The sequence below is a fragment of the Perissodus microlepis genome, chromosome 17, assembly GCF_051167445.1.
Source record: "Perissodus microlepis isolate ML-2025 ecotype Zambia chromosome 17, ASM5116744v1, whole genome shotgun sequence".
NCBI lineage: Eukaryota > Metazoa > Chordata > Actinopteri > Cichliformes > Cichlidae > Perissodus > Perissodus microlepis.
The window spans coordinates 7,877,013-8,021,191 of record NC_140477.1 but is presented as its reverse complement, the minus strand read 5'-3'; the positions used below and the strand labels follow the sequence as shown (position 1 = coordinate 8,021,191).

The 144,179-nt window shown below is 40.8% G+C and overlaps 5 protein-coding genes across 7 annotated transcripts; 4 read left to right on the top strand and 1 right to left on the bottom strand.

Moving 5' to 3' along the window:
• The first annotated feature begins 31,036 nt into the window (after positions 1-31,036).
• On the top strand, positions 31,037-57,392 carry prickle1b (prickle homolog 1b). 3 transcript variants are annotated; one of them, XM_084910368.1, is made up of 9 exons: positions 31,037-31,274; positions 44,875-45,097; positions 49,225-49,422; positions 50,142-50,255; positions 51,699-51,836; positions 53,880-54,083; positions 54,171-54,357; positions 54,454-55,443; positions 55,531-57,392. In XM_084910368.1, exons 3-9 carry the CDS (start codon positions 49,237-49,239, stop codon positions 56,496-56,498), a joined length of 2,787 nt encoding a protein of 928 aa, XP_084766494.1. In that variant the 5' UTR covers positions 31,037-31,274; positions 44,875-45,097; positions 49,225-49,236; the 3' UTR covers positions 56,499-57,392. The 3 variants fall into 3 exon arrangements, with proteins under 3 accessions (XP_084766494.1, XP_084766493.1, XP_084766495.1); XM_084910367.1 differs by lacking the exon at positions 44,875-45,097; XM_084910369.1 differs by lacking the exons at positions 31,037-31,274; positions 44,875-45,097 and adding an exon at positions 47,428-47,452.
• A 754-nt stretch (positions 57,393-58,146) lies between these two features.
• Positions 58,147-80,269, bottom strand: pphln1 (periphilin 1). Its single transcript, XM_084910645.1, has 12 exons — positions 80,245-80,269; positions 80,092-80,121; positions 77,914-77,978; positions 77,392-77,607; positions 76,841-76,902; positions 74,054-74,170; positions 72,433-72,611; positions 71,754-71,840; positions 70,636-70,671; positions 69,733-69,788; positions 65,122-65,259; positions 58,147-58,927 (listed from the first exon to the last, which is right to left on the bottom strand). Exons 1-12 carry the CDS (start codon positions 80,267-80,269, stop codon positions 58,655-58,657), a joined length of 1,284 nt encoding a protein of 427 aa, XP_084766771.1. The 3' UTR covers positions 58,147-58,654.
• Positions 80,147-84,776, top strand: zcrb1 (zinc finger CCHC-type and RNA binding motif 1). The gene is made up of 8 exons (XM_084910371.1): positions 80,147-80,312; positions 80,421-80,525; positions 83,315-83,343; positions 83,490-83,601; positions 83,714-83,821; positions 83,936-84,045; positions 84,129-84,210; positions 84,373-84,776. Exons 2-8 carry the CDS (start codon positions 80,442-80,444, stop codon positions 84,511-84,513), a joined length of 666 nt encoding a protein of 221 aa, XP_084766497.1. The 5' UTR covers positions 80,147-80,312; positions 80,421-80,441; the 3' UTR covers positions 84,514-84,776.
• A 1,405-nt stretch (positions 84,777-86,181) lies between these two features.
• yaf2 (YY1 associated factor 2) lies at positions 86,182-104,283 on the top strand. Its single transcript, XM_084910372.1, has 4 exons — positions 86,182-86,852; positions 87,278-87,403; positions 100,936-101,091; positions 101,340-104,283. The coding sequence occupies exons 1-4, from the start codon at positions 86,827-86,829 to the stop codon at positions 101,590-101,592; spliced, it is 561 nt and encodes a 186-aa protein (XP_084766498.1). The 5' UTR covers positions 86,182-86,826; the 3' UTR covers positions 101,593-104,283.
• Positions 104,284-104,413: 130 nt separating this feature from the next.
• Positions 104,414-113,573, top strand: gxylt1b (glucoside xylosyltransferase 1b). Its single transcript, XM_084910370.1, has 7 exons — positions 104,414-106,248; positions 107,324-107,522; positions 107,664-107,795; positions 107,945-108,196; positions 108,356-108,479; positions 108,596-108,768; positions 112,364-113,573. Exons 1-7 carry the CDS (start codon positions 106,058-106,060, stop codon positions 112,520-112,522), a joined length of 1,230 nt encoding a protein of 409 aa, XP_084766496.1. The 5' UTR covers positions 104,414-106,057; the 3' UTR covers positions 112,523-113,573.
• Positions 113,574-144,179: the final 30,606 nt, after the last annotated feature.

Below are 144,179 nucleotides of genomic sequence, written 5' to 3'. Positions count from 1 at the left end.
GTAATTCATCCCCCAGCTGTCCACAAAAACTTCCTTGCCATACAGAAATACTCAAACATTACCCCTGCTGTAAACAAAAAAAAAAGCGTGCAATTAAAAGGTTTTATACGCTTGTTTTAAGTGTACTTCGTGTCCGACAGAGAAAAAGAGAGTGTGTGCATGTTTGTGTCATGAGTGCAGTATGGCTTCCAGCAGCGGTCCTGCTTCCAACTGGGGCCCTTCTCAGTTTTGTGAGACTCCAGGGGGTCGAGAAGAGAGAGACAAAGATAGAGAGCCCTGTCACCAAAACCTCTCCAGCTCGGGCTCTCTCCTCATTAATCTACAGTCCTGAGGGAGTCTTGCAGAAACGCATTAAAGAAATATGCGCCGCTTGGAAAGCAGGTCAACATTTCTATCAAGTCCTCTGTGTGTCCAATACAGAGCATTCATTTAGAGCGAATAAGAATAGCATCTGAACAGAGAACTTGGTAGTAGCCAACAGTACAATTGTACTTGAGTAGCCAGCTTGTAATACTACGGTTAGGTGATGAAACTTCTTGGGTAAAGCATGGAGGGGGAGAGGCAAAAACTATAGAGATTGACAGACCACATGACTTTCGCGCATTGCATGCCGGGAACTCGTGGCAAAACAATCCAAGTACCGCATCAAATGCAAGCATTTGCAGCACCGCAAAACGTTCATTCTCCAGTTCCAATAAATTCTTGCTTTTTCTTTGCCCCCAAAAAAGGTATGTACAAAACGAAGGAGAACAATGCCGGTCCATACAAAGACAGACTTGATGAAAAGTCAAAGAAAAGATACGAGGAAAAAATCAAAGGAGTGAAAGGGTTAGACCCTTACGAGCACACAGAGTGGACAAAAGATGTTAGCGTGCTGCCCAACTTTCACCACGCTCATATTTATAATTATACGGTTCTTGGAGTGAGTGCATACACTCATGGAGTTTAGTAACTTCAGGTCACTGCAACAAGCCCAGGTACAGTTTACCGACGGATGGGTACAGGACCTTGAAATGTACCGTGTAGAACAAAAGACCATCGTACGTATCATAAGTTTACCAGTCTCACAAGTCGTCTTCATAAATACACATTCGTTAACAGTTTATTAATAGGACTTTTGCGCTCAACGGTAATTAATTAGCAGTGGAAATAATTTCTGGTACGGATTACAGAAATGTAGCAGTGACAATAATATTGTATGCTGTAATCGCACTGGGCAATTTGTGATACAAAAAAACTGTTTTATCCTGTGAATAAAAGTATATGTTTTTGTCAATGTACAATGGTAATAACAGAAGCGAAACGCAATATTGTGTCAGGACAATTCATTATTTATGCACAATAAACAAAGGAGCATAGCGCGACAATTTCTGTTCAGCACCAGACTTGCTTGTAACCTATATCACCAGTTATGTTATGAAAAATGACGTATTAACTACTACAAAACGCTGACCTTTGTGGAAATGCTTGGAGCAGACTAACATGTGAGCTGGAGTGTTCTGGGACGTTATATTTGGTCTTTGAATGGCTGCAATCCAGGCCATCCGTCGCCTGTTTGTTACTTCAGAAACATGGTTCGAACAATTTCTCTTCAACGACGTAATCCGATAACAACCGATCTCTTTACCCGTCGGCTTCCCGTGGCTGTCATGCGACCGGCTATTGCAGTTAATAATACAACAGCTTCTTGCCATTTTTTTGTGTTTCTTTTTATCGCTGTGTAACTGATTTCAATTGAAAGCCTGCGTGCGCTAGTACCTCTTGCCACGAGTTCCCAGAATTCTTTGCGGTTTTACCCCTGAATGACGTCACATTTTCAATCTCTATTAGCTGTGTTATTCAAACGTCAGCACAACCCAGCGTCATGTGGACTTGGTGGTAGTAGTAAGCTAGCAGGTTAAACACAGATGAATGCCTAATCCAATATGGACCTCTGTCAGGTTTGACCCGGAACATTTAGGGTTGCAGTCTGTGTGAAAATGTTTTCAGAAAAGGTAAAGTTGGGGATTGCTGATTCGGAAAAGTGCAATTTTTATCTTTCAGCTGTATATAACTTTCATAAAACTAAAAACCTTTTGTATCATACTTAAATTTAGGCTGCAAATCCACTAAAGCTCTCTACTATACAATGACCTAAATGCGCTTTATTTGGGCTGTCTATTTGTGGTCTTTATTTACTTTAATTGAAACGTTGATGTGGTTTCTTAACACTTTCATGCGCCAGGACTTGATGTGTCAAAACTCTGACAGCAGCTTTATGACATGATGTGTTTTGATAATGAGATATCATCTGTTACGTTACTTTGGGAGGATGTAAACAAGGAGAGAGAGCACTTCCAGACCTTGTCTATTGTTTTTGCTTGGACATACACTTAAGGGGGATGGGTTTCATCTGGGGTCAAACTGAGGTTAAGTCTGCATATTATTAGGTTGAGAGCAAATAATTATACTGGCCTGGAGAAGGGTAGCCTAGATACAGACCTTCTGCATAGGTACAGAACATCTAGTCAGTCTATATTTGATTCCTTTGTGGGAACAAACAATATACATCTAAAGGCGCCTGTCGGTGTAGAGGATAGAAATGTTACCGTTTCAGGGCTGTCCCAGTAACTGTGCAGTACAATGATGTCATATCAGTATAAGGAGGGGCTGGGTGATTACTTGCTCCCTTTCTGTGTATTTTGTTTGCGCATTATCTGTGATAATGAGATGGAAAAAGTAGACAAGGCTGCTGCTTAAGTAGGATGTGGAGAAGTCATTATATTCATTCATCTTCTTAGCTTGATATGACTAAGATAAGTCATCCCGGGGAATCTGCATCATTAAAACACAGACATAATTTCTTAGGAATATTTTAAGGCACATATTACATACTTGTCCTTTATTTCACGTTGAGTTGAAACTGTTTTGCAGGTCCCAGGAGACACAGGTCTGTGAACTGACTTCTGACCCACTATTGTTTCCGGTAAGTCTGACAGCAAACCTCCAGAGACCCTTAGGGAATCTTGTCTTTGCATGTAAAAAGGAAATGGGTATTAAGTTCATGGAACTTCCTTTTCATCATTATATCAGCTTCACCCTTTTGCATTTAGCGGTTTATCAGTCTGCTAGTAACGAGGTGTTTAGGTGTCTTTTTAGCCATAGCCTAAAAAAGGTGATTAACAACCCACCCAAATCAAATCAAAGCTGCTGGGCAGCTATCTGGAAACATTCATAATCTGCTTCAGCAAAAAATGCTATCTATCACAACGGTATTAAGATAAGATTATTATTTTCATTATTCCAAGAATGATGTATCAACAGTACACAGTGCTTAGGGTGTATAAACACTATTCTTTAAAAACATTGGTGTCTCCATCCAGCATGATCAGAAAACTTGCTATAACAACCTACTTCTTAAATGGCATACACGCTCACTATGATAAAAAGATTATGGTATATGTCATTTTGAGGTTGATACAGTAAATGATTTAAGGATAATAAAGTTCTTATGTTTAACATGTACATGCAGCTTCTCTGCTTTTTGACTAATTTTTATTCCTGTTTAGGAATGAGCTGTGCAACATCGGAGTATTGCACACGCATGAGTGTGTGCAGGGCTTGTGTGGCTGTGGTTTGCATAAATCTGTAATTGCTTGCGCCTCTCATCCCCGTCGCGGGCCTGTTCCACCCATGTCATGCTAGTGTAGTGTCAATAACATGCCAACGCACATTGTTACACACATAATTGATCACTCCCCACGGCGACGTGTGAAACCTGACGACTCATTACCTTGATGATCTTGATTGGATACTCTCAGCTGGGTTCTCTATGTGTTGATGCCATGACTGTGTAATACTTCTGCTGTGCTTCGAGTAATAGATTCTTTTTACATGCGAACTGGTGATTGTGCCACTTCTAGACCTGATTACGAACTTTAATTTGGAATAATTCAGGTAACATTCATTCCAGTAAGAAGGACCAAGTTATTTTTTGCCTGGCTTGCTCACATTTGAAGAGCTACCAAACAGGACATGGTAATGAGATGAGTAATCCACGAGGAGGAGGCTGGTCAACCCTGTCAAAGGTGATTTGTACAAAGGACACTGTGGTCAGAGGAGATGAGTCAGTGCATTATCCTAATGCAGGATATGTCTTCAAAGAAAAGAGGTCATACTCGCTAAACTTGGAATTTATTATTCAGCTCTGACAAAGTGTTTTCTGTCCTGAGGTGCATCTATTTAAACCTGTCCCAGTAACAAAGCTTATGAAGCAATGAAATGTGCATGTGAAGCTAGAATGTGAACCGTTTCCTGCATTTCACAATGATAACAATGCCTATGTCATTGGATATAATCCCTATTAAATCTTTAAAATACCACGACACCTACGGTGAAATCTGTAAAAACTATCATAGCTACAGGTGCAGATGACAAGCTGACAGTTACAAGCAGAAAGTGATGGGCTTTTGCTCGAGGATGATAAGTCATCCAGAGTTCAGGCGCAGATGTCTGTCTGTCTCATCATGTCTTACTGTATAATGTGAAAATCTCGCTGGAGTCCAACACAAAGGGCACAGCTGAAAGAGAAGATTTTAAACTATAGGAGCTCAGCCTTCCATTTAAGGTAGAGCATGGGTGTAAACCAGAGGTGTATTTGCATTCAGCTGCACATTGATATTGGACAAACAGACGCAGCTGTAGATATAGAAACAGGTGTGGAACCTCATGTGTATCCTATAAGGTGTTTGAGTCTGTGTCTAAGGAATTAGAAACCCATCATGGATTTAAAAAGCCTCTCATTAGCATACCATCATGCAGTTAGGATGTTTTAAGGGGTTATCAAACAGATGTATTAAAACAATAACTTACATTAGATGAATCTCAAGACATTTTTATGGATGCATACTGATTTTAAACGTAATACCACCAACAATATTTCTCCACATTATCTCCTTTTTGTGCAGACACACAGCTAAGTCAAGAAAGGAATAAATGTCAACAAACTCAGTGTGACTCCCGAATTATTGAAGCCGGCGAGCTGGGAATGCAAACACTGTGGCGTGATATTGACGTTCTGCCAAACCAAGATGTGATCGCCTGGCTGTTATGACAGCAGCCACTGGGCACAGCAAGATATTATTGTCCACAGGTCTGCAGAGACCTATTAATAATTACTACTAATAACTTATTTCTGCAGGGCAGCAGTCCAGAAGGATGGGGTTAATGTGTTGTGTGGAATTTTGTGAGTGTGTGTGTGTGTGTGTGTGTGTGTGTGTGTGTGTGTGTGTGTGTGTGTGTGTGTGTGTGTAATTCTGTCGCCATCATTCTGAGTCTGAATATTGCTAAGTGGATTGACGGGCCTTATTAATCTCATGGTGATAATGTGGACAAGGACACAACTGCATGAATTCATTTAATGCTGAGACACAATGGAGCGTACTTAATCATAAATTCTACATGTGAATATTTCAGTCCACTATAAAGACTTTGCATGCAACTTGGGGCTTGTTGGAAAAATAATAAAGCATTTATGATTTGTAGGTCCTCCAAACTAAAAAAGAAAACACCCCTTCAAGTATGGCACAATTTCTGAAATGGTCATTACAAACATGATTAAGAGTTTATAGTTTAAATTGGTAAAAAAACAAACAAAAAAAAAAAAAACCCTGATAAAAGCTGGAGAAAGACTATGGCTTGACATCAAGCTCCACATTTAGATCCAAGAACTTTTAGGAGCTATTTGAATGTAGTAACCCCTTTTTTCTGTGTCTGCACTGCAACATCTGCTGACTTTTATAACCTTAAACACCAATGGCTAAAATGAAGCTTCAAATTGTGACAGAGCCTCGACTATATTTTATAGATAGTTGTTGACACTCACTGTAGTACCTCCTCTGTACATAGTGGTTACAATTTGAACAAAATTTTAAAATTTGGATTCAACACAACGCTGCCACTGATTTTCAGTCTAGTTCTTGTGTAATTTGGCATACCTCAGCCATGTTGTACAGTTTCCCTTGCTTAGCAGTGGCTTCTTGAGACCATTTTTGATGAGGCTTCAATGAACAGTAGATGGATCAAGTGAGGGTCAGATGGATGTTGTAGGTCCTCTGTTAGACCTTTGCTGTTGTTTTTATTTCTAATTTCTAAGATGGATAGTTTCTAGACCTGTCACTTCTTTTGTCCTCCACTTGTCCCAATTCCTCCTATTATTTAAAGGACAAACTGCACACTATGCTAGGATATTCCAAGTTTGTGGCTAATAGCTTTTTGGGAAAAATCTTAGTCTTGCAAAAAACTTATGAACCAAAAATTATGCCTTTCAAACTGTTATCTACCCTTTTTCCATAGATGTCTTTGCAACAGGCTGGTAGTAAAAACGGCTCTAAAGATAAAAATGTAAATTTATTTCTTGTTAAGTTCTCGAGTGGTGTATCCCTCGAGTTAGGTGCCTTTTGTATGTTTGATTCATAAGTCAGTGTAAAGTGGTTTAACAAGCAAAAATTGAAAATGAAAGTGGTCAGGTACAAAACAATATATACTCCCCCTTTAACAATTTCTTGTCATGCTCATACACATTGGTTTAAACCCCCTATAGAATCCCAGGTAAGCGTAAACACAGCAAGAAAATCAGGTTATGCTGTCAGATAATCCGCGGTGTCATCCGGGTTTAGCCTAATCCTTTACTCTAATTTACTAGGTTATTTATTTAAGAAATCAGGTTCTCACAGAAATAAAAATAATAACCATGTTGTTAAAGTGCATGTAAAAAGGCAATCTTATTTTGTAAGGGAACTGCATATTTTTTTTCACTAACAAAATGCATTGCATGCAGTAGTGATCTATATTTGTAATGGGAAAACTGTAAACACTTTTGGTCGTCATAGGAATAATGAGATCATAACAAACCTGAGCCTTTGTGTCTCCAAATAATCGCTCAATGGACAGTAAATCCACATAATGACCATGTGGCACAATTAATCCTGAATGCACAGATTAAAAAAACAAATGCTCGACTAATCCTGGGATGCTGCTGAATTTAGAGCATCACTCATCAATGTACAACAACTCTTTGTATTGATGAGCTCACTGTGCACTCTGTTACTATACTTTCTCACCACTCTGCCAAACTCCTGCCTTAGTACTCACATAAGCTCCCCTAATGTGGTTAATGTTGGCTGACCCCCCCCCTCCAGACGACAGAGTGATGTCTCTCGCTCTGTGGACCACCTTGTAATTAACCTGTTTATGTATAAAATGCTTTAGAAATAAATTTGACGTGATGGATGTGTGGTTAAAGTCATGCACATCAGGGCAGCTTACTTCAAAAAAAGACTGTTAAGTTCTGAGTGCAAAACAGCCCTTTTAGTCCTACCGCTTTTATTTACCTAAAGCTTTGGGCTGCAGGGGGCCACGCCACCAGCGCAGTTGTAATGAATGCCACTGCAACAGCCAGACCGTTACACACACACACACATATGCAATAGCAATCACCCTGCACACGAGAGAAAGCGTGCACGGATGCATGCGCATGCACACACTTGTGGTTAGTCAAGCAAACGAGGTTAATCAAGCTAGCATATTTCAGACCCCCTCTTCAGCTGAAACTGTTGGGAGTGCCTGTTTTGTTATTACTGTATGCCGTCTTGCTTTATTATAGTTCTGCCATTTTTCTTGCTAGACATTCAGTTGATCTTCATATATGTTTCTGCTACATTGTGCCAGATAACACACATATCGGTCTCTTGTAACCTTTTACGACTCAGCATTAAACAAACTTAGGTTATGAAACACGGGTTTGATTTGACATTAGCCTGCTTCTATCCAGCTGTCACACAGCGACATAAGTGGAAGTCATGAATGTGGCTTCATCTTTTTATTTATTTATTTTTAACACCAACTCGACCATTTCCACTAGTAAAATTTATTAGGGACAGCTGCCAGAGGGTCCCAGTGTCTCATAGAGCACATAAACATGCTGTTTAAGTCATTTATAAATTGCTTTTGCATTTCTCATTTTGAAGAGGGCTTAAAAAACACTATCAAAATTCAGTCTATTTATGGACACTGTTACTACAGCCCCGAATACAACACTTTAGTGTGCTCAGATACCCAAGACTGGCTCTAATGCCAAGTTATAGTTGCCAAATAATAACTGAGCAGTTGTGATTTTCTTTATGTTGCTTTTATGTTCAGATTAGGGCTCTTTTTATATGACTTTGACCCCACTCTGGCACACTTTTTTTTGCAAAGGTTCTATCCTGCCCACTCTGTATGGGATTGAGTGAGGGTAAAAGCACACAGGCCATACCTTATGTTATCCACAATGGTCCTTTCCCACTCTCCTTTCCATGACTAAATTTTTCCTTTCCACTGTCGCCAAGTGCTTGTTCATTGGGGGTTGTCTGATGATGCATGTTGATCTAACTGTTGTTTTAAATTAGTGATATATAAATCAAATCGAATTTAAGTTAATTAAGCTATTTATAGTTTTGTACATCAAAATTTTATTTCATCAGGGCTTTTAATGCATTGAACTCCTACAATTTTTCCTCTCTGTGATGTCAACATCATATACTCAGAATTGCTACTATTTATAAATTAAATCAATTAGCTCGTTAGGATATCTGGTGGCTATAAAAGTGTGAGTTTGAATCACCACTGGGGTGTGTTGGGGAGTCGTTTTTTTTCTCTTTCTCATTATTTCTATTTAGAAAGCTTTTTAAGTTTAAGTAGACGGTAGAAATTATTCTTGAAGGCAACCTTTCTCTAGTAAGTCTAACAAGGATGTCTAATTGGTGTTGAAGATGTACCTTGAACCAGTGTTGTAGTGATGCTGGTGACTTTCATTTTGAAACTATTTGTCAACCATGACTAGACACCGAGAAAAGACAGTAACTGAGTGCTGAAATGTTTGTTGCCCCAGAGTTAGCAGAATTGCTGTTTTGACTGACAGGTGTCAACACTGAGCCTGTAGCTGATGGCTGGAAGCCACATCCCAATACAAATCACTTATCTGGAGCTCTCAATCATGTTTGTGGTGTTTGGAAATGTTTGATTTTTAAAAAATGCAGTTATCTGACAAAATGTGATTCACTGTGCTGTTAACTGTATAAATAAACTGTCTGAGAAGTGTCACAGTTTTTGGAAAGTGAGTATTATTTTATTTGCATCTTTTACAAATACATAAAGTGTCTGAAACTATGGTAGCATCTGAAACTTACTAGCTAGCTAAAGCTACTAAACTTACCAGTCCGCACCATCTGATTACTTGGCTTTGGTATTGTTCCTGTATTGTCATAATAATGATGGTCTAGGAACAACATCACCATTGACCAATGATATCTGAGCATTTAGTTAGATTTACCCAAAAAGTTGATGAGTAACCTAATCTGTCTAATAGCAAGCCTAACTTGATGAGATATATTTTAGTTTATATAAATTAATAAAGAAAACACTTGAAATACTTACTTAGTTGATCCAGAAGAGAGTTTTATAGAATCAATGGTAACCCCTACCCTGCCACACACACACACTGCAAAGTTATAACATTACAACAGCCTGATTGGTCAGTTGAAATGTTGATCTTAGACAAACATTATTATGATGATGCAGGAATAACAACAACATGGGGATGTCGGATACACATTCAGTCCACCCATTCATCCAAATAGACATTTTTGGTTCCAAGAAACCATTATGGCAGTTAAAACAGAAACTGACATCACCTGGCCATGTCTCTTCATCACTAGTAGAAAGATCAAGAAGGGAGAACAAAACCATTCATCTTCTTGCCTTTGTAGAATTTGGGAACGCCGTTTATGCATTTATCTTATTCACATTAAATAAATGGCATTTACAAATGGTGTTATTTTGAGTTATTCAGAACTCGTTGAAATTCATCCATCTAGGCTGGAAGTTGCAGGGTTGTGTCTAAATCTGCATGTGTTTTCATGTTTTCTTCCCCCTCTCCTTAAGTCAACAGAAATCGGGCCAGCGAGTCAATGAATAGTGTCTTTATTCCATTTGGACGGCTTCAGCAAGAAGCTACTTAAAAACATCTCCTAGGTGGTCTTGGTTCAAGTGAGGCCTAGAGCAGAAGTGAATTACTGACTGAAATCCGAAGTCTTTTTTTTATTCAAAACGACAAGATTAGCTATGCAGAAAACAGAAAAAGTGTTTTAGGTTTCCCTGAAACTGGATTTGGAGAGAGACCACTAACAACATTAAAAGACTGTGATGAGATTACCAGATTTTTGCTCCAGATGAAGATGTGACTTTAAAAGCTACAGACCTTTGATTGTGATGCTGCTTGGTAGCAATCGGTTTAACTATTGGAGGTGTCAAAGCGGCAGGGCACATAAAGTGAGCCATAATCAAGCATGATGTATGGTTTCATGTTAGACTGGGGGCTGGCTGGCAGGAAAAGCAAATCCATCAAACCAACAGACAACCTATTTAGTGTCTGACTAAACACTTTAAAGTTTGCTTAATTTGATTGACTTTTACAAAAGGACACTCCCAAACTAAATTTGCAAGAAATGCCTTTTAAATGGGCGGGGTTTCTGTTTTTCTGTCTTGCCAGTTGAAGGTCATTCAGAAAATAAAGCAATCTAGTTTTGTTATGAAAAGGTTACTGCATGTGTCACTCGTCCATTATATAGTTTATAATAGATTGAGACTTCCATTATGTAGGACTGTTTCAAATCTTGATTGTAAACTTTATCCACCATATGATCCAATGCAAAATCATCACGTGAGAAATAAATGGTCAACAGAATATGTACTGTAATCATTCTAGGGTAAAGAGCTGTCAGATGGATTTTCTGACCCGTTGAGAGTGCCTAGTGAGATAAAGCTTGAGTTATTATCTTTTATGTCCATTTATAATGCCATCCAGCAACACAAAGTGAAGGATTATGAGGATTTAATCAATGCAAAGGCTAGAGACACATTAGCCCACACAAGATAAGCTATGCATTGATCTATTGCTGATTGGTTTTCTTTAAAAGGAAAGGGAACATCCATAGATGAGTTTAACATGAACAGGCAGAAGTAGCAAAAAGACCACAAAGAAGCATGACAGAGAAACAAAGATGCCATAAGTGATGTTTTAAAAGTTTTAAATCCTTTATTCAGGTTGTTGAGCTACTTCAGTGTAGACAACATTTTAAGTTGACAAATACAACCATTCAGGTTTGAGTGTAGCTATTAGTAGGTATCTCACAACTTAATACACTTTCGATTTACAGGCAGTATGTTTGTCAAATATCTGAGAATCCATATAAAAATAAATCTCTTCTTTTTCTGGGAACTGTTGTCAGGAAAAAGCAGAGCCACTATTTTCTGTTGGCTGCAAAACACTTCAGAACCATTAAAGTAACACACGCGACCTTGTCAGTGCCTTTGTTTTGGTTGTGGTGAGGTGAGGTCACACCATGTTGTGCCCTCAGGCTAATGGCAGGCTAAATGAGCCTGGTGAGTTGCAAAGAGAGCAAAGGTTGGTCTCTGAGCTGATTATTCAGGAGACTGGCTCCTACCTGATGCCATTTATGCGATTATTGAATCTGTTGGATTGAATTTGATTTTCTTTCTTGAACACTGTTCACATAAAATTTAGACTGTCAACTTTGATGCAGTGCTTGGTCTACTAACTCAAGCCTGTTGGTCTTAGGTGTCGCCACTGATTCCCTGTAGGATGGCTGACCTTCACCCCCCTGCTAGACTGAGGGTCATTGCACTTTGACCTTGGTAGTTACAAGGGTGCTTTCCCAATGAGAAGGTTGAAGGCCTAGAACCCCTAGGCAGCAAAAAAGCACACATGCAACAACTGAACATGTACATTCACAAGCATAAACGCATTCAAAATACCCGCTGAGGTTTGCTCTTGAGTCAGCAAAACAAACTCCAGAACTTCTGTCTATAATAATCAAGTTTGACTTTGAAGGTTTTTTTGTGATCATTATTAAATTTCCCTAGAGTCGCAAAGTCTGGCACGGCTTTATTAATTAGCGCAACGTGCGGAGAGTGATTTACAGCCAGTCTTTGGTGTCAGAGTCAAGAGTGGTGCAAATGGGTATCATTAGTCTGCAAGATTCTCTAAGTAGTGGCCGTATACGCATAATGAAAGCTTTCATTAGGAATCTAGAGGGATTGGTTATGCAAGGTGTGTGTGTGTGTGTGCGTGCGTGCGTGTGTGTGTGTGTGTGTGTGTGGTCCAGGTACTCCTCATGTTGTGGGGATAACAGAAGAACATGTCTTCCTCACCAGTACAAAAAGCCAATTGCTACATTGTAAATCCTTAAATTTTAGGGCAAAGATCTGTTTTAAGGTTGGGGTGGGGTTAGTCAAGCAGTAGCTATGCTTTAAATTAGAGTAAGTATTTAAGAAATTGTTGTAAGTCAATACAATGTGTTCTGAAGCCATGCAGACATAAGTGAGTGAGTGTTACTGTGTTTTCACCCACTTGTGTATCAGGATTTATATTTTTCATGTATTCATCACCCAGTGGCAGGCTTTCCTCGTGCATGAGCCTGCCAGCTTATGATTTTCAAAGGTTTTTACAGGAAAAGATTTTTGTGATTGCGCAAGGTATGCAAAGCTTAATAAATCAAATTTATAAAAGTTTATAAGAAATGATATAAAATACAAAATCGAATAGAATTAAGCTAGCAGATATATGCAAAAATCATTGGAAACTCTTCTTGGATTCTGACTAATCACTTTGCTATGACTAGATATTAATCACGAACTGGCTTATTAGATTACTGTATATTGTAATGATTATCTGTGCTATTTCAGCTAACTCAAAAATGACTTTAGTGATAGTGTTGCTTGCTTCACTCCTCAATTTAGAATAAAATATCCCCAAAACGATTGCTTTGATTGCCACAAAAGCTTGCAGATTTCCCAACACACAAATCCTAATGACCATAATAATCTCTGAATTTTCATAAGGATAGATTGCATTGAACTTTGGTACAGACATGAATATTCCCACTGAATAAATTGTCCCTATTACTCATGACTAAATGCCTTCAAGACTTCTAATTCATCAGTCTCATCTGTACTTTGTGTTTTATGCTAGGAAAAATGGTTGTATGGTCTTAATAATGCTGTGCTATAGCCTTTTGAAAAATCCTATTGGAAAGGAAGCGGCCACAAAACGTTTGTCAGCCATTACAATAAGGACACGTTTCAGGCAGATGACTACACCATGCTAGTGATGAGTGACATTGTTTTCCGGCTTTATCTGTAAGTTCCTTTGAAAAATACAATGTAAACCAGAAACTGAGAAACATTCAGCTTCGAACTAAAAGTTGTGCCTCAGCACTGCAGCCAATACACTTGCTTTGAAGGCAAACAGTCTCTGTTTCCAGTTTGTGTTTCACTACCACTCAGAGAGTTGTTAGCTAGTGTTAGTAGATAACCTGATGTGTTTCATGCAATGGAACTATGGCTGCAAAAGCTCGATCACATCTCTGTTTTAATCTGGTTCTGGGTTTGTGTAAGAACATCTGGTTGGATGACCTCAGGGCTCCCACAGGTGTGTGAATGTGAAGCAGCTCAGACACATATCCAGGTGCCAGTCCGTTTAAAGCTACAAAAGTAGCAATAAAATCTTATTATCACATCTAAAATAGACGGGGAGCCAATGAAGGGATGACAAGAAAGGGGTGATGTGTTCATGCTTTTTAACACATGTTAAGAGGTGAACTGGTGTGCATTGTGGACTAACTGCAAGCAGTTTAAAGATGATTGTTCAATAGAAAAGTACTAGCAGTAGTCCAGGCGGTAAGTGATAAAAGCACGAAGAACTGCTTCCAAGTCCTTCTGCAAGAGATAAGACTCTACCTTGGCAATGACTCTGAGTTGATAAATCCAAACTGGTTCTTTAACAGACAATTTCTCAGCAACCTCTACCAACCACTCACCAGCCAGTTGGGGATTATATATTTTTCTTCACAACTGGTAGTTGTCAGATAGTCCTAGACTGGTCAATCAATCTTTTTCACTTGACCCTACATTTTCACCATGACTGTAACATGTTTAAAATGGCAGACATGTTAATGTAGGGAGTTAGTGGTCGCAAAACCTCAATAGCACCTTGAGTCTTTTTGCAGCAGGTTTAAGGAAATAACACATTGGCTTCCTTTTTCTCAGAATCCAGAAGCTACAGCTAGCTTTTATACTAACTATACTATACTATACCAACCACACATTACATAAAGTATGTTGTTCTACTGTTTAGTGTTTATGAGTGTTATATTGTTTGGGGGGTTTGGGGGGGGGGGGGGGGGGTTGAGAGTAGAATTTAGTATCTCTGTCTTGAATAAAACCACACATAGGAGATGCATATACAGGTTCCTGAAGTCTGTTCCAAAGTTTTGGTGTGAAAAGTGTGATCCCTCTAACATGACAGCCTGGATCACAGACCTTGATGAGAGGATTGTAGAGGCCAAGGTCTCAGTAGGTCTGCTATATATGCAGATTTTTATGTTATTCATAAAAAATTTTAAAAACTTTACTGGAAGCCGGTGAAGGGAAGCAAGAGTAGCGTGATTTGCAAGAGCTGGTTCATTTTTGTAAGTAGCCTAAGTGCGGTGTTCTGGACCAACTGAAAATGGATAAGTGAGATCCATGTGAATAGTGAGTCACAATAATGAAGGTGGAAGATAATTAAAATGCATGCTAAAAGACAGTAGAGGTTTGATTTTTGCACTTTTTTCATAGATGAAACAAGACTGGATGAGCTTTCATATATGAGATTCAAAGGTCCCATCATTTGATGTTGCAGGTGAGGGGAGCGATGTAATGACTGATTTCTTTAGAGATGTTATAGAGGCTAAATACATCAACTTCAGTTTTGCTAAGGTTGACTGTCAATTAATAAAGGCATTTGCTGAAGTAGTAGATGCTGCTTTAGGTTGTGAGGCTTAACAAAAAAGTACAGCTGTGTATCATCAGTAAAAATTGTAAGAGATGCCTTTTGATGTCGATAACCCAAGGAAAAACATGTATAAAGACAATGGAACTGGACCAAAGATGGAGCCCTGAGGGACCCCGTATATGAGGGGAGATGAGGGAATAATATGATGTTAAAATGAATATTGAAATATCTGTATTTTAATAAGAATGGCATGATTGTTGGCTGCAGATAATTCTATTAGAACTAAAATTAAACATTCCCTTTCATCTAAGTGCATAGGAATAGCATTGTTGCTGCGTCTTTTAAGCTAAAAATTAGGCTATTATTTTACTAAACTATTTGAAAAAGCACAATTTTCCACAGATGAAAATCTGATGACGTTTACAAATCGTCCTGCGCTTTTTGTTCACAAGCACATGGAACTTGCCTGACATAACTCAGCAAACACTCATGAGCACATGTACAAACTGTGTGCACAAAGCAGTCAGTTAACCACAGACAACACCAGCTCATCATCAACACTGAGTAGTCAGAACGATCTCTCACCTTATGTAATCTGTGTATATCCTGTAGGCTTTTCATGTCATCTGTTGGTAAATTAATCATTAAGTCCTGCTGCTGCATTGGCCAGTGTGGCTTCCGTTTTTCTCAAGCTGAGCTTCAAGCTGTTCCAGGGACAGAATGAGACATGGAAAATTTGCATTGAAAAAAAAAAATAGCATGTCTAGATTGTGTCACTGCAAAATTAATTCAACGTTACCGTTGTGTTTTCCTTGTTTTTGTTTTGATTTTAACATCATTCTTCCCAACTTTTAAACATTTGCCTATCTAGGAAATGCGCCAAAATTAGACATGAAAGGATGCAGGAGTATTTGGGTAAAATTAGGAGCTTATCCACGGGGGCATCTTCTGATGGCTTTGGTCCTTGGAGACTCAGCAGCAGATTTAATCTCTATTCCTGTCCTCCCTGCTGCTGCACACAGATGGTTATGGTCCTTCAAATGATTTTAAAGGTTCCTTAAAAAGGACTAACCAAAATGAAAGACGTGACCTGTAGAGAAGAAAAAAAAACAAATTTTTTATTAGTGTTTGTATTTTTTCTCCATGTAAATTCTTTTCGTTTCCTCTTTTTTCGCTCGTTTTCCCTCACAACACACACACACACTCACTCTGTGGGAGTTGGCTGCCATGGTGGCTGAGTGTGTGTGATGCCAAGGCTGCAGCCTGGTGCGGCAGTAACGGTGAGTCATAGCTAGCAAGAACACAGCAAGTTGCTTTGGCATATCATCATAACACGCACACACATGCACACACACTACAGGGATCCTGAAACCAGGTGTGGTGCAGATGCAGAAGCTTCCCGGATTCACGTTAGAATCAGTGGGTTAATTTGGTTTCATGAGCTTTCTCTTGCCAACTTTCCCGTTGTATATTTTGATATATCTCTCTCCTCCGTGTAGTCATTTGCTCTACTCTGCTCTCGCTTCAAAGTTACATAAATTCATACCCACTCAAAACACCAGCTCTCTGACAACACAGTCCTCCCATAAAAACAGGAGCACCATCAGCTAAATAACCAAAAAGCAGAAGACGACACTAAGCCTCCTGGTCATCGCCTTGTTTACATATTTTTAGAGATGGTGGTGTGCTCGGCTGGAGAAATCTATGGTGGTGTGCCATATGCATAAATGTGTGCGTGACTGTTTTTGACTAACTGCCTGCATGTGTACGTCAGCGTTCACGGATTGCGTTTGCATTAAAAGCCCCCATTAATGATGTAGAGATGTGATTAGATGGAGAGATCAGTGGCTGTTCAGGCAACCTGCGAATATCAGCTAGAGGAGGGCACGGCACCGTTCTCGTGACTAAAAGCCTCATTAGACTTTAATGTGGTATGGCGAGCAGCAGCACAGATCAGGTAGAGGGACTGAATGGACTGCAAAGCAAAAACTTCTGAAGTACGTCACACAATTTGAGAACAGTTTGGTTTGATGTATGATCATAAAAATGAGTTATCAGTTATGAGTAATCATTTATGATATAACAGAACAATGAACAATGTCTTATTCTTCTTTGGACTGCTCCTCTTCATCTGCCCTATCCCTTTCATCCTCTTCTGTCACACCAACTCTCAGCATGTCCTCCTTCACGACATCCACAAAGTTCCTACTGTCATCGCTACACTCCTACCTTTCCTCCTCTCTCACTGCCTCTGAACACATCCTCCTCCTCCTCCTCCTCCTCCTCCTCCGTCTTAGCCAAACATTCTTGGTGATCCACATTCTTGATTTGGCAAAGATCTTACAATGCCTTTCCTGACGCACGACTCCCCATTTATTCAGGCTTGGGACCAGCACTGGGGTACTCCACCCTGGTGACTAAGTTAACTAAGTCACTGAGCGTGCTGGCCTAAAATAACAACTGGTAAATCGTAATTTCTATACACAAGGGAGAAGTGAAATGTAAACTGGTGGCGTAACACCAACTAAGTAAGGCTTGTGAACATTGATAAGATTGCACGAACACACATATTCCTGAGGGTTGCATCTTTTTGCATCTTTGCTTACACTTGGTCTGGAGATGCACTGAGGGACTGCAGGTAAATTAAAAACAGCACTCCTAACAGTCTCTCTGTCTCTCTCGCCTTCTCATTGCTCTGTTTCTTCTCTGCGCACACACCTGATCCCACCTGTCTGTTATTCTACACCCAGCAGCAGACTCAGGGGATCTCGGGCAGGTGTAGCGTTACAGCACTGACACACTTTACCATCATCCACAGCGTTTAGTTTGCACTGTTTGCGAAATTGTGTGCGTGCTCTGCTGAGCTGTTATCACTTTGCAGGAAGTGTGGACGATATTCAACTTGGTGAGTCACTGTGTAAGACTTTCTTTAGCGAACCAAAAAAGAAGTTGGTCTTAATCATATTTATCAAGTACTGGAATTGTTGCTGATTATATGCAAAGAGAGAACGGGGTCTACAATAACTATAAGTAAGTGCTGTATTTCACTGCATGTCACTCGACATCCTCTGTACAGCTGTAGAGTGACCGATTAAGTAAAAACGATGTATATCAAAATCTATCAAAATAAAAAAAAAATTCTGTTTATTGCACTCGGCCAATAATGTGATTAGAGTGCTCGGATTTGACTCAGTGCTGCTTTCAATAATTCTGAGAGATGGATGAAAGATGGAGCGAGAGAAGGACGAGAAAGTGTTAGAGACAGAATGATAGCTGGAGCAGGCCCACAAGAGGCATGTTCAGTGGACACAAGCCAAAATTTCTGTAAAAAGGGCTAAACCCAACAGAGAGAGCTTTCTCACATCCCACCCCAGAGACTTTTAGCCTCTCGCATGCACACTGCGCGTCCTACCCTCTCGTTCCTTCTCTTTTTATAGCCCTCTCCTCCCCAGATTTTCCTCTCAGTCTGTCTCTGCTCTTCCCTTCTTTCTTTCCACTCTTTTCACAGAGGTGATGACAGAACCTCCCCGGCACGTGTTGCACAGATGAGCCTCCAGGGCCCCGAGACCCACACCAAAACACATCCACACCCGAACACATGGTGAATGGATAAACCCAGCTGCACCATACTCACCTGAGTGCAGGAACATTCCATGTAGTGAACATAGAGTGAGGCCGGGATGTCTTACATTGCGAGGCTGTAATATGTGACGCTCTACTTGTCAAGCTAAATACAACAGGCTGATGTTTTGCTTTGTAACTCAAAGTGCAGCTCCCTTCAAGTTGTATTTTTTTTGTGCTGTGTCTGGACCAGTGGTGGTTGGTGACTCAAAAGACTGAGGGAAGTCTGGAGGAAAACCAAGCCACAGCCTGATGTGATTTTACACCAGTTGGTTTCTACTCTCTACATTTTTTTTAATGTTCATTGAAAAGTTAAGCAGTAAAACAATGGTTTACACAATTTAATTTAAACATTGTGGTTGCTTATGTGTCACAAAAAGCCTGTGAGCCCAATGATGGGTGACAGAGCAACCAGTATATTACAGCAGGAACTTTACACAAAGCTCTCTGACTTCATGACAGCCAGAAATTAGTGTAAACACAGCGAAAATACAGATTGTTCAAAGCTTGTCTTCTACTATGTTAGTTTTTCTGTCTTTTATGGTGAAAAATATTCTTGGGGAGGCTTCTATGGACTAGTATGAGTCAAAGCAATGTTAAACTCCCAAGTCAAGCTCATAGAAGCCTTAAGGAAATCAAGCAACTTCTTTGATTATACGTTTTTCTTCTATCTTGAGCTCATTTGTTTTTTTGGTTTGTTTGGGGTTTTTTTATGATTGTTGGAAGTCAAAGAGTGGACATTCCTACTATTCCTACATGATTGTGTTGATGAAAGTATTAGTGCATTACTTTTCTGGTGTATCTGGATTGTGTTTTGCAACTGCGCTTTCTGACAATGGAGCCAGACCAACTCAGGTTCAAACCACAGAGCTCTAAACAGAACCGATATCGAGCAACAGTGAGCAACAGACATAATGTAGAAAAAGATGCATCAATCTAAACTGCTGACATCCAAACCATGCATATTAAATCAATATGATTTGACACAGGGCTCCGTGAAAATGCCAGACAAAATTTTACTGCCAGAGAGTGTTTTGTTTCTTCTCCAAGCAAATAATGACCGCATTATCTGGCCAAAATCTGCACTTGTTTTCGTTCTTAAGCCTGTGGGAGAGTGGTTTTCTGTTGGACCACATACACGTTTCACTGGGTGTAGTTTGAGGAGAAAGCATGAAACTCAGCATTGCATCATCACTGCATATATCATAACCTTTATGTTATGAGGTGCCGATCACTGATTATGTCCTGCATGTATACATTCTGTGCATATATCATCTGAAACATAACACTGCTATGAGTTTCTTTGAATAAGTCTGGGTAGGCGTGCTCATTCATACATCAGTGATGGTTCAAGTGTGTAACACGTGTTTCTTATTGGGTTTCACTGGTCTATCAGAGCCAGGTTCTCACCTCTAAAGGCCCTGGGTTTATGTTTGAAGGGTGATATGAGACAAGTTTGAAAAATAAATTCTTCTTACTGTGCTGCAAATGCAAAGATGAAAACGGTTGCACTACTCACTCCTTTAGGCCACGTTAGCTAAGATCAAACTGTTACATTCTGTATAATAAGATAAATAAATGAAGCTACTACTTAAAAAGCTTAGTTATTTTAGTGCAAAGATGGGAAAGTGGGAAGTAGTTAAGATGGCTTTGGATCTTGATGTTAGGTCTAGAGACCAATTGGCAACCACTTGCAACTCTGATTGTTGGTAAAAATCTTAATTCCTTGACAAGTTAGTGAGCGGTTTCTGGTAGTCGCTGGGAAAAACCACAAGTAGGATGGTGCACTATAGGCCTCCTTGTGACTTCTTCATCAACCAGTAACCGTAGTTTGTATGGAAGACACCAATTTGGCTGCAAATACAGCCCCATTTCTGGGTTGCGTTGTATTTTTAAAAGTTTAACTGCTGCTGGATGGTTAGATAGTGACTGTTTCCAAACAAGTCACTATCTCCCACACAAATAACCAGTGGCTGTGGCTATCTGCTAGTGACCAAAGCAATCACAAACAGGTGCTCAGTGCAGTACACTCTTTGCAACTCCAAGTTGGTGGCAGTTGGTGATTGGTCTCTAGGCCTGTTTGACTGAGGCCTAAGCTGACTAATGGCTAATTGTAATTTTAGGTTTAATGTACAGACATGGGCATTTAACACTTTTCTCATTTCCAGGGTATCAAATACTGCTGTTTTGTCAAAGACGCAAGTTGTCCTTTGACACACCAGGTGTAGGCAACAGTAAGACAAGTCTCACTAACCTCTCATCTCCTTCTAAAAAACACTTGCTTAAAGATTTCTTGTTTTTTGTTTTTTTTAATGTGCTCATTGAAGTTTATGAATGTTTGTATCCCAATCGGAGTCTTTTCCTAACCAAGTATTTCAGTTTCTAGAACTATTCATTCTAGTAATGGTGTGGTTAACTAGCAAACCAAAGTAAAAAGAGAGTGGAAAGCTAAGTAAACAAAGTGCACAAAAGAAAAACCCACGACGCTCTCAAATAGGAGACTTAAACGGGTATTATAATTTCCACCTCCGCCAATCTGCTTGGGTCTGTTTGGATCTCAGTGACGTGTTCACTATTTGAACACAAGGGTTTGTCCAGATGTCCATGTGCCTGCCAATTTTTTGAGACTGTGAGGACACTTTACATTATCATACACCAACTATGCATGCACTCCAGGCAACAGACTTCAGAGAAGTATAACAGGAATGATTACTCAGCCGTGGCCTCAGCTGTTCGTGTCCATCTGTCCACAGCAGAGGATAATCAAGGCCCTGAAACTTCTCATCATAGATGTTTTGCTCTTAAAGTGGACTGCTATTTATTTGCATCCAGTGCTGTGGTGGCTGGTACATCAATGCACAGATGCCAAAAGGTGCTTTATGCAAATCTCTGTGACTTTAGTGGCATGTCAGCAGTATTTAATGTTCTAGGCTGAGAACATGTTAGGTCAGCACAAATGAGACTAAGTTTCCCAAAATGTTGAACTGTTCAGGAACAAAGAGTACAAAGCTGTAAAACCTCATCGTATATAAAATGAGTGTTCTGAAAGGCTTCTAGACTTATTATGGCAACTTCCTTGATGAGTCACTGATGTAAAATATGATAACACTTTTCTTTTTTTCTTTTTTTAAGCAGCAGTCTGGAAGTGAAAACTTAATCTGCAATGAAAGGACAGTTCTCCAGGACACCTCAGTTAGGGAACCTTCAAAGAGTTTTTAGAAAATTTTGTGTTCCTATATTTTATCTCGCTTTGACATGTTGTGGTCTGGGGACTGTAGGGAGGGTTTGACATATTTGGCTGCAGTTGTAACGACAGGAAAATTCATTTCTGGACTGTCAAAGACATTTGTTCTCCCTGGCCTCCCAAGTCGAGAGCACAGTCCAAGGTCTCTTTTCTCCTCTCCTTTCCTTCCTTCTTCACAGTCCCTTATACTCCTCTCCCTCCTCGCTTTCACCCTCCCTGTGATCTCCGGTCTTGCCCTTGGCTGACATATCCCCTGGATTTTGTGTGTGTATGCATGTGTGTGAGTAAAAGAAATTCCTCAGTATGGCCCAGGAGCTACGTGCTGTCACACACTTCCTCCCTGTAGCCAGAGCCTTCAGAAAAGGAGAGCAGAAAGAGGAGGGAGGCTTGCACTGTACTTAAGATACTTTCAAAAAGGTGTACAAGCAGGCAAAACCCCTTTTCCTGCATACATAGGAATATTCCACCTCTACTGCAGGTGAACCTTTAAGACACGTAATGTTTTTGTATGTAAACACGACCATTCCATAGTTGAATGACTGCAACATACCACTGAAGCCCCCACGTGTCTTTCTGTCTTCTAGTTGTCGATCTGTTTATATGTATAGTTTGTGTCCCTCACATATCTGCATTATTATAGATGTAGAGCTCAAAATAATGTTTTTCTTTTAAAGAATGGTTCATCTGTTAACCTAATAAGGTGAAACACAAATAACACTATTACTTTTTGACTGTGTCAAAAATATCTGCTCTTAACCCAGCAGTTTGACATTTGCACAGGATTTAGCTTTGTTTAGCTTTTATCATTAAAAGTTCACAAGCTATTTTCCTGCTATGGACAGTTGATCATGTATGGTCATTGGGTTGGCAAAGGCTTAACGATTAGACAGCATCATATAGGAAAGGTTTAGTATTAACCCAAAAGAGTGAGGTAATCACTTTAAAATCTATTGACTTAAGAGTAGATGGCATGTTTAGATCAACCTATAGGTGGTCAGAAACCTAAATCAGACAAGAGTAGAACACAAACATGGCAGCATGGCTTAGGTTTGATAAATTTGCATCTGAACGAATTGAAAGATTTCTGGAGCAACGTCCTTTGATCAGATGAGACCAAACTGGAAATGCACAGCGTTACATTTAGAGAAAACCAATCACAACATATTAGTACAAAAAGCTCGTACCAACTATTAAACAAGCTGATGGAAGGGAGATAATCTAAGCTTGTTCCAGGAGGTTTGTAGTCACTGAGTCAACCATCAACTTCTTTATATACCAAAGTATTTTAGAGTCAAATGTGAGACTATCTGTCTAACGGCTAAAGCTCAGCCAAATCTGGATCATGCAACACGACAATGATCCCGAACACAGCAGCACATCTACAACAGAATAGATTAAAAAAAAAAGAAAGAAAAAGAAAAGCAATGGCCCAGTCCAGATCTCAACCCAACTGAAAGTGTGATGGGACCTTAAGAGAGTTGTGTATAAATGAATGCCTTCAAATTGCAATGAAATGACGCAAAGCTGTAAAGGAGAGTAGGTCAGAATTCCTCCACTACCACAAGAGAGACTGATAAAGTCATAAAGAAAACAACTGTTTCAAGTTTTTGTTGCTAAAGGTGGTTCTACTGAGTCACAGAGTGTACTTTGTTTTTTAAACCTTTTTTTTCATGTGAGTATACTTTTCTGTCGTGCTGAGTTTACTCTTGATGTTCGTAAACCTCATTAACTACAGCTGGAGTCTGCTCCTCCTATGACCCATCTCAGTGATCCACTCCTGAGGATGACCAACACTGCTGATAAGTTAGGATTTTATCATTTTACAGTGTAGCCCACAGGGTAACAGTCCAAGAAATGAGGGCACCAAAGAGCTTCTGACCACAATTACACCCTTATGCTTCTATTCTGGGCCATTCAGTAAACTAAACAAAACAAACACCAGGAAGAACATTTTAGGGTTGTTTTTTTTTTTGTAAACAATATATTTTTTTCTTTAATTACCTTCTTCTTTATGAAATGGGACAGACATCATTAACCAACCTAAAAATGCATTAGCTTAGATCGTAGCACATAACTTTTCATTTCTTTACTTTTTTAAACACAATTAAAGCTTATCCCATTTTTAAAAAAAAATAGAAATCAAACAAAATAAATAAAGATCAGGTGCTATTGCCCGACAGGGAAAAGGCACCTCAGGGTCATGTAAATCACCCAGTGCGGATCCTCTTTTTATTTATGTACACTTTCAAGTTAAGGATCTACATTCTGAATCTAATTGCACACTTACAATGTAGCTGATGGGAATGTGTACTATTGTACAGGAAGGATTGACAGGTCTGATCATATCTGTCCAGTTTATCTCGCACTGGATGATTGTTTTCCCAGAAAGACAAATCTAAAACCAGATGTGTTGGACACCAATTTATAAAGCATTTAAATACTTCATATTTCAGTGATAGCATCTCTTATTTACATTATAACACAGCAGACATGTACATGCACGGCCTGCCTTAAACGCCGCCATTAAATCCTTTATGTAAGCTAATTTGGGTGTTTTGGCCAAGCATTGACTGTCAGGTCCAGTAATTGTGTTTGGGAGAAAGGAGTGGGGGCAACAGGAAGCTGCAAGCAACGATGTGGTGACTTCAATTCATTTGAGCTGAGCTTAACAACCACTCGCCCTAATATGGTCAAAGACTCAAGAATTAAACAGTTTGGCTCTCGGGGTTCAAGTGCCTGACAAAGTGCTAAGGTATGCCAGCTATGGTAGCTGCTGGAGGTCCTGCACAGGTTGGAGGTAGCATGCCTGATGTGATGTGTGTTCTTACAGTCTAATTAAGGAAGTTTTGCTTGTGTGCGGGGAGAAACTAAATGTGCCTTGAGCTATGAACAACACATCCACTTAATGAGATTAACATTTAACCAGTGCGCTCACTTGCTATTACACACCTGTGAGAAAACACACACACACACACACACACACACACACACACGAGTGAGTCAGGAAACTGTGTATCTCTATGTATCCCTGTAGGAGGTCACTGACTGTTGATTTACCTCATTCAACAATTACCTCTCAAAGGTGACAGGAATTTTAGAAATGAGGAAAAGCTCTGTTCCACTCTATTCACTTTTAGCTTTTCCTCTCATAAAAATACCTGAATTAGTTGAATTAGTTGGTTAACCTTCTCTTGTGTCAGACCTGAGTTCACAAACAAAGGACCACCTGTCATTCTCAGTTTTGTATTTCTCTTTAAAAACAGTTAATTTTATCGTCCCGGCATTTAAAAAAAACACACACGGATGTAGCCATTTTGTGGAATGTTGTTTCAAAGGCTTTGGTTGTTTGTAAAATGGACTTGACCACATTTGGACACAAAGGCAGAGCTGGAGCGCTAGCGCTAACAAGCTAATAGCAGGTTATATAATTCACTCTTGCATTAAATGGGAAGCTAAAATTGACAAGCCAAAAAACAAAACGCCTAAAATTAGGAATATACTCATCAAAGAAACTGGAAAAGAAGAATCTTTTTTTTTCTCTGTCTGTATTGTTTAGTAAAACTGAACACAGAACAAGGTGATACAGTACTAGTAGAAAATGTATCCTCTATGCATCTGTCACAAAAGAGTTATACAGACCCATTTATTTATTCATTTTTGTTTAATTAGGCTGAAAATATGTTTCTTTCTTTAAAAATGTGTGTTTTAACATGGGAAACCCTGTATGACTTGGTTTTTTAAGGGAAAACTTTGTGATGAGGAACTGATATGTTTAGCATTTCGGTATTAGCTTCTTTTTTCAGGTAGACAGGGGAACCACTGCATTAGCTTTTATTTTATGTTTTAACATGGGAGGCCAAGTTTGACATGGATTTGGAGGCAAACTCAATTAGCCATGAGAAGCTCCTGTTTCTCTGCGAGTGATGACCGTATTCTAATAGAAAAGTTGAAAAATTAAGGAAAAAAACAAGATTTCAGGCGATTACCTGGTGTAAAAATATATCAAATCAAACATGTGGGACTACTTTGTGAATACACTGTCACCACTTTAAATTACAAAGTTGGACTTGGTGGGGATGCTCTGACTTTTTGTTGCTCCCATTCATGCTTGCCGTTCTCACCCTTACGAACCGCACCATAACACACATCTGCTGGTGCACGCTGCTTTTAGGTGTTAATTTGACCAGTTGTGCAACTCAGCTTTGCTCTGCTTTGCTTCTGGTTTTGACTTCTCCTTCTATACCAGGGCTGATGTGTAGGTTTTGTCTGAGTGGCTATCCCTATCATTCAGGAGAATACTACAGCGGGTATTCGTGCCCTCTGGTGCAAATTATACGATGCTTTGTGCAAAAGCATCACCAAAGAGACCCATGTTGCAAGTAAAAATGAGCCATGAGTTGAAAATCTGACTTGAAAATTCAGACTGAGAACTCAGAAATTCCCATTCTCAAATGGAATGCACCATGGGCCCGAGCATTGTTGTCACATTAACAGTGTAGAGGAGGTTTCATCGGAGTAATGTGTACATGAATTGCACTTGAATTAATGTGACTGGATGCTGGCTGCCATTAGTTAGAGGCTTTGCTCATCTGAAAATACAAAATGTTTTTATTCTTGTCTTTGTGCTTTCATGAGCTATGATTGAGCTGTGTTGCCTAAATTAGATTTCACCGTTACTTAAACAGGAAAGGCCAGTTACTGAACCTTCTCTGACTTGAGTGAACAGCAGGACCTGATGACAGCACAGTGACAACAGAGCTCCCCACTCCCCGCTGAGCGCCCGTGGTAAAGACAGAGATGACACAGGCAGATAGGCAAATGACAGGGTGGAAAGAAAACATGGTTACACAGAGATAAACCTGAGTGACAGTAACTGACTAGACCTGCACGTATGTACTGTTAAATCTATTGTGTTAAAGCAGATATCCGTTTCCTTTTCAGTTAAGAAGAAAACTGACTCTGCCTTGAGGTTTTTTTTAGTCACCCTGAACAGCAAAGGTGGAGGATGATTCAGAGGTCATTTCTGTGCACTTATTCTGGGGATAGTTGAAGCGTTACGAAATGCATACTTGATTCCCACGGCTTGATTGACAATTCCCCTTTAGGCCACTTTCCTCATTCTCAGAAAGGTCCTTTTGGAACTGGGTTATACAAGGTCAAAGAAAGAAGTAGCCAATAGCTGTGATCAGGAAAAGATATTGTTTTCTTTTTTATGTACATTTTGCTTATTTTGCCAGCTACATGAACAATTCTGATACCCAATGTTTTCAAAGCCAAATATCTGGTTTTACAGGAGGACTAGTTGGTGTTTGTAGGTTTCCAGGCTTGACCCAGGCACAAAGTGGCTCATCTTTCTGACACAGTTTCACAGGGTTAAATGTCACATAAATGCGGAAATTCGTTAGTCACGTTAAGGACACGGGGGTGTAGATTTCCATTGTTTTAATGACCAGAGCTCATGTTTCGGGCCAGTTGAAGTTTTAGCTTTGCTACTTTCACACATATATACTAGTCTCCCTATTTAAATGCAGTGAAGCAAAACCATCAGGTTTCCCCAGTCCTGCTAATATGATAAATACAGCACTTCATCACAGATAAACCTGATGCGGTTCATATCAGATGTACTTTTACTCTCTCTGAAAACCAGATCTGCTGATAGGAAGATAACTCCTCTGTGCAGCAGTTTGTTATTCGCTCATTGGTTGTGACACTCAAGCTACCATCACAAAGTGCGCAGTCCCACATCAGTGTGGACTGTTTTTAATGCAGCGATCCATGGAGAAACCAGAAGAATAGGAGAATGGAGAGAGTGAAAAGATGGGATCAGAGATGTTAAACATGCTGTGCCTGACTCTGACACTTTCATCCACTCTGCTGTATTTCCGCGCACCACAAGGTGACGGGGGGCAGGATTTACTGTGCCTTTTGTGCTCTCCCCACTGCGCTGATCCTCGCTTCCTCTCTGGCTGCATGTGTAGGCCTATAGGCTTACCTTTTATACCCCCTCTCCCTCTTTCTGTGTCTCCTGTAAACAGGCCTAATGTTACAGATGTCTGTGTGTGAGCACAAAGAGCCAAGCCAAAGCACAGAGGCCGGCTCTATGCTGCATTGAGGTGAGCAGAACAGGTGGCAAAGAGAGCAATCAGGACGCACTAAATGGTCAGATTTCCACATTAAAAGTTGAGGTGGGCAAAGCTCCAGTTGTGCTCAGTCATTTAGGCAAAAAAGTTGTTTCTGCCTCACTTCACTTCTGGTGCATCATTCTTGGCAGAAACAAAGTAAAACTGTTGCCAGGGCCCATTTTCATCAGTGGCGATCTGTGAATTCAGACTTTCTCCATAGCTGAGCTCATTACAAGTCTCAAAGTCAAAAATATGAAATGTGAATATAAGTTGTAAGTCAAGCTGTCAGAGTGTCAGAGCAGCAGCCAGCAGGGTGAACAAGGGCGTCCATGGGTCCCTCTCTGTGTGGGCTGACTTACTGGCTGGCAGGGACAATAAGCCATACTGTTTGACCCGCTCTGCCTGTCACACTGCCAACTTCACCGACATTCAAACAGCTATCCTCTCTCCCCCGACGCCACGGCAGTGGACTAAATTCAATCCAACCACACAGCTCAACAAATTATTTCTTGACGTTAATCCATTTCTGTGTCTAAGACAGTTTTTGTAAACCATGAAGCAAAAAAATTATATCAAAAGGCACATATGGTGATTTCTGACTTGCCAGTAGGCATTTTGTTTAAACTATAGCACCAGTTTTACACATCGTGGGGGAGTGTAAACCCTGGGCAGGTCACTGGGCCATCTTGGGCTAACACATTCACACCTATGATTAATTTAGAATGGCCAATTAACCTAATATGCATTTGTTTGGATTGTGGAAGCACCCAGAAGAAACCCAAAGGCATAGAAAAAAACATGCAAATGCCACACAGAAAGATTCCAAATGACCAGGCGATGACCAGGTGATTCTTGCTGTGATGCAACGGCATCCTGCTGCAGTTGATTATAGTATAGTAATTATATAAATATATCTTAAGTCCTGCAACAGATTGGCAACCTGACCACAGTGTACCTGGCCCTGTGACAACTGGGATAGGCTCCAGCTGCCCCTGAATTGAATAAGCAAAAGAAAATGGATGCTTGGATATACAGTGGGGGAAATAATCATTTAATCACCTGCTGAGTTTGTAAGTTTGCTCACTTACAAAGAAATAAAAAGCCTCTAAATTTTATGCTAGTTTTATCTTAATGGACAATGACAGAATATCAACCAAAAATCCAGAAAAAAAACATATTGTGTTTTTGTATGAATTGAATAGTTTCTTGCAGTTAGTCACTAGGTTTGCACACATCTCAGGAAGGATTTGGGCCATTCCTCTTTATTTAAACTCTAAATCCTTTAGGTTTTGTGGCTGCCCTTTGGCAACTTTCAGATATTCTATAGGACTGACATATGGAGACTCATTAGGCTACTCCATGACCTTAATGTGTTCCTTCATCATCATGGTCATGCTGGAAGACCCATCCATGACCCATCTTCAGGGTTCTGGCTGAGAGAAGGAGGCTTTTTTCCAAGAGTTAATGGTACATGAACCCATCCATTGGCCCCTCAATGGGGTGTATACGTTTTATACCCTTAGCAGAAAAGCAGCCAAATCATAAGGTTTCCAACTCCATGCTTGACTTCTTCCATTTCTGAATCATCACACCACCAGTTGTCACCTTCTCACTAAGCTGATGGTCTTGTAGCCCTTTCTGGCCTTGTGCAGGTCCACAATCTTGTCTCTGACTTTTTTTGACAGCTCTTTGATCTTTCCCATGGTGGTGGAGAGGTTGGAATGGAAGAAATTGATTTATGGACAGTTTGGCTTTATACACATAATGAGTTAAGATCAAGATTATCTGTAATTGATTTTTTTTAAGTTTTTTTTACAGACTGTTCATCTTTTTGTAAGTGAGCAAACTTACAAATTCAGCAGCGGATCAAATAATTATTTCCGCCACTGTGTTTAGTGTCTACCATAAGAACATATTCTAAACATATACAGAATCATTTTGTGCTTCTGCGTCTTACAATTCAAAGCTTTTGTGTTTCCCTAGGTTCCAAAGAAGTGACTTGATAAAGTTGTGTCAGTGCGGATTCTAACTGTTACAGCCGGGACAGCGGAGCACAGTTCTTTATCTAGAACATTTAGTGCTGCCTTGCTCTTTTATCATACACCTACATACTTCCATCTAAGCAAAACCTCATAAATTAACCAGTGGGATGCTGAGCACTGAGGTGTGAACATCAGTAAGGTGCTGATGGAGATAACACCTCTTGTCAAGTCAAGTCACTTTTATCTATTATTATATAGCCCCTTTTAAAACATTGGAAGGTGACCCAAAGTATACAGGAAGAAAGACGATTGCTTGGGTAAACATGTGATGAGCAGTAGAAAGAAGTCTGAGAAAAATCATGATAGCAAATACAGGTATAAATACAGAAAAAACAGTAACAACAGCAAAAGATAAAAAAAATTAAGAAGGGTTTTTGAATTAAGAACAAATATATGAGGTAATTGATTAATTGTGAGTAAAACTGAAGTGAACTATAACAGGGAACCTCTGATTCAGCAAAAAGTGTGGGACTGTGGTGGGTTACAAAAAATGACATCATGTATAAAAGATGTTTTTAAATGTGTGTAATCTTATATTAATTAAAGTGGACGAATATTGGTTTGAGTCTGCATTTAGAAGAAGTTAGTTTGGATCACTGAGCTTCTGAACATGCTTTCATTCTGGGCTGCGCAGTGCCTAACACTTCCACACATCACTGCAGACGGTCAGTTTTGAGTTTCATGAGGCTACTGCTTTCCTGCATGGAGCGTGTGATATACTGTGCCATACACGCCACAGACAGGAAAGGAAACTGGGGTTGGGTCGGTGTGGGAGTCTGTTCTATCAAATATTCTTGTAAAAGTCATAAATTATGAAGAAGAGGTGAACGCAAGAGCATTTTACCGCACAGTTGCTGCTCTGTTCCTCAAAGGCTGTTTGTATGGTAATCACTTGTGAGTTTGTGGTGGCCTTCTCATCCTTTATGGCGCTTTCCACATTTATTGTATGAGATAATAGTGATCTTTTTTAATTTCCTAAACATACCCATAAACTCATAGCTTGGAGGTATACAGTATACTTTCTAGCAGAGGGAGGGGACGTGTGTGCGTTTCTGTATGGAGGAGGGAGTGAGAGGAATAGGGGGTGGGCAGCCCAGCCAATAGGCGCAGTGCAGCGTTAATGTCATTGCTGGACGCTCTTAACTTGATGCCAGAGCTGCGCAGCGCTCAGCCCTGGTGAGACTGCTTCTGATTATCTCTCTCTGTACTCACGATCATGCACTGAAAACATCATCACTGAGCTGATCCGGGACGCGGAACGGGACGGAGTTGTGCGTTTGCGGTTTGCGGCCAGCACGAATGCCTCCACAGTCGTGATTATATTTTGATAAAAGGAATATTCAGGCTGCCATCGAGTTGTTGCTCCTTTAAGGGTGAGTGTTTGATCCGGTAATTCATTTTGTTCTGTAAACTGTGATGTGCGCGTTACTGTGAAGTCATGGTTTCTGCGTCAACAAGAACCAAGAGAGATTACCTGTCTCTCAGTTTACTTCATGGCCAAACAGGCGAGAACAAAAAGGAAAGACTTCGTTGAAGCACTGTGGCATTTTTTTTCCCCAAAAGAGAAAAAAAATTGGGGGGGGGATCTGTGAACCAGGGTGGGGGATTTTAACTTGGAAAATGTGCATGCGTAAAGACGCGCTTTAGTGGAGGTTTTCATTTTGGTTTCCAGATGTATGGCTGCCTCTTGTCACTCAGGTGGGCTCCATCGCTTTCTCTCTCGATCTGACTGCTCCTTTTCCCTCTCTTTGCAAGTTCCCAAAACTCCTCTGAAGTACATCTGTTGTGACACACCGCAGCCCAAAATCCACACACACGACAGAGTGAAGCCACATCACTCCAACCGCGCTAAACAATTGACAAAGTCAGGCATTTCTTTCATACTCAGCCCCACATCAGACTTTAATCAGCCCTTTCAATGGAGTCAATTTGTTACAAGATGAACATGTTTACTCTCCCTTGGCTTAAGACTTTTAACTCAGAGTGCATAAAATATAGTTAAAACCGCGACTGTAAGTCCTACGGTGACGTGTTAAGGTAATAAAGCCAGTGGTGGCACCTAGTGGTGAGAGAGATTGCTAAGATGCTGCAGTGAGAGCAGTAGACTTGTGGGTCTAATTCTGGGTTTTGCATATGAGAAATCTTGTAAAGTAGAGTAATGACATATCTACACTGTTGTCTAAATTCAGACTCTTAAATGGGATATTTTGAAGCAACACTCTCTACCAGAAATGCTCTCCGGCCCATAAAGCCTTCTTGTTAACTGCCCCCAAAGTTAGTTGATCCAGGATCAGAGCAACCAAGGATCAGGTGACTGAGGTGTATTCCCCCTCTGTGGGAGGCCAGTCAGGCACACTGTGCTCCACTTTGCTGGGGGTATACGCGCTGCTATGCTAAGCCTTTGTTAATGAGTACGTATCTGTGTGTGTGTGTCCTTGTCTGTGTGTGGTACTGGGTCTAAGTGCTTGTGGATCAGCATGTCCATTACTTTGTATGCTTGTGTGCATCCGCTTTTCTGCTTATGTGTTCATGTGGGTGTGTGTGTGTGTGTGTGTGTGTGTGAGAAAGAGAGATAGCTGTTTGGACTCGGGAGTTAAGCTGCTGTTAATTGGTCAGCCATTTGGACCACATGGGAGAGTCGAGTCAGGCAGTAGCTGAAATGATCGGTATGTTTTGGCTTGACTTCAGCGGGCTGCGGGACATGACACTGATTCCTTCATATAGATGCTGAACACTGTGGTTTGTCTTGTGTTTGTTCAAAAGAATATCTTTTGAAATCCTCTTTTCACTAATCTTCTGAATATGCAGCTGGAGGTAGGGAGCATAACTTGTGTTTAATGGTTGTAAAATGTACCAACATTTAAATTGATCTTTTACAAGTTTGCTGCAACCATGACTTGCACTTTTGGCTGTCGCCCAGCAAAGACGTAGTATGAAACATGAGAAACCATTAAAAGATTAATCCTCATTTTTACAAGTTGTGTTTTTACAACTTAAACTGATGTCAGATCTCAGAAGACAATTACCAGCTGCAGTAATTTTATTGGTGGTATCTTCTGTCCTTAAGAGCAGCAGCAAGACACTCACTGAAGAAAAAAAGCTCAAGTATCAGTGACAACATGTGGCTAAGTCGCAAAAGGTGGGTTGTAAAGCGGCTTGCAGAAGCAGCAACAGCTGTATGTAGGTAGATTAAAGCAGCTTCATTAGCTTGCCCCACTTTCCATTTGGATATGTTTCAGCTGAGCTATCAGCTGATGTGGGCTGGCACTGAAATCAGCTGTTATCATCTGATGTTATCATCTGATGTTCACTTTATCAGTTCAGGTAGCTCAGGTAGTAAGAGATGATCATTTTTAGTGATGCAGAGAGCTGTTGGGGTTTTTTTCTGTTTTTTTTTATGCAATGAGGATAAACAAAGAGCAAGGGGGGAAAGGAAAAAATCAGCATTTAGAGGAGTTTGTGCCTTTAACGGGGAGGTTTAATGGAATTCTTTTGCCAAAACAAAACAAAAATGGGGCTAAAAGGTTCATTTTGTTTTAACATATCACAATGAGGGGAGTAAGGAAGCCTTCTAGCTGAGGAGGATGTGAATCAGATGGCAGTTTATGAAGCAGATGCAAAGGAGATGACCTTTTAGGCTTTATTCAAAGACAAGAATGACTCCATGGAGTAAAAACCCATGTCTCGCTTTGGCAGGAGAGGCGGATTAGATTATGAATGAATCCTCGACTTCTTGTTTGTTCCGCTTTCACGAAAGCCTCGGCAGCTTGTTGTTTGTGGACAGCCTCTAGCTTGACAGATTCATTTTTCAGAGCGGTGTCTCTTGATTAGAAACAGAAAACTTCGTCCTACACTTCTTCATTTTCTTCTCACATGCAACCCAGATTCTCATTCTCCAGTGGGGTTTGAGTGCCAGAGAGGAAATCCAGCCTGGAGATTGTTTTGATATTGTTGGACACTGTCCTGGAAAACCTTTCCTACTCAGCGACAAGGGTGTTCTGGATTTAGAACCACTGGCTTAAACACCTCAACTGATCACAGCAGTAAAGCTGCATGAAGAGCTCAGGATGTGCTGTTTTCACACTTTTTTTTTTTTTTTTTTTTTTTTGGAACTTAAAAAATTCAGTCCAAAAAGTTGCAAGAAAACCTCTTTCATGGTCATTAGGTAACTTTTAGAGAAGGGCATCCCATTTAAAATCCATACTTTTCGAAACATAATAGTGTATACTAGGATGGTTTGCTACTGGGCTAACATCTTCGGGGGGGGGGTTGCGCAGACTTTACACCCTTCTTGTGTCCCAGTGTTTAACTTGGAGGAAAGATTGGCATAAGATTAAATAAATCGAACCTAATAAGAAACATAAGCACAAATGTGAACGGCGTGTGTGTTTGTATATGTGTGTTCATAAGAGTGCGAGAGACAGGAGAAAAAAAAACTGAGCGACCTATTAGTAAGGCAACACTGTTCAGTCTGTGCACCTCTCTCAGCCTAAGACCAACATGCGTACACACAGGCAAGTTTGTTCTGTCATACTGGAATTAATCGAGTGTGGGGTTGTGTAAATCATTCCAAACCTCAGAAAACAGACACACACACACAGACACACAAACACACACACACACGTGTATACACACATATGCTTGCCAAGCAGCTATCCCCTGTAGTTGTGTGCAGAGGGCCAAACAGTGAAGGTCCAATTACTGAGCTGGAGCGACAGCACAGGGAACAATGAAGAACAGACGTTTTCTTGAATGTTTCAAAGCTATGCGAGCAACAGAAATAAGACTTTCTGTGCATTTTCCTGACGTTTTGGATACTGAAGGTTAATCCAGAGACTAGCAGATTGTTAAATTAACCATTATTTGTTTTGTTTTTTAAGTACATGTGATTGAAATGCCTGTCAGGCACCGGCATCGGTCAGGTCATTCATGTTCATGTGGGGGCTGAGACAGCAATCCTCGATCTACAAACACTAATCGTGATCCTTGTGCTCGTTAAGTGGTTTCAGACCAAACCCTGCAGGCCACATTGGCTCCACAAGCCTTGTATTATGGTCAGCTTGTGGAGAAGAAAAGTAATTCGGGGTTTAGAGGAATATCAGACGCTGAGTAATGGACTCGGAGAGGGAATTGAGCTCAACTCTGTGTCAAAACATGCAGCGGAGCTGAAATGAAGTTGCCCGCAGCGCTTGCTAAGTGACGCAAAGCTGAGGTGTGTTTAGAGTTCCCGACTCGTGCCTGTGAGTGAGAGTCAATTTGGCACCAAGTTAATTACCTATACACACAGCTCTATTTGATGATGATTAAAGCCACACACACACACCTGCCCAGACACTGCCAGTCGCCAGCCTCGGCAGTTAGCGAGACATTAAAGGTGATGATTATTAGATGATAATAATTGAAAGGCTTTAAAGCCCAAGTGAGAGGTAAACAGTATAGATAGAAGGAGAGTCTCGTATAGGAAGATGAGATTTCGCTGCAAAAACCACGTAATTATTCCCCATTGAAATGACCACCCTGAGGCAGAACACAAATGATAGCTTTTAGTTTTGTTTTTGATTGGGAAAAACATAAAAAGGTCTCTTCCTTAGATTCTGGGCTCTTGTTGGTTGTTGAGGGCGACATCAATCACGTAGCATTGCTGTTATGATGGGAAAACCTCTTCCAATTTTGGTGATCATGTTTCACAGTTTGATGTTTTGTGGCTTCATGTTTTTGCCTCAGTAACAAAAAAGAAAAAGAAAAAAAGAGACTGAGATCATCCTATGGATAATATTAAAGTTAGTTTTTTAGAAACCGAGTTAACACGCTGTGCATCCAAGCCAAACTGGCAACTCCCGCTCTCTGTTTTGGGTGTTGGATACACAAAGCCGTTATTTAGGAACATTTGCCAGAAAAGAGTGTTATTTAAAGGAGGGAGCTATGTCAGAAACATAACAGTTACATGGTTTCAGGTCAGAGTTCAGGAAATCTTCTTATTTGTGAATCTGCGCTTGCTGTTTCAGAGCGTGCATCAGCAAACATGGCTCAGCTTCAGCCCCTCTTTCCCCAAATTGGTCTCATGTGTTTGACATTGTGTTCCCGAGGCTAAGACCGAGTTGAATGTCTCAACTCAGACCTAATCAGGGACAGCCTGCTCCTTTCCCCTGCTTTCAGAGAATTTTCGTCTTTCTCCCTTCCCTTGCCTCGCTCTCTTTAGCATTTCACCTCTCTTTCACGTTGCACACGATCTTCTTGTGACTCTTCCAGGCCCACGAACTAATCACTGTCAGCCAGCTTCACAAAACAGGAGCAGATGTACCAAACGAGATGGTTTAATGCGTTGCGAAAAACACGAGCTGGCAAATTTCTTGTGATTTATATGATGAAATATTTAGTTATCATTACATTGGGTGGTCGCCTGTCTCTGCAGAAGTCTGTGGGGACATACCCTATCTGTCGCTGCATCTCCATGTTGCCTGACACGATCCCAGAGGACCAGCAGCCCTCTAATTCATTCAGAGGGGAAATGGCTCCATCCAATCTGATGCCACCCAGACTCAGGAAATGGCCTGTTGTGATAAATGCGATATAAATGAGGGTGGGGAAAATTACAGCACTATCACCAAATTTACCAAAAAGCTGTGGATGCTGCTTTTGCTTGAGGACTTGTAGAGTCACAACTTTCAGTATTAAATGTTCAAAACATCTCTAATTAATATTTTTGACAATCACTTCACTTCTTTTCACAGCAGGCTGTATATGGAGATGGACATAGGCATCATTAGTGGCCTCCTGATTTGGAGTTTAACATTATAGCCCTTCCGATTTTGTTTTGGAGACCTGGAGGTGTTTGTCGGTTTGCATCCTCTCTCTGCTGCTCTCAAGTGGGGAGAAAAAGAGGCCAATGTACATTCATTACCATTCAAGGTTGCATAGGAACGCAGCTTCATCTTAAATGACTTTCCCATCTTACATAATAAGCCCCTAGCTGCCTTTGTGTTCTGTGGCAAGCAATCAAGCTGTGGTGTATCCTTCTGCCGGGACAATTTCTCCTCCAAGACACGGAGAATGTACCAGATTTTCATCCAGAGAGGTTAGCTGATGAAAGCTTTTGGGGGTTTTCCAAGTGCTCTTCACAAAACAAATCCAAACAGTGATTTGTCTGCATTTCTGTGTTGTGAGATCCATCTGTTCCTTTTTTTTCTGCCTGTGAAAATGGGGTTAAATTACCACTTGCATTAATGAGGTGGTAAATAAATGTCTCTTGTGTTTACACGAATGACCTCCAAAACCAGACAGTAAACTGAGGGGGGAGAAAAAGAGGGGTTCATTATCTCAAATCAACCAACCGTGGAAAACAAAATGTGGGGCCCTGTTTGTGTGTGTAAACGGCTATGTATCGTTGCATTTGTGTGTTTTGCATTTGTTTTTAATTATTTGAGACTTTACATGCATCTTTTGGAGTGTTGTAGAGGAAACCCCCAGGACTACCCCCCACCCTTTCCACCCTCGGGGCCTTTCAGACATCTGGTTGTGGATGGACAGCTCATATCCCCAAGTAATACGTGCTGTTAAGCTCCTGGGAGCAGCCGCTGTGCACATCATTACAACCCTCCTCGGGCTTTGCCTGGAAGTTCGCTGAAACCCTATCGTTTGGTTCAGAGGGGTACAAATATGCTCTATATCCTTTTATGCTACTTCCTTCCCAGTTCGTCTCCCATCTGTTGCAGATTAGTTTTCGTTGTGTGTTTAGAGAGCAAAGCCCATTGCTGAGCGGGACTGATAGTAAACCCAGAAGGTTTTAGTCAGAACTGTCAGGTAGGTCTGAATTAACAGAGAGGCCAACTGAGGATATGCCCGGCTGAGAAGAAAGACGAGGGGCAGGGGGGTTTAAAGAGAGAAGCAGACAGGGAGAGGGTGAGACAGGCTCCAAAGCCCACCAAACAGTGGGTCTGTTTACCCATGAACCTCAGGCCCGCTACTCGAGGGTCAGTGTGGAATGCCAACATGGTCTGCCTGGCCAAATTCAACTGCAGTTGCTGGGTAGTAGAAGGAGAGAGAAACAACCTTACAAAATGACCAGTCACGCCACTTTCCCTGTGATAGCGACTTTATTGAAGCACACAGCTCAAAGCCACTTTCATATAGCACACAGCCTCGATATCTGTCACCCCCCTGCAACCCAAACTTGCCGTCAGAATGTTTGCGTTGCCGTGCCGGGTCAAGTTGCCGTCGCTCAGCTGTTCTTTTATCAGTCTCCTTTCAAAATCTCTAGTAGAAATCTGCACAAATGGGGCTTTGGAATGCGCAGTGAAACTAAAAGCTCTGCTGTATGGTTTCACATACACACCCTTCTCCCAACTACAAGCAGCTTTGAGAACTGTGCCAGCCCGTGCAGGCCAGACTGCAGGCCGAGTGTGACAAAGTGCCCGGGGCTGCAAACTTGGTCAGACCCGTCTTTCCCAGCTCTTGGGTTTCCACCGCTAAATTATGGGAAAGCGAGGGTGCCGGCATTATAACGCACAGCCGGTTTATGTGTGTACGTTTGTGTGTGTGTGTTGGTCTGTTCTGCTTGACTGATGTGCCATCCCTTCAGGGTCCTGTCATTAAGCCTCTGTGTACACAACCCCAATCCCTGGCCCACATCTATCTCTTATACTGACTTGATGGGGGACTTGTGCACACACAGACACACAGACACACACGCATGCACACGCCAACAGCTTTCCCATAGTAAATGTGATGCAACTCCGTAAGTTGTCTTGCAGGATGTGTCATCAGATGTGACTGTTTTTACATTTACATCTCCCTCCTTCTTGTTATTTTTAATTTTATTTTCATTAGGAAATACTTGCATCTCACTTTGAGTGGCATAGCTCATTAAAACCCTGATTTATCTGTTTCTTTTGGCTGAAACATGTGACACACTGTAAATCAGTCAAATGGATACTTGCAGCAAGAGAGAGGGACTTTTTGTAACAGCAATAACAATGCTGACTTAAGTCAACGTAGAGGAGATCAGCAAAAATAATAAAAGAGCCTACTTCGAGCCAACGCAGCTGGATGGTTGGACTCTCATTTCTGTGTTTCCAAGAGCAAGATATGTTGGGTCCTTTTTCTGTTGTAGTTTGTCATCCTTAAGTACAGTATCTGGGCTAAAAGCAGTTTCTTTGTGACTTTTTCCCTCAAAAGAGCAGCTTTTATCTCCCTCTAACAATATTTTGTAGAAGTCTAATCAGAAAGGCCCGGCTTTTTTTAGCCATTCAAGTGAAGCAAATCAGCAGCCCATTTCTCCTGTTAACAAGTACGAGATAACGTGGTTCTTGACATTTTTCATCTTCATCAGCAGTCACTCACTCACCTCTGTTCTGTTATAGTTATAAATATCTGCATATCTGCCTCTTTTTTCTTTTTTAAAAAAAATTATTCCAACCCACACACACTCCTCTCAAAGCCTCGGTTAAAATATCTTCTAGCCTGGCTTTTATTAAAGAAGGAATACATCACTTAACAATATCAAATTAGAGCTGGACGGGAGGCACAAGACTCTTTTCTCTCTCTTCTCTTCAGTGTGCACGCACACACGCAGCACTAGGATGACAACATGTTTGGCTTCAAGATGTATTCCCATTTTTCCATTGTGTTTCTCATTGATGTTCTAGTTCGTCATTGCAATGGAGTGTAAAAGTACTCTTATTTAAGACAGACTCATCACATTTAAAAGGTTGTTATTATACAGCTAAAGCCTACCTGTGCGGCCTAAATGGGACTAAAATTGGGACATTTTCATTAGATTTGGCAGCTAAAATGTATCTGAAACGTGCTGAGTGCAACTGTAAAAACTACAGGAAAAGCACTGTGTACATTGTATACTGCTTTTCTTAAGCCAGTGTCAAACTTTCAGTGTTGTAGTTTACAGTAGTTTAATCTGTCGGTAACTACATGTGCTTGAGTCACATATCAAGCAACACTCCCATACTCCAAATCAGAACATCTTGAAGAACTTGAAGAATTTCCAATTTTGAATTATAGTTGGTAAAAGTAAGACTAAGACAAGAAAAGTGTAGCTTCCAAACCCAATGCCTACCAAAGCTCCAATGACATCTGACAAACCCTTGCATTTTATAGCACTTTTATTACCCCCTCTGTTGCCCCAGAGGTGTGTAGGTAACACCCTGGAGTGGTTAACAAATCTCAACAGAGGGTTTTATGACTTTAAACTTAAATTACACTCAACCGGGGAGTGTCAAGGAATATTAACACTGATGTGGCAAAAACCTCCAAGCTTCTCCACACTTCCACAGACCTGATTTGCAGCAGCGAGTCGGGCTGGTGGGCCTTGTTAGCGAGGGCTAAAGATCCCATTTCCTGGTGTGAAAGGCTGCTGTGAGGCGTCTGTCAGCGTGAATAGGGCTGAATGTAGAAATCAGTAAAATGTAATGGATGTGAATTGACGCAGGTCTCAGTGTGAGTAAGGGTACATGTGGCTGAAGCTAAACACTTGTGAAAACTGTATTTTTCAAGTCAGATTTAAGTAAGAGAGGTTTGTCCCATGGGTGTTGATGTTGATAACTGAGTTATATTCCCAGTAATATAAGACAAAAAGTTTCTAAAAAAACTAAAGAAAGTTTTGATTTTCATAACTAGGTGCATTTGTCTATATAGACACAAACCTAGCCTCATGCATCCCACCAGCTAGTGTACTCCTATACACTAGCTGGTGGGATCTATAGTGCTGGTCCCAAACCTGGGTAAATGGGGGGCACACTGCGTAAAAATGTGTGCCAAATCAAACATTCAGATCAATCCGCTGCGGCAATCCTTGGTAATGAGGAAGCAGCCGAAAGTACCTCTTTCTGTCTGTGGCTGTCAGTTTCTAGGTCTGCAGTATTGCTTGTTGTGTCAGGATCTTTAGGTAATTGGTTAGCAGACACTAGCCTTGCTTAAGGCATCAGTTTGACATAGTGCAAACCACTTATTTAAAAGCAAACTGTCTGAGCCGTTTCCTTATCAGAATAGGGAGTAGTTAACGCAACGGACATAGATTAGCACTGAAAGTTGCCACTGAAGACAATAACCTTTGGAAGACATACTAGTTCTTGCTTAAAAGCATATGTTTTCTTTAATCCTGGAGAACTGTTTGCACAATCTGGTGTATTTCATCATGTATTTGCACTTTACGCTACTTTAACATCAGGAATGATCTGCTTGAGCTTTTATGACAACCTGTCCTGCAGCATGTTGAGACATGCCACTGTCCTTGTTGATTTCGGTTTTGAGCAACCAGGGGGCGATTTCCTCCTTGTATTAGCATTCTAAGGGATCAGGTAAAGTGTTGCCCCTTGGGGTTGAAACAAAGCTGACAGACTGCAGGTGTGAATGACTGTTATAAATGAGAATGGAGAAGATCACTGCTGGAATGGAGCATCGTTTGCTTTGTAACCCTTCCCTCTACAAGAAAGGTCAGGAAAAGTCTGAATTGCCAGCCAAGCTGTGTTCCAAAAGATATAGAAATTTAAAAAAAAAAAGTGCAGCCAGAAAGCGTAAGTAAGTGTGCTGTGTGTGTGCATTTGTGTGCAGCTTATGTGTAGTCTAGACTCTTGGATTTCAAGTTTAGAAAAGGCCAGGAGATCTTGTCTGAACCACAGTCCGAAGCTTATGCCAAGGAAATAAAACTCTGCTCACAAAGTCCTTTGAGACCTGATCAAAAGGTTTCTGTCCAAATTGCTTTGGACTTTACTGAATTTAGACCGATATTTTGAGCCAGTAATGTTACTGGATATCAGCCAAGGCTGTGTAAAAAGGAATCAAGAACCCGTGCTCCAGTCACTTCTCATTTAAAATCAGTAGTTTTTACCTGTTGTTGAACAAGATGGGATTAAGTTCTGTTTTTAGCTGTTTTTGAAAAAGCAACCGAATGCAGAATAACACTGAGTACTTGCATTTTACAACATTAAAAAGGGTCTGTTTTTAACAAAATCCCAGCTGTGTGTGATTTTCACGCATCTGTGCTCATGCACTAAGCCCTGGGGTCAAATGTCACTGCATAAACTCTCCATTAGCAAGATGCTAGTCATTAGCCTAAGACATGTGAATGAAGCCTAAACATCATCTATTCTGCACATGTCTAATCGCTTTGCAGAGACCTAAAACATGAAATATTTGCCTCAAAATGACTTACACCCATTAAAAAGATATTGTCAAGCAATAAAACTACAGGATAATCTTAATGAATTAAAGTTCAGGTTTGTATGAGGTTTGCTGTTAAGATTAAAAGGCCAAGAAGAATAAAGCAACTTTTAATGTCTCTATCATCGTGTTTCTTTAAATTTACAACAGATAAGCAAACCAACACCTGTAAGATTAATAAATCTGAATTAAAAAGGAGTCTTTCTGCTCTGTCAGACCCTCGTTTCTCTCTAGGAAGAGGCAGAGGAGACAGTAAGGTCAACTGTCCTTTTATGTTTTCTTAAGAACCATAGGTCTCTGGCCACAAGCCCAGGCCCCGTCTGAAAGGCAGATATTTGCCTATTGTCTGGTATAAAGCCACTCATCTGTCCTCCATTCAGCCAGGAGCATTCCTCACCCGCTCATTGGCTGGTTTCATTATCTGAATTAAGTTGCTGTCTATCACAAAAATAGGTTCCCTTCTCTACCTGTCTACCTGGAATAAGATTTGCCAAGCTTTTGAAATGCATATCCAGATAAATATCTTAGGAAACTTAATGCACATCTCTCTGAGGGTTAAACACAAAGTGGCTTTTGCAGTGCAGTGCCAAGACTCCTGGAAAACTCGAGCTTTTCTGAAAGGTTTACCCTCTAACTGGACTGCCAGGCTCCGCTGTCTCTTCTCTCAATTTCAAATATGTGTTGGTATGCCAGGAAAGAAGGCCGTGCTGGCAACACACATAGACAGTCCCATCTCTAAGCACACAGAGATCCCCATTCTCTATCTCACTTTCCTAAGCTAATTAGCTAACTGAGTCATTTCTCATTTGTAACAGGTAATCCGACATGTGACAAACAGCTCTTTTGCCCTCTCCACAAGCAACTTTTTCGGGGTCGCCAGAGGAGAAGGCGTCTTTGTCTGCTGGACAATCGAGTAAACTCATTATTCATTTTTGACTGTTTAAATGAAGCCATTGCTGCTTTTCAGCCTTTCACAATGACGGATGATGGCGAGCTTGTCCAAATAATCACATCAAACTTCCCTAGGCTCATCTCAGCGAATTCTGTTTGCATACAGATTATTCTTCTTCGTTGGCTTCATGCGTTATTTTTTCCACCATGGAAGAATAAGTGTAACTTTTCACATTTGATCTCTACTAATGCAAGCGTCACCTTCGGGTGTCATTGTAGATCTGAGCTCTTTACACCTGGTTCTGCCAGATTGTTGGGAGTTTGACAATACCATCATTGTGGAGTGAGAGATGAGGATGGAGGGGACCCCTTTTTCTTGGTAATGTCCGAGATGGGCTGAACCCGACAGATCCTCTGCGTGAGAATTTCCTGAGATGGATGAGTTGAGACTTGAGGGGAAGCAAGGTCAACATTTAACTGGTGAAACACAAACAAGACCCAAGGAGCTGTCTAATGGACAAGCTGCTTTTAAATGACTGAACACCTCCAAACACAGAGTGTGTCAGGTGTCGATATGTTGGCAAAGACCCAAAGTTGCTATTATCAATATTTTTATATAAACAGTGGGTCACATGAATCCTTGTATGTGAAAGTGGATCATTTATAGCGAAGGAAGTCAAGTCAGGTTTAAAAACCTTTTAAAGCATCTTTTTAATTTTATTATTTTGGTTTTTAGCAGCTTCTGTAGATAGAAGGATTTAGAGCAAAGGTTTTGCCAGTTTGTTGGTCTTGAATATTCAGGTGTGCCACAGTCTTCCCAGGAGTGGACATCCCAGCAGGCTCACCTCAGACCTCACACCATGTAGTGGTCAGAGAAACTGATTAAAAACCCCAAGATTCCATCTCAGGCTCCACAGGCCTCAGTTGTTAAAGTTCAAGTCAGTACAATTAGAAGATCACAGAACAGGTATGGATTGCTTGAAAGGGCTGCCAGGAGAACGACGCTTCATTCTAAAAAGACCATGGCAGCATGGCTTGGTTTTGGAAAGCTGCATCTGAAAAAAACAGGAGACTTCTAGAACGATGTCCTTTAAACAGACAAGACCAAAGAGATGCTTGACTTTAATGCACAGCACCATTCGCATCATATCAGCTTAAAAACTTCATACCAGTTTTGAGGCAGGGTGGTGGAGGGGTGATGATTTGGGCTTGTTTTGCGGTGATTGGACCATGAACTCCTCTGTATATCAAAGTGTTCTAGAGTTAAATCTCTGTCAAACAGTTAAAACTAGGCCCAAGTTGGCTCATGTAGCAAGGCAATGATCTTGAGCATGGCAGCACAACAGTCAACAGAATGGCTGAAAAAAGAAAGGAGCTAGTGTGTTGCAATGGCTATAAATGTGCTAAAATCAATTCAGGGTGCTCTCCATTAATATTAACAAATAAAAGGCTACAAAAGTGACAACCATCCCCATAATTTCATGGTATGTTGACTGGACATTTACAACAGATGGCACACTTTTACGGATAACCATAGTAATGTGATTAAATAAATGATGGATGGATGATGGTAAAATGAATGATGTTGGATACTAGATCTCTAAACAAGATACTTACTCACCTATTATAAACTATATAGTCTTTGAAGTCTTGTTCTACCCTATTTAATAGTTCTCCAGGATTAGTATTGTACATTAGTTGGATTTATAGTTTGTCATTGCTGCCCCTAGTGGGCAAAATATGTCATCATAAGTTTAAATTAGCTGTTTAAATGTACCATAATTTATCTCAGATTTCTTTTATCAGTGATGCCTCATTTTCATCAAGTAGCATTTACAATCAAACCTTTAAAGTACTCTTAATTTCCCCCTTTTTTTGAGCGTAAGTTGTTGGTTTTTTTTTTTTTTTTAGATGAGATAGTGGAGCAGCTGGACCTAGAACCGATTACCCACCACATGATCTAATCAGCAGATGAGGACAAATTAATGCAACATTATTAGAGCAAATGGCATGAGATTCATCAAAGTGGATGACCCCAGGAACCACGGTGAAAGCGAGCAGCCACTCGCATTATAAATAGAATTTTAATCCCTAACTGGAAAGTGAAGAGGAAGGGAGTTCATCATAAACATATGTGAGTATTTCAAAACGCTATATATTTAAAAAAAAAAAAAAAATAGAAATCGCTTTTGAAGTTGAACAGTTACTCTGAAAGTTGAAAGTGGCAGGGTCGACATGAACAGTTTTGTGGCTTGCAGTACAAGATGTTTTGGAAAGACAGGACAGACTGATAGAGACAAAGAGAAAGTGTGAGAGAGGAGAGTGAACATGTCATCTGGCTCTCAGGAATCCTTCAGCTAGTCTAGGAGAGGGGGAGGGGGTGCAGGGTGGAGGGCTTGGTGTCAGGGGAAAGGGGTGTAGAGATAGGGAAGGGGGTGTTGACTCTGAAGGTTGTGTGTGTGTGTGTGTGTGTGTGTGTGTGTGTGTGTGTGTGTGTGTGTGTTGTGTGAGTGATTGAAGTGTAGTGGCAGGCAGGGGGACTGAGGGAGGGGCTGACAAGGCTTGGCTGCCCCAAGAGCACACTCTCACAGTGGGATCAGAGACACTACAGATAGACGTCGCCCTCCCTGGCCTCACTCATCGCTCACTGGACCTTAAAAAATTTGGATTCCTAACTGAGTTGTTATCCTGCTCCAGAGTGAGAGCTATCCTCCTCTTAGGCTCTCATCATAGCTGATGTTGACTTTCAAAGGTTGAGACTTTGGCGTGGGACACTTCCTGACTGAGTGGGATCTGGATCTGATTAGAATGTGGATCCACTGGGCTTGATGCAGCAGACATGTAGCCAGAGCTGCACGACCAGGGAATTCTGGAAGTGAATGAGGGCTTTATGCAAAGGATGGAAAGGGAGATGCTGTTCCTGGAGGTAAGAGAAAAGTGGATGAGTAGGCGAAACTTACTGAAACTTGCAAACACGTTTGAACCTCTGCTGGTGGAAAATTCTTCCACAGGTCCAGCCATTACGCACACTTAGGAGGAACCTGTGTGTGTATGTATGCTTTGTATTTTAAAAACATGTCTTATTTTAGCATCTTGAGGCGGTGTGTACAGTTTTTTGAGAGGCTGTGCAGGTGGTCTTACTCCCGACTGTGTTAATCTCCTCTGCACCCCCTGACACCCATTTGGCTTTAAAATAACACTCTTTAGCAGTCAAAGAGCAGTGACCTCAGCCTTTGAACTCCGCAATCTAATTGTTTTCCTAAATCAAATCTTACAGCACTCAGAAAAAAACTTCTTTTTTGTTTATTTATTTTTATTCTAATACTTATAGACCATTATATGAACTGCAGGTAACTAAGCTTTAACTGTTGTTGGGAACTCTTCCTTTTACTTCATTTGAAAATAACATTTGACTCACTCGATGACGGAGTACCCCCAGAAAACGGTCAGATAAGTGGGAGAGTCACACATGGTTAAGTTAGCTGGCTACATCTGGCCCCTGTTTACACATCCCCAATGATGTGATTCTTTAAACGTCTTCTTTTTTTTTAGCATGTTTAACCTCCTCCTGTGACGTCTTCGTTGTGACCCTGCTGCTGCATTCAGCCGAATAGGTGGACATTTTTTTTTGTTTTTGTTTTCCACAAAGGCAGTCATTGTGTTATTGCCAAGAGGTGACATGGTGAAATGTGAGTTGCTGTGTATGTTGGCTCAGGAATCCGCAGTCACCTTTTTCTCCTGTTAGTGGGATGAGAAGCAGGAGAGCCGCGGGGCAGACGGAAAGTGTTAGAGCTGCTAAACTATAAGCAAGCCACCCTCAAACTGATCAGCTAATGTCTAACTGACTGTAATACGAGCACCTCAATGTTTCACCCATTTTCTGGTTTTAGTGTCTTTAAAAAAAAAAGGCATTTCCTGCTTTATTTTACTTACATGATAGGGATGTCCGACAGTGCTAATCCTATTATGAAAATAATGGGTACCTGCTGCTTCATACAAAGGTGTATTAAAAAAAAAACCCACACAGACAGTGATATTTAAGGTTTTAAGTTTTAGCCCTCAGGCCTTCAAACCAATTCAGAAACAACTATATTATTGCTAATTTAATGGCATTAAATAATCTTTATAAGAAGAATTACTCATCTACATCTACTTACTGGTCTTAACTAGGTTAGATGAGATAAAGCAGAACAAGTAAAGAAAAGCTTCTGAGTGATAACATTATCTATTCTACCATAAAACCTGATAGATTAGTCACTGAGGAACAAAGCGACACTCAAAAAACCCTTTGTCCTATGATAAGAGCTGTGGTTTAGACCTTAAACAGCATTTGTAATCTGTAAATTTCAAGTTTTGAAGCCCTGGGCTTTATTCAACTGTATGCTAATTATGGGTATGTTAATACCTGTCTTCTTAGGGGGGTTGGATTGTGGTGGAGGAAACCCTGCCAGCCTGCTCACCTCACTCCCCAGGCTTTCCACTTTGCATTGTGAGTTCAGTTGCGGCTGATAGTTAACCTTTTGAAGGGGAAACTCATTCTTGTGGTTGCGTTTTTTTTTCTGTCTTTGCTTGTTTCTTTGACACAGTTCAACAGTTCCTAACAGTCCTTAACCATTACCTCCCACTCTAATTATTTTTGCCCAGTCCACAAGTGACTGGGTATCACACTGCACAAATCTTTGTCTGAGTAAGTTTGCAAGTTCTACAGGCATAGTTAACACTCAATATTTTGGTCAATGGCAGCTATCGAGACTATAATGTCCCCAATGGTGTTGCTCTTTTGTGAACGATCAATCCAGCGAGGTGGGCCGGTGTAAGATTTCTGACTGCTTTACCCCAAACGAGCCCTTTTCTGGTCTGGATTTGCATGTCAAAGAGGGCAGGGCCAGAAGAGAAGCTGTTTTCGACACCTTCGAGACCAAAGTTGTTCTCAGGTCAATAAAGGTGGGAGACACACAACAAGATGGATTGACCTCCAGTCATGTACGACTGTTATCAGCTTGTACAGAGAAACAACAAAAGCTGCTTGAAAGGCGGCTGACAGCGGAGTCACACCGCAGTCGAGTGGGCGCATGCAGTTCTCCACACCACTAAATCATTCATTGTTATTTTTGAATTATTATGAACGTCACTATAAACTCCGTGCAGTGATCACCGCACGTGGGCATCCTTACAGCTGCTTGATAGGCTTCAAGCCTCGCTAGCATAGAGGATAAGACCAACAGATGCCTCGTGGCTAACAGATGGAAATTTCAGCTGCATCTTGTTATGTCAGAGTATTACTAGCTTAGATTAAACCAAGCCTCTTTTTACTGACAGTAGAGTGATCCTGAAATTATTTATTATGCACAACACAAGTCAACCCAGTAAATCAAGTTCTGTAATCTCTGTATCTGTTCTTCGCCTAACTTGACATCCGATCCGCTTCAGTGCTTGATTTGTGAACTTACAGGTGATCGTATCACAACCACTTCATTTATAAACTATGTCATAAGAATGACATAGTTTTCCAGTGCTCTTTCCATCTCTCTGGCATCTACCTTTTGTTGATGTTGCAATAGGCACAAGTCAAGTAAATGTATCATGGTGTATACATCTCCACTTAAAAAGAAATGACAGACTTTTTTAAACTGCTTATTGCAAACTGTGTCCTGCATGCTTACCATAAGGGGGGGAGCCTGGTATGATTTTTCCATTATAAATCTTTCATCAGAGTTTGTCTCGAGTATCCTTTGAAGATGGACAATTTTCACTCTTCCAGCATGATCCTGTAATGGAATAAACAAAGGAAGCCTGATAAAGTACACTAATGGATGGAAAATAACATATTAGCTATTTTTGAGCATGACTCAAGAGGTTTGAATCGTGGAAGGATTCTGTGAGATGCCACGGAGAGCTTGTCCTTTCTTCTCTGTTTGCTCTTTGCTCTTCTCGTATTTTTCTAGCCATTATGTTAAACTCTAAAAACAGCGCTGGGATAAGAGCAATTATCTTGTTGAGAAAGGAGAAGAAACAGAGATTAAAACTAATTGGCGGATTGGAGGCTTTTAAGAAATTCGGAGGACTTTACAGTAAGTGCAAAAAAAAAAAATCCCAGATCAGCAGTATCCCAGCCAACTGGTGCCAAGAAGGTAAAAGCCAGAACTTTGTGTGTAATTAGAGAAAGTATATGAAGCAAACAGAGGAGGGCTAAAAAGCATATATGAATGAAAGGCTGGGTCTGTTCTTTATGACTCCTAATCCTTCTTTGTTTTCTTGCAGCACCCGTGTGTGATGAACCTGGAGCGCGGTGAGAGAGGGGAGCGTCCTTTACCCCGAGGCCCCGAGATGGAAACTCGCACTGGGGGGAAGATGGGGAAGATATCCGTGGGCTTCCAGAGGAGCTCCACCTCAGATGATGACTCCGGATGTGCGTTGGAAGAGTATGCGTGGGTGCCACCAGGACTCAGGCCTGAACAGGTAGGACCTTAATTCCCAAATTACTTAATTTGACCATTATGAAAAACACACACTTGCTTTTTGTCTCACTGCTATGTCTCCCAGTGTTGTCTTTGAATGGGTACAAACATCCAAATTTTAGCTGAAAGGATTTTTTTTTTTTTTTGTGAAAACCTGCAAGTTGATAGCATGCTTTTAGTTTAGTTCAAACAAGGTTATGTGCACAGTGCATTCCCTATGCCCTAATAGCAGATTAGTAGTGCTGCATGCTCAACTTAACATCTAGCTGTAGATTTTTAAAACAATTTTTTTGCATCCAGTAGTGTAAATACGGTGAACGCATTCATCCCATTTCAGTTAGAAATTGCTGCGGTCTCGCATATTTTCCTATATTTTCTTCACGGCACTGCTCACCAACAAACAAAAGTTTGTTCGTGTTTCCATTGCTCCTGTCAGGGGAAATTAACCAAGGCAAACATTAACATTTACAGTCCCTTTGCTGTCTCCCTTTTATGTGGAGAGATTTAACAGTCGGGCGCCTGTGACTGCAGAGTGGTTGACATGTTTGGCTGGGAGTGTCACAAAAAAAAGGAGCGATGCTGTGTCTGCAGTCATTCTCCACTGATATCCTTCACCTGAATAGAAGAAAGAGGAAAAACTCCTCGTCTTTTGTTTCCTCTTGAAAAGATCAATCTGCCGGTGATTTGACAAAATTCCATTTAACATGTCTCCATCTCCAGGTCCAGATGTATTTCGCCTGCCTGCCAGAAGACAAGGTGCCATACGTCAACAGCCCAGGAGAGAAACACAGAATCAGACAGCTCCTATACCAGCTGCCGCCGCATGACAACGAGGTAGAGATCTTTATAGAAAAGAGACAGAACATATGAGAACTGAAGAGGAAATACGGAGCTCAGCCAAGATACGATGAAACTAACATTCATGTGTGACTATTGCTTTAAAAAAGTTGCCTTTTTCTGGCATTTTCTTATAACTTAGTTCAGTCTAAGAAGGTTTTTGAATGTGTTACAGCTGATTTTTGGGGTTTTGTTTTTTGTTTTTTTTACACACAATTCTAAAGATGATCTGAGAGGTCAAATGCAGTGCAACTTAGGAAAACACCAGCAAATACACAAATGGTGCAAAAGCCCACAAAATACAACAGCTGTTGGAAAAAAAACATAAACACAAAAAGTTGAATAAAACATAAAGGGAATTAAAAAAACATGCAACAGAAGTTGAAAAAAAGCCATGATGGAAGTGTCTTTGGAGAGACGATAAGGTGACGGAACAGTTGCGGAAGTGACAGAAACCAAAACATCTCAAGGATTACTCTGAAACAAGCTTAAAAGAAGCAGAGGATTTATCTAATACTATAGACACATGTATGCTATTAGCCGTTTACTGTTAGCTTCTCACTTCCGCAGCAGTTTGATCACTTCTGTTTGCAGCATTTTTTTTCTATTTTCAGGTGTTTTCATAAACCAAATCCAGCAGTTGAGTAAATATCACACAATCTTGCTGTTCTTTTTATAGTTAAGCTGAAACAAGGGCTACATTCCCTCAACCCTGGTTTAAAAAAACAAAAAAAAACAAAACCAAAAAAGCCCAAATGTGACAGTAAAGCACAAGCCAGCCTCTTCTACATGGCTTTATGGTGTGTAAACCAGCACCCCTTTCACATCTGTGTTAATAGAGTTTACATTAGGCGATATGGTCGAGTGTTATCACCAGCATGGGGGAGGGAAGGGGTCCACTGACATCTATGCACACAATAGGTACACACAAACAATGTTTGACTGAGCGGTTTGATGACGTTTGTTGGCAGACCTGGTGGTTGTGGAAGCAAACTGCCCGAGGATTCCTTGCGTAACTGTGGTTAGAAGGGATAAGCGCTTTGTGCGCATGGAAGGCAGTGAGCGTGTGCATCTGTGTGTGTGCGCGCGTATGAGCTCACACATCGTTTACTGTTGTTTAGAGAACAACCGAGCTGGTTGTTAGGACAGTCCTGGTCCTTTTTATCTGAACCTTCATCACTCGCTCTAAACACGGAGGAAGGGTTTGTGTATTGCTCATGTCATCCTTTCAACGCAACCTTGAGGAGGATTGACATTAATTAAACCCTTTTCCAGCCACATATGGACTCGCTGTGATAATTTTCCCCAAAGTTGCATGAAAAGATGAAAGCCAAAACATCAGCAGTAATTGCTGGAGGTCTCAAGATGCCGTTTCTCATCTTCCTCATCTAAATTGACCTTTTTGTTTCTCTCTTTTTTTTTTCTTCCTTTTATCAACAGGTGCGTTACTGCCACTCTCTAACAGAGGAAGAAAAGAGGGAGCTCCACATGTTTAGCACTCAGAGGAAGAGAGAGGCCCTGGGGAGAGGAACACCCAAAGTTCTACCCCGAGCTCTGCAACACACCCGCTGTGAAAATGTAGGTGCTACACATGAATACTCATAACCACACATATACCCGCATGCTGTAAGTGCACTAAAAGACCTAGCATCACTTAACACTCACATAGCCACGTGGTAATAATTTACAGGGTCTTAAGTTATTTATATCATGTGCTACTAACATCCTCTATCCAATCCAAATGCCTGGCAACCCAAAGAACAACCTGATTGGCTAGTGTAGCGGCTTTAATCATCGACATAAACTTCCTTGTTAGGTAGGGCGAGAGAGGAAACAAGGAAATTGGGAGGATCGTGTTTAAACCAAGTAGACAAGCTAGTTTTTCATGAGGAAATCAGCCAATTTCCTCCTGCCCCACTATATCCCAGCGTGACAGACTGCAACAAGAATCCAAAGGTTAATAAGTTATTCTTACCATAGTCTTCAAATCCAGTTTTTTCCAAAGCAGTCACACTTTGTGGTATATAATTCCAAATTTACTGTTTGTTTACAGTATATGCAGCTGGTTGTAAGACTTTATGGCGATGTGGAGATGGCTTTTTTTTTGTTTTTTGCCTTTATGTGGACAGGCCAATTTTTTTTCATGATTATTTGTAAATATTTTTTGGAAAGTTGGACTTTTGGGAAAAGAGCCACCTTGGTTCCATTTTCCAGCTGAAGTCACAAGGAGCAAACAACAAAAATGGCAACAATCCTAAAGCCCAATCTCTTATTTTATACCGCTCATTTAGCGATGCGTAACATTTAGTGCCAGTCAAACCATCCTTGATCATGTTTTTGAAAAACTTCCCTTCAGTGCAGCAGATGTAAATATTAGTATTGTGTAGCTTCCGCCAAATTCAAGCAAGTGAGCCACATCCTCTGTCGGGTATCCAAGAAGAACAGATGAAATGTGGCCATGTGTATTCCCCCAGACAGGCAGATTAAGTCTGTCACCATCTGAAAACAGTTGCTAACATGGGGATCCAAGGTCGCAGACACTGAACGGACTAACATGATGACCAGCGGCCACACGCATGTGGTTAGGCACATCGGAAATGCATGTGTATTCACTCAGCCTCTGCAAGCTGTTATCACCCTCTAACTCAGACAGCCATGCTTCTACTGCACATGCGATTCAAAAATATATCATGAAGACAATTGGACACACACTTTGTCAGGCTCTAGTTTCCTGGTGCCTGACTTTCAGCGACAGGCAACACCCCCATATCCAAAGCCCCTTTCTGTTCACCCTTGTATAATAATGGTTAACAGCTGGGCACGCAATCCCATGCTGCCTATGGGTGTCTCATAACTCTGCCTAGTTATATAAAGACTCTACGTTCAGACATGCTCGGGCCATCTCTGCAGAGTCATATGAGTCTTCCACTTAGAACCAAGGTCGAGTGCTTTCTGTTTTAAGATTACAGGACAAAAATGCTGCCCACTTCCTCAGTAATGTCTAATGAATAATTGAGGGTTTCATTGCAGAGTAAACAGCCGCTGATTGAAATCCAGAGAAAGCCAAATAAGTTTGAGCTTGTCCTCTAATCTTCCGTTAGTAAAGCAGGGCTAGATTCGTGTTTTCTTTTTTAAAATGAACACATTTACCTACTTGCAAAGTGTTGTAACTCGGGAAGATTTACATGTGCAATCTTTTTTAATAGCAAGCTGTGTTGCCGTGAAAAGATTACCTTTCATTGAGGATTATCATTAAATAGGAGTCACTGATGCGTTTTTAAATACACTCCTTTGGCATTTGCACTGTGACAACCTGTTGTTTGGCCTTCTTTGTCTTAGCATCACTGCAAATGGAATGTCAGCAGATATATGATATATTTTGAATATCTATCTCATCTCATTTATCTCTTCTTTGTTTGCCCTGCACGGGTCGTGGGTATTAACTGTATCTTACACGTACTGTAAAATGTCATTCCTCTATGCAATTGTTTCTTTATTTACCCCCACACATTTATTCTCAAGGTAGGGTATTTATCACCTAAGCAGGGCTATGTTCTCAATGAACTCTCAGTATTCCCTCCCGCCTTTGGAATCTCATGGGTTATCTGTTGTGTTTATCAGTGCTGTGGAGACATCAAGGGAGGGGAGATGGCAATTTTTGCATCCAGAGCAGGACCGAACCCCTGCTGGCACCCGGCGTGCTTCGTGTGTGCCACGTGTCAAGAACTCTTGGTGGATCTGATCTATTTCTACCATAGTGGCAAGATCCTCTGCGGCAGACACCACGCTGAGCTTCTAAAACCGCGATGTTCTTCCTGTGATGAGGTAAATGGCAGTAATGGTATACTGGGTACTGTTAATGTTTTAAAAGGATTCCTCATAATTAACATTAGAATATGCTTTTCCCGTTAGATCATCTTTGCAGATGAGTGCACTGAAGCAGAGGGTCGTCATTGGCACATGAAGCACTTTGCCTGTTTTGAGTGTGGGACAATGCTAGGAGGCCAGCGGTACATCATGAAGGATGGAAGGCCCTACTGCTGTGGGTGCTTTGAGTCATTGTACGCAGAGTACTGTGAATCCTGTGGTGAAAACATTGGTAAGTTATATTTTCACTTCATTCCCCTATACTAAAAACAAGGTCCCACTGATGTATTCTTTTGTGTACTTAATTTTTTTTAATCATATCATATAGGTGTTGACCATGCCCAGATGACCTATGAAGGTGTACACTGGCATGCCACTGACCAGTGCTTCTGTTGTGCCCAGTGTAAGACATCCTTGCTGGGTTGCCCATTCCTGCCCAAGCAAGGTCGCATCTATTGCTCAAAGGCCTGCAGCCAGGGGGAAGACATTCATGCCTCAGACTCATCTGATTCTGCATTCCAGTCTGCTCGTTCACGTGAATCCCGGCGCAGTGTTCGTATGGGGAAGAGCAGCAGGCCAGCTGAACAATGGAGGCAGTCACAGCTTTTTAATCCTCCTGCCACCGTCCCCTCGTTTGAGCACAAGCATGAAGATGGTGAGGGTGAAGCAGACGCCGATGGTGACATTGATATTGTAGGGCGTAAGCTTGCTCATTTCGGCCTGGATGAGGAGAGGTTCTGGCGAGAGCGGGAGGAGCCAGATGCAGGGGGAGAGGAGGATCCAGAAGAGTGGGCCCAGCATGAAGACTATATGACTCAGCTTCTACTCAAGTTTGGTGACCGCGGGATGGTTCACCAACTTCAGCAACCATCCCAAAAATCTCCTAGTCTTTCTGGTGACACAAACAGGCTAATAAGTGTGTCTGATCCCTGGCTAAAGCCCGATACTACATCTATGGGGATTGCTTCTCCCACTCCTGCCAGTCCCACCCAGAGTCATTCTTCCAGCCAATCCCGAGCCAACAGCCTTAGCCCTGGACTGATGAGCAAGAAGAACCTGCCTGAAATGTATTGGGCCCAATCGCAGGACGGGCTGGGAGATTCAGCCTATGGGAGCCACCCAGGTCCTGCCAGTGCCAGAAAGATCCAAGAATTGGAGTTGGACCAAGATCAGGACCAGTCTGGGGCAAGACAGGCCTTCTGGGCAGACAGCAGACAGTGGTATGAAGACTCTTTGGAGTGTATTGCTGATGAGCTGAGAAATGTTGAAAAGAGTGTTGGAGACTCCATGGATTCCCTGGCTCTTTCAAATATCACTGGTAAGGAGATGTTTATATGAATTTAATTGTTTTGTTTTATTAAAAAAAAAAAGCTCAAAATTGACCTTCCTTGTTCATCCTCCTTAGGTGCATCAGTGGATGGAGATGGGAGGGACAGACCTTCAGTCTATACCCTTCATCCCATGCAGAATCCATTGGTGGCAGAGAACTGTGAAAAGATGAGCAACATGGGAACGTTTAATTCCTCTCATCTTCATCACAGTGCCAATTCCCTCAATCTAAAACTGGACAAGGGAAATGAAGAAGACGAGGAAGAAATAGCACTGACATTGAGGGGAGACACACAAGGTGGCATTCACTCATTGTCTCCACATTCGGAAGACCTTCCTGCCACCTTTGTTCATGCTCCAGCTCTGAGGAGAAGCAAGTCCCAATCCCGGCCCCCTCAGATGGTCAAGTTCTCAGAAGACACTGTGGATAATGGATATAATGATGGATATGAGGTCAATATCAGAAAGCACCCCATGAGTGAGAAGCCACACAGGAGGGCATACTGCCCAGATGAGATGGGCAGAGAAAGAATCCGCCCGACAAGCCACATAGGGCGCAACAGGCAGCACCACCACCGGTCAGGCAGGCACCATAGGAGCCGCAAGACTCGGTCAGACAATGCCCTTCACATGGTGCCTTTGGAGAAGGCGCAGAGGCCGTATGAGCCCCAACAGCAAGGTCTTGTCAGTCCGCCATATGGTGCTATGCTCCTGCAACATCCTTCACACAGGTTGCCAGTTGCTTATCCCCAAACTCGATCTGACTATATGCTTGGGAGCTCGATGCATAATGACCCACGGGTTGAGCACTTCATGGGGCTCTACAGAGATGAGGATGACTCATGCTCTACTTGCTCTTCCTCATCATCGGACTCTGAGGAAGAGGGCTATTTTCTAGGTCAGCCAATCCCTCAGCCCCGATCTACTGTGCGCTACTATGCAGAGGACTACCCAACAAGGGTCACGGCCCTTTCTTCCCAGAGCCATGGCCCACAGACTGGTCGGCAGAAGAGTCAACGGTCCAAAAACTGTATAATTTCTTAAAAACACCAGAGTGTATTTACTTGAGAATCTGCACAATGCCAAACAATGCGGTCAAGATTTTCAGTATGTATGGTGGTTTACACAGATCAAATCTGAGATTAGAATGGCAGCACTAACATGTAGTGTATGGCCAAATTCAAAATGCATATCGTATTTCAGGCCTATATCGACTGAAACAAGACGTCTTTAATTTCAACTCGTAGGACCACAAAAAAGATGTGCAACATATAGTTTTTGTGTGTGTGTGTGCGTGTGTGTTCAAAGGTGGCCTCAGTACTGGGTCTTACTGATTTTCAGCACTAAGATAATGCACGGACTGATAAAGTTGAACACCTTTTGCTTCAGATTATGTACAGCTGGCGGTGGAGAAGTTAAACTTTAATTTCAGCTTTTGCTATTCAGTTTTACTTTTTAAAATAATGTTTTATGTTCATTTAATTTTTGCAGCAGTATCTTTTCTGTATTAAAGTGGCACAAAGGTTAATAACGTAGAACATAGAAACTAACCAAATAATTATTTAAAACATAATACAAAATTAAAATGTACATACTAAGTTAAGATTTTAATACTGCTATTTTTATATCCACGTTTAAAATGGTTGTTTTGCTTGAAGTCTATGATTAAAAAAATGTTTTAATAGTGAAAAGAACTCTCAATATGTTATGAGAAACAACTAAGACAGTGCCACTTTCTTCAGTTACGTGCCATGCTATTCAATAACAGTGCCACATATATTCCACTATTGGTGTACAATTTCTAAAATGACTGGCAGACCCACCAGTATTTTCCATATTCAGCCCAGCTGTTCACTACCATTGCTCTGAAATAATCAGCAAAAATGCTTTGTGATGTAAAAACGCTTGTAATAAATATTTTTCTTCAAAGCCTCAAAACTGACTGTTCTGTTTTTGAGTTTTTATTAAGACTGCACTAGAGGTGCAGTTTGTCTTAATAAAATTGACCTTTCAAAGAACATGAGCACTTTAGCTGTCGCCATCCGTTTTCCCATTGACTTACATGGCAACAGAAGTCTTTGCAATTGTGACCACAGCTATAGAAAACATGTTGACTCACAGACTCCAGAGGCCATTGGATGAACAACAGTTTTTAAACATCTTTCATCCCTAAGGTTAAATTCACCATTATGATTTACAAATACTTCAGAGCAGCGGTCCCCAACCCCCGGGCCATGGACTGGTACCGGTCCGTGAGTCGTTTGGTATCGGGCGGCGAGTGCTAAGGTTCGGGTGTGAAATTTATGGTTTTTAGGGTTTTTATTCGTTTTTATGGTTAATATTTATTGTTTTTATCGTTACCTCAGTTTCCCTGTCTTTTTCCGTGTGTTATGGATAATTTTTTATTTTGGTACCGGTACTGGTTTTATTTTGTTGTATTTATCCGCGACACCTTAAAGGCCGGTCCGTAAAAATAAAACGATCCGTGCCGCAAAAAAGGTTGTTTTTTTTTTAACATGCTTTTTTCATCGGTGAACTGATCCTAAAAATGTCTTGAGATTAGATCTCTCATAGCGCATGGATATTTTTCTGCGGGTATGAAACTTTTGTCAAAGGATTATGAAAAGAAATCAAGTTTGTTGGATGAATGTAGAATAGGGCTCAAATGCAAAATAAGACAAGACAAAGAAAGTGAATTTAACTGGTTTTTTTTTACAGTACAAATTTATACAAGTATGTCAACCTGTTGTAAATTTAGCAGCACCAAGTCAAATATCTGCTACAAAAGAAAAATTTACATAGCTGAAAATACTACAAAAAACGATCATGCTGGAGAACTGAATCTCTGCTTTCCACAAAATATTCTCATCAAAAAGAAGATTAAATAATAAACCCCTTGTTAACCATTTTTACAATGTGAGATGAGAATAATTTTAAATAAAGAACGTGTTTCTTTTGACAAAACTTAACAGAACGTTTTCTTTATGATTGATAAATTCCCACAGAAAACTTGAAGGTAAAAATGGTCCGTTCAAAAATAACACTGGTCATTCCTGCAAAGGATGTCCTCTCTCCATGGCGACCTGTTTTCTCCATGCTTACCTCCATGGTTTCGGTTTGAGCTGCTGAACAATCCGGACTTCAAACCGTCAAGCCTTCCTCCTCTGTCTCACATTAACGCAGCACGTCCGGCTGATGCGTCAGTAAGATGAGCTGTGATTGACTGCTGTCTTTGAAAGTTTATGACCCGACTGGGATGTAGAGGGAGTGGTTGAGTCACAGGTGGAAGTTTCAGGCTGCCGGATGACGTCGTCTAGCTCGCTGATGAATTGTTTGAGGTCCTCTAGGCAACGTTCACGGATCTCCCCGAGGTTTTCTCGGAGGGGAACCTGCAGCTGCTTCTCCAAGTTGGGATCTTTAGCCACCAGCATCTTCACCACCATTCCGAACGTCTCGCAGTCCTGACGATACACCTGGTCGAGTGAAAAAAGATGAAATAAAATAAAATAAAATAATACTAATAGACAAACAAGAGGAAAACTTTACCTTCAAAAACCACTGAGCAGACATTTCCACCCTTTTTCAGTTTAGATTTAGCTATGTTAAGTGTTACCAGGCACAGCTTTGAGAGAAAAGCTCTTAATTGAGGGGATGGGGAGTTGTTTCCTTCCTGCTCTACCTGTCGCCTAGGTGTAAATACTCCAGCGTCACTGTGCCTAAGCTGATCACTCTGGTGCTAACACACCTCATACAGCACCAAAAGATTAACACTCTTCCTCTCAAGTTTAATAGGGGCACTTGATATGGGACAGGGTAGCCCAAAGACGCAGTAAAAACTGCACTTCAGTGGTAGCTCGGAGGCTTGTAACAGGTGTTAGACGGACAAAGAGGAGGTGCTGGAATCTAGTTTGGGAGCCGCCACTTCACACTGAGCCTATAATGTCTCAAAACAATGGAGGGAGCTTGTGCTTCCACACAGAGTGGTTTGATTTGCAAAATACCAAAACAGAGATTTGCTTTTAAGTCATGATCCTTTAAATGAGCTGAGAATGAAGGGGAAAATATCATTCCGCTCAACTGAAGATAATATTTATGGGCCCATTTCACATTTTGTAAGGGAGGGAAAATAACATGGAGTGTCGTGAATTCCCACTCTCACAAATATTCAGGAACACAAGGGCAGCTTTTATTTCTTATTTTCTTGAGTTTTGGACGTACATACATTTGAGACGTAAGATGCATTTTAAAAATCACATACACATATACCCTTTCTAAATGAACACTTTGTCTATACTTTTGCCAAAATAACTACAACCTCTGACAAACTCGATGTGGCTCTCTAATCTCTACCACACTATTTCATGACAGTCGAAAGCTTAAACTTCGACAGCTACCTACAGCCTTTGATCTTAAGTGGGCCAATTACACATTTAATCCCTGACATAAGAAAAAGAAGTGCTATCTCAACATCATGACTTGCATGATAAATCTTTTACTTATTTACCCTGGTGTAGTATGAATGACCATGGGGGAGGTCTTTATCAGCAGCCAAATCTTTAAAACCTATGAAAATACATTTAAAAAATACATTTAAAAGTCTAATACCTTGGCAATTTTGGCTATCTATGGGCCAGATTGGAGTCTTGCTCAGCTGGTTCTGTCCCCTAGGCCCTATCTTTGACACCCCTGGTTAAAAACACAGGGGGAGAGAGCTGATTCAACAGTTTGTTGGGGTAGGTTGAAATGTAACGACCACATAAACTTTGCTAGATGTTATGTGGTGTATGTGACATTAAGTATAACTATAGGAGGGAAGAAAAAAACAACAACAACCAAGACAATCTGTTCAAGTGAAATAATTGTTAGGTTCCTATTTCTTTCCATCTCCTTGGTTTATTTGATTTTGTTGTTTTTCCAGACTCAAAATGATATGTTGGTCTATTTTTTGCCAGTATACTCAAATACTTTTTTTTACATATATATTTGTATGTAACTCTCTTCCATGCCTAACTACAGATACAGCTGCCTAGTATATCAAGCTTCAACTGTACGTGCCAGTCTCATACAAGGAGATGTCCAGTGACAAGGGTTATGAGTGGACATGTGTGTTTATACATATGCCCACACGCCTGTGTGTGTAAAATTAGGCTAGGGAGGAAGGGATAGTTTCATTCACCAGATACCAACGGTGGCTTCTGTGCTGCGGGGCTTTCTAACTCGCTGGCTTATTTATAGATTTTTCACTAGAACAGAAAGTGTGCTTGGAGAAAAGCTCACAAATAGAGATCGCCTGTCAAACACAGTTATTGTCCTTGTTCTCCAACAGATGGGAACTTTCCAAAGTATGCATTAAACTAGGACACTGTGAGTGCACTATCTATCATTATCAGTAATTTTTAAGAAAGAAAACCGGAGCCAAACCAGTTTGCCCATTTTTATTTTTGTACTTTTCCACCAAGTTTGATTTCACTATGAGAGTTTTTGCAAACCCTTGCTGACAATGCTTTGAGCACAAATGGGAGGAAAAATTAAACATTTCTATTTTTGCGTAGGAGCCATCCAAATAACGGAGGTGTAATACACTGCTCAAATAAAAAAAAATTAAAGGAGCACTTTTTAATCAGTATAGCATCAAGTCACTTAGACTTCTGGGATATTGATCTGGTCAGTTAAGTAGCACAGGGGGCTCTTAATCATTGTCAGCTACTTTGGTGTTAATGAAATTAACCAGCAGTGCACTAGAGGGGTAAAAAATGATACAACCACCAAAAGACGAATGGTTTTAAATGTGGAGGGTAAAACCAAGCATGAGGTGAGGGGATACCTGCACTTACAGTGGTTGCAGGTATTACCAACTCCTCCAGGATGACAGGTTTGCTGTGTCTCCCAAAACAGTCTCAAGAGCAGATATACACAAGACTGTTACAGATAACTTAAAAATGGTATATGGTCTGTATTTGTATAGTGCTTCACTCTTCCCTAAGGACCCCAAAGCGCTTTACACATTCAGTCATCCACCCATTCACACACACATTCACACACTGGTGATGGCAAGCTACATGTAGCCACAGCCACCCTGGGGCGCACTGACAGAGGCGTAAATTTGCATTTACTCAATAAATCTTTTCCTATTGAAGGTGTGCTAGCTGAAAGACGTTAGCTTTTTGCAGCTTGTTTTAACATTTGCTTGAATAGTAAAACACAGCCTACAGGAGATGCTTGTTACACCTGATCTAAAATGCGGTTTAGTAATGATGTAAACTAGGAAAAAACTAAATTACTTTCACTTAATTTAGATTAGCTTAATTTCACATTGACTACGGGAGCAGTGCCAACTCAAACACACAGATTACCTGTAATAACAAACCAATAACCTGTAATTAGAAAAGAACAGTGGTTAACTTTGATTTTACTTGGCTCTAAAAACTGTTGTGTTTTCAGGCTGACATAATTACTCATTTTTAATTGGACAGCATTGGGAAATCATATTTCCTACCAACCCCATTCAGATATTTCTAAAGCTTTATACACAAACCTACTGAGGGATTTACAGTACAAACAGCTTATGCAACCTTATCCAGGTCTCTTGTTTACAAAAGCAGCTGATGGGAAATGTTCAATAAATCATTTTACAGGAGATTTGTGGGGAACACTACAAAACAAATTCAAAAACACAGTCTCCTCTGGGCATTTCTATACATTCCTCATGCACAATAAACAATTGAGCAGAAGATGTTACACAACTGATAACCCAAGCAGTCTGTATAGAGAGGAGACCTGCGACAGCCACCATCCCCAGCACGATGAATGTAGTTACAGAGCAATGGCCTTTTTGGTTTTTCATAAGCTGATAACAGAGTGGACCTATCAAACGTTCAAAGGAAGGATCCAATCAGTGAGTGGTCTACACCTTCTGTGAATACAGAGAGAGCTGTTTCTAAACAATGTGCTGACAAAGTTCTTCCTGCAATCCGTCCCGTTATCCAACCAGGAAGGAAAGGAGCACGTCTCGACTTTGGGTGGGGTTGTTTGAGAAAAAGAGCATCTTGCTCGCTGTTCACCCCTGCAGGACAAATCCTTTTTACAAATCTCGCCCCTGAGCGTGCTGGGCTTTAGAAATGAGAGAATCGGAACAAATTTTAAACAGAGTTGGCACCTCAGTCCAGCTCTGTCATCTTTGCATGTAAAAAGCCCTCAAGAGGCTGGAAGTGTCTGGCTTTCTGTCAAATACATTTAGATTCCTCAACAAATGAAATAAAACTCCCTTTGTACGGCAGTCTGGGCCTACGAGGAACACAACATAATACCCCTGACTGCCTCTCATGCCTTGTCACTCACTATAACCAGTTAGTCTGTCCTGTGGCCAAAGTCAACTCTGACAACCAGAAAGGGGGTTCAGACTATAAGTCAAGAAGACCAGCTTCACTTAGCCACGCAAACAAAGTTTAGATTATGACCTGGATAGCTTCTGAGGAGCTTCTGGATTCTGTGCATTTGTGGCTGTGTGTACAGAAGAGATGGCTAGACCAGATTGGGTGCAGAAAGCCAAACATCTGGCTGACACTTGTCAAATGGCTTAACACGAGTGCCCACACCAACAGGAATACTGCTGCTAATTTAAAGAGCACATGAGAAAGTGACTTTGTTATTTCAGAGCCAAAAAAAGAAAGAAAGAACAGCTTAAGTATGTTTAGCTGTGGGTCAGCGCAAAATGGGGTGTTAAAACTGGTCACCAGACAAGTGCTTATACAGCTTCCAGTGACTGCTTGGTTTGTCTGCCACCTCAGAGAGTAAAAGACCATCATGTGAAAGCAATTCTCTGTGATGCTTTTAAAATACAGCCTTTTCTATTTCAGTCCATGATCCTTCTTTTATGTGAGAAGAAAAAAATCTTGATTCAATTACTCATCTTCTGACCTCAGCTCTGGGATAAACAGTTTAGTCTCTCATGGAAGAGGAGAAGAGCTGCCACATCGCAAACGACCTACACATACGGACGATCTGAAGATCACAAAAGCCAGAGAAAGGCACAGGAAAAACAAAAAGCTGCAGCTGTCAATAGAAACTGATGGTTATCTAAGAATCGCAAATCCTGAAAGGAAATACTGAAACCTCATATCCCTGTGAAAACGCAATACTTTATCTCCTCTTCGTTTTCATTTCAAACTGTTTATTATACATGTATACCTAGATCTGAATCACCACATTAGAAGATAGCAGAGAATTATGAGTAATACTGATGATGGCAGTAAAGTACCTACAGATTGCTGACACAGGTCTTTGTAATCATTCTAAAATAACTTTCCATAATACCTGGAAACATGAAATAATGCTCACATAGCTCAGACGTTATAAAGTTTGCTGTAAAAAAATGAGAGAAGACACAGACAGGCTATAAAACAGGCGTGAAGCTGCAGCGTCAGCAGTAATGCTGTTACAGCCTATAGGCTCTGTGCTGCAGCTCAATGTGAGGGCGCAGTCTGTGCTCCAGGGCAGAGCTAGCTCAGGTTTAATGGTCTCAGTTAAACCACCAGCAGTGCTCACTGGTGCAGGAATGGCCTTCATTAGGTAACAGAGCAGAGCTGGAACCTCGAGCCTGGGGTGTTTTTAAGCTCTGTTAAGCGGTCAACCTCTCGGTTTATTTTATGCACGGCTCTTTACAGCGAATAAGCCGTTCTTAGCTGCTGCCTTCATTTACGTGTCCCCTGTACCCTGTATATCATTCTAATGTTTCTAAACCCCGGTGCGCAGACCGCTTCATGCGCGAGTATTTGCAAAGATGAGTCAGACGCCGAGGGGGCCATGCTTGAGCCGTGTGCGATATTAAGCAGATATTTTGTATAATGAGCGGTTTATGCAGTCAGTGAGTCAGGATGGAAGATTAAGAGAAGCTACCAGGAAAATGCTGCCAACTACCGTTTTTCAAATAATTAACTGTTTCTCTAAATGTGGCTGCAACAGTGAAGTTTTTTAGGGGGTAGCAGTAGGCACTCTGCTGTCTTCCAGTCACAATGCTAAGTTAATTTCCTGCCTGTTACGAACATAATAGGTGGCTGTTTCAGTAGTGCCTATCCAGTAAAGCATAACACATGTGAGTCAGAGAACCCAAGGCCACCATATGCATGGGAATGTGGTGCCAAGAGTACTGAATGTGGTCTGCATTGCCAAAGCTGACATTTATAGAAAAGTCTGACAAATTAGTAGTTTTTAATGAGAGGGTTTGGGCATACAGTGATTTTTCCTTCCCAAAAAGAACAACTGAGAACAGAACACCTTCAAATTTGTTTAAACATCCCTGGAATACATTGTGATTACCAATTTAAAATCCTATATAGCATATAAATCCAAATCTGACTTTTATTCTTTGCTAGAAGCACAAGAAAACTGTAAATAGCCTGCACTTATCCACAGGTTTCTACAAAGTACTTTACAATGTGTTTCACATTCACTCATTAACACACACACTATAACTGGTGGTAGAGCTGCCATGCAAGGTTCTTGCCTGCCATCAAGAGCAAATTACTTGTCATGACCAAGGAAAATACGTTTGAGAATGAGGCCTGTGATTAGTGGACAACATGCTGTATCACCCCAATCAGAGAACTTGTGGAAAGGCGGGTCAGAAAAACGCAATGATGTGAAAATTTCAAGTATTAGAAAAAAGTACCTTTTCTATCTCCTGGGCTTTGGCTGCGATGGCAAGGGCTCGTCGCTCGTGGAAATTGTCTGTAGATTTTTGGCTCTCTTCCACGACGGGAGCTACCAGTGGTTCTTCTTTTTCTCCTTCTGGAGGGGGGTTTTCCTCCTAAAGGAAAACATCAGGAAGGTGTGAGCTGCAGGGATATTTAAGGAAAACTAAGAAAGCAGCAGAATGGTTATTCCTAACAGAACCACTGCCATGAAACATTTATGCCAAGAAATCATAAAACTATTCAATATTTTAAAAAGCATACTACTACTCTACTACAGCAATCAAACAACAATGAATTGTAAAGGATGTACAGTCAATGCTGTGCTACGACATGACCTACTGACTCTTTAACTTTGAAGGAGACATGTGGTTGATGAGGCATACGGTAAAGCTGAAAAGCCAGAGTGGACTCAGTGGAAAAAACAACAACATATACACAGAATTTGCAGTATAGAAATCTATACCTGAGGCACAAAATATAGCTAGAGCCTATATTTTAAAATGTTTGTTACAGATCAAAACCTAATATTAATGTTGCTTTTCTACCCAAGCAGTAACCCTGCAGTTTAGTAGAACCAATCTATAACACGGAAAACCATAAAACTCACATTTTAGCTGTGTTTAAGACAGAATCTTCAGAGCAAAGAAATCACAGCCAGACAAGCCATGATTAAGCATCTAATGGGCAAATTGGAAACCAAGGCATCCATAAATACTACCGAGAAAGCCACAAGAGAGATCTAAGGGAAGAAATGAGGCCGACTTGGATGGGTGGTCAATTTCTTTTGCTCATTTCCTGATACTATTAAAGTTTGAAGGCCAAGGAGCAGAACTGCCCAACCATGACTAAAGTCCACTCATACATTAAGGGAAACAGGCCATGGCAACTAAGTCATACTTCATCCATAGATGACTAGAAAGAAATTACAGGGGATGGTACATCACAAAGTCGAGTGCGGTCTAAAATAATAATAATAAAAAAAGCACAGTGCAAAGCATCATCCAATTATTCCTCCTTCCAATACTCTCCCTGAAGCTATGCTTGGGAGAAGTCCCATGTATATGCTTGGACTTGTATGAAAGATCGCATCTACTGCACCTCAGCCGAAAAAATATCCCTTGTCTGAGTCTCTTTATTTCAACTTGCAAAGCATAGCCTAACTTGGAAATCGTGCTCTGCTCTCAAGATAAGGCTCAAAATAGATCTTCTGTTAACTGTAATAAATCAAAACATTATTGTTTCAGCAGAATGGGTAAACTCTGAAAAAGAAGTGGAACTGAATTTTTTTCTTGGCTGTAAAATGGAGAAACAGCACTGGACTTAATATTGATCTATGTAATAGTTTGGACATCATAACGCTGATGTAACAGCTTAGTTCTTCAAAATGCTTACAGTTTGAGCAAGCATCACAAAGTTCCTCAGGATCTCGCTCTTTGCAGTCTATTCAGCACGTGACTTTTTAAAAAACTTATCAAACTTTAGAGGCCAAAATTCAATAGCTATGACATTTCTGATCACTGCAGCATGCTCATCTGCTGGCTCATACTCTGATCATCCAGTCATCCTAAGTCTCTCATAGCTATATTCAGTTGTTTGTTAGGTTAAAGTAGTGGAGTGGCCAACCCAATGACACTGCCATTCCTGAATGCATGCTGCTAGAATTCCTAAAAATATCACAGTGACTGAATGCCACTCTACAGCAGTGCTTTGAGCATTTGTATTACTTTTTCCTGCTTCCTTCAGCAGATCTGTGCCCTTTACTGGTAAACCATTACACTCTATCTAACAGGAATTTGTTGTGTTGAGATGAAACCTGCCGATGACCTCCCTGCCACCCTGCCTTGAAGCCAGAGCCGGTGGTGCTCTTTAGGTCCCGTCTTTGGTGTCTCCTGTCTGGGATGGCTCCAGAAAGCCTATGTGTTTGTTGAATCCCCACAGCAGGCAGTGACCAGGACCATTAGTGCAAAGCTTTACTGGGGGCACAGCTCAGGCCTTTCATCTTGGCCAAGGTTATGGGTTTGTGCCCCGAGAACACACAACAATGCACCACAGGCTAGATCAAACACAGCAGCAGAAGCACCAGTGTGCATGTATGTGTGTGTGGAGGGGTGGGGCGCTGAGTAACTTTCATCACAGCAGTTGATTTGGTGGTGGTAGGTGGTTCTGACAAAAATGATCATTAGGAGGAGAAGAAAGAACTTTGTTTATATGCTGCATCTTGTAATTTCTCGTGTATAAACCCGAGGGTGACTGTCTGGTTATTTGTTACTCAGCTTATTTTGTACACAACCACGTAACGACATCGCCTCCACTGGGAATTTGTACGAAAAATCGAGCCCTCCTTGCCTGTAATGGTTGGCTTTGCCATCTGAATCAAGTGTGTCCAGCACTTGAAATGGCACTTAAATGTCAAGGTGAATTTATGTCTAAATTCTTCACATGTACAAGCCATAAATGCTTGTCAGCAATAAAGTTTAAGTTTGTCATTTTCAAAGCAGTGAACTTGATAAAAATTGTTTTTTTTTCAGAGTGAGCAATCACTAAATATTTATCACAGAAAGTAAATGCATCATTTGTGCACTTTGTGCACGGCCCCTTTTTGATGTGTGAAGGCAGGAAAGCAACAACGTAGAGTCACAGCAAGATGAGATCCGCTGCAATACAGACTCTTAATATTCTGAAACATAACAAAACATAAAAGAAATCATCTTTCTTCCAAACAGCTGAACTCTGTGCGCCCTTTGGTAAAAACTACATACATGTTTCTTAAGCTGCACATAAAAGGTAGATGAACCCAGAGCTGCTGAGGGGTTAACAGATCACTTCAGATACAGTATTGTTGGTGTGAGGAGAGGAACAAAACAGTGAGCAATTTAGTCCACCATACTTGGGGAAAAATAAGTGGACGAATATGAGCTGGATAACTGAAGGTTAACGGTATTAACATTTGCCAAGCTCTTTATTTTGACTATTTTAGTCCTAATAACTCTTTAAAGCTGTGTTTGTGTGTGTAGAAAACGGGAACATTAGGCTAATAACATACATTAGTCAACTGAATGGTTGTAGCGTGTCTAGACAGTAAAACTGTGGAACTTTTAACTGTGCTGACTGAATAATAAATAGGGCAGTGATAAAAGCTTTGTGCACTGCACAGGTCCTTGATCGTTTAATTATTTCCTGTTTCATGTTAGGGAAAAGATTATTGTTGTTAAAAGGTTTTCAGAGCAGAGCTTGCTGAGGTGTCAAATATCTGATATGGATATATATCACTTAATCCAGTTACTTTATTTTGTGTATATTTAAGGGCCATGACTAAAACTGTGATATTTTAAAAAAGAAATGTTTCTATTTTACCAATGCATGTGGGTTTTTTTCTTAATGATTTCTATTACAATATAATAATACTGTGAATTATTCTGGTCACAATAACTGAAGGGAATATCTAATTTTGTATATTCAGATATTTATTTCTATCAAAATACATGTGATTATAAAAACAGTTACACCTCCACTTGTACTAATTTTTCCTCTTGTGTATACAATGTGATATTTAGATGGTTTGACTTTGTTGCTGTTGTTTTAAACATAACCACATTAAAACAAAAACAAAAACAAAACTTGATTATGGGATCATTTTGACATCCAGATAAACAGTTGCTGGCATACATGCATACAGAGACTCCATTTAGAAGAGGTAATGTCATTACGTTGGTACAAAGTATTTTTAACCCTCACACAATCAGCTATAATAGCAAAACCTTTTTAAGTTGCCAGAGCATGCAAACACACACAAGGTGTTGACCTGAATCTTGATGAATACCGATTCCCTGTGAGCCCGATGCCCCATATTAATTTGTCACAATCACGAGACCCATTCCCTGCGTCATCAACAGGAAACTGAGGGCCTGCCAAACGCAGTTAGACGTGCTCTTTAAAAGTAAAAGTAAACTATTGTTCGTTATAAACAGTGTAAATACATCCCAGAGTTACACAGGCACTTCTTATGACTCTGTGGTTACGATCTTGTGATAAAGTTGTGACCCGGGCTACTGATTTCTCCTCTATGCTTCTGGGTGGCCACAGCCACATGTACTGCGCCTAATCACAACTGATTGTATTTACACTCCTCTGCATAGTTGGAGATGGATGACATCAGCAAAACAAAACATTATCAGCAAAACAATCAAGAAATATCCACATTTGACACAAAAAGTTGTTTTTTTTGTCGACACCTGAGCCCTTTCCCCCGTATCATTACAAATTCTTGTAACTGAAGTCCGCTTACAACAAAGTTAAACAAAGTGGAGGCCCGATGGCTTTTATGCCCTGCATTTGGACCACTTTAAAACCCATTAACATACTTTGATGGGACTCAACACTTATTAGGAGGATGGAATTTAAGGACTTCCAGATGTATCCTGCTATACAGTGACATAGGCAGACACCATGGTATGCAAACAAAATAAAGCACAGAACATCTGAGACTCCACTGCTGTACTTACAATATATTTTTAAAAAAACAACACAATTTAGAAAAACCCTTTAATATTTTTGATCCTTCATGAAAACCTCAAGAAAAACAGTACCTTGACAGATGTTGCACTCTGTGGGGATCCCTCTCTTGACAGGCCAGGAATTTTGTCTATAGAAATTGAAAAGTGACAAAAAAAGAAACAGTAAGACTGAAGTTAGAGTAAAAAAAGATATTTGGAATAACAAAATAAGAAATGAGAAAAAGGTGAAACGACGAGGGAAGCAGAAATTCAACTGAAAGAAGACAAGCAAGTCGGTCTGGAAAGTAAGTATGGGGGTGCTTATGGAGATCGCAGCCTTGTAAATGTGTTGGAAGTCTGGTTCCAGGATCCAGTGAGGTACCTATACTAGAAGGTCTGGAACAATCAAGAAACACAACGGTGCTCTGAATCTCATTGGCTGAACGCACGGCTCCTCTCCAGTCACTGGAGGAGGAGTTTCTTCCTCTACTGACTTTCCTTCTATAAGAAAAACACTACGCTGTCCAAAGCCTTGTAATCAACTCTACTAACAAACTTCAAGCACCTAGAAATGAAACAAAAAACACTCCGGAGAGGCAGCTTTGGCTTCAGGAATATCCATCAGACATCCTATACCCTCTCCCCTCTACTTGTGCACACGACCTGGTGGCATCTTTATGAGGCCTGACAAAGTGGCAGACAGAACGGAGAGCAAAGCTGGCTGCTGGAGACATTAGAAACCCTCTCTGTCTCTCTCAGGTTACGCAGACTGTGAATAGATTAGGTTTGACAACTGTAACTTTTCAGTATATCTGAAACAAATCCTCTGCATGTCATCTCATCTTACTTTTTAATTCATTACCACTGAACAAACAAAGGAATGCATGGCTATACATTTTGAAATATAATCCAGGAGAAGTGGCTAATTTGTCTATTAACTCATCAAACAAGACGTAGTCTATCCAGTCTTAGACGGCTATACTGAACTGTACTTACCGATCATCCTGCTCTGAGAATAAGTCTCTTCGTACCCTGTTGGAAGACCAAACCGTAAGGTCACCGGCCAAGTACATCACAATTGATGGGGTTTTCTTATCTAAAAGCAACCTATGGAGCATACGACTACTCTAATGCTTCCCTAAAAATATTTACTCTTAAAACCCGTTCAAATCATGCATTCAGATGGCAACATTTTGCCATGTTAGCCATGAAAACTGCTAAGCACTCACTTCGTGAGTGAAAAAGCGCCAATCAAATAGAAATTTAAAAGAAAAATGACCGGCATTGAAGATGGCAGTGGACCTCAAAAGAAACAAAACCAACCTCCCCCCCAAAAGAAAAAACAAACACTGGTGGAAACAGGGGAATTTGAGGGATTAGAGACAAGAATGAATAAAGAACATGCACCGCACATGGAGATACTTTAGCACTTGTGCATTTTACAGTACAGTTATTTAATAATTTTTGGTGGTCTTACAGGAAATCTATTATGTGGACTTGGTTTTCCATAACATTCCAAGTGAGAGGGTGGGACTGAAAAAACAAAGAGCAATCCATGATGCTCTTATATTATTCAGCCACTTTCTAGATAAGCTGTAAAATTCACTGTTCCCACACAGAGTCATCTTATCAAATGTATTTCCAGACAAGATGTATTTGTAGTCATTAAAGTGTAATATAACACTAAATAATATATCTGTGATGAAAATGTGTTCAATCAGAACACCTCTGACATTTTAAATCATTTTTAACATTACTTTACAAAAGTGCAGGAACCATGAAAAGTGCTAATGTACCTCGGGTAGTGGAAATGGCATTGATCACAATACAGCAGTCTGTACTAAACTCTAATTCAGAAACTACTTTCATGATATAACTTACAAAAGACCTGGGTGAAAAAAAATGTCTGTGTCAAAAAGTTTCCTTTGTAAAATACTTTTTCTTTTGAGAGGCGGGTCGACTCTCAAGTCACTGAAATTTAAAAAGCCTGAAGTCTTCTGTTCCTGCATCCTTCTCAAGACAGAACACAAAATGACAAGGATGCAAGAAAGGAACAACAACCCAGCTTACTGTCACCCAAGTCTAAGCTTATTTACATAGCTCAATGTACAGACCCAAAGTGTCATGTCCACTCTGTTGAGGAAAGAGTGCCCCCCAGAGGTGCTCAGAAACACCCGTGTGACCCTCTGGACCATCCACACCTGAAAAGCCGGTCAGCCAGGTTAACAGCCATGGACAGACAGTGAATAACAGTAAAATAAGAAATGATGGATGGAAGAAAAAAAAAAATATAATCCATTTCAGAACAATGCACATTTTAGGAGCTGAACTTAAAACATGACCTTGAATCAGGGCCTACAGGCACACACAGATTACTTTATTTACTTTTGTGCTCTGGATAGTTAGTATAAAATTTAGCTTTCCAAATGAACGATGTTTACTCAGAGGCTGTGTGTCCTCTTCCTGAGTTAAGGCAACAAATGGCTTATGAGTAGAACTTGTCAGTGGAAGCAGTGACTACACTTTCCACTCCATTTTAGCAGTGCTGTTACATAATTTGTTCCATCAGCTGGATTGTTAAGACCAGAACTAATTACCTTTATACTTTAGTATTTATTAATGCTGTGCCACTTTATTGAATTTATATTGTATTAATCTGTGTTACCGACTTATTAAGTTAACTCCACATGTTATGGTGATTTGCTTTGGAGTTTTAAACTCTTATCAATATTGTGATGCCAGTAAAAGCACTGCATACTGCATTGGGGGGGGGGGACTAAGATTTCTACATACTCTTGCCTTGCTGTGAGGGGAAAGGGAGGCTCTTGGCTCTGTCCGGTGAGTATCCTCTGCTGCTGACGCTGGAGCCAGAGCGGCTGTGCGGGGAGCGGGCCACCTCTCGGCGCACCGGAGAACGATCTCTGAGGGGAGGAAACGGGGCTGCCTTTCTCCTGTAGTGGTCTCTGTCCTCCCTGGGGAAAACGGGAAATGTGAGCCCTGCCAAAATCTGAAAGGTCCAAACATTGACAGCTTTTTTTTTTCTTTTTTGTGAATTATCTGAGGTTAAAGTTATTCCTGATTGCAATCTAATAGCAGCAATTTACATTGGCCCAATGACAGGTCCACCTCTCTCACTCATTTATGTACCAACACAGAACAATGCTGCCACCTAGCACTGTAAGGTCATTCTGCTGTGTGCAACAAATTCCTGTTTTATGTTGTATTTACACCTATCTGCAACGAAACAGGTGCACAGTCAGACGATGGTGGCACCTCAGGCAGGATGTAACCACCCATTTAGGTTAGTAAGGTTTGACGCTTCAAAGTGAGTTTTCACCATGAGCATCTTGCTGTTCTGAAACCAGATATGATGAGACGGGGGTGGACCTGACCCAGAAAGTGAGGGACAGTGCACCTTGCTTTAACTTCCTTTTTTTTTATCCTAATGAGGACCATCATTTACAGTATGAGCATTAATTAAGACAACAGAGTCAACAGGAAAGTGGGTGAGGTCACAAAGCAAGAAAAACAAGGGCTGTGTGTGTGTTATATTTAGTGCTTAACAAATTAATTAAACAATCACTCAATATAAGGTTTATGCCACAGCTGCCCTAAAATGTGGTAAGTAACAAAATCATTTTTACGTTCTATAATAGATAATCAACCGCTATGTGCAAGCTCTTTAATCAAAATTATATTTTTAATGCTAAAATATAATTGTTGTTATGTATTAATTTTCTAATTTACATAGTAAACCACTTTTTTTTTTTTTACTTTTTAAAAAAAACAAGATGCCAAGTTAGTTACTTACATTCCTGAACATTAAAGTTTAAGTGTTTAAATGTTATGCCTGGTTTCCTAGAGAAGTCCAGTGTGTTAAAACTTGGGTATAAACAAGTGTGAATTTAGTTTAATACCCCAAATGATGTAGGAATTTTCAGTTTTAAACAAGTTGACTGATATCTAAAATACAACTGTGCTTTTTTGTTTTTATGACAGGTGCTTTAGGACCTGGCGTCCACATATGTGGACATCACATTTTTGGGTTGTCTAGACCAAAATACCCTTGGCAAACGCTGATTAGTTTTGCTCTACAAGGGCCTGATATATACTTACGAGGACATTATACTGCCACAGTTCTATCAAAATTTAAAACGAATGTCCTCATATGCGGACCTCATTTTTCTCAGACACAAAAATCAGGTAAAAAAAAAAAAAAATTCTGTTAATTATTTGTTTTTACATTCATCAGGTCCCAATCAGCCCACATAGCAAAGAGAAATTAAAAATCCATGAAAGAGTTCGGGTCTTACGAGGTTAAAAATGTAGGTGCTATATATAATAAATTAAGACATTTCTTTATTGGCTTGACATGGTCTGCCATACAAAGTCATTAATAGGAATTCACTCTTACCCTCTGTCCAGGTTTAGTATGGCCTGTACTAGTGTGTCTTCCCCACTCTCTGGGAGCGCTCTGGGTGCTGGATAGATGCCTTGGCCTCTAACGCTATGAGGAGGTGGTGCACGGGCACTGAGGGGATTAACAAAAAATAAAAGAGACGCACACACAAGTTAGTGTTTGCAGATAAGCACACAGTGTAGTACATTGTGTTTATTTAGATTTCTTTGGGGAAATTTTGAAGAGGCTATAACATAACCTATGTAAGTGGCCGACGGTGTTGCCGGCATCTATGCTTGTGTGCTGCACATTATGTGATAGTGTGTTGTCTCTGTGTTTTATATGTGGTGTCAACCATGACAAAAACAAATAAAATGGTAGGACTTTTTCCCCTCCTGGTTCTTCACTCTTTGTTGTGGTCAGTTTTATTTTTCAGTGGCGCAAACATGTTTGTCCCTCAAGATTTTCCACTTCTTTGAACATTCCTCATGTCCATCCTGCAATCTCTCTTCAGAAATGTACTGACATTTGTGAGTACTTAATTGACGCTATGATTGTTATTACCTATAATGAGGTGATGATTGTTACTCTCTCTGATATATTAAATTAAAAAAGCTGCAGCAAAACAGTAGCTGGAGATGTATAGGAGAAATCAATGGTATTGAGCAGATCAACCACAATGTGTACATTTCTAGGGAGGTGCATGTCAGGTTACGGTTCAGAAGGGTGTATGACACAGTTACGGCATAGCCACAAAGTGAATTTCTCACTGAAGCACAAATCTTCAAGAAGGAATTCACATCTGCTAAGTGACCACATGAGACAGAGCTCTTTCAACAGCCACAAATCCAAGCCTTACTTCAAACAGGTTGACTGGACACATGCTTTCTGGCTAAAGATAAAGGGCAGCATTTTTCTTAGTATCAGTTGTGTAACAAACTATTAAGGAGATATTTTGTGTATCTAAAACATGACAGGAAACAGAATTAACATCCAAATGGTCTAAGGCTACACTAGAAGGAGTATTAAGGGTGGCTTTAGTCCAGGAGATAGAGCAGGTTGGAAGCCTGGTGGTTTGGTCTCTGTCTGCCCCAGTCTGCATGCCAGATATCCTTGGGCAAGATACTAACCCCAAGTTGCTCACTGATGCACTGATCCGAGTATGAATGTGTGTGAATGTTAGATAGAAAACAGTTTACCTCAGACAAAAATGCTTGCATGACTGGGTATGAATGGATGAATGAGACATGTTATATAAAGCGCTTTGCGTGCTCATCCTGTGCAATACAGGATATTTGCTTTGCAATAACAAAACCCTAAAATGGGAAAAAACATGTTTTGTGCTTTTGTCAAGAATTTTAGACAACTTAAACAACCATGCATCCGACGCAGCTATGAAAACAAAATCACTCTCAACCTTCCCCTCTTCTCTCTCTGCCTGCCTAGATTGGTCTATCCAGTGAGTGCACTTTATACCCAAGTACTGTTCATAAATTTTGCTACTGTACAAACAGCGCATTTTCAAAATGCACCCATGTGTGACGACATAATACCTACAGGTCTCTTACCACATCTCAGTGTCAGGGAGGATTAAACTAATTAAAGCTAATCCTTCAACTTTTCACAAAGTGAACAAATTGTAACATAGACATGCAAGTTACCTCCGCTCTTTGTTGTTAAAGTCATAACACTGCAGACTCATCAGTTAGGTAACATGAACTTATACTGCATATATTTTTTTTTTATTTTGGCAATAGCAAAGAGCACAGATATAACTGGCAAACCTTATCGTCGTTTTTAATAATGAAATATGCACAATGCAAATGCAACATTGAGGGTTTTACTAAACTTTAGCGCACTAATTGTACCCCGATATTAAAATATTCTTAATAATGTTCAAATAAGCTACCTAGTACTATTTAATGTGCTATTATCACACATCAGCATTACACACAGGTAAAAATTAATTTTGACTCATATTTGTTAATGTTATTTACAGCTAATTTGTGGTGCCTTTGTCTATTAACAGACAAAAATCACACTGAATTGAACCAGTATTTTGAGAGAATATTGTAAACTTGTCACCTAAATGTCTGCAAACCTAGTGTTTAGCCTAAATATAGACACTGTTTAGCCAACATTGCTAGACCAACAGTTGTGTAAACTAAGAGTCTGGAGAGCTCAGCAGAGACCACAAGAAAAGGAAATGAAGTAAGACAGGCCAATATGGGTCAGAAACAGACCACGACTCGTGATTGCTGGTATGTACACAAACATTACAAACACATTCCCCCCTAAATCCCCCCCAAGTCCAACCAGAGAAACTAAACACAAACGACTTCCTTATAACATCAAGTGAATAGAACAAGACTGTCCCCTGCTGTCCAAAATGAAAACATTTTAATAAGCAACAGTCTAAATCCACCATCTGGCCGGGGCCTTTCTGTGTGGAATTTGCATGTTCTCCCCGTGTTTGTGTGTGGGAGGAAGCCGGGTACTCTGGCTTCCTTCCACAGTCCAAGAACACATTAGTGGGGCTACGTTAACTGGTGTCTCTAAATTGCCCATAGCTGTGAATGTGAGTGCGAATGGTTGTCTGTCTCTCTCTGTGTTAGCACTGTGTCAGATTGGCGACCTGTCCAGGGTGTATCCTGTCTCTCGCCCTATGTTAACTGAGACATTCTCCAGCCCCACTGCAACCCTGATAAGATTAAGCAGAAGAGGATGGATGGAATACTGTATGCATACAGAATGTGGCTGATAAGGCTAATATTAAAACAAATCTTAAGACAAACAGTTTACCCAAACTCCAAAGGCCGCGCTGTGTGGGAGTCATCCCTGGGTACTCTGTAAGGATAGTCCTCCTACACGACAAAGAAAATGTGGAGAAAAAAATCATTCTTATTCGCCACTTCTATATTATTTGTTATCTCTTAAGACAGAAAAAAACTCAGTATCTGGTTAAAAATAGTGTAAAATGACAAAAAGCATTGTATTTACTTTGTCATACATAACCCACTGATAAGCGACAAATGACAAACTAGCTGAAATGACGGATAGATAAATTTACAATTTTAGAACTCAAATGTAAACACAAACTCTAAAGAGCACAATCCCTATATAGGGAATTTAAAAGCCTAAGAAGAAGAGTTCAATAGATGCCTATAGTACATATATGTTTCAAATTATCTTAAATGATATTGTTAACTACTTTGTCCTTGGATTGGCTCCTTAAACTTACAATATTATGGGAAATATCTAAACTGTAGAGACTTTGAACAAGGTTGATTGCTTTTGATTGAAAATATGTAGTTCACCTATTTGATAACAATATACCAAAAAAAACCTCTTACCCTCCTTGAAGGTGGAATGGCTCTGCGTTCAGCAGGGAAATGAGGGCCATCTCCATGGTAACCCCTCTGATCTTCATGGTAACCCCGGGGTCCGCCTCCATTTGGGTAAAAGCGGGGACCTCCTTCATAATCATAGCCACCACGGCCGTAGTCATCTTCTGGCCTCCCAAAGGGGCCTCGTCGCTCAACCCCTCCAGCTGCCCGTGGGTATGGACCCTATACACACACACACACACACACACACATACCTTTTTAAAAAATTATATATGTTTTGTTTTTTTATTCTTGCTCAGATTTTGTGAAAGAAAAGTCTGAGCCAGAGCTTATGGCAACTTGAAAATAAATCTTTAAAAAGATTCCTGGCGTTATTTTATTATTCACTCTCCATCCACAAAAAAATAAAAATAAAAATAATTAAAATTAAAAATCAGCAATTGTCAAGGGATAAATAAAGAAAAGTAATAAGGCATAATTTGCATGTGGGAATTATTAAATGGGATGCAGTGATAAAGAGGAGCTCACCGGCCTGTCTGTTAAAAAGCGCTCATCATACACCTCCCGTATACTCCTTTCTCGCCTGTAAGTCACTGAAACGGGCAAAGAGTGAAACATACTGTTATCACTAGCACTGTCTCTGTTCAAGTGTTGTCGGACTAGCTTCTTCAAGCTGCAATATTAATAAAGTATTAAATAGAACTTTTTCTCAGAAGCCATCTGACATGAAATTGAGGGCCAACATAGATGACATTGTTCTATTTAGATGCCTTGAATCTTGTGGTTTCCTAATGTTTCATCTGAAACTGTCTGAAGTGAAGCACCTTTTTAGCCTCACACATGTGCAGGCTTCAACACAAAAGCAGCTTTTGCAAAAAGAACTTGTCTAATACATAAAAGTTTTGAATATTGGTACAGGTTCTACATATGCACAGATTGCACAGGAGCTGCTGATCCAGTTCTACACTGCGGTCATTGAGTCTGTCCTGTGCTCCTCCATCACAGTCTGGTATGGTGCAGCCACTAAACAGGACAGGACTGTACGGGCAGCAGAAAGGGTCATTGGCGCCCCCCTGCCCTCCATCCAGGATCTGTACCTCTCAAGAACCAGGAAACGTGGAGGGAAAAATCATCACAGACCCCTCATACCCTGGACACAGACTTTTTGATCTGCTGCCCTCTGGCAGACGGTACAGAAGCCTCCAGACCAGGACCACCCGACATAGGAACAGTTTCTTTCCCCTCGCCATCTCCCTTCTAAACAGTTGACCTGTCACACTGCTCCCACTGCCAGACTGCAACTGCACCTTATGTACATTCTGTAGTATTCATTCCACTTCATTTCTGTATTCTATGTATATAAGTTTAGATTGGTTATTTATAGTTGGTTTACACAGCTTTGTGTATGTACTTGTATGCATGTGTAATGTATATATAGACACGTGTGTGTGTGTGTGTGTGTGTGTGTGTGTGTGTGTTTATGTGTGCATGTGATTTACATTGCAGTGCTTGAGAGCCTCCATCTACTAGAACCAAATTCCTTGTATGTGTCTGCACATATACTTGGCCAATAAACACGATTCTGATCTGATTCTGATATGATCTCCCTAAACTACTATCACATCAGTGTTCTCTAGTATGTTAGTGTTTAGTGTCTATTGTTTATTAATAACTTACTTTTTTGTTTGTTTTATTTATTTAAAAAAAATTTTTTTTTTCTTTTTGGGCTTCTCGAAACGTAAGATCTTCAAAACAATCTGTAAAGAAAGTTCATATAAAGTGTTAAGACTTCAGAGCAGACATCAGCAGAAAACATCAAAGACAAGACAGGGCACGGTGTGAAATGCAAGTGAGCAAGCTGAGATTACTTTGTGCAGGTTGTATGACCTAACGTGGAGGTGAAAAAGAGAGTGCATGCAGGTTGGAGTGGGTGGAGATGAATGTCAGGGGTGATTTGTGATAGAAGAACAGCAGCAAGAGTGAGAACTGATGTCATGTGTGGTTTGGAGATGGGGGGCATTGACAAAAAGACAAGAGACTGAGCTGAAGGTGACAGAGTTGAAAGTGTTAGGATCTTCATTGGGAGTAACCAGGATGGACAGGATTAGAAATGAGTACATCAGAGGGATAGCTCTCAAAGTTAGAGGCAAGGCAGAGATTTTTGGACATGTACAGAGGAAGGATAGTGGATATATTGGACAAAGGATGTGGAAAATGGAGCTGCCAGGTGGGAGTAAAAGAAGAAGACCACAGAGAAGATTCATGAATGTAGTTGAGGAGGACGTGGAGGATTGGTGTCACAGAGGAGAATGCTAATGATAAAGTAAGATGAAGGCAGATGATTCACTGTGGAGACCCCCAAAGGGAGCAGCCAAAAGAAGAAGACTGACCTAACGTGACATGTTAAAGTACATTTGATCCGCAGTAACTTAGTCAACATAGCCATCAGCTTGATGGCAACTAAACACCATCATTAACAAATCATCACTACTGTTTATGGTAAATTTACAACTGATTGCGATGTAAACCAGGCTGCTATCACGGCTAACTAGCTAGCTTCAATGCATGCACCAAACACCAGCACGCTTGTGTAGTAAGTTAATATATCGTTAAGGCCACCCACAAAATCCTTTGATATGTACGTCAGATTGCGGCTTCATCTACATAAACTATAGAGGTAAATAATTTAACTGAAAAATAACAAACCGAGCTTACTTTCCTCTGTCGCCCAGTTAGCTTAGCTTCTCCCGGTAGTTACGGTCGTTATTTACGTTGTGCACGTCATCAACGTGCGACGCACAATATACGGCGTTTTTCCCGTTTGCTGAACAACTGCTCCGTGTAAATAAAATTACACACCATATTTTTTTAACAGCTTTGGCATTATTCTAACGGACGGTGTGGTGTGGGTAAGAACTACTGTGAAGGTAGGCAATTGCTCGAATTAACGTTAAATTGAATAATGTTGTGTTTATAGTGGATGTATTAAGCTGAACTGCTGGTTGTGTGCTTTATGACCATCATGTGTCTTTCAGAGTGTTTTATTTGAGTCCAGTATGAGCGGGGGTTTGGCACCAAGCAAAAGTACCGTCTATGTGTCGAACCTGCCATTCTCTCTCACCAACAATGACCTACACAAGGTAAGTTTGTCCCTGTAACTCTTAAGTGTTTGTCCTGTGCCACCACCACAAACTTGAAATTAAAAAAATAAGAACAAATGTTGTAAAGATTTTCGGCTTTCATTTAAGGGATTGGACAATGGATTGCATTTATATAGCGCTTTTCGGGGGCCCTCAAAGCGCTTTACAATTCCACTATTCATTCACTCTCACATTCACACACTGGTGGAGGCAAGCTACAGTTGTAGCCACAGCTGCCCTGGGGCAGACTGACAGAGCGAGACAAAGGCATCTAGGAACTGCAGCTATTTTATTCTCCTGTTTCTGGGGCTCTGGATCTTCAAGAGTTGTTGAACAGAAGGTTAAGAAGAGAGGTGACCATCAGTGAGCAGCAGTATGGCTTCATGCCAAGAAAAAACCCTAAAAACGCGGCGGATTCTTTGAGAGTATTTTTTTTAGAAGTGCAGAGAAGGTCAGAAGGAGTTGCATAGTGGTTTTGAAGAAAGCATGTGATATGAACTGTGATACTGCATGAGGAAGTCACGAGGGGCAGAGTAGGATTGCTTGGTTGCAGGACATGCATAAGGACAGAGAGACAGCGGTGAGGTATGTGGTAGGGATTACATTAGGGCTCGCCAGACAGATGAGGTCAGGCAGGAGTCTCCGTGGGTTATGATGTTTGCAGAGGACATTGTGATCTGTAGTGAGAGTAGGGAGCAGATGGAAGAAAACCTGGATGGAACAGGAATGAAAGTCTGTCAGTAAAAGCAAGACAGAATACGTGTGAAGGGAGACAGGTCTAGCAGTGAAGGTGCAGGATAGAGGTAGTAAATGTGAATGATTTAAATACCCGAGGTCAACCAGAGAAGATTCATCAAAATTGTGAAAAAGATTATGCAGAGCAGGATGCTAGTGATAGGGTGAGATGGAACCAAATAATCCACTGTGGCAACCTCATAAAGGGAGCAGTCAAGAGAACAAGAAGATACATAAACGCTTCACTTTATTAATATACTAAATAGTTTTCAAGCAATGACTGCCTGACATTTAAAGTCATGGACATCACCAAAAATTGGGTTTCCTATTTTGTGATGCTTTGCCATGCATTTTCTTTTTGCCTGCATAGATCACCATGGGAACTAAATTAAACACATGGTCGTGTGTGAATTATCCTCAGATAATGTCTATAAATGAAGCATTTGAAATTAACTGAAGATGAGCCACATGATATGCCAACTTTCCTTTTATGTAGGCACATAAAAGGAGGCTTTCTGCCTGAAGCAGAAAGCCTGACTTAACAGGGAAAGTTAATAACCACAGTTGTGACACCTGTGATCTCTGACTGGGATTTTAGGTTTTGTCAAGAGGCTTAAGCAAAGAAAGCTTGGCTTTCAGTTTAACTTCCTTCGTGGCACACCCCACCTCTCTCTTTGGTCATATGTTCAAGGGTCTTTCTATTTGGGTTTGTTGGCAGCAAAGTACATGCTCAGGTGAGATTAATTGATTGGCTCAGGCAGATCATTCGGCCTTCAAAAATTCCTGGATTGCATGCACATTATATTTTGGGTTACATTTCAGATTTAGTGCAAAGTGCCATCCTCAAATTCGGCATGGGCTTGAGGATGTCACTTTGTCAAGTTTATCTCTGTACTCTTCAGAATTCATCCAGCTCCTTCTATCTTCTGTCACCCATTGCTACTGGAAGCCATGCATACTGCCTCACCCATGTTTTACAGCGTGCTGTGAATTCCGAGCTTTAGTTTGGGAACATCTTCATTAGATTCTGTAGTGAATCCTAGACTTGGATAATCTATCAAAAGTAGTTCAAGAAAGGAACAGTGGTGAACCAGTGACGGGGTTATGGGTGGCCAAGGCTCACTGATGGACGTGAAGAGTGAAGCCTGATCTGTGTGGTCTGATCTAACAGATGAGCTGCTGTAGCTCAAACTGCCAAAACAGTTCATGCTGGTTCTGATAGAATTGTGTCAGAATACACAGAGCATCACACGTTGTTGCCTATGGGGCTGCACAGCCCCAGACCAGTCAGGGTGTCCAGGCTGACCTGTTTATCACAGAAAGCGCCAACAATGGCGACGTGAGCATCAGAACTGGACCATGGAGCAATGGAAGAAGATGGTCTGGTCTGTGTTTGTTACCAGGGAAACCCCTGGCATCAGGATGCACTATGAAAAGAAGCCAAGCTGACAGAGATTTCTGCTGGGACCTCTTGGGTCTTACCATCCATGTGGATGTTCCTTTGACACCTACCTAAGCATTGTTGCAGATCATGTGCACCCTTTCGTGGAAATTGTATTCCATCATAGCTGTGGCCTCTTTCAGCAGGATAATGCGCTCTGCCATAAAGCAAAAATGGTTGAGGAATGCTTTGAGGAGTTGGCCTCCAAATTCCCCAGATCTCAATGTAATCAAGTGTCAAGTGGGATCTGCTGGACAAACAAATCTGATCCATGGAGGCTCCACCTCGCAACTTACAGGACTTAAAGGTTCTGTTGCTAACATCTTGGTGCTAGATACCACAGCACACCTTCAGGGATCTAGTGGAGTCCATGGCTTGATAGGTCACCATGGCTGTTTTGGCAAAAAAGGAGGACCAGGGAATATTAGGGAGGCAAACATAATGCTATGTCTGATGTGTAGATGTGTTAAACAGGTATTACTTTATCATAGAAATGGTCATATGATTATTCCCCAACATTGTCATCCAGATGTTTTTATGTTACCTAGCACACCAGTTTTTCTATGCAATCCAAGAACCTCTCACTGAAATAAATCACTGTGTGTCATTTCAGCTATTCAGCAAATATGGCAAAGTTGTAAAGTAAGTATTTTTTTATGTTATTTTATACATTTAAAGCAATGAATGATGCAACACAATGCAATAATTTGGTAGCTTTGAAGCGATGTAACAGTTACTGCCTCAGTCGTTTCCTCACAGGTATTAATAACTATGATGGTTTCTCTCAGGGTCACGGTGGTTAAGGATAAAAACACTCGACAGAGTAAAGGAGTGGCGTTTGTTCTCTTCCTGGATAGAGAGTCGGCTCATAACTGTGCAAGAGCAGTGAACAACAAACAGGTGAGCCTGTGCAAGGTTATATACTGATTTTTCACTAAGCGTAACCCAGAGGCTTTCTGCCAGCGATGTTTCTGTATTGGATGCGAGCGAGTGAAATATTTTTGCCTCCCAGTTATTTGGCAGAACGGTTAAAGCCAGCATTGCCATAGATAATGGACGAGCAGCAGAATTTATAAGGAGACGGAACTACACAGACAAAAGTAGATGCTACGAATGTGGGGTCAGTAAATATCTACTTTTTTGGGGGGGTCCTGTGTGGCTAACTACATTTCTAACTAAAGTTAGAAATGCAATTGTGATAGTTTTCCTGTATTTTCACAATGGCACATGACAGGATTCCGGACATTTGAGCTACGCATGTCCCAAAAACATGCTGGGAGAGAGGGAACCTCCGAAGAAGAAAGAAAAGAAAAAGAAGAAAAAGGCTCAACAGCCCGAGCAAACGTATGTAATTTGTGACATATATATTTGTGCAACAGAATATATCACAGTACATCTACATTTTTATTTATTTTTTTTACTTTTAGCGAAGAAGAAGAAGAAGAAGAAAGTGAGGAAGAGGGAGAAGACCCGGCTTTAGATAGCCTAAGCCAAGCCATAGCTTTTCAGGTAAGGGTGCAGAGACAAGAAATATCTACCTAAAAATATCTAGAGGTTTTGATTCAGAGGATTGCATTATGAGTTGCAAAGTTACATTATGGAAAGTCTGACTCAAAATAAATGAAAAACTGTCAGTACTGACATATTTGTTGTCTATTTGTTGCCCTCCAGCAAGCCTGTATTGAGGAAGAACAGAAAAAACAGAAGAGGCTGGCAGAGGATAATGCTCACGCTTCAACGTCGTCAGACTCCAAGAAGCCACGGATCAAAAAGAGCGCATACTTCAGTGATGAGGAGGAGCTCAGTGACTAATGGATGTATAGACTTGAATGTTTTATTTGGATAAATATGGACATTTTTTGAGCTGTTTTTTTTTGTGCAGGTGTAAAATATGTTTCAAACTTTATCAAATGTTGATAAAGTTAGAATTGACACACAAAAAATTCAATGTTTTAAGTGCAAAATCAGATTTAAAAAAAAAAAAAGCCAAACAGTTTGGGTACTTCTTTGGCTGGTTGTAGATAAAATCTGATCTTTTTATATGCTGCCAGTTTTCTATTAAATGTCAAAGGTGATTATGAATATTTTATTTCAGCACAATATTCACACATTTTAAAAAAACATATATACGTATATGTATATACACAAAGAGTATCTCACAAAAGTGAGTACACCCCTAGGTGAAAATGTCCAAATTGTGCCCAAAGTGTCAATATTTTCAGTGGCCACCATTATCTTCCAACACTGCCTTAACTCTGTGGGGCATGGAGTTCATTACATCGTGGAGCTGGTGGATGTTAGAGACCTTGTGCTCCTCCACCTTCCATTTGAGGATGCCCCACAGATGCCAGGCCAGTCAAATACCTTTACCCTCAGTTTATTTAGCAAGGCACTGGTCTTTTTGGAGGTGTGTTTGGGATTGTTATCATGTTGGAATGCTGTCGTGTGGCCCAGTTTCTGAAGGAAGGGGATCATGCTCTGCTGGAGTATATCACAGTACATGTTGGCATTCATGGTTACCTCAATTAACTGTAGTTCCCCAGTGCCAGCAGCAGTCATGCAGCCCCAAACAATGACCTTCCACCACCGTGTTTGACTGTAGGCAAGACACACTTGTCTTTGTACTCCTCACCTGGTTGCCGCCACACATCCTTGACACCATATGAATAATATTTCGTTTGTCTTGGTCTCATAAGGCCACAAATAATCCATGTCCTTAGTCGTCTTGTCTTCAGCAAACTGTTTGCGGGCTTTCTTGTGCCTTATCTTTAGAAAAAGATTCCTTCTGGGACGATAGCCATTTGATGCAGTGTGTATGGTCTGAGGACTGACAGGCTGACCCTCCACGCCTTCAACCTCTGCAGCAATGCTGGTAGCACTCATACATCTGTTTTCAAAAGACTACCTTTGTATATGACGCTGAGCATGTGCACTCAACTTCTTTGGTCGACCATGTTGAGGTTTGTTCTGAGTGGAAACTGTGCTGTTAAACTGTATGGTCTTGACCACTGTGTGTTGGCAATATTCTTATAGCCTTGGCCATCTTTATGTAGAGTATCAATTCATTTTTTCAGATCCTCAGAGAGTTCTTTGCCATCATGTGCCATGTTAGCCTTCCAGTGACCAGTAAGAGAGAGTGTGAGCACAACACCAAATTCAGCACTTCCAGTTCCTTATTTGCACCTGACACCTTGTAACACTAACACTGTATATATATATATATATGTGTGTGTGTGTGCTCTTTTTAAAGCTTAGAAAAGCGGAAACCACTTGCAGTGACCCACACGTTGCATATGTAAATGTAGGAAATAAAATGCTCCGAGTGGGTTTCCGCTGCAATAAAATACCTTGAATATAAAAAGATGTTGGAACCGCTCGCTGGTGCGGCGCTTGGTGGAAATATCTTTTTGATGCCTGCTTGCGTCAGCACGCAAATACAAAGAGGGATTTCCCCCATGTTTGATGCGTCTGCGGCAAACTGGTTTGGCATTAATGCCGTCTGCGCGAAGATGCAGGGATATGAAAGGATTCGCGGCACAGTCTTATTTGAGGGTTATCCAGCATTGCTACAGACGCAGAACATTAGTGGGATTTGTTGCATTTAGGTGCTGTCGGAAAGTGTCGTAATTTAGAGCGGGCAAAATTGAAAAACAACTACATGTGGAAATTATGGCGTCATGAAGAGCACATAGGGTGCTTTTCGAAACATTTTTATTGGAGGTGTGGTTTAATTACTAAAATGTGAATTTGTTAGAGCATTTCATTAGAGGGAAAGACTGCACGTGAAATATTGTATAATGGATTTAGGCGCAGACTTGTTACTGTCTATGACATTACTGTCATAGAAAAGCAAAATGGAATCATTATTTAGCACTCTAAATCGACAGAAAGGGGAGCTTACGCAGGGAACGTGAAGGCGGCATTGATTCATCAAGAGGAATGTCAAGCCACGGGAAGTAACCCAGCCTGTGATTGGTCACAGCCCGTCACGTGAGCATTTCCCAAGCGGAGTTTCCACGACAGCTGGAAGCCGAGCGGCACAAGCGCATCGCTTCTCGGCTAAAAAAAATTGAAATAACAAGGCTCCTGGTCGTCTCAGCACCTCCAGATAAACCCCGGTCTGGCATGGGCGACAAGAGGAGTCCGACAAGGTAACGAGCGAATTAGTGCGTGCTGGATATTCAGGGCTAGGGGAGGGGAACGGACATCGGCAAGCGCACGGGGGAAAAAATGGGTTTTCTTTACGGCCCCCCTCCCCTTCTCCCTCCCTCTCTCTCTCTCATTGCCTCACTCGCTGCTTGTGTGTATGTGCGCGTGCGGGCTGTGTGTGTGTGCGCGCGCGCGCGGGTGTTAAAACCTCATCGCCAATTACAGTGTCGGATCATAGCGCGCTTTGCAGATGATTTCCTAAATCCTACAGGCTTACACTGATGTTTGCTATCGATAGCCTTCGCGGATGAGTGGTGCCCGAACTCACTCTTGTCTCCTCTCGATCCTTTCCTCTCCCATCTTTTCTTTTCGTTTTTTCTCCTCTTTTTTTTCCTCCTTTTTTTTTCTAAATTTATTGTCTTAAAAGGCCGAAGCGTCAACCGAAGCCCTCCTCCGACGAGGGGTTCTGGGACTGCAGCGTGTGCACGTACAAGAACACGGCAGAGGCTTTTAAGTGCATGATGTGTGATGTCAGGAAGGGGACATCAACAAGGTAAGGATGGATATACATTACCTTTGGTGTGTTTTACATTAGTGGGGCCCCGCTGGGGGTGTGAGGGGTGGGGTGGAGTAGGGTCCTTTGGGAATGGAGGGGCTGGCCATGTTAACTGACAATTGTGTGGATTTTGAACCCTTACTACACAATTCAGAGTAAACATAAACAAACAAAGTATCCTCTTTTTTCCTCTTTTTTGTGTTATTCAATTTGGTGTGTTTTCTGTGAAAGGAAGATCCGTAAAGTCAGTATGTTTATTTACTAATTGCACCCTTTCACGTCTCCTCTAAGCAGTGCATTAGTCTCCATGTTCCTGCCAGCTGACACTGACCTCAGTGAACTGAAGGGAGAGGGATAGCTTGCTCCTTAAGCACACACATCCATTTCACTGCCCTGCAGATATTTGTAAGAGACCTCTTATAGGCATGCACATGACCTCGCTCACAGGTACTCAAGCGTACAAATGCACAGCACGAAGGTGCGCGCGCGCGCGTGCACACACACACACACACACACACACACACAGCTGCCCTCTGTGCCTGTGGCTGCTACTTCCCCCTGACATCAGTGATTTGAAGCAGGAAATGGCTGTTATTCCTCAGTGACACTCATTATCAGGAGGAAAACACAACAAAGAGTGAAGGAGAGGAAGTGTAGCTGTTTAGCTGTGGCTATAGGGAAGCTGTGCATTGTTACATGATCTCCCTCTTTAATGCATCATGATTATCCTCTCCTGCATTAGCGTGACTTTCCCAGTGATTAAACTACAACATAAACAACAATGCTTCAGTGCTCTTGTCAGCTTTGATGCCTTTTCATGAGAGTGTTTCTTCTGTGTGTTACTGAAATGCCCGCGTTTATTTCTCTGTCTTTTTCTGTGTGTGTGTGTGTGGGAGTGCTAGTTGTGAAAAGAGGTTGTCAGAGCAGCTGCCAGACAGACAGCCATAGCTCATTACTATGCAACAGCTTAATCAGCCTGCTGTCATCAGAGACACACACACACACACACACACACACACACACACACACACACACACACACACACATGCTGAGTACAGATGCACTCAACATGCAAATTGTACTCATGACCGCATACATATTTGTTCGCAAATGCACACCCATAAACATGCAGTCAAAGTGCAGAGCTGCTGCTCACAGAGGGAATGAGGAGCAGACATGCTGTTATCATTGGGTCCAGCTTATTGCTACTGAGAGTTGATTGTTTAGAGGACACTCCATTGAGATTGGTGTGTTTGCAGCTTTGCCAAGAACCTGTCTGATTCCTCATGTCACCAAAAGCGTCCTTTGTCTTCCCCATCTGGACTTTTTTTTTTTTTTTCAAAGTTGGCAAGGACACAAGAGCGAGAATTCCTCACTTGCACCCCTGATACCCAGGCGACAAATTTAGAAAATGTCCGTGAGAAGGTCTTATTTAATGTTAATAACCTTCTGTCTTCCCAACTGCAGTGCTACGCAAATGTTGTAGTAGCATTAGTGCGGTCATGTACCCGCCACACACGTGCATGTGAGCCAAACATGGGCTAATGCTGCAGCAAAATGGCCACACAGGTGGTCGCAGCTGTTAATGACCAAACACAACAGACAAGTGGATTTCTCGGCGAGCAAACCCAAGGTGCTAAAGGGCAAACAACACGCAGAATATGAATGCGGGACACAGCAAATTCCCTTGCTGGTTGCTAAACAAGCATGACTGAGCTATTGCTGTGGAGTAAATGAATTAATGCTCAGCAGAGGCGTGGAGTGTCCAGTGGTTAGAGGAAGTGTCCTGCAGCCTGAAGGACACAGCCAATGTGAGTTCTGTGGGGATGGCTTAAATCAGCCTGGCAGTAACCTAACACATAAAATGGCACTTTGCTCAACTGGATCTGTGTGGTTTTTGGCAAGGAGTCGAGGCAGTGACTGGTACAAAAAGAGAACGTCTTAGGACGAGGTGGAAATAATTTAGGCTGAGGAGTGTTTGCGTGTTGCCGTCAAGAGGTAAAATAAATGTTTTATGAAGGCAAGCTTTAGCAGATCTTGCCGCCTCAATCCCTGTGATGTGGAGAGATGATCTACTGCAGGGGCCCAAAGCCAGCGGGGCTGATTGAAAGCACGTTGTTGAGGCTGTGAGTTTGAGACTGCAGACAGGGATACATCAGCAGAATTGGTCTCGCTTATCGGAGGAGGTCGAGTAAATGGAAGAGCGAGACACTTTGACAAAGTGGGAACTGGCTGACGTTCTTTTAATTCTGTCGGCAGCTCAGAAACCCGTACTGCGAGGAAGTGAAATTTGGAGGAACAAAAAGTAGGGCCTGCGTTTTTGTAAAGCACAAGAGAAAGTGCACGCTCGCTCAAAACATGATGGAGTCATTTGCGCTGATTAATGTGGAAAAATACAGTGTGTTGCTCTTTACGACAAGCTGCGAGCTTACAACGTTTAATTAGGGCAGACTTGGAGAGCTTTGGGATCACAACGTATCATGCAATCTCATTACTGTACTTCAGAGAACCATTTTATCTTCCCAAAACTCTTTTGACTGAGTCCCACACTTTGAAAACAAGCCTGATTGATCGAAGTGTCTTACACCCTTTTTTCACCTATGCAGTGCCATTGCCCAATTGAGAATCACAGCACCACAAAATTGCTTCTCCCAAAGTTGTCAGTGCTTGTGGGAGGGGCTGCTGTAACAAATTTACCAATGTTTGGCAGATGTAACCCAACTTCTGCAAGTAATACTGTGTATTGGCTCTCAAAGAAAGCACCAGGTTTGGCACAACATTAGTAGAAAATAGACTGTTTGATAATGTAGTACAAGGTCACAGATTTGATTCCTGCATGGTCCCCGAGCAAGGCATTTTAGGGTCTCACATTGTGTCTGTCATGACTTGTCCTGTATTATCCTAATCCTTGAGGAATGCAGTGAAAGCTAAGATTTGTTTCAGCTGTAATTTTCCTTGCTGCTGTTTGGAATAAAAGTCTTAAAATGTCATGTGAAGTGGTGCTGAAAGACAGCTGTTTAACCGAAACATCGTCCTTAGCCAATTTCAGCTGGGTGTAATAGAGCAGTGTGTGACCTTCCCTCACATCCACACCTGCATCTGTTCAATGAGCAGAGCTCCAACAAATCAGAGCTGCTGGGGAAATGCTCCATGTTCAGGAGCCTGTTTGGCAGCATTATATTTCTACATATTTCTCTATTTATGACAGCCACTTCGATCATGCTTCCTATTAGTTAGCTCCTGTTTGTGTTCAACCTCTCCCTATGCTTATCTCCTCCGTCTCTTGGCGACTGGCATTGTGTCTCCCCCTTTCTGTGTCTTCCCAGGAGTTGAACTTAACCTGGGGCGTCTGTCGGTGACAGAATGACTGATGTGCAGGGTTTTGCCAGCTCCACCTAAACAAGTGCAAACCATTCTGGCTGGTTGGGAACCTGTCAGCATTTGACTGTGTTTTGTGTGTTTTTAGATGTTGTTTTATCAACCCCCCCCCACAAAAGCTCACACTCACAGTTTATGTGCAGTCCAACTTACTAAACACTGAGCTCAAAATGTGCATTTGGCTCAAATGTGGCTGATTCACTCACTGTGAAAATCCAGCTCTCGATATGACTAGTTTTAAGTATACGTACAATATGGCTTTTTTACAGACTTTATAGACAAACAGTGAGGACAACCCTTTTTGCTATATTGCATTTCTCTGTATAAACAGACAAACTGTGTAACTAGCAAAGAGCAACACACTCGAGTCATGTGTTTCCATTGCAGTTAAGTGCTAAGAATGAAATGGTTTCAGGGTTTGTTTTCATTGTTTTCCTTTGATCCGTAACACTGAGTCATCCCAGGAAAATGTTACGAAATGCATCCAGGTATTTTCGGTTGTGTGCATCCTTTGAGGTCAGAATAGCCGTTGGATCACAAGTGACTAAGTCAGATGAGATCATTAGAACAGGCATCAACAGATGAGCACAGCTTTATGAGCTGGTATTCATACAAGTATGATGACTGGCTGTAAATTGAATTTTTAACTTGGCGTATGAAACACTATATAGCAACAATCAATGTCTTGTAATCCCATTTGAATGATTACTTCCTCTAATAAGTGACACAGTTGGCTCAGCTGTGTGGGTTACTGGTATTAGTGCTTACATAGCATACAAACACCGAATGCACACCACGGACAATGAAGCTGGCTGTTATCACGTCACTGTGGCTCAAGATTATGGCTACGTGATAAGCCTGTAATTACTGCGGTGACACTGATGCATGACATACTGCTTTGTGTGTTTGTGCAGGCAGGCGTTTGTGTGAGAGGACAATGTAGCGTAGTGTGGCTAGCAGGCTGGAGAAGGTGTCATAAACCACAGGACGTGGAGGGCCATCTGTCTCCCTCTCTGTTCCACACACACGAACACACACACAGTGGTAGCATGTACTGGCAGGGAAAGACGTTAATCATCGGGTTTGGAGGAGCTCCCAGGAGCAGCATACAACCTGCTGATAGAAAATCTGAAACAGACACACACCTACACCTGGATTGAGTGTTCAACAGGGCATAAAATAAGCTATATGACAATGATCTCACAATCATCACAGAACAGCGAGATGAAAGTTGTTTATAGAAGCACGCTCTGATGCTTATTTGCAGTCCATCAGCTGTCCTGTTGGCTGTTTGCTCATCACATTGTGTACCCGATAAATGACAGCACGCAGTCCAAACATCTGCAGAATTCTGTACTGTGTTTTGGGAGCCACTCATTAGAAGTTCAATATTTTAACAGAACAAATCTATATAGAGCACAATCCTGAAACACAAGCTCGACGCCTTGTTTTGCTTGTGACTCACTCTGCCATAGGCTGAACATGCACTGCATAGCCACTAAAAAAGTGATGGCACATGTGCTCTGCTGATGGTTTGCATATAGTAGTTATGTACCTGGTGATTAATTTACCAGTCATTTAAATGAGAGAAAAAAATTAGACTGGTCAAGTCGTCTAACATACAGAAACCCTTCGCAAAACATTTAAAACTGAGTGCTTGAAATGGACAAAGCTAACATTGGCCTAACAAATATTGCAATGTGTATTTTAAGAGTTATATGAAACAGTTATTAGTCATGTTCGTCATTAATCAAATCACGTTTCAAATTTTTCTGAAATGCGCAGGGCTTTTCTTGTTTTTTTTTACATTCTGGTTATACATCGCTTTGGTTGCTTGGTTGTATAGTCGCACACATCCCTAGCTTATGTTGTATGGCGATAATACAAATAGCCCGAACCACTGAGTGTTTGACACTTCCACTTCCAATTGATATTTAGGATACTGGACTCTGATAGGATTTAGATCGATAGTCGACAGTGATATTTTTGGAACGCATATTGATAGATAAGTTCCCGAAACGATACAAGCAATAGCTTAAAATACATCGTCACAAAGCTGGAACCAAGTTTTTAGTTTAGAGCCTCGGCAGTTCCCTTGATCGTGTTTCTTTATTTATATAATGAAAAAATATTTTTGGACTTGTCAGAGATTTAAAGAATATTATAATATTTTTCGCAGACATTTTTCACCATTGCTGTACTTTCAGGCACTGTTAATCAAAAAGAATCCACAGATTAATCTACAAGTGAAATAATTGTTTACTCCATATCTGCCAACCGTTGGGTTGAGTAGGGTTATATTTCAAGAAAACTTGCAATAACAACATTTTCAACGATATAGAAAAAAATATTCTGAACATTTTATCAATACTTGCAGGCAGCAGAATTTATTAGTGCAATCAAAATGAAGCTGTTTTGCAGTGAGCTACTGTTATTGATGACAGACTTCTTAATTGGAAATACTGAAACAACATCCCAGGAGAATTATAGTGCAAAAGCACGGCATTATATCAACTGCCACAGCATACCAAATGTAAGCATACAAGTAATAACAAAGTAGCTTAACCTTGTAACTTGTAAGGAGCTTGCTAATATTGTCATATAATAAAACAGGAAATATTTTTCAATCTGGGATTTTGTATCTCTAGTTGAGCTTTTTAACCAGCTGCCTAAAGCCCTGCTTTGCCATATACCATGTAACCACATTAATAATTTCCATCTACCGTTTGCTCTTCCTGTCATATGGAGTGCTGATAGTGAATGCAGTTAGTGATGCTTGGTTGAGTCATTTGCTTACTTTTGGGTCGCACATCACCAGCTCCTAGTTTTTCCTCCTTCCTAGCCTGGTTGAACTACACAACCAGGCTACGAAGCCTCAGGTCGCCTCAAGTGGCAAAACAAGAACATTTTTTCTGTATAGATTTACAAAGTCTTGTGCTTTGTTGTATCACTCTTAGTTACTAGGGCTGCCACGATTACGTCGACTATCAAAATCGACGACTAATTTAATAGTCGACGCGTCGTTTGAAGCTTTGTAAGAGCCCAAAAGACGCAGGAATAAGTAGTAGGATTTAAGAGTGTAATAACGGACTGAAACAGAAGATGGCAGCACTGCATGTACAAGGATGCCAGTTGCCGTTAAACACCAAAGAAGAAGAAACTGTCCCAGAATTCATAGCGCGGCCCATCGCGGCCCTGCTCAGTTTCCAACAATGGCGGCAGCTGGTTAGTTTTAATATTACTCTTATTATTCTTTCTGGGTCAGAAAATAAACGTTTTACATATTTTCAGGCGAGAATGTAGCTGTGTAAACTTCAAATATCTGCTCAGTTTATCAAGACACCACATATTTTCAAAAGCGCTCCGACGTTTTCGGAGGCGTCTTGTTACCCCCCAGCTCGATAGTTAGCCGGGGGCAAGGCTCACTAGAGCCCGTGAGAACACCGGACTCCCAGCAAATCGTTTTCAAACCCACCACCGTCTTTCGCTACTCAGGTTAAACATGATATACAAGTCACTTAGATAACTTAAAAATGTTATAGTTTGGCTTTTTTTAGTATTTTATTTGTTCCTGAGTAAATCGGTTTGGCTGAGATTAAAGTTATAGTTTTTACACAGCTGAATAAACATCAAGCAGACAACTGATTATCAGAAGTGTGAGATGCTTGAGAATATACTCCGGTGTCCTGTTATATTTTAGATAGCAAGGAGCAGACGGCTGGGTTTATTAAACTTCACCGAAACAATCTGCAAATTTCATTAAAATTTAATAAACTATCATCTTGTCTTTATTTTTAGTTAGCACATACCTTAAACACTTAAAGCTGTAAGCTAATGATAGTTATATAAGAGCAGATGCATGCTGGTGCAATAAGCTGTATGTTTTACGTTAAATGGATGCATGATCTGATTAGTCGACTAATCGCAAAAATAATCGCCGCCTAGTCGACTATCAAAATAATCGTTTGTGGCAGCCCTATTAGTTACTAAATCACCATCAGAGGTTGACACACCACTCTTCCTCTCAGACATGTCTGGGTTTCTCTCACTGTTGTGTGTTGGGAACGTAAAGGCATGTTGCTATAGCAATGATATTGTGATATTATTTTATATCGCATAAAAAATTTATATTGGTATTATTGCAGATGGCATGATACAGCACAGCCCTGCTTATGAAATGTTGCCGTTTCATTGTTCTCTCAGTGTAGCAACTCTGTGGTATGATGTGCATTCCACTGAGGTCACATTTAATCACATGAAACCACCTGGGGCCATATACAGTTTGAGTTCCAGCAAACAAGAAACGAGTAGTTATTCAAAACTGTTAAAGGTGATTCTGTGTGAAGGAGTTTAATACCAATCGTTGCCTTTGTTCTGCTAAGATGTGTTAAACGATTAGTGCTCTTAAACACTATCCATGTTGTTTCAGCAGTACTGGTGATAACCCAGTTGTCCATTGTGGCAGAAAATAGGAGTTAATTAGAAAAAATGATGCCAGCTTATGACTTGCTGACATCAGAGTTTTTATCCCATTTTTGAATCCTTGTGTGATATTTTCTTAAGCCCAGGGCAGCAGTGAACGAGTGGGAGGTCACCGAATGCATCAGGAGGAGGGAGGAAAAAAAGTGAGAGGGTAGAGGAGTGTGAACACGATAGATGCTGTGTGTGTGTGTGTGTGTGTGTGTGTGTGTGTGTGCGCGCGCGACATATTTGGAAAAGGGTCAGCTAGAGTTCCCTTGTCACTGAAGTAAGCGTAAGGGATCAGTGGCAACATTTTTTTTCAGCTCAGTTTCTGCAGAATAAACTAACTTTGCCTTTAGTTCACGATTAAACTTTAAGGTTGTGAGATTGAGAGCGAGGTTTGTGTTTATTTTGTTTCACACAAGAGAGGCCAAAAAAGAAAAAGAACAGCTGTATCAACAAGAAACACAACAACATAAACTACAATACAGTACATTCATCTGCAGATATTTCTTTCTTTTTTCTTTATTTTTTTCTTTTTCAACTCGTTAAGGCGGTTTTAAAAGTTAGAACTTGTGTTACCCTTACAAAAAAAAAAGCTTTTCAGATCTGTGCTGGCATTGTTGTGGATTGTGTGCTGTGACATCGCCGTGAAGTCAAGTCCTTTTGCCCAGAAATGTTTTATCGACTTACAGAATGGATGACTATACATCTCTCTCTCTTTTGTCCTGTTGTTGTTATTGTGTTAGTGTTAGTAAAGACTGCACAGTTACACCGAAAAAGGACATAAAGATGGCAGGACTAGCCTTCTTGGCTGTCAAAAGAATGATTTTGTTAACTGGAAGATTCAAAGTCTTTCTCAAGGAAACTTGGCTTCTTGAAGTTTCAGACTTTCCTGGCTGTGATTGAATAAGGCCTTAGTCACACAGACCTAGAGACCGCTTAGGAACCATCTGTCAGTCACCAGTCATGAGGGGAAAAATGTGTATTCCTGGACTGCTTGTGGGTGTTGTTGGACATTGCTCCTAGCCGGTGTTAAATCGATTACTAAAGCTCCAGTCACACAGGCTTGGAAACCAGTCAGTGACCCCCCTGGAAACTATCACTAGAGAAAAGTGTGTATTATGGGACCGTTTGGCAAGTGGTTTCTTTAGGTTTTGAAATTGGTTACAAAGACCTCGTTGTGATTGCTTCGGTTGTTAGCAGGTTGCCACAGTTTTCCATAGTTTGTATCGAAGATGCCGACTTGTCTGCAAACACTCGCCAACTACTTACCAAGTAAAGTGTAAAAAGTGCAATGCAAACTGGAAACGGGAACCTTTAAGGGAAAACTTGTGCCTTTTGAAACATGTTGGTTGCAATAGTAATGACCAAGTTATTCTTCGAAGGCAAATTAATGTTACACATTTCTGTTTTCTGATGCGCTTTTTCAAGTTTCAGTGTTTGCACACCACAGTAATCTGTTTTCACCCAGTGTCAGTCAGCAGCCACTCGTTAACTAGTTGTGGAATACACATTTTCCTTAGCAACCAGCACTTGCCAGGGGGTTGCTGACTCTAGCCAACTATAGGACAGGATGACTGAGGCCTTAGAAAGCTAGGTTAGAAGGCTATGTCTATAAATTTTAATTGTGAATCCCACATACATGCTAATAAGTACCAATCAGTAAAGTAGGAACAAATTAGGTTTGGAACTGTTTTTAATCATTGCTTATCTGAGTATAAAATATTATTATTAGTTATTATTAATAGTATTAGTTCAAGTTGATCTCCTATTGGTCATTTGTTTAACATAGTGTTGCACTCATGTTCTACAAATAAAACATTGCAGAAGGAGAACCTGTGAAAAAGAACAAGTGAAGGCAAAGATAATAAATGTAACAATAAACTGGCTGATCACTTTCTGTGAATTGAAACCAAGGCTTTGTGTGTTTGCTGTACTCTCCTCTTTGAAGGAAATACAATTTGCTATGTTTAAGCCTCCCCCTGTAATGTCCTAATTTCCCATTGTGGGACTCCATTAGCTGTAGCAGAATGAGTGAAGCAGATATCGACAGGAACAGAGGTTCCAACACGCAGTATTAATGTCTGAAAGAATAGACCGTTACGTTCGGGACAGAAATTATTTTGGAATCAATACACACACATACACAAACCCACACTCGGTGCCCAAAGGGAGGCTAGCAGTGAGGGCCTAAGTGCAGAGATAAACACCATTTGATTGGGTTAACAGAGGCAGCTCTGTTTAGACCTGCCGCTTTGCCTCACCATAATATTGGGTTGTCTATCTCCTCTTTCACCTCCTGGTTATTGAGCTGGTTCTATTAGTGAGAATCAACTCCACTGTAATACATGGAGGGAGGTTGGCTGTATGTGTTTAGACGTGGCCTCACTTGCTCTCTGGCACATCCAGGCTTTCAATCTAAAACATTTTAGGCTGAGGGGAGATTACATTTCAAGCAAAACCATCACTCACTCACTGCATTAATGAGAGGAGGAATTAATTACTTGCATACAGTAAATCACACAAAGTGCACAATGACGTTCTAAACTAAATTCATCAAACAAAAGCCTAAGGATGTTATGAATGATGCAGCCAGATGAGTTTTTAGTTTTGGAAGCTGATAACGTTTGTCCTGAGGGCGGGACAGCTGATCCTTTTGTGACCGTTGCTGTTTTGTGTGTATGTGTGTACATTCAGACCACCAGATGCTGTTTAGTTGCTGTAGGACTATTAAACAAAAAGATGTCAAGGAGAGCAGCAAATTACTCGAACTAGGAACAGAGGACTCTGAGAGGCCTTTTGTCTTTATTTAAAAAGGAGTCAGCACTTCTGCAGCATCTTGCTGACAAGACAGACATATTAGAGAATCTCTACATCTCCTCCCTATTAGACAGTTATGTAGGCCAAGAGACCCATTTGCATTTTACTTTAGACTTGCTAGCATCACTGCAAGTTATGTGAAGGCAGTGAAAGCTAAGTTTAAAAAAAAAAAATGTCTGTGGGAGAGAGTCTTTGAAGCTTGGCCCCAATTTAGGTCATCCCAGAATTGCTCAACAACATCTTTGCCCTCAGAAAAAGACAGGAGCTTCTGTGTATGTATATCCTTTTGGAATTTGAGGTAGAAAAACCTTTAACTGAGGCTAAATGGGCCACCAGGGCTCACTTTGGAAAAAATGTGCAACTATTTTCTGCACAACAAGTCACAGTGGTCAGACTAATCTGGGATCAGGTGTCATACACTTGAAAGACACCGTAAAGCTGTATTAGAAGTTCTAATGGAATTCTTTTTTTTTTTTTTCCTTTTTTTTAAAATGAAATTTCATGAAGCTAATATTTTGTAATTGCAGCACATCTTAAATGTAATAAGGCACAGGTTAGTCCACATGAGAAAAATACCATAAGGTAATCAGCATTTTCAACTATCCAGTGCTACTAACCACAAATATGTGACATATAGAATTGGAGAGCAATAAGTAAATACCCCCTGGAGCCTGTAGGTGAATGCTGTGAAGGTGATGAAACGGCCCACAGCAATGCAGGGGAGCAGCGGCACTGACAAGTTACCCCTGAAATACTACAGGCAACATCATGTGCTGGCTCTGACACAGCCACCGGAGCTAATCATTGTGACTCATGATCAATTCTACCAAATCCACTTTATTTCAGAAGCATTCATAGATACAACAAAATATCTTCAAATGAATGAGTAACCGAAGCTTTTTTTTGAAGCTCTTTGTGACACTGTCTAAACCAGGGGTCCCCAATCTCAGTCCACGAGGGCCGGTGTCCCTGCAGGTTTTAGATCTCACCCTGGGTCAACACACCTGAATCACATGATTAGTTCATTACCAGGCCTCTGGAGAACTTCAAGACATGTTGAGAATGTCTTTTATCCATTTAAATCAGCTGTGATGGATCAAGGACACATCTAAAACCTGCAGGGACACCGGCCCTCGTGGACTGAGATTGGGGACCCCTGGTCTAAACAATTAACCTGTGCAAAATTGAATAAATGAAACCTCAACCACTAACACACTTGACATCATATAGTCCAATAAGCCAGCATCAGTCATTACGACAAATATTGCATGTTACCAATCTGTAGCTATTGTTCTGCTTAGGGTTTAATGTTAAAAATATAATTATACATGCTATGTCTTTTGCTATGGCAATGTTAATTTTTTTTTTAGCTTCAATTACAAATTTGACTTCTACTTACTGTGTTTTAGACGTTCTGTAGCCATCATGCCCTCATGCTTCAACCGCGTGCTTTAATGTACATAACTGGATGTTGTTTTTGACGATTGCACTGTATATAAAAACAAACATACGTTTTCTTCTAGAATCGCTTTTGTTTTCTATACAACATTCAGTGTAGTATATGGACATGCGTGCATTCATACTGTGTGTAATTCATTTGTGTGTGCATGCAATTAATAAAGGCACTAGATGTGTAGACCGACCCAACAGATGGCCTTTTCAGCACACTTCCCTCTCAGGCTAGGGCTCTTGGCAAGCTCCAAAATACACACACATACAGAGTCCTGCTCAGAAATACGATCACAGTCCTAATGCATGCTCCTGTAGCCAACCAGTTGCATAATACATTATTTCTGAGACATTACACCCTCATGAAAGATGGAGGTATGAATGTGAGGAGGACCATTTAATATCATATTGGCTCTGTCTTCAGCGATTTGTGGAACCTGTGTGTGAAGGTATATTATCCATGCTTCTCAGGAACATCCCCTCACATCAACAACTCGGCACTTGCTTTGCATTGAGAACAAACTACAGTTAAGTTATTCTATTTTAAGTCCCAAAAAATGGTGCCCAGTTCTTGAAAGGCCACAATGAAAAGCATAATTATACTCGAGCAGACATGGAGGGCATATTCACATCATCGCAGCTAATGCCGTGCACAGACAAGTATCATCACTGCGGTGTACATAAAGCATTTAAAGCGATTACTGGTTAACAATGACTGCATGTTCAACATAAGAGCGGGGGGATCATGGATGGTGTCATTCTGTCTTACAGACACCTACCTGAGTAAAGAATGTGTGGCGAACACACCCATTAATATCAAAGCAGGATTTTACATTGTAGCTGTGGCTACAATGTAGCTTGCCATCACCAGTGTGTGAATGGGTGGATGACTGAATGTAGTGTAAAGCGCTTTGGGATCCTTAGGGACTAAGTAAAGCGCTATACAAATACAGGCCATTTACCATGTTGTAGTCAGTTAGGCTTACTTTTGAATGTCACTGCAACTAACGATTGTTTCCGCAGATGATTAATCTGCTAAATATTTTATATTCAGTATGTTTTGCACACTTCTAATTCCTACTGCACCTGTGTATTTACCACAACTGATCTTGTCTTGTGAGTGCTAAAAACAAGCCTGCACAGGTACACTCCACATCTCACAGATGGCTGAACCCTGGGTTTTATTTTAAATGCACTCAGCGTGTGTTGCCACTGTTAAGAGCACTTGAGCAGCACCATCCTAACCAGCACTGGCAGTGATCATTGGCTCTTGATTATAGTGGTAGGCTAGCACAAAGCCATGTGTTCATTGTGCTTTTCCCTCTCATTAATCTGCCGCTCTCCGTCTCTCCCTTTGTCTCTCCCTCTCTATCTTTCTCCCATCATCCCCTTTTCAACACTCCTCCCTCCTGGATCAGGAAGCCACGTCCCGTATCCCAGCTAGTTTCTCAGCAGCAGGTAACGCAGCAGTTTGTGCTGCCCTCACAGCCCAAAAAGGAAAAGAAGGAGAGAGTTGAGAAGGAGAAGAGCGACAGAGAGCCACCGCTTAAGAAGAACAGCCACAAGAAGATGAGGTAAGCGAGCTGATGCCAGGTTGGCGGAGTCAGATATTAGAGGGATTCGTGAATAAACATGGAAAAGTGTAAAAACTGTTTATGTTGCCACCTGGAGTTAGGCTGTTATGTTTCATAAAGAATTTCAGGAAGTGGGAAGTGGGAGACACCAGGAGTATATTTCAAAGCAGCACCAGCAAGGCGCTCTTTATGCAGGATTTTTAAAAATAGCCTTGTATGCTTAATGGTCTTTTCCACTCACTCATCAGGCCAAGACTAAAAAACATTGATCGCAGCAGCGCCCAGCACTTGGAGGTGACGGTTGGGGACCTGACAGTCATCATAACGGACTTTAAGGAGAAGGCCAAGCCCTCGGCCACCTCGGCCACTTCCTCCAGCTCCGTGTCATCGGCCGACCACCACAGCCAGAACGGCTCTAGCTCAGAAAACACAGAGAAGGGCCTTTCCCGCTCTTCCTCACCCAGAGGAGAGGGGAGCTCAGTCAACGGAGAGTCTCACTGAGTCAGCCGCCTTGAAACCTTTCCCTCCACCCCGCCTCCATCAACGTCTCATCTGCAAGTCCACAAGTCACTAGAGGAGTATCCTGCCTCTACATTAGAGCTGCACGATAATGAATAAAACTTTTCTTTTTCTCCTGTTTGTTTTTTTTTTCTTTAAAATTTTTTGTTTTTATTAGAAATTTTTTTGTTGCAAGGACACATCAGATTTGGCGAGTTTGATCAGTTAGCGGATTTTCTACAGCAGTGGAATTGTGCATTTAGAAAGCAATACGACTTTTGCTAACTCTTGGAAGGGTTTTAGTAGTCTACTTGGTAAGTTGGAATTATTTTTTGTGTAGTTGTAAGTAAGCAGCACACTGTCTAAAAGCTTGCTCCTGGAATATTTACTCACAGACTGATGAGGAACTTCTTCGGAACTGACAGGAGAAACAAAGTTTTGGATAGAGTGCTGGATCCTCATGCTTCAGGTTTTCCTCCACGTGCACCTAACCTCCATGATTTGTCTTTTTTCCCCTATGAAATGTGGATCCCTGTCCTTGCTTTCATCTTCATAATCATCATCAACATCAGTGGATGGCAGAGGGACTTTTTCTTTCCCCGTGTGGAATATTCTGCCTCTGCCTGAACTCGTTACCTACCTGTTATAAACCTGAACATGAGTGTCCCCACACTGAACCTTTAACCTGATCTTGATACTCTTAAGCTTCCCCTGTTAGACTGCCTCTGCTGTAATGATTTTCTTTTTTAAATACAGCACAGTGGTGGCACTCCCTCTGCCACTTTTTTGTTGTTTTTGTTGTTTTTGCATAGTAATTGAAGCCCATTGGTTTCTGAAAGTCTGTTATATCCCCTGGCAGGAAGGCACAGTATGAAGGAAAATCCTGTCTTTAAGTTTGTGCCACAGTCAGCAATAGAATAGAATAGAATCGAATCTGTCCTACTGACAGTTACAGCGAGGACAGTGTTGGCTCTGTTACATCTGGCTGACATGGTTTGGGTGCAGTTGTCTGATTAGAAGAAAAGGTCAGGGAAAACAAGTGCAAAGATGTCACCTTTATCTTGTGATGAACCATTTCTCTGATGGGAGCGTACTCTTCTGGCATGAGTGCCTCCATTGTAGAGCACTGAATTAATTTGTTATGAAAATGATCAGAATCATATTCCGTGACCTTCACAATCACCATGTCTGAAATTTTCTGAACATGTATATAGGCGATATCACCATTTTCAAATAACCAAGGGAGCAAATACCTTGGAGAATTCTGCCCAGGTGCACTGAAGCTGTTCTAGACATATGTGATCATTAAAAAAAGTTTATAATAGCTTTCTTTGTCCTTTAATTGGTCACCCTTCCCTAACTTTCAAATGCAATCAGCTGGTCTTTGTGTCATTCAATTCAGGCAGTAGCTACCACAAACCTGAACTTGTATTAAATGATCTTTTTATATATAAACACATGTACCCCAGCTGCCAATTTTGTTCTATGTTACCTTGCAAACCTCTACGTAGTAATGCCAGTTCCCAGGAAGGTTGATGGCACATAAAGCAGCCTTTAAATGCCAGCTTCCTAGTACAAAATCCATGTAATGTATTATTGCCCCCAGTGTAAGAACAGTGCAGGTCATTTTTTTTTTGGGTCAGTTCACCACAAGTCAGCAGGCATCATGTATTCTGCCCAGACAGCAACCTCATGTTCAATTGTGAGCTAGACTTTCATGTGGAAAACTGACTACAGATATTTATCAGTTCTGCACCATCATATAGCTTTTATGTTTGTATTTTTATGACCTTTACATAAATGATACCTAGACCAACCACCCATTGTCACAGTGATGGGTAGCAGCGGACCATATCTGGGCTATGAGACGAATGAAAATTGGACTCTTGTTGCTCAAATTTACCAATCCAAGGAAAGGCCTTCGCTGCTTAGTATACATCTGCAAGATGAATAAACTACTGACAGAGCTAAAATCAATAGAATCTGTGCTCTGATTCATTGAGTTGATATATTTTTGCCCTCTAGCTATTAAAAAAATCACTTAATGCAGCATGTAGAATTATGCAGGCTTCTTCCAGATTAAAGTCGGCGTGAATCTTTGCTGTTTTTTTGTTTTTGTTTTTCACTTCGTGGCTACATAAAGTAAACAAATCCTGTCCCGAGTCACTGACTTCCTTTTGGATCACGCCGATCACATGAACCCACAGACCGATGTACACTCAGCATGCTGCCTTATAAGATGCACATCGTCAGTTTGAAGCTTTTATTTGCTGTGCTTTTATTTTCTTTAAGATCTGTTCCAAATCAGGTTGATCCTGTGTGTCACTGGGACATTGTCAGCTAAATACAGTAGATGGTAAAGCTGTAAGTGACACCTGTGTTCGCCTGTTAATCTCTGCTTCAGCTTCTCCTTCACCTCCACACTTAAGCCCGACGCTCTTCCCCGCAGTCGGACACTCGCGAGTCTCAGGAAGCGCAGTTTGCTCACTCACGTGCTGTTCAGCATCCCAGTGGAGAACCAGAGGATGCTGATGTTGCTCCGCAGCTACCCTTTGGATGCAGCGTTGTGCTTGTACAATGGGGGAAAATGAGTTGTGGACTTGCACTTTTACAAGCTGTATGAGTGATGTCTTGCAGTGTGATGGACTTTATTTAACTGACGTAGCAAAAAAGGAAGAAGAAAAAAAAAGAAAAGTAAAGAGGAAAAAAAAGGCAGAGCTTTAGAGTATTCAAAACTCCCAGCAGAACAACTATAGATCAACCTAACTACACACAATAACTTGTAGAATAATTAAACAGATGAAATAGATATTTCTAAACTATTGTACTACAATGTTTTGATGTGGTTGTATTATCCATCATACCAGTGTTATTGTTGAGATTTTTACTCACTATTTTAGAGCGCATTCTGAGAACTGTCATGGCATGATGATACTAAGGTCTTGGTATATTGTGGGAAAGGTTATGTCTCTTAGTTTGTTAGTATTTGTTTCAGTGTGTCGGGAGTGTCTCCTCTTAGGTTTGCTACTCTAGCTGGGACTAGGCGTGTGAGCCTGGGGAGAGCTGCTCTGATGAACATTTGCTCCTTGTGGCAACAATGGAACACTTTAAATGTGTTAGTGTCACTTATTGATATAGTTTTTTGATTTTTTTTTTTTTGTTGCCATGCTCATTTGTTTTAAAATGTGTGAACTTGTTTATTACATGTCTGAATAAGAAAATTACAAAATTCAAACACACAAAAAAGCTGCTTTCTTGTGTACACAGCTCTCATTTGTCACTTTGTTGCATGCAGGCAAAGACATGTTGGGGCTTGCCTTAGCACTCAATAACCCTACAGTCTTCATCACAATAGATGCAGGTTTATCTAGCACATTCATTTTGCATTGTAGTCCTACACTTTTAATTTGAAAATTCAAATCAAGACTTAAATATTAAACAACCACCAGCTCTGACGTTGGTATATACATCAGATAAGTGACCTTTTATGTCCCTTAATGAAAATGCAATTGAAGTTCAGGGTTGTCAGTTGCAACCACATCACTAAGGATGATTTGTCACTTAAAGCCACACTGAATCAAAGACACTGAATGAGTCTTTTCAGAGGTGAGACCCGTGGAAAGTTGCTGCAGACAGGGGCTGGAGGGGGGAGGGATGGGGGAGAACTCTGCTATTCGCTCCCACCCTTCCCCCAAATGAGGGTCTCGACCTCCTGCTTCTGTTGAGCAAGCTTCAACACTAAACACACAAAACATAGACAAGATAAGGAAGTTTGTTGCTGCCGCCTTCAAAATAAAAGTGTAAAGACAGCCACGACCTGTTTCGGAGCATCAAAGCACAGAAAGTGAAACAGCATAAGAAGAAAAGTATAACTTGTAGACTTGCAAGTACATTTGTCCAGTTTTTAGTGTCGAAATCGGCTGTGGTGCACACTCAAAACATAGTGTAAGTTTTTCAACTTAAATTGTTTTCCAAGAGGTCTTATTAGCCAACACGTTATTCGGACTTTTAATCCATTAGCAAAATATTGATTGCTTATTAGTTAAGCAAGATTCTGACAATAAGCGACTGTGTCCAAGCTGAAGAATGTCCTTTTGTTGGACATAAAGAGAAACTGTGCTCTGAATTGTTCTTTGTGTTCGTCAAGATGGCTCTAAAGTTACCCATTTCCACATTTTTCTAAGTGTACTTTAAAAAAAAATTACGCAGGTTAGATCGATTGACTGTTCTCCACAAACCTTTAAAGGTATAAAAAAAACAAAAAACACCCCGCCCCCCCCCCCCAAAGAAAAAACAAAACAAAAGAAAACAAACCACCGCCAGAGGGTGTAATTGGTGCTGGAATGAGTTTAATTTTGTAAATCCCCGCCGGAAGTGCGTTACCGCGGCGTCTAGCTTAGCGGTCTGTGATTAAATGCTAGTTTCTGTGTAATGATTTCAGCTCCGAGTTGCGTTTTGAAACTGTATAATGCGGCGGTACATGCGTGCACTGATGCTGTGCATGGTGTTTGCCGTGTTTTCGGGCTTGTATGTTTACAGCAGGCTCTTTTACTCGGACGTGTCCGCCAGAAGAAACGGAGCAAAGAAGATTCTCATCCCACTGAGAGCGTCTGGAACCAGGCGAGGGGTCACGGATAAAAACGCACACTCGTACAACTGGTAGGAGTGGATTTTCAATGTTTTAATAAATCGAAACAGCGCTTGTAGTTGTGCTTCACGGGACAAGCTGTAAAACTCAGAAAGCATGCGATGGTACTCATGTGTAATCACTCAGGCTATGTACAGGAATGCGACTAATTAGTCGGTCATAGGGAAGCTAAACAAGTAAATATTTAGACATGCTGCACAGTACCTGCTTAGGTTTGCACTTTAACGTGCAGGTCTCATGTATAAAAGATATGTGTCGATATGTCAGTGATGTAGGATCTGTGTAAACCACACATTGTGTGTCCCACAGCCATATCTTTGGCAAATGAATTAAAAAATGTGCTAGTACAAAAATAACTGACGTAGCCTAAATGTGTGTTTTTATCACGCTGCTTTAACTCAACATGGTGTCCACACACATGGCTGTGTTTGCTATGGTTCAGGTTTGGGCAGAGTAAAGGAAGAGAAAAGTAGGTACTCCATACTAAATGGATTAAAAGTCCGAATAACGTGTTGATATTTTCTGTCACAGATTTATCTGAATAATCACAATTTCTACTTGTTCCCAGAAAATAATGGGGGGGAAAGGCTCAGGATACGTTTTAGATAGCGTCTTTGCATATTTTATCCAGCAGAGGGCGCCAAATCGTGTTCTACAGCGTAGTGGTTTAAGTATCCCAGCCTGAAGCACAATTTTAGGGGGGTTTTTATTTTCTATTAAGGGGGTTAGAAAATACATTTTGAAACACATTTTTTAGTCCAGAATGTAAAAGTTTCTTTCACATAAGACAAAGAAAGGGACAGTTCTTCACCGTAGTGACAAATGACTACTTTGGGGATTTATTCACGATTAGAATTATTGGGTGCAGGTATGGCTTAAAACAACTACAGTGTGAGTGCTCTAGAGAGATCAAGTCACACTCACCAAATCCTCCACCCTTTGCACTAAAGGAATATAATAAATACTAGCTTGCCTCCTATATGGTAAGTTTATTACTGTTATAGGACTCAGATCATCTTGCCTAAAATATCTCGAGTGTGGCTCTGCCTGAGCGTAACGCACCTCCAATTATGTCTTCTCCCTCAGGTACATCATGCGTCAGCAGGCTCAGCAGGAGGCTGCTGGTACCAGGCCTGAACCTCCCATGCACTTGGCTGTGGTAGCCTGCGGGGAGAGGCTGGAGGAGACGCTCACCATGATTAAGTCTGCTGTGCTCTTCAGCGTCAAGCGCCTCCATCTGCACATCTTTGCAGAAGATCAGCTTCACGCCGGCTTCATTGAAGCTGTGAGTGGGTAACTTTGCTTTTGAAGCGTAACAATGAAACCTAACATTGGTAGCCACTTCTGTTGAGTGTTGACGATTACGAATGCCATAATGTGCATTACTTCAGGTAGCAAAACCAGTGCATTCATATCTGTGTTCCAGTTGGAGTCATGGCCTGGTTTTATTCGCTACATGTTCAGCTACAGAGTCTACTCCATCAGGTTCCCCAATGAGAATGCAGCGGAGTGGAAGAAACTCTTCAAACCCTGCGCTTCACAGCGACTCTTCTTACCTGTAAGCTGTAATATTATTTTAATTCTGAAGAGTGAAGTTGAAAAATGTATTCGTAGTGATTTTTATTTTGGATTACTTCAAGTCTGTGAAGTATGCTTTTCTGCACTTACATGAGCATCACAAATATTCCGTCTTTTGTCCTTTCCCAGCTCATCTTAGAGGACATTGACTCTATTGTGTATGTGGACTCAGACATCCTCTTCCTGCAGCCGGTGGACCTCTTGTGGAGGTTCCTGTCTGACTTTAATTCTTCTCAGCTGGCTGCTATGGCTCCAGAGCACGAGGAGCCCCGCATCGCCTGGTACAATCGCTTTGCCCGTCACCCGTTCTACGGCAGGACGGGCATCAACTCAGGGGTCATGCTCATGAATCTGACACGTATGAGGAGCATGTTCTTTAAGGTGAGATTGTATCGGTGTATTACCTTTAGTGACCACAAGATGTCCTCCTTCTCTAGTGGATTTGCACTCAAGTCCATGAAAGTGCCAGTGCGAACCTCCCTGCACCAAAACTGTAAATATAATCGTGTTGTGTGTGTGTGTGCTTGTCTGTGTTGACAGAATGACATGACATCAGTGGGGCTGCGCTGGGAAGAGCTCCTGATGCCTCTACTCCAGAAATATAAACTGAACATAACATGGGGAGACCAGGACCTACTAAATATCATTTTCCACTATAACCCCGGTATGACTGCACGCATTTAGACACACACTAAGTCACTAATTCACAGCATATCGTATCTGTAAAAGTGTACAGAATACCAAGTTTGTGCCACCTTTGTCATCTGCTTCTGTCTGCAGAGTCCTTGCTGGAGTTTCCGTGCCAGTGGAATTATCGCCCGGATCACTGCATCTATGGCAGCAACTGTGCCTCAGCTGAGGAGGATGGCATCTACATACTCCATGGAAACAGAGGAGTTTACCACGACTACAAACAGCCTGCTTTCAGGGCTGTTTATGAAGCCATAAAAAAGGTCAGCATGCCATGGTGTGTTTTTGGATTATGTGAGTGTTACTGGGATATTTATGCTGCTCAGAAAAATTAAAGGAACAATCGTGGTATGGTATAAATATGTGAGTGTACCAGCATGTCAGTGAAACTTCTGGATATTGATCTGGTCAGTTAAGTAGAGGGGGTCGGTTGCTCCTTTTTCATTAACACAAATCAGTTTCAACTGCTTTGTGTTAATGAAAAAGGAGCAACAATGAGACAACCATGAAAAGCAATGGTTTCACAGGTGGAGGCTGCTGATAATTTTCCTTCCTTATCCTTTCTGAATATTTTTTCACTTGTTTTGTGTTTGGCTAGTATCAGTGTCACTGCTGCTAGCTTTAGGTGATACCTAGACCCTACAGACGTTGCACAGGTATTCCAGTTCTTCCAGAAAGGCACATCAATAGGTACCTTTGCCAGAGGGTTTGCTGTGTCTTCCAGCACTCTCTCAAGAGCATAGAGAAGGTTGTAGGAGACAGGCGGTTACTCTAGGAGAGATGAACTGGGCCGTAGAAGGCCCTTAATCAATCAATCAACAGGACCAGTATCTGCTGTTTTGTGCAAGGAGGAGCGGGATAAGCACTGCCAGAGCTGCAAAATGACCTCCAGCAGCCTACTGGTGTAAATGTCTCTGACCAAACAACATGAGCCTGGTCTGTCGGTGCCATGCCATTTGACATAGAATACCAGGATTAGCAGGTCCACCACTGCCAACCTGTGCATTTCACAGATGAGAGCATGTTCACCCTGAACACACATGACAGACGTGAAAGGGTCTAGAAACAGAAACAGCAAAAGACAGAGTCGTGTGTGTGTGTGTGTGTGTGGTTTTAGGGGTTTTAACAACACACAGCGATTACATACTTTTTAAATCAAAATCAAATCAAATCACTTTTATTGTCACATCACATGTGCAGGTACACTGGTACAGTACATGCGAGTGAAATTCTTGTGTGCGAGCTTCACAAGCAACAGAGGTGTACAAAAATACAAAAGACAGATATTGTTAGTGGAAGACAAATGGATAAGTTTACATTCATATGACAGAATGAAAAGCAGCAATTTCAAAGTGTCCCAGCTTTAAAAAGTGACTTGTTGAACCTTTTCAACGTATTGTAGCTGCAATTTAGTGCAACGTCTGATGGAAAGCCCTTTTATAGCCCCTCTGAACCCAGAGACACACCTCGTGCCCTGATTCGTTCCCCTCCTTGATGAGATTTCAGATTGGTGCTGACCCTAAAGACTAAAAGTGCTGGTGACTTCAGATTGTCTGCATTGGAAGACACAAATCTCCACCACTGGCAGAAGGTTGGAGGAAAGCTAATTTCCCCCACGAGGGTGTTTATGGGTTGCTTACCAGCAGTGTAATGATATTGACGACATGAGTGGCATTTACTTAATGAAGCCATCAACACTGGGAGCCTCATTGCTTTCTTATTGAACATAGATCAGCGTAATGCCTTATCTATACCTTATCCTTGGCCTGCAGTTAAGACTGTGGCTTTCCAGGACAGGATCAATTATGGCAGTAGACACATTAACCAGCACTGTATGTGCAGGTGGAGACACCCACTCATTTTGCACAATACTTTTATAGATTTAAGTCTGGTTTGCCAGAAGGATGCAAGAGTATGGATTAGTCTTGTGTGTGTTTAATAGTTCCTGAAAAAACATTTCATGCTTTGAGCTTGTTGTACAGCTACACTTCATAGTAGCAGGACAGTACCATGTGCATTTACCAAGAAATGTATGCAAGTATTTATTGTCACAGTCACTGTTGTGAAAGCAGAAGCGCAGCGTTATCCCTGCAGGGTTGTGCTGATGGACGGTGATGTCAGGGACAGACGACCCCAGTCAAGGCAGCTTTTATCAAATTTCTTATCAAAACCTCCACAGTGGAAGTGCCACACTCCCCTGAGCTGTTGGAGAAGCTTTTCTGGTTGAACAGCACGTGATGAATGAATACTAATACAGAGCAGGTGTGCAGTCAGGTGACTTGGGGCTGAGGCACAGTGATGATCGCTAGGGAAACAGTGAGAAAAGGTAGGTTCTGACGGTGCCTTTACTTTGAAATTTCAGAATGTTATTTACAAGACAAACTGTGGCTCAGAAAGAGCAGCAAGAATGAGAGCGTACGTCATACCCTCTAAATATGAGTAGATAATAATAACAGCAGTCACATTGTGAGATGACTGCAGGACTACTACAATAGACCACTTTTCACCTCTCACATTTTGTGCCCAGGAACCACTGGGTTATGCAACTCGTGTATATATAAGCAGCTACACAGCAGGACAAAGGCTCCTGAATGCATCATTTGTGCTAATGCTAAAACTAATGATTTACTTCTTCCCCCCCTTTTTTTGGTTAATATTTTAACCAGGATCTTTATTCTAGCAGTTAATATTCCCTATAAACTGGAGACGCTGTGTGTAAGTCAATGTCCATGCTCTACATCCACACACAAAGAAGCAAGGGTACGGCCCCTCCCCGCCCCTGCCTCCAACACAGCACATCGGCCTGTCTGTCGTAAAGCATCTCCTCCCTCCCGCCGCTGCAAAAAAAAGCTGCGCCCAGGAAGCAGCAGTTAAATTTTTACAGCTGGTGGTACTTTTAGAGTTGGAGTGTGCGCACCAGCAGTGCCCCATCAGCCGCACAAAATCAATACACCCAACTGTAAATGCAACTTTATGAGCAGCGGGTGTGTATAAGTATGCGCTCATAAAAACCTCTTGCTCTTTGTGACCGAATATCAGACCCAACTGCAAGTAAATGAGCTGGCATAAAAAATGGTAATTCCCCATTGATTTCCTCAGAGTATTGTAAAGGGCCCTTCATTATTGGGAAGACATGAAATTCTTCCTCTAATCCCTGGCTGTTACTGGATTGTAAGCCTATAGCATAAAACTGACCCTCATCAACACCCAGCGGTTTATGTGCAAGCCTGGCTGACCAATCAGATTTGGAGTCCCTCATGATTGAAGCTGATTTAGTTTTTAATGTATCTAAGGAAACGCATCTTCTGAGCACAAATTCAGCTCAGCACACCACTTTGCTCGCTTACTTGGGAAATCTGATCAGTTCTGCTGCTCCTCTTTTCACGTTTCTGAGCCAACTGCAGAGCCATAAGGACACTAGCATACTTAAGAAACAGAAATGGGATAGTGTGAGTTATTTTGCCTGCTTGTTGGACACAAAAAAGATCTCCATTACATGTGAAATGCCAAATTTGATATTGAGCTTTGATTCACACAAAGAGAATGTTCTTTAGTTTTTAGTGTTTTTTATGTTCTTTAGGCTTTTGTTCAAGAGGGAGAAATTAAATGAAACATGCGTTCCTCCTCTGGCTTTCTGTATATGCAGGGAGGTTTGCGCTCCTCACTTTATGCCTTCCATATATTGGATTGGACAGGCAGAGAGGTCATAGAATACAGAACAGACTGCAGATTGAAATATCACGCGTCTTTTCTTTGTCGTGGTCCAAGCTGAAACAGATTAAAGCTTTGGAATTTAACTCAAAGTTAAGCTGAAAACACAAAGCCAGACTTAACGAAAGGCCTGTTTTGTCGTTCCAGTACACTTTCGGCACAGACCCAGTGACGTCTTTGTTGGAGCCTTTAGAAGAGGAACTGTTAAAAACGACACACACTTATTGTGGTAAATCACACACACTCTTTACGAAGAGACTGAGGAACAGTGTGGCAAAGATCAACAGGAAAACTCGGGAGCGGTGACGAACCTGAAGGACAATGACGGGACACGGGCTTTATGGATGATAAGCTTTTGCAAGGAATTGAAGTCGTACCTGCTGATCTTGAAAGCCTAAACACACAAAAAAAATCTAATGAGTGAAACTTTGTCATCAGCTGCTTGAGTTGAGGCAGCTGGGCTAGTCTTAGACTGAGACTAATGACTGCTCAGCTCTTGTAAACCACCAAGAGTGACGCAAAAGCTCTACAATGGACTACAATGTAGAACAGGCCAGACGGGCTTGTAACAAAGCTCTGATCTTGGCCACAGATTGAAACAAGGACTTCCCTTTTTTTTTTTTTTTCCTTTCATGAATTTTTAAAATTGAGAACAGAAGATTTTTTTTATTCCATATTGGAGAATTTATTTTGAACCTTGTGAGACACAAGAGAAAATAATCTCATCAAAACTGGACAAAAAGGCTTTCTGCAGCGCTCAGTTGGAGAGGTACATGCACTGGACCACTTTTCTTTTTTTGTTCAGCTTCCAGAAACCACTCAGCAGTTATTTATGAGAAAGGACCATGGAAAAAAATAAATGCGTACAATGTACTGAAAGCATGTGTCAGTATACACATGATGGAAATGTGAGTTTAAAAATGGGGTGAAATGGCTGTCTAAATATATATTAGCATATAGTTTTGCTGAAATAATTCTGGTGAATGTGCAAATAAGCTGTGAGCTCTTTCCTGATGCCAAAGTATTTGTTTGTTTTTTTTTAAATAGTTTTTGCACTGCTGGATGTTGTTTTTTTTTTTTTTTTTTTTTTTATTTTTTTATTTATTTATTTTTATTGTTCAAATTTAAAATGTTATAACTGCGAGTGTGTATGTGAGTGTGACGGTTTTGTGACAGTAATGTGCGTCATTGTTTTATGTTCAAAATAAAAATGGTTAAAGATCATTTCAGCTTGCGACCACTAGAGGGCAGCAGTTTTTCATGTGTTCACTAGTGCCTGTACAAGAAGTTTACCCTTTGATGGGGAGAATATCAAGTAAACTGCCATAAAGCAATATTAAATAACTCTGGAATGTAAGTTTCTTGGTATTATTTAATAGGAAGACAAATTCAAGCATCTTACGTTATGTTTAATTTTTAGCCGTGTAAGGCTCTGCCCGTCTCAGTTGAAAAAGTGATTCTGTGTTTCCAAGGCTTCTTCGGACAGATCGATGGAATTGCCAATAATCTATAAACTGGCCTTCCGAGGTGCTGCACTGGCCCTGCCTCAGTATCTGAGGTGCTCGTAAAGTGTAAGTGATGGCCCAATAATACAGCTCTATAGATGTCTGTCTGTTATACAGAGATGAGTTTATGCTTATTCCCATTAGGCAGGGGCATACAATTGTCCATTTATAGCCTGAGAGGTAGTTTGATTCATTGCACCAGAGATATCCTTCATTTATCACAATATATCCTAGAGCTTATCAATTACCTTTATTGACCTGTGTGCTTAAATGCAACACGTAACAGGGCCGGGTCCCCAGAGAGACCGAGGGAGGGGGGGAAGACAATGGCTCGAACCGAGCACCATCTTGAAAAATTCAATATCGTCCATCTTCCAAGGTTTCATTTTCCCGAAACTGCGTGTTTTATATCATAATAAATAACTCTGGTTTTATGTCTTTTTGTGCTCATCGCGGATGGGAAGAGAAACTATTTAAATATGTGACCTCCAGTGTTCAGAGTGGTTCGAGTGGAAGATGCAGAGGGGAAAAAAATGGGCACATCGCAAAATAATTAGATGTGTCTGTTTGCGATGGACAAAAAGAGAAATAATGGGGGGGGAGGGAGGGGTGAATCCAGGTAAGGTCGGCCATTTTTCGCTACTGTCACAGGACAAAATGTTGAAGAGGAGAGATGAGTGCACTGCAGGAGGACAGACAAAAGGTTGATGGAGTGTGTTGGTGATGAAAGAAAAGAACGAGGCTGTCATAGCCAATACAGCAATTAGAGCACTTTGTTGCTTCAGAGCTTTATCTTTTGAAGGTTTTTTTTTCTTCTTCTTTTGCTTGACAACAGAGTTGAACCTCAAAATAGTATCATCAAAAGAAAAAAAAAAGAGAAGCAGATTCAGAGAGAAACATATTTCAGGTATATGGGCTGTCTCATGGAAGAAACAACACACTGTTTACTAATTGCATCTCTTAACCAGCACAAAAGCACAGTATCCTACAGGGAGTGCAGAATTATTAGGCAAGTTGTATTTTTGAGGAATAATTTTATTATTGAACAACAATCATGTTCTCAATGAACCCACAAAACTCATTAATATCAAAGCTGAATGTTTTTGGAAGTAGTTTTTAGTTTGTTTTTAGTTTTAGCTATTTTAGGGGGATATCTGTGTGTGCAGGTGACTATTACTGTGCATAATTATTAGGCAACTTAACAAAAAACAAATATATACCCATTTCAATTATTTATTTTTACCAGTGAAACCAATATAACATCTCCACATTCACAAATATACATTTCTGACATTCAAAAACAAAACAAATCAGCAACCAATATAGCCACCTTTCTTTGCAAGGACACTCAAAAGCCTGCCATCCATGGATTCTGTCAGTGTTTTGATCTGTTCACCATCAACATTGCGTGCAGCAGCAACCACAGCCTCCCAGACACTGTTCAGAGAGGTGTACTGTTTTCCCTCCTTGTAAATCTCACATTTGATGATGGACCACAGGTTCTCAATGGGGTTCAGATCAGGTGAACAAGGAGGCCATGTCATTAGTTTTTCTTCTTTTATACCCTTTCTTGCCAGCCACGCTGTGGAGTACTTGGACGCGTGTGATGGAGCATTGTCCTGCATGAAAATCGTGTTTTTCTTGAAGGATGCAGACTTCTTCCTGTACCACTGCTTGAAGAAGGTGTCTTCCAGAAACTGGCAGTAGGACTGGGAGTTGAGCTTGACTCCATCCTCAACCCGAAAAGGCCCCACAAGCTCATCTTTGATGATACCAGCCCAAACCAGTACTCCACCTCCACCTTGCTGGCGTCTGAGTCGGACTGGAGCTCTCTGCCCTTTACCAATCCAGCCACGGGCCCATCCATCTGGCCCATCAAGACTCACTCTCATTTCATCAGTCCATAAAACCTTAGAAAAATCAGTCTTGAGATATTTCTTGGCCCAGTCTTGACGTTTCAGCTTGTGTGTCTTGTTCAGTGGTGGTCGTCTTTCAGCCTTTCTTACCTTGGCCGTGTCTCTGAGTATTGCACACCTTGTGCTTTTGGGCACTCCAGTGATGTTGCAGCTCTGAAATATGGCCAAACTGGTGGCAAGTGGCATCTTGGCAGCTGCACGCTTGACTTTTCTCAGTTCATGGGCAGTTATTTGGCGCCCTGGTTTTTCCACACGCTTCTTGCGACCCTGTTGACTATTTTGAATGAAACGCTTGATTGTTCGATGATCACGCTTCAGAAGCTTTGCAATTTTGAGACTGCTGCATCCCTCTGCAAGATATCTCACTATTTTTGACTTTTCTGAGCCTGTCAAGTCCTTCTTTTGACCCATTTTGCCAAAGGAAAGGACGTTTCCTAATAATTATGCACACCTGATATAGGGTGTTGATGTCATTAGACCACACCCCTTCTCATTACAGAGATGCACATCACCTAATATGCTTAATTGGTAGTAGGCTTTCGAGCCTATACAGCTTGGAGTAAGACAACATGCATGAAGAGGATGATGTGGACAAAATACTCATTTGCCTAATAATTCTGCACTCCCTGTACATTTCCCTAAACATCTGATGAGCTGTTGGGTTACCCTACGTGCTGGAAGTTGTACTTATGAGGATTTATAGATAGAAGTTAGATAAAGGTTCACAAGAACAGTCTGCTGTGAATTAGGCAAATTTTGCTGCTGATCTGTTTGCTATGTGTGGATGGAGGAAGAGACACTAAAGCCCATTTCAAACTAGCGCACGTTACCACGAATTAATCTGACTGCATCTAAATATGTTAATTACATGTTTGAATGAGCCGTGTAGGTCACTGTTGGCATTTACATCAGTTTCAGGACTTCACAATTAACGTCTCATTAATTGATACACACGAGATTCCAGTGATAGATGACTCTTGTGTGTCTTTGTGAGTCTCTCAACCCACCAAAATGCCATAAACAGCAATGAGGCTTGTATTATTACTAATCTGGCATTAACATGCACATCTTATCCAACTGCCAAAGTTTCTTATTTGCAGCAGCACTGTAAATTTGTAAATTTTTGGTATTGCTAGTTTAAAAGTGAGAGGACTCCCTTTCTAATAAGCATGTGTGGAAGTGGGGGATAGAACAGCTGTTTTGCACCTATGGCACTGTGGCTCTCTCCATCAGTGTGGGTATGTCTGAATGAGGCTTTGAGAAATGTTAATGTAAAAATAAGATAAATCTGAATGACAGACTGATGAAAAGGGCTTTAGAGTCTGCAGCTGCTGTGATATTTCGGTCTTGGACTGTAGTGATGAATGACACACCGACACTCAGAGACCTGCGCAAGGCTTCAAAAGTCTGATGTGATGTGCCTGCTCATACAGAACCACAGATTAGGAGTCACTTGTGATCAGAGTTAACCGAAGAAACAAGGACATCCAGCTTGGAGAAACATAACAATGTACACAACTGTTAATCTTCAGAAGCTTCAGAGTTTATACATTTATTCTGGCATTTTCACTTAAAAAGAAATCACAAAAAATAAATACTGGATAGAGCACTTCTGAAAGTTTTTAAAATGTTCACTGTAGCTCAAACCCCCACCACCGTTATGGGATTTTTTTGGTTTTCAGTTTTTTTGCATTACCACTGGTTATCGAAAGTTCAAAATTATTCAATACACCTTATTAAAGCAATATTTAAATGGCCTGTATTTGTATAGCGCTTTACTAGTCCCTAAGGACCCCAAAGCACTTTACACAACCAGTCATCCACCCACTGGTGATGGCAAGCTACATTGTAGCCACAGCCACCCTAGGGCGCACTGACAGAGGCGAGGCTGCCGGACACTGGCACCACCGGGCCCTCTGACCACCACCAGTAGGCAACGGGTGAAGTATCTTGCCCAAGGACACAACGACCGAGACTGTCCAAGCCGGGGCTCGAACCGGCAACCTTCCGATTACAAGGCGAACTCCCAACTCTTGAGCCACGATCGCCCAGCCACTAGTGTGGCTGTGATTGGCAAATCATCCATCCCATGCATCAATCCATCCATTTTCCCATCCATGTTCCATCCATCCATCTGTCCATCCATGGTCCATCTGCCCGTGCTGTATCATCCATTCGTCCGTCCGTCCGTCAAAGCATGCAGGAAGCTACATGGCATGATTCAGTAGCTTGTTGTGGAGGAATTTTGGCCCTTTGTTTGATTGAGGTTTGCAGGCATTACTTATTCTCAGCCTTCTTAAGGTCCTGCCACAGCATTTCAATCGGGTTGTGGTCTGGACTTTGGGTGGACCTCTGTAGTACCTTGATTTGTTCCTTTTTTTTTTGGCCATTCTGTTGTAGATTTGCTGCTGTGCTTGAGACAGTTGTCCTGTTGCATGATCCACTTTTATCAAGCGTTAGCTGTCAGACAGATGTCCTCACATTTGGTCCTCGAATACTTTGATACTTGGAGTTCATAGTCAGATCTGTGTATTTGGTCCAGGTCCTATGCTGCAATGTAGGGTCTTGTGTTTTGATCAGATCCAACTTTGCAAATCTAAGTGCTGCCATGTTCTTTTTAGAGAAGAGGCTTTCTCCTGGCAACCCTTCCAAACCAGCCTACTTGTCCAGCTTTTTTCTCAATATACTGTCATGAACTTGAACATAGCTCTTGGTTTTTTTGCAGTTTGTCTGAGCATTGCACCTTGGACTGCACATGACTGTAAATACCATGAAAAATCTAGGCTATTAATAGTGACATAGTTAAATTACTTTAACTACTACTAATTTGCTGAACTACCATGTAATGTTGTTTTGATTATAAGTTCATGTGTCGTATCTTTAAGTTGTGCACAAGTTTGCGTAAATCCTTTAAAGATGAGATGAGTTTGCTTAAGTTTCTAGGTAAAGTCAACTTAATTTAATCTATAATATTAAATTAATATTAACTTAAAGTAATCATGCCTTTCTATTGTGTTTATTAATACTCATTTGTCCATAAACATCTAAGAAACAAAAGAAATCATCACGTTTTGTAGCATTTCTTACTGTTGAGGGTTTTGTTTTTAAGTTTTGCTCTTTTGTTATACTTATGAAATCTGGCATACAGTATATGGATACATAACGTACACATATTCAAACATGTACGCACAGCAAACACACATAACATTGCTGCTATACTATGTGCAAGTCCTGCTCCCCACATTGGAGACGTATACGTGCACCGCTGGATTGCACAGCAGGGTGCCATTTAAATCTAACAGGGTTTACATAGAACTCTCGCAAGACATGAGAGAGAGAAAGAGAGCATTACTAAGCCAAGATGTTCCCCACAAGAAGCATGTCATGTCTTACGCTTATTTACGCGCGTGCAACTCCGGGGTGCGTTTGATGCCCAGTGCGATAGAGTATGACATCTCCTCTCACACTGACGCTGAATTTGTTCCACTGATAGAGAGTGAGGGGAATTTCTGCAGATTGGTTCATTTTCTTCACGGCTTATTTGCAGTGTGTGTTTGTCAGATTCGACATAGTAAATGCCACGAAGCCAAGCCAAATGATGCCTATCCAGGCCTGTGAGAGACTGTGTTGTGCTCAAGGGAGCCAGCATTTGGGATTCTCCCACCAATATTAAGTTGTAAGCCGAAAGTGATCCTACTGCTTGTTTTTGGTCTTAAAACAGTTTCTGGCTTTCATTTTTTTATCTTTTCATTTTGCACTCATATCCCCGATTCTGTCTTTTCTTCTCACATGCCTAAATTCCTATCCTTAGCCGTTTTTTCGACAAGGATCCACCTTTGAAATCCTCTGCAGTTTCTTATGCCTGACTTCTTTTTTCCCGTACCCATCGGAGAGCACACAAACTGTCCAGCTGTACTCTGAATACAAATATCCGATCCGATCAAACACAGTGATTTTGAAGAATAGGCAACAGAATTCAAAGAGTTTGTTACAGGAGTTTTTCTCTCTGAGCATTTCAAGAACAACAGCGTGAGTCTACCCCAGCCTTGGGCATGCGAGCTCCTTCAGTTTGTAGTCGACCACGGACGCACAAATGAGCCAAAACAAGGTTGCAACAGTAGGGCAAACAAGGACCAAACCCAAGGACAATGACAGCACCTTATTGTTCTTTCGAAGCATGTGAGGTTTTTGGGATGAGCTTTCAACAAATTGGATGTTCATTGGGGATTTGAAGTGTTTTCAAAAATACAAAATATAGAAGCTAGAAAAGGTTTTAAAAGCAATGACAGGAAATGTCAGATATTTTGTGAAAATGCACTCACTTGCTTGGATTGTAATTAAAATGAAGCTACTGTTAGCAAATGGGTAACTTTGCTTATGAAATGTAATTTTTGTGAAATACTGCACGTACAAATAAGATACACATTTACAGTAGAGACAGGAAATGTTAGAAATATTGTCATGAATCTCTCAGCAAAATGCTGACTGTTCCTTTTAATCTGACTGCAGAAGCGTAAAGGTAGAGGATTATTGCTAATAAAAACTGTTATAGAGCATTGTTTTTTCTGCAGTGAATGGGAGCACCAAGGTGCATATTTGTATGTATTTGAATTCACACGTGTAACGCATACACACACATACACGCAGACCCCGTCTGCTCTTCCTTGACTATATATCACATATAAAACTTACAGCCAAAGCATGGAGAGGGCTCAGAGATGGAGAGGCTGACATCAGAAATGAGAGTGACCCTGCCGCTTTTATATCTCAACACACCCTGACCCTCCTCCTCTTTTCCCTGCTGCATCCCTATCTTACAACAATAGATTTCCCATTACTACTCCCTCCTTCGCTCCATCTCTCAATCATGCTCTCTACAATATTTAGCCCTGGAGGGATCCGATTCAGAATGCTTCTGTGTGGACATACAGTTGTGGCCATTTGAATATTTTTCCTTATGGGAAGAAAAAAATTCCGGAAGCGTGCGCATGTGCACGTGCAGTACAAGCATGTGTGTGTGGTGCAAAGCCTTTATTGTACTCCATAAGCTCAGCACTTATCTTTCCTCTTCTCCTCTTTTTATCCAAGTCTCCATACACGCTCTCTTTATCTCACACACACACACACACACACACACACACACACACACACACACACACACACACACACACACACACACACACACACACACACCCACCCCAATACACTCTCTCTCTTTCCCCTGTGAGCTTTTCAATTAGGTAATTACAGTGGCAGTGAATAGAGCCTGCCTGGACACTGGCGCTCTATTGTAGAAGCACCTGTCCCCCCATAGACAGCAATTACCTGCCAGGCTGGAGGGGAGTTTCAGGCTATTGTCTGTGTGCACATATTTGGGTGAATGGGCAACTGTGTCTGGTTGTCGCTCCTCACTGTATGTATATACTGTTTTTGTATCAACGCAGGTGTGTTGGCGCGCACACCTATTTCATCTCCCGAGAGTCCGTTATATGTTCTTCGAAGTGCATTTAATCATATTCAGTGACAGAAGAAGTTTTGGAAGCGTATTTTTAATTATGAATATGTGTATGATGTACATTTTACATTTGGGGTATTGTGACCACTGCCCCCTACAAGTAGCGTGTTTAGCACATTGTTAAAACACTTTGTTAACATTTTAAGACATGTTGTGTTTTTTCCCCTTTATTGGATCTCTGAGTGCTTCGATCGCGACACATAAAGAGCTGCTACTTCAATTTGCGTACACCTCTGCACACAGACTGTGCTCAATTAAAGTATTGTGCCCCAATTTTATGAAACCCTACATCCAATTAAAAACATATATTGAAACTTTTTTTTTATTGTTCTTTGAAAAGACTGACGATTATTTTTATGCCACAGATTAAAGGATCAAATTACAATGATCATATCTGCAGCACTGTAATTGTATTCATGTGAATGTGAGTTTCTGTAGGTCTGTACAGTCTTGATTCAGTGAGAGACTCAAGGTAGTGAAAAGAGCAAAGCTGGCCTTTTTAATATTTCTGAAGATGTTCGAGGACGCCAGATTGTGGTGGAGCTGGTGGAGAGCGGGCAGGCAGGAATTAAGCAACGAGGAGCAGGCAGGCTGAACAAAAGCTGGCACATGTGGAGTATCTGCAGCACAACGAAAGCAGGGTTACATGGGGATCACATGTAACTAAAGGAATAAGAGTTGAGTCTAAGCCTTTCTACTGCAGGAGATGACAGAACAAGGTGGAGAAGTGGTATATAAAAAGTGTTTTTGTGTATATTTATATATACTGCAGCGTTTGGTTGGTCCTCCGGTGTGTGAGCCAGGCACAGGTGCCACTTACTACAGGGAAAGACAGGTTGCTACTTGAGGCCACAGACCAGTGGACGTACGAAATTTAAATTACAGCAGGGGACATGTGCAAAATTTGCAATAACACTTAGAGAGACCTGACCTCCCTAAAAGGATTCCACCCATAAACAGTATAAAGGTTTGATGTCACGAGGCCTGATTATTCATGACCTTGTATGTGAGGAGGATGATTTTAAATTTGTTTCTGGATGTAACAAGGAGCCAGTGAAAAGAAGCCAGAATAGCAGAAATACATCTTGTCAGTATTCGTGCTCCAGCATTTTGGATCAACTGAAGGCTTTTCTGGGAGTTTTCAGGACAGTTTGACAGTAGTTCAGCCTAAAGGTAATAAATGCATGAACTAGTTTTCCGCATCCCTCTGTCAAGTCAAGTCAAATCAGAAAACCAATTTTTCAGATCTGGAAGCTACATCAAGTTTGGACTCCGCTCACTCCAATCACTGCTACCATTCACTGTGAAAAAGACACAGTTTATGCTTGCAACTTCCACTAGCATCACATTATATCTTTTGTTTACTTTAACATTAGATCACTTAGCTAGCAGAGCAGTCTAGTGTTTTTAGCTCTGCTAGCCAAGACATGACCAATTGAAGAGCAGAATTTATTTGTTTTTTGTTTTTATTTTGGTGTCAGATTATTTATGATGTAATGGCATGAATGCTGATTGGAGGACTGCCCTGTGAAGTTTTTGTCTAATGCCCCAAGAGGATATCACTGTAATAAGAGATCAGTTATGCCAAAAAGAGAGGCAATAGTGGGGAAAACTAGAAGGACAAAAAAAAAGTAATATTGTCATCTGGACTTTATGGTGTGTGTGTTTTGGTTCATGCAAAGGGCTTTTTCACTCAAAATTGCACTAAGACTAATGAGACCAAATTAAAATAATGAAGTTGGGGATCTTAAAACAAAAAATCATGAGGTAAAAAAAGCACAATCACAAAGATGAATGATCATTTTCCATGGATTTTTCCTCAGTATGAGATTGTTCCCGAACAAAAAAATCAAAATCTAAAAAATTATCTCCTGCATTACCAATTCAGATCACACAGTGAGCTATCACAAAGGTAGACTGACATTTCATAATAACTATAGCAGAGCTGTTGCCACATCTTGTGAAATTCTCTTGCAGTTCTTTGCATCTTGTTCTAGAGGTTAGAACTTGTGTTTGGAAGACCATTAAGCTCAGCGATAAATAAATAAAAGGCCCTAAAAGATGAAAAATTAATGTGGTAAATATGATGGACAAATTAAAATTTATAAAATAAATCAACACATATACAAATGTAAACATAAATGAGTCACTTACACACTTATAAAAGCTTTTTCAATTATTCCAGGAACTTTTGATTTGGTACCTGTTGATTTCTAAAAAGCACCCGATTTATTTACCAGATGGGAACAAAAAGCAGGGAAACATATGAGGCATTTAAAAATTAATGTCCCCTGAAATAAAGAAATAGGCCACTTGGAAATAAGAGTTCCCTAAAATTATTACCTAATTTATTTACATCATTAACTTATTTATTTATTTCATGGAGTCATTTATTAAATTTGCAGTTTAATGAATAAATATTCATTCAACAAGCTTACTCATGTTGGTTGTGATACGCTTGCATGTAAAGAATAGATGTTAAACATTTTACAAATAAAGATGTAACAATAGAAAACAGACATGAAAATAACTGTATTTTCATGAATAATAAGTACATTTTTTAGGTTGCTTTATGCTCTTTTGCAGGCTGCCGTAGCTATGCTCACTTGTGAGGTGCAACTCGTAAATCAGTATGCTGCTTAACAGGCAACGGACGTATATTTGTACAAATTACACCCTGATGGATCTTGTGCATGCGTCTGCTTTTGGCAGCTCCCCGGTGGGTTAATTTCCACCTGAGTCCATTTTGTAGTGAGCACCTATCGATTTGCCTGTACGTCTGTGACAGGTTGAAGGACTACTGTTGAAGGACTACTGCATATAAAACTGTTCAGTTAATATTAATACATATCAGTTGATATAAGGACAAAAATAATGTAAATATGGTAGGAAAATGGTTAAGAGGTTAATATTTTTCATGTTATATCAATGGCTTTCATGTTATTTAAGAGAACTGCAATCTATATATCTCTGATCGGCTAGTAAGCCTTTTCTGGGTTCGATTAGTAGTGTCTCTATTCTCCACTAGGGGGCAGTGTTGCCAACTCCTCAGTAAGGAAAATCGCTATTGGTTGTCCTAAAAGTCGCTAGAAGTCGCTACATGACGTCATCACCTAATTTGCATAATTGGTCATGCTAATCTAATTGTAACCTATGTTGTTGGAGAGAGAAATAACATCGTGGAAGAGACATAAAGTGAGTAAAAAACGTCCTAAATGCATTTAGAGTTTATTTAGAACTACAAATTAAATTTCTTTTAGCAATTATTGTTTTTTTTAATGTCACAATTCCAACCCTGCTCCTCCTTTTTAGCGACTTTTTTTCTAAAAAAAAGTCGCTAAGGGGTCTGAAAACTCGCTAAATATAGCGACAAAGTCGCTAAGTTGGCAACACTGCTAGGGGGCTTTCGCGCGTTCTCCTCACTGCAATAAAGGACTGCATGAGAGACGCAAGTCATAATCACTCTCGTGATTCTTTTCCCCCTGTTTTCAGGTAAAAGTGTTTAAAGGTTGATATATTTTCAATTTGTACACTGTTAAGATATTTAAGAGGTAATCCTTCATTGGTTTGTAAGCTTTAGAACAGCGGTCTCCAACCTTTTTTGCGCCACGGACCAGTTTATGCCTGACAATATTTTCACGGACCGGCCTTTAAGGTGTCGCGGATAAATGCAACAAAATAAAACTAGTACCGGTACCAAAAAAAAGAAGATTTATTCATAACACACGTGAAAAGACCCAGGAAAATCGAGTTAACGATCAAAACGATAACAAAATAACGCTGAAAACCGATAAAAACCCTGAAAACCATACATTTCACACCTGAGCCTCAACTCTCGCGGCCCGGTACCAAACGACTCACGGACCGGTACCGGTCCAAGGCCCGGGGGTTGGGGATCGCTGCTTTAGAAGCATTGTATTACAGCTTTGTGCACATATACGTGGCGGTTTTCAGCCTCAGTTTTGTACTGTATAATGGCCAGTAAGATAACGGCAGGAGCTAAAAACGCCGCCATTGTCAGCCATTTTGTCAGGAAACCTGTTCTGGCATATATATATATAGTAAGCACTTTAGTATTTTGGTTTATTATTTAGTGTTTTTCTTCCACCATGTGACATTAAGCAGTACAGAATGTGAAACGTTTCTGTTCATTTGCACTGCAATAAACGACTGCATGAGAGACGCAAGTCATAATCACTCTCGAGATTCTTTTCCCCCTGTTTTCAGGGGTGTAACATGTACGTGTAGCTTTGTTAGGACGAAGCAACGTCTTTGCTACAAATCGAAGCAAGCATGATTTGTGTGTGCACGCACACAGGATTTCACGCCATCAAACCTCTCAAGGTGGCGAAGCACATTAGTAACATCCCGTCTGTTCCCGTGCCGAAAAGGATCTATTCCGTTAATTACGGCTCTTTTCCTTTCGTTATATTATGTGATGGACTGGTTAGAGTGTGAACATTTCCATGCGGGTTTAGGCATACACCAAACACACAAGTTTAGTGACAAGACTTCCTGTGAAAACTCTAAATGTTACTGTCTCTCTCAGTCTGTTTACAGCTCTATTATTTCCCCAGGTAAAAGCAGTGATGCATGAAGATGATTTGCTGTCAAATGTGTTTCATCACTGACTGCTTTGTGCTTCCTGAACAGTGTCATCGAGTAAAATGCACAACGACTAATGGCTAAGCATCCTGGCAGGGTTCCAAGTCTCTGTAATCAAATGTGTTCAGAGTTTATCTGTGATGTTTATCAGGCTTAAATCTCCTGATGTTCCGGGTGCAGGATATGAGGCTGATGGTTGTGATCAGTCACTGATAGCATCGCAAGGAATCCTAACGAAGGAACACTGTCAAAGGATATAATTAGGAAAACTCATAATTATCGACCTAAAAGATGTACTCGTGCTGTCTGAGGAGAGATGAGGAAAATAGCGCTGAAATGAAAGGTCAGTACCAACACAGTCATAACACCTAAAAACCCCACTCCTCCGCTTTAAGATAGACCTCTGTTTATTCCAAAACTGCATTCACATATAAAATGCTTCAAATATACTATAGGGAAGTGAAAATATAAGACATGATTGATTTTAAAGGATGTAATTTACAGTTTGCAAAAGCAGAATTAGCATTTAGAGAAACAAAAGAACTGACTTACAATAAATGACTGTAAACTCCTTGTCAAGTCAAATTTTGTCAGTTTCCTCTGAGGCATTGGTGAAAACGGAATAAAATATATTACTCTGGGAGGCGAGGGCCAAGCTAGCACTCTGTAGGAATTTCATTAGTTTTGTTGGTATTAGTCATTATCCAGATTAAAAATAAATGAATACATTCAAATCTTTAACAAATTTTGAGGTAGTACATTCAGTAAGCAAATTGGGAAATAATATAACCATTAATTTAAAATAATTAATTACTTGGAGGATGGCACCATGGAGAATGTGGAGATTCCATGTTCTCGTTGTGTCTGTGTGGGTTCGGAATACCTGCTGAATTTTCCTCCCACAGTCTAAACACATGCATGGGGTTAGGTTAACCGATGATTATAATTCGACTATAAGTGTAAATCTGAATGTGAATGGTTGTCTGTCTCTATGTGTTAGCTCTGTGATAGATTAGCGACCTGTCCAAGGTCTAAGATAGGCTCCGTCCCCCCACAACCCTGAACTGGAAAAGCGTAAGAAATTGGACAAATAGATATGACTCTGAAGGAACTTAATGCAATGTACACAGAGGGGATTACCCAACTGCAGCACACATGGAGAAAGACTAAAGCCCAAAATCCAGTGCTTTAATCAAAAACAGGAACTGGTCAAACACGGAAAGGCAAAGAATCAGGGCAAACAACCCAGGTCCATTAAACAGTTTAAAAAGGCTATGCATGAAAAGACTGAATGAGAATGTTTGGACTACGTCCACATGTACACCAGAATTTTCCAAGACAGAGATTTTCTGCTTTTTTTTTTTTTTTTTTTTTTTTTAAAGTCTCCACATAAAAAAAAATAAGATAAAAATCATGTATTCTTATAGGTAGGCATTAAATATCAGTGTCATCATGTCAGTATTTAACCAAATGTAAGATGTGGCCATAAGCTTCTGAAAAGCTATGGATTTAAGGTAGAGTTGTATTAACGAACATTAAATTACAGTGAGAAAAATTCACCTTTGACTTGATCAGTTTATCCATTCCGACAATATAATGCCTGAAACCAGCCCACTGAAGGAACAATGGGCTGGGAGGTCATATGCAAATGTACTGTTTATAAGATTTGGGGAAATCTGCAGTCAGCTGAGACTGAAGAAGTCACTTGGATGAGTGACGAAACGTTTCTCCCACAAAACGCTACGTCCAGATGAACAGAATCAACGTTTGGAGATTTACTTTCCTGGATGATTGAGAATGCATCAAGACGATTTAACTCAAGGCTTTATTTGCTGGCAAAACAAACTTAGCAACGCAACACGTGGGCACAAAAGTCACACTAGGAGGGTTTAACTAAACTGGGAATACATGGCGTGGCATGTCATAACCTGACAACACGGGACGAGGGATGAACACAGCTAACGTGGAGAACGCGACAACTGGCAGGGAAAAACACAGGGCTTAAATACAAACTGGTGTGATTAGGGAATGTGAGACAAGAAGAAGACACAGCTGGGACAGTGCAGCCATGATGAGGCACAGGGAAGCAACACTGAAACCATAACCCAAGGACTAAGAATGTAACATAAGCAAAAGATCACAAGTCATAATAATAGGTGGAACTATCAGTTCAATAATGAACCCATGGTACTGGGTCATGGACCCCGTACCGTGACAATTGGAGGCTGTATGTATTTTGATTCTGTGTGGATTCTAAAATAACTTTAAACTTGTGCATCCAATTCTTGTTCTTACAGTCATCAAAGATGTGTGCTGTACAGTTATTCCACTCGGGAAAAAGAGCTTTTCAAGGAAATCAGAAAAGGCCCCAAAATACATGAAATTCATGCCTGTGAAGAATGCATGTAAATGTCTGACAACAACTGTATTATTCTATAATATGTATTATCAAAATTTTATCTAAATTCTTGACTAATATCTATTAATAAAAAAGGAACTACTACCTAGTCGGTTAACCTGTTTTTGAATGGTTTTTGAGTGTTCCTCTTGAGACTTTAATGTCTCTTTTACCGAGCTCTGAACAAGCAGCAATGAGGCAGGCAAAAACCCAGCCTGTGGATCCTCCTGCTGAGACGAATATACATTAAAGGCTTTTCAGCTTCTCAGACAGGCCTTACTTTGGTCTGGGAATACACAGAGCTCTAGCCGCTGACAGCTTATGTAAGCAGCAGAACCCTGGCTGTCGCTCAGATCGCCGCCACTTTGAGGAGAGAAACAGCTCCCGCTGTTGAGAGCACAGATGGGGAGACACACTCGGAGAGAGGCAAGGGTAACAAAGCAAAATAAACACTGACACATGTGGGTTTTGAGAGAGGAACGTCTCAGTTGAAGAGGAATGGTGGAGAGTTCTCAGGCATTTCAAACACAAGGCAACAGTCACACTGCAGTCAAGGTCACGCACAGTGTGATAACTTCCGAATCTTTATGTGCTGCTCCTTTGATGGTGAAACTGAAGTGAAATCAATGCCCTCATTGATCCTTTCGCTGTCCGAGGGAAGGATTCCACATTGTACCGACCCATTCATTAAGAGGTTAATGACTCGAAATGTGAAATTAATTTTACATCCAACGGAAGACTCCCCGCAAGTGTCACAGGGATAGACTGAGCTCAGCTATCAGCCTAATGTTCTTCAAGATGAATGGACCCCTCCCTTTTTCAGAGGGCTCCATTTCTCCCATACCCATCACAGATATGGGCTGCTGCTTTTTCCACAGCCAGACTGAATTTATAGTTTAATTAACACTTTGGTAGCAAAAAGATTCTCTCACAGTACAGCTTGCCCGAGATGTGTTTAGATATGGTGAACTAGAAATGAAAAAGCAGAGGTTTTATCTCAGAGATGATTATATTAAATAAAAGAGAAGCACATAGTAGCTCATGGAAGACTTACTGTCACAAAACTTTAAAAAAAAAAAAAAAGACCCTCTAGTTCTTTGTTCACATGGGAGCAATAAAAGCAGATGGCAACTAAAATGATCCATGAATGCACTATGAGGACAGTTTCTCATCATAATTTACCTCCAGCTCGTCGCATAAAAGTTGTGTTTGCAAAATGGTTAATTCCACTTTGATTCAGTGCCACTGTAAAAAGACACACTTTGTGGAAGTGAACACTATTTCAGCTGTCAGGCTGTTATATTGGCCGGCGGTGATTAAAGCTTTAAATTTTGATTGTGGGTTATTTGTGCTCAATATTGTGATTAATCTGTCATTGCAGGGCAAGGTTATTTCCTTGAAATGACACAGGCTGCTTTTCATTAGCTGACGTGTTTTCATGGCCTAATGATATTACGCTGGCAAATGAGATAAAACAAACTTGAGATGAGTCATTACTTATAAAGTAAATAATTATTAGTTAGTACTTAATATGCACCATACATTAGAATTATAAAAAAAACTTTAAAAGTAGGGTTTAAAAAAAGAATGTTGATGCAATGTGTTACTGTAATCATGCTACATTTTTCTATAGTGATGTAGCGCATTAAATTAACATTATAGTTGCATTTATATCACTTGTGTTACAAAGCCTTTGCAATTATCTGCACAGTGGTTCATTTAAAATGATCTGCACAATGCTTCAGTTCCAAGCAGGTAGGAGGAAAATGGTGAAGCACTCTACAACGTTTGAAGAGTGAAGGTTTGAATATTACTTTTATTTTTATTGCACAAAAACTACAAGAACATGACTGCAAAGTGAAAACTGCACCCAGGATAGACACAGCTGTGAAAACACGAACATCTACTCTTGTCTTTGCAAGCATCCACTAAGAAAACATGCTAATACAAAGCTAGTAGCTTTCAGAACCAGAGTGATGTTGGCACAGAGTGAATGTTGACTTCAGCTAAGCAGCAGGAGTTTGGTCTTCAGCAGATAACAAATGCAGTGGGGAGCAGCCAGAGTTGTAGCATTGTAACCTTCATTTCTGCCCTGTTTCTGTAGTAAACTTTGTATGGTGATCACTGTAAAATGCCCTTTAGCCTAGTATTCAAGTCTGCTGGCAGCTTTGTGTTAATAGTTAAACACTAAAAGAAAAACTGTGTATATATGTGTGTTAAGTCACTGATTTCTAGAATCGAGTCGATTCCGATTCACAAGGTCCCGAATCGATTCGATCCACGATTCGATCCACGATTCAATTCGATTCGATTTAAATCTGGGAAATTTTGCCTCAGACAGTCAGAAATATTATAATTCAGATCAGTACATTTATATTTTTGTATCTATAAAAAGGAAGCTGACACTCGCAAGACTTTATCAAAGGTGTAAGCATCACAGCAGATGCCTTTGTGTCAAAGTAGCTGAAGATAAAACACAGAAAAACATGAAGGTGAATTTCCTGGCCTGGGATTTTATAAAAATATTCTGCAGTACATCGAAAACGAAAGAAAACCATTAATCAACATATGAACATTACCTCTGAAGTTACAGCGGTTTTATTACAGACACAGCTAAGCCTTTTGCATTTTGCATAATTTTAAAAAGTTTACATTTGTTCAGAAGCCTATTGAACAGCAGAAATTAGGCTTTCTTTTCAGAAGTAAGTAAAAGGGAAAAAAACAGCGGCCGACAGCGCTGTAAACAACGGTAGACTTGTGCGTAACAAGCAAGCGAATAATGCAGAAAACAGATTTTTAGACAGGAAACTGTTCTTGAAGTATACAGCGAAAGCGAGAGAGAGAGAGAGCTGTGCATGAAGTGTGGTGGAAGCAAAACAGCAAAAGTCAGGGAATTCATGACGATGTTTTTGTGAAGCGTAGTTTGGATCTTCTTTTGCTGCTGGTTCGGTCAATAATGTTTGGAGAGAGATAAAACTAACAGCTTTAGAACCACCGCAAAATGGGCGTAAACACAAAGTGCGGACCCGCCGAAACATCGGAATCAGCGAGCTGTCGGTAGGGATGGGTATCGTTTAGGTTTTATCCGATACCAGTACCAAACCGGTACTTTTGAAACGGTGCCGGTGCTTAAACGGTGCTCGAACCGGTGCTTAAAGAATGGAGAACACAAAATTGGTCCAAAAACCTCTCATGTTTAGCTGTTTTCCACTTTTTCTTTGGTCATTTTAGCCTTTTTGGCCAGGGTGAAGGGAGCATCTGCCATCAAACAAGAAGACAGCCGTATGTAACTACGACGGTGTTTGCTAGTTCACCTTACATGCATTAATTTAATAACATGGTTAGCTTACACACAAACAACATTAAGCTACTCACGCAGAGAAGAACGGCTGTTGCTGCCATCATCATCCGTCATCATTTCTGCTACACTGGCAGGGCTAGGGGCCAGGACTCTATTCTTCGGGTTTTTGGGGGATGTTGCTAACTCCGGGTCCGATAACAGGCAATCCACCCGCAGTAGATGTGCACGGTGTGAAGTCTCGCAGCAAGCTATCAAATACGGCGCATTTCTCGGATTTTAACAAAATGCTATACCTCGCCAGTTGTTTCATTAGATTCGAGGAGTTGCCTCCTTTGCACAGTGTCACCTTAAAGCACTTGTTGCAGGCTGCTGAGTTTGCATCTTTTGCTGTGAAGTGCAGCCAGAATTTGACCACTTCGCCTTGGGCATTTTTAATCTGTAGCTCTGCTCTAAAAGAACGTACGTACCTGGGCCCACCTACTATCCTCAGAAAGGTAAAACGATTGGCTAGAATCCAAAGTGTATGACATCTCAGGAAAAAAAAGCACCGAAATAAAGCACCGAAATGTGCACTGCTTTTCGGTCTGGTTACTACCGTTTATGTCAGAACGGTGCCATTATGGCACCGGATTCCGGTACCCATCCCTAGCTGTCGGCTTTCAGCCCCGACCGTGTCCGTGCCGTCGGGTGAGAAAGGTAACATCTCACTGATTCTGATCCATCGGCGGGTCCGAGCTTTGTGTTTACATCTTTGTGCAGAATCTGTGTACCTGCTCTCATTTACTGTTTTAGCTGTTTGGTGGTTCTTGAAATTTTGTGAGGTTTAACCTGAGATTCTGGCGTTTCGGGCAAAATAAATTAATATTAAAAAAATCGATTCAGGATTTTAATGAATCGATATCATGTTATCCAAGCCAGAATCGATTTTAATCGATAAATCGATTATCAAAACCCACCCCTAAGCGTGTCCACTACATTGTCTCATGTCTCAAGGCAAAGGACAAAAGGCTGAAAAGTAGGTTGTAGTAAGTGGGAAAAGCCGGAGGAGCATTTTGCAACTGATTAGGTTAATTGGCAATAGCGCAGTAAGATGATTGGATATAAAAAATTTCACTCAAGTGACGATGGGCATTGGTTCACCAATCTGCAAAACACTATCTGCAAATTTCTGAATAATGTTCATCAATGTAAAATTGTGAAGGCTTTGATGTCATCGTCTGCAGTACATAATATCATCAAAAGATTCAGAGAATCGGGAGAAATCTCTGTTTGCAAGGGATAAAACCATAAATCAATACTGGATGTACATAGGGGCTTCTCAGTCATCTTGGCATTAAAAACAGGTTTGATTCTTTCATGGAAATCACTGCATGTGAACTCAGATCACTGTGCCGTCCACAAATGCAGGTTAAGCACTCCGTTCAATAGCCTGATTGTCTAGGGGAGTGTCAGTGTCTGTGGAATAGATAGCTTGCACAAACCACACACTGCAATTGTTACAACAGCAAGTTTTTGTAGTAGAAGATTCCAGATGCTGAACTGGCCATTTAAGAGCCCTTTTGATAATCTTCATTAGCAGATGGATGTTACTCATTTGTATATGCACATAGAAGAAAGGGTATACACAGTATGTGAAGTGCACCTGCTATGCTTTTCTATATTTTATGTAATAATCTTGGTGACTAACGAGAACTATTACATCGAGCTGGAAATTACAGTAACTAAATTTTCAGCAGCTAAACTTTTGTGTTTACTTTCCACAGCAGAGTGCCTTTATTTCAATTCCACCCTGCATGTTGTCACAACAGTCAAACACCAACCTAAAAAGTGAGCAGTTTTCTTTCTCACAACAGTGTTTAGAAACTGACTTACATGCTTTGAGTCTACTGAAGACAAAGAAGAAATAGATTGCTTAGATTTACAGCTCTGCAGAGGAATCATTACATCTTCTGATTGCGCCAAGTCTGAGCTCTCAAGGGAGAGACTCTCCAAAACAAAGAAAGATTAATAATGAAATGATGAGACATGGCCTGTCAGATGATGATGATGCTCAGGGAGGGGAAGTTATGATTTAAAGATATGGACAAGCTAAGACTTAATCACTTTATCTGATTGGTATTTCAAGCCATGAATCTCAATTAGCAAGCATTAGGATCTTTTTGGCAGATATACATAGTCCATTTCCATGATTGGATGCTGCTTGTCTATTATCCAGAATTACTGAGCCGCAAAGATGGAAATATTGTGAAAACAACAAGAGGAAATATGAGATATGAGCCAGAAGATGTCAAATAGCTATTTTGCATTGCATTTCAGTCTTATTTGAGTCGAATCAAACAGTGCTAAGAGTGAAAAGTTAGCCTTCTTAGGCAAACAGACTGAATTTACACTACAAAGCATTTTTTGTACCTTTTTTTTCTTAGATGCTGCTGTTTGTGCTGCCTTTTCTTGTGTTATAATTAATGATTTCCTATCTTTGATGCTTTGTCTATGTTCCTTTGTCCCTCCATGCATGCCACTGTGCAGTGTATCCTCTTGTCATTGTCTGCCTTAATTACGGCTGAATGGGAGAAAATGGGCCTTTAATTGGTGGGTCTTTCTCTCAGCCAGCAGATCATCCCTTGCCACAGGTCCCCAAAATGGCTGTCTTTGTACCTGCTTCCACTATACCTCAGTTATTAGCAAACCGAATGGTCGTCCTGGTTACCAGCTGATAAGCAGCAAGACCGATTCAGTTAGTTTGTTATCTCATCAGTTGGAAGGTAAAATGAAAGATGGAGGCGAAGTCGCATAATTAAGCACTTTGATGTATTGTCCCTTTGAAGGTATAAAAATCAGCAAAACCATTAACTGGCATACTTCAGTGCTGAGAGCCAGAATTAAAATATCCTTTTTTTTTGTTTAATTCCTGTATTTTTGTAACCTTTTCTTTTAAATTATTCAGATTTTGATCTCCCATTTTTGCTCTGTAGGTGCGCAGAAATCCAGGCGCCCTTTCCAGCATCACCTGGGGTAATTCTGTGGGAATGCTAATCTGCGATTCAGTTTGATAATATGTGTATAAAATATTCACACATTTCTCTCTCTGAACATTGATTGTAGCGTCCTATAGCTGTTTGTGGCTACATGTGTCTGATATTGGCAGAGGCTCGCAGGGAGGTGTGTGTGTGTGTGTGTGTGTGTGTGTAGGTGTGTGTGTGTGTGTGTGTGTGTGTGTGTGTGTGTGTGTGTGTGTGTGTGTGGATGACATGGGGGGAATGACTCAGATGAGTATCCTACTTGACAGTTGCTCGCTGCCATCCGATGCCTCTCACCTGAGGCACAGGCACTGACATCCTTCAAAACCATCTGCCTGTCTTTCGCTGCTAATTGATTTGTCCTTGGATGGAGGCATCTGGGAATGTTTTGGGGAGAATATGTATTTTGACAGATTCTGTGCACAAAAGTGTGTGCCATATGCAAAAAAAAGGGCGGGGCCTCAACTAGAAGACGCTTTCATTGCCTCGGGGTGAATTAGTCGCCTTTGTGATGCGTTGAGTTGTTTAAACAAAGCTGCGGGGAGCTTAATGGGGAGGCATCGAAGCAATTTTACACCAGCAATCTGGTTTGTTTTTGTTCGCCTTCAAAATGCATTGAAATCTGCTGTTCTTGACAGCACTTCCCGCTTTCTCTCTGTTTGGTCCTTCACTAAACCAGCACTCTTCACACTTTTTAAGGATTCATGCCAAAATCTTAGAAAAAATAAAGAAAACTACAGCAAGAGGAAATGGCCTTGACTTCTTAGCACAGCTTTGGAAACAGCTACCATCATCAGAAGTCAAATGCCTGAAGCACTGGAATGAACATGTTGTGTTTTCTGACACCACAGTATGATTTCTTTCCCGCCAGCAAGAAGATGAAGGCAATAATGAATGCAGGAAGTGTGGAATTATTCAAAAATAAAAAAAGGCTGCAAGACACAAGCCGAATAGCCTTTTAGTTGACTTCAGTCCTCACAAGGGATTGCGCCGGAATCGAATCTCTTATTTTTGCATAATTGCAGTGAAAATCTTGTCTCATCCAGAAGAATTCTGCGCTTGTCTTCATCTGGCCAAAAAAATGTCTAAGCAATGGAAGTTATCCTCAGCGGGATGTGCACTCGAAAGTTACTACGTAGTATAACGCACAGCCAGAAGATGAAGTAGATGGTTGTGATAGTCACGGATCACCTGTGTGGGAAATATTTAGTTATCCATCATTGTCAAAACACACCAAACACACTGAGGATATGAAATATTTATCAGGTTTAGAGTCCCGGTTCAGCGTACTGTTATATAAGGTATCAAGTAGAAGCTGTCTGGGTATATCAGATATTTCTCCACATGTAACCCAGAAAAAGCAGCTTCTGTTGCAGCTTTCCATCTAATTAGCATGTAGCTTCCAGTATGTGAGACTTGCACTCCTCTTCCTCTCCATTCCTACAATGTGCAAGTGAGCACAGACTCGAACTGCCCACCAGTAATTGGCTTGGCTCTGAGGATCTATTCCCTCGTGTTTACATCGAGCAAGAAGAGCAACTAATGTATTGGTGTCAGAAAAGGTTAAACATCTACGCCGGTGTTAAAGTATAATTAAGCTCTTCCCCTGACATGAAAAATGAAGAGAAACACTGAATATCATATATATATTGCAAAAAAATTATAGCATAAAACACATTTTAACATTCCACATCCCCATTCCTTTTATATAATGGTCGTGCAGTAATAGATACAAATGTATAGATATACAACAACAAATATCCCTAGATGGTAGCACATCAGCACCCCTTATTGGAGCCAAGGTCTACAATGTAGCATAAATGTCCCCTGGCTATTTGGAGGCAAGGCACAGCAATATAAAAATGCAGGTTCAGTTATTCGATTTTACCTAACTGCTCTAATCAAATAACATGAACGTCTATTGGGGTGTGTTTTAATTCCTGCGAGGCCATGGGTTACAGAAGTGACGATTAACCATTAGCATTTAGATTGTTTACAACACACTATATAGACAAATGGGCCTCCAATTAACACACAGAGGACCCGGAGTTAGAAGGGGGAGGGTTAACTATGTGTTTGTGTGTATTTATGTACAATTGGGTGTTTGTGTCTGTTAAGCTGAGCTACTTTTAATAGCCATATACATGCATACATCTGCCCCCCATAGTTTTCCTCAGGTCCTTTCCCTATCTGTGGTGAAGAATTGTAGAATTTGTTGTATTAGTTCAACTGTATTTTATTGCTTATTAGCAGGCTTGAACACCCTGAGGGGGCCATGGAGGTAAATATAAGTGAGATTTAAGAAGAGTTCATCTGGTGAATGGTTGGATTACATGATTACAAAGAGCCCTGCAGGGAAAGCGTTGGTGTTAGTAGAGACAAGAAGCCAGTGAAAGGAAAAACGTAAGTAATCAGAAGAGGACAGAAATTAGGGTGCATTCAATATGTGATGCAAATGGATTTCTTTTCTGTGGGTAAAAACAAATATTGACAATTTAAATAAGTTCATATATCAAATTTGCTAGCTATCTGTTTTCCGTTTACACATCCAGAAGCAACAGAACAGAATTAGCATTTCTTATATCCCTTGAGTGGGTTTCCAATTTCTGGGGCTGCAAGAGAGCATCTAAAGTTTATAAAAACTTCAGCACTAGTAAAACCAAAACAATGGAACACGACAAAATGCTCTACAGAAGTAATGGCAGCTGAAGAGGCCAGAGTGAAATGTCCCTGTATACTCTATAGTGCTACTATATTCTTGCTAGGGTATTTATTACTGCAGTCAGTGTAACCCTTATGAACTTATGAATATAAACCCTGTCTACTGCAATATTGTAATATATTTTTTAAGTTGTCCGAATTAAATTGCCTTTCCACTTGACCAGCTGTGTCATTTAACTTAATAATGTCCACACAAAATGATGTTAATTAAAGAAAGAATTAAGTATTCCCCTACAGTGGATACCTAAGAAAGCAGTATACTTTCATGACAATTATTTCTGCTTCCTAAAGTGAGCCGTTTTCTTTTATCCATGGCTCAAAATCTCTGGACAGGGATTATTTCATTTACCTAAATCATCAGTGGACCTTTGGGGTCACTAAACATGAGGTTCTAACTGTGAATGATGCAATGAATGATGGTCAGGGTTCATCTTTCTACACTAGAGTGTGGCTGTTCCTCTCTATGGTTCCATTATAGCTGCTGCTCCATTACTTGCAAAGTTCAAAAATAATGCACATAACATTTCTTCAGTGATGTCCTTCAAGGCTTTCTAACAGCAGGACGTCGCAGACAGCAGCTCCAGATCATTATTGCAATTCAAGCTAACTCAGAACTGTGTAGGAAACTCTGATCTAGATGACCAGGCGTTGGAGACTTATTACAATATTTTGATTTTTTTGTGAGGAGTCTGTGAAATCTGAATCCTTTTTATTTCTTTTTTATTTTGCAATAATTTAGTTAGGAGTCAAGTTGATGTTGAAAAAACTGTGGTATAATAAAAGGTAAAGCAGAATGGGGTCTGAATCACCATCCCGCCTCCACAATTTACATGTTACAGGATCACACAAGTCATTTAACTCAGTATATTTTAGGCAACTATGGCAGTGCACAGCAACTAACCTGGGATTTTCAGAAGATGGTCAGGCTTTGTCTTATGTTTCAAAAAAATGTAAATGCTCCGCCAGCTGTAAAATTCACTATTAACAGTGCAACAATTGTTCAGGAACACATCTAAGAACTAGAGATGGCACGATACCACTTTTTTATGTCCGATACCAATACGATATCATAAATTTGGATATCTGCCGATACCGATATGAATCTGATATAGTGTGTTTTTTAATCAATAAAACTGTTTTTTTAATATCTTGCTGCTTTTTTTTTAATCAATCTAATAAACTTAAACCTACTCCATCCTCCCTATTCTGGTATTTTAAAGAGTAAGCAACCTAACTAATAGGGTTCTAAAACTCCCAGCAAAAAAAAAAAAAAAAAAAATGCTCAGAAATCAAATATTTTTCAAGAATAATTAAATAGATTCAACATCTTTCTTCAACAGAATTGCAGACTGCACAGATGGTACCTTCCCAAAGGAAAAAGTACTATAGCTTACTAGGGTATATTAGACTTAATAGTTACTATATACAGTAATGGACTTCTATACATTTTACATCAGATTAAAACTTTGGAAAATTATTTATTAAAAGCTAGACATTTTAAATGAGAATAAGAAAGAAAAGTATGTCTTTGTGCCCCCTGTTCCCTGTTAATGCCCTATCGGTCCCCCTGGCTAAACTTTGCTAGATCCGCCCCTGCACAGTTACCAGCCATTAGCTATGTAGAAAAGGTGTACAAAGTAATATTAAATAAATTCTAACAACAGCTTATCGAGCTTAAACGTGTTGCTGTTGTTCAGCCGCTGCTTATTACCGATACGTAATATCGGATCGGTCCATCTCTACTAAGAACACAGCAAAAAAGCCCAGTGTTTATCTGGCCTCCCAACTACACAGTGTGCAATCTAATCAAGCATACAGAACCCAGCCCAAATCCAGTGAGGTCCCATCCAATAATCCATCTGCCAATGTCAAGGTCGCAGAACCTAAAGAGTGCCCAAAGCGTCAAACTTGCTCTACAGGCTTTGCTTTTTCACGTTTAATGATATTGTAGAATATTTGGATCACAAGTTTGGTATGCATTGCCTAGCTTAAGGGGAATTTTGTAGACATCAGAGTCTACTTTTTATTTGCCCCACTCTTTATCAAATGACAATTATTTATGAGGCTGTTACACTGTCTGATAATAGGAAGGTCTGCTGCAGGGTCTGCAGCTGACTGGTGAAAGATCTCCTTATAATGGTGACTCAATCGATCAGTGTGTGAAACAAACATACGTTAATGTCAGAAGGAGAGACGAATGTAACATATACAGAGTTTGTCTTTATTGACCAGTTGTTCAGTTGATATTTAATGAGCAATGCTGTGGAAAAACATATAATTAGCATGATCCCAAAGCATATACAACAACCTACTTTTGGTTTCAAGCAGTTTTTATTGATACTCTTCAGTGTTTCTCATTTTTTCTTTCTATTTCCTCACTCTCCTTGCTTAGATGTATCTTTTATTGATACCCATCCTTCAGAACTGTATTTCCTTTGCTGCTAAAGTGTGAAGGTGTTCTTTATGTGATGAAAACTTAGATCCTGTTTTCAGCCTTCAGCTAGTTTTGGACTAAATAAGTCATATGCACTCAGAAGATAGAGACAGAGGGCCAGCAAAATACACCAAGCCTGTCAGTATCCAGTGTAACATCTTATTTAGATAATCTACAGTGAATATCCTTTAAGTTATTCATGTAGGATTCAGGATGCTTGAGGGCAGTTTCACAGAGGAGATTGTAATGTAGAGATATTAATTCTTGATTGATTGAACGAAAGAATAATGGAAAGAACCCACATCATTTTTAGTTTTAATATTACTCTTTCTGGGTCACAAAATACTTTTAAGATATTTTGAGGCGTGAATGTAGCTGTGTAAACGTCAAATATCTGCTCGGTTTATCAGGACATCACATATTTGCAAAAGTGCTCCGACGTTTTCGGAGACGTCTGTTACCCACTATCTCGAAGCTAATGGGAGGTCGAGGCCCACTACAGCCGGGGGGAATGCCGCACTCCCGGCACATCGTGCCTCGACCTCCCGGTTGGCTTCGAGCTGGCGGCCTCCGAAGAATGCGGCCAAAACTTCAGCTTTATTTATTTTTTTCTCCAATGTCTCCTGCGGGGCTCCATAATCCAACACCACAGCATTTGAGTGAGATTGTTGCCTGGCCTTTGAATGGGTCTGCAGCACACTTTGATTCATGTGTTTCTCAGCAGTTCCGTTGTAGATTTGCTGGTTGGCTTGGAATTGTTGTCCTGTTGCATGACCCAGTTTCAGCTAACTTTACAGCATACTTTGTCGTATCAGAGGATTTTGTGGTTAACTCATTGACTGAAATATCATAGGATTTTTTTGCAGTGTCTCTGTGAATTGCACTGTCTGGCCTTGAGTGAATTTGCTGTCTTTGCTTGTATTTTATTTGGGGTTTTTAATGGTTTAGGCTGTAATTTTTAATTCCAGGCAACATCGTTAACAGTAGCAAGAAGCACCATTAAGCACCTGCGAGGCTAAATTGGACCTTTGTGGATGCTGATTTTATTAAAGCAAACGGGAATAGTGGATAACATTATATTGGAATTAGTGAAGCAAGAGTGATAGACAGAGAGCCTGAGCCCTACTTGCCCCTCCCTTGCATACCACCTCAGGAGTGAATTGGTAAGTAAAGTGAAACCACACCCATAGTGCCAGCTGACATGGCAATAAATCCACTCAAAACTTTAAACAAAGAAACAAACTAATAGTACTCAAAAGTATATAGTTTCACCCCCACAGACAGTACGAATGAATGGGAAATCTCTGATACCCAGTGTGATACTGTAATATCACAGGACATATGAAGATAGGATAAAAAATTTTTTTTGTATAAACATACCATTTGATCAAGTAAAAAGCAAACTCATACTAAACAGCTTTTTATTGCCTTTATGCAAATTCACTCTGTTCAATGGAGACTCATATAATGTAGCTTTAAAACAGGCTTCAACCAAAATCCAGCATAGCCCCGCCCACCCTGTGCTTTAACTAGAACATCACAGGGAAGTTTCTCATAAACCTAGATCAATTACTTTGAGTGGGACTTGTCTCATTTCCTGTGTTCATTTTCCACAGCTTCACAGGGACTGTCGAACAAGAGGGCACCATCTGTGCACCTTTGCCCAAACAAAAAAAAAAGAAAAAGATGAAGAAGAAAAACATGTTCTCTTCATGTTTGAGATAATCTCATGGAGGCTGTTGTTCTATTGGAAATCCTCTTGCCACGGAAATCAATTTACTTTCGTCAGGTTTAATGACACTTGGTTAGGACCCCCATTTTCACGAAGGCTGTTCAGGGAGCTATTTGTCCAGAATGAAGTAACTTGGAAAAACACTTCAGTAGCTCATCCAGTGATGCATATGGTCAATAGACTTAGCTGAAAGGATCAAAAGAAGTGCACACAACAGTTATTACCGGGCACGACAGAGAAGGACATTAATGGGCATGCTCCCATTAGGCCAAATTTGTAGAACATCTGGGTATCTCATTGTTTAAGCCTGCAAAAGCTTTTTGGTATACACTGCGGTTTCATTCTAACAAATGAGTTGCCAACTTTTTCAGCTCTCTTACAATTTCCATTAACTCTACAACCTAGCAAAACAGCTAGATAAATGTAACCAGCTATTAAAACACAAGAACATAATGCTAACACTGTTCTACAATTTAAATCATCTTATTTATTGCAGGTTGGTAGCCAAGAGGCTTACATTGCTTATTACACAAAATTGTAAAATAACTTGAAACACTGAGTGATGTAACTATAGGTCAATGTTAGACTTTGGTTGTTTATATATACATTGACTGGACAGTTCGTTAGGTGTACCTGCCGCTCGTTAATGCAAATATCTAATCAGTGACTCACACGGCAGCAACTCAATGTATTTAGGCCCATAGACATAGTGAAGACAACTTGATGAAGTTCACAATAAACATCAGAATGGGGAAGAAAGGTGAGTTAAGTGACTCTGAACATGGGTGATGTCAGAGAAGGCTGGTTAAAATGCTGATAGAAAGGCAACAGTAACAAATAGCCACTTTCTGCAGAAGAGCATCTCTGAACACAAAATATCTCAAACCTTGAAGCAAGTGTGCTACATCAGCAGAAAATCACATAAGGTGCTACTTCTGACAGCTATGAAGCAACACAGGTTCTCCAAAATTGAACAACCGACGACTGGAAAAACCTTTCTTGGTTGGATTTGTGGCTAATAGTGGTTTAATGCTGTAGGAAATATTTTTGGCACACTTCAACAAGGTCCCTTAGTACAAACTGAGCATCATTTAAATGCCACAGCCTACCTGAATTTTGCGGCTGACCATGTCCATCCCTCTGTGACCATAGTGTACCCGTCTTCTGATGGCTGCTTCCAGCAGGATAACGTGTCATGTCACAAAGCCCAAATCATGTCATTCTTGAACATGACAATGGTTTCACTGCACTCAAATGGCATCCTTAGTCAACAGATCTAAATCCAGTAGAGCCCTTTTGGGATGTGGTTAAACAAAACATTCACATCATGGATGTGCAGCTGACAAACCTGCTGCATGCACATAATGCTATCATGGCAATATGGCCAAAACCTCTGAGGAATGTTTTCACCACCTTGTTTCACCTTGTTGAATCTATGTTACAAAGAATTTTGAACATAAAAGGGGGTCCAAGCCAGTACTAGCATGGTGTACCTGGAAAAAACTATCAGGTGAGTTTATACTGTAATAATTAGTGAATGTCATATATAGTGAGTCATATATCATTAAACAGTCTGCAGAAATTGTTGTTATACCTGAAGTCATCATTTGAAAACAGGGCTTTTCATATATGAAGTGCCTTGAATGCTCGAATATCCCCTTGATCGATAGGCTGGATGGATAAGCAATGTGGTGTTCGGGAGAGTAAGAGTTCAATTTGTATGCCTTCAAACAACAGGTCAGTTTTATTTCAATTTAATATACTTTTAATATATGTTTTAATTAATGTGTTACATGTGTATTTTTGTTGTTATTAATTTTTTTAGGCTCGAAAATGCTTATTTTACTGCAAAAATAATTAAAATATAAAAAAATTTAAATACTACTAATAAAAAAATATAGGCTGCAAAAACTTGCAGTATAATGAACTTCCTGTGATATAAATGTACAGATAAATCTACGATGTAGTGAGTAAAGTGAGGAAAGGTGGCCACACAGTTAACGGCTTGTGTTTATGCATACTTCACGTATGTATATTTAGGATACATTTCAAACAATATAATTATTTAAGTTTAAAAGCATAAAAACTGTTGCTACAGAAGCTCATCCAAGATCTTGGATTGACAGCAATGACTGGTCTGATGTTTGTGGAAGTAATTGTGTCCCTTACCACAGTTGACAATGTAATTGGCTGGCTGGCTCTGTGTAAAGCTCAGCATGTTGCAGTGTTGCTCCACAGGATAAAGCAGCTACACTTTAAGTAGCCAGCTCTGCAGGCACAGAGACCATATATCCATTATAATTAAAGGGAATGTGAAGGATCAAATCAGCTGGCAGTCCAAAACAGAAAGTCCCACTTCACATATGAATAGCTGTGGTCAAGTGACCCAAAGATGCTGAATATTTCTGACCTTCGTGTAAAGATAATGGTTCAGTTTCCAAAATTATGAAAGGAAGAGATTTGTGAATTAGTATGGTTAATTAGCACAAGAGTAATTCTATGTATAGTTTATTACACCATTTAAAAAGTTTTTGGTAAAAAAGGTGTTTCTTTTTATGCGTGTCCTCTCTCTACTCAAGGGAGCATTAAACCCCCCAAGCGGAGCAGAGCTGGTATTCCCAGCACAGCACTCTGAACCACTAAGCCCATCAAGATGCCTGCAGTAAACCAGTAATAACTGAGCAAGATAAGGAGCAGTCAGGCAGATCAATAGCTGAGCACATCACTGTCTAATCAAAGCCTTCACCCCACAGGAGAGACTGAAACAGAATACCTTAGTCTCTCAGGATAAACCAGGATTTAGAATTGCTGGGTTATGA

Coding starts and splice junctions, on each gene's coding strand:
- prickle1b (XM_084910367.1), top strand. CDS start 49,237: ATGAACCTGGAGCGCGGTGAGAGAGGGGAGCGTCCTTTACCCCGAGGC. Junction 51,837..53,879: donor AACACACCCGCTGTGAAAAT/GTAGGTGCTACA, acceptor TGTGTTTATCAG/TGCTGTGGAGACATCAAGGG. Junction 54,358..54,453: donor ATCCTGTGGTGAAAACATTG/GTAAGTTATATT, acceptor CATATCATATAG/GTGTTGACCATGCCCAGATG.
- pphln1 (XM_084910645.1), bottom strand. CDS start 80,269: ATGCCAAAGCTGTTAAAAAAATATG. Junction 80,122..80,244: donor AAAGCTGTTAAAAAAATATG/GTGTGTAATTTT, acceptor GGAGAAGCTAAG/CTAACTGGGCGACAGAGGAA. Junction 58,928..65,121: donor AAGCCCAGGAGATAGAAAAG/GTACTTTTTTCT, acceptor TCACTCGACCAG/GTGTATCGTCAGGACTGCGA.
- zcrb1 (XM_084910371.1), top strand. CDS start 80,442: ATGAGCGGGGGTTTGGCACCAAGCAAAAGTACCGTCTATGTGTCGAAC. Junction 80,526..83,314: donor CCAACAATGACCTACACAAG/GTAAGTTTGTCC, acceptor GTGTCATTTCAG/CTATTCAGCAAATATGGCAA. Junction 83,602..83,713: donor GAGCAGTGAACAACAAACAG/GTGAGCCTGTGC, acceptor TTTGCCTCCCAG/TTATTTGGCAGAACGGTTAA.
- yaf2 (XM_084910372.1), top strand. CDS start 86,827: ATGGGCGACAAGAGGAGTCCGACAAG. Junction 86,853..87,277: donor GACAAGAGGAGTCCGACAAG/GTAACGAGCGAA, acceptor TTGTCTTAAAAG/GCCGAAGCGTCAACCGAAGC. Junction 87,404..100,935: donor AGGAAGGGGACATCAACAAG/GTAAGGATGGAT, acceptor CTCCTGGATCAG/GAAGCCACGTCCCGTATCCC.
- gxylt1b (XM_084910370.1), top strand. CDS start 106,058: ATGCGGCGGTACATGCGTGCACTGATGCTGTGCATGGTGTTTGCCGTG. Junction 106,249..107,323: donor AACGCACACTCGTACAACTG/GTAGGAGTGGAT, acceptor CTTCTCCCTCAG/GTACATCATGCGTCAGCAGG. Junction 107,796..107,944: donor CACAGCGACTCTTCTTACCT/GTAAGCTGTAAT, acceptor GTCCTTTCCCAG/CTCATCTTAGAGGACATTGA.